The sequence below is a fragment of the Micropterus dolomieu genome, linkage group LG11 (assembly GCF_021292245.1).
Source record: "Micropterus dolomieu isolate WLL.071019.BEF.003 ecotype Adirondacks linkage group LG11, ASM2129224v1, whole genome shotgun sequence".
Lineage (NCBI taxonomy): Eukaryota > Metazoa > Chordata > Actinopteri > Centrarchiformes > Centrarchidae > Micropterus > Micropterus dolomieu.
The window spans coordinates 26,607,043-26,740,629 of record NC_060160.1 but is presented as its reverse complement, the minus strand read 5'-3'; the positions used below and the strand labels follow the sequence as shown (position 1 = coordinate 26,740,629).

The window sequence follows — 133,587 nt, the reverse complement described above, 5'->3', positions numbered from 1 at the left end:
GTCACCAACTATAAAAACCGTTTGACATCTGTGCTGGCCAATAATGGCTTTTCTACAAAATATTAACATGCTGTTTGTCCAGGGGGTCAAATACTTGTTTTTCCTCATCAGATGGTTATCAATTTTAATAAATTCATATGATGTGATTTTCTGGAATTTTCTTTGGGATTCTGTCTTTCACTGTTAGAATGTACATATGATTAAAATTATAGATCGTTGCATTCTTTGTAAGTGGGCAAACCTGCAAAATCAGCAAGGGGTCAAATACTTATTTCCCCCACTGTAGCTGTGTAATAAGGTGATTGCATTTCTCTGATCTTAAATCCATGTTTTTTCTGACCATGTTAACATCATGGTTGATTGCTCCTTCCATGCCTGTTTGTTTACCGTTTTTTCTTTAATAAGGCGGATTTGCAACAAGTCCTCCAACCTGAACGACAACATAGGTCATATTAACCAACCTCCATATATGACTCGCTCATATATAGCACCTATACCGTTGGTGTTTTCCATGCCTCCCAACACAACACTTTCAAACTCTGTTTCGTGATCGGACCTATGTTTCGGAAATCAAACACGTGGAGACTGTAGCAACACAAAGGTGGTGAACCGTAACTACAAGCACAGATTGTTGCACACCTGTTGGCTTCACCGGTCAACATGCATAAAATCACTGACTTAGGTTTAGACACACAACCCTGTGAAAGTTAGGGTAAGGGTCTACGTGGGTCTGTCAGCGCCATTAAGACTAATATAGCTAGCTAGCTAACGCTTACGTTACAAAGCTAACGTAGCTAAAGCTACAACACAACTTGATTAAATAACAAATCTATCTTGTTTCGCCAGTTTCCAGGGTGAAAAGCGACTAATTCACTATCCTTACACCCAACCCACCACCACCAAAAAACTTTCTGGCTATTTTTACCGTCTTTGCCATGTGTTTGAGTTGTATTGCCTTTAGAGGTCGCTGCCACAATAAACATGTGTTGTAAATTTGTGTGGCTAAAACGACCTATATGGTTGTTTTTCTGTGGAGGACAGGCTCTGGATTTGTGATTTTCTCTTGCTTCCGGGCTTCCCCTAGTAACCCCTGTGTTTCACGTCACAACGCTATGAACTCCCTTAGGCAAAGTCTGCAGAAATGCAGACTTACAAAAAGGGTGCAAATAGGGCTCAAAATATCTGCGAAAGAGCCCACTTGACTTTTGACAGTGAGACAGCCCTAAGCCCTCACCGAGGGAATCACCGAGAATGTGCCACAAAGTCTGTGCGTCTGAGAGTGTGGACATTGAGATTGGGCCAGAGAGTCTCATCAGGCCCTTGTTTGCAGGAAGGGTATATAGGAAGGTGGTGTGCTGGGAGTGGCCCTGATTGCATGCTGCTTTGTGCTTGGTTTGTGTTTGAAACTAAACTTCCCCTTCTCGTAGAGACAGTTCCAGACGATGGAGGAGTTCATGCCCGGATGACCATCACCTGTGTATTTACAACACTGCAAAGGATTGTTAGATGGTCCTGTCCCTGCCTGTGTTTTCCTTTCCCTACTCTTTGTCTGTTCTAGTCATTAAGTTTTCCCAAACTGCACACAAATGCCAGCAAATGAGACAATGCACTTACAGCAGCACGTCAGCCCACGTTGCAAGAGATAAACTCAGGCTGCTTCGTCAAGCCAAGCTACAATCAGGATGGTCAGTGTCTGGTGTTTGTAGGTTGTAAATGTTACTGTACAACACTTGTTTGTTAATATACAGTTTAGTTTAAATACTTTCTGCTGTGTCCCTATTCTCAGGCTGTCCGAGATCACATATAACTCTGCTATGTTTTATATTTAGACTCCTCAGGAGCTGCTGGTCCAGTTCTACTCTGCAATCATCCAGTCTGCTCTCTGTATATCCATCACTGTCCGATTTGGATTAGCTACCAAACAAGACAGGAACAGACTACAACGTATACTGAGGACTGCAGAAAACATTATTGGTGACAACCTGCCCTCCTTTCAGGACTTATGCATCTCCAGAGTCAGGAAACGAGCAGGAAACATCACTGCAGACTCATCACACGCTGGACATAACCTTTTTTCTTTTAACTTCTCCCCTCTCGTAGGTGCAAGAACCCTGTAACAACAAACATCCACTTATTGTTTAGGTTGAATTTGTTTCTGACATATAAGATGTTAAGCTGTCTAATAATTAATCCTGATAAACATCTAAAATTAACAATATTTACCAAATTAATCTGGATTATCAATTTTTCCATTAACAAGTTGCACTTTGGTTATGGTTATGAGATGTTTACAACTCCAAATATGTGGTATAATTTTGCGTGTAGATCTGCTTACCCTATTTTAGATCTTCTTTGTTTAGCCAAAAAGATATTGGGTATGGAGAATATTTGTAATCTCATCAAATGCTTCAATGCTTCAGAATGTCCTAGATAGATTATGTACGTTTTTTCCATGATTAGAATGGAAAAATGCTTTTCAACCTTGTGTTTTGGCTGAAGCAATTTCTTCTTTTGTGAATAACTCCTAAATGTGAGGAGGAACAGAGGGAGGCCCCACATCTTCCCTGCTCCTTCCTCCTTAACTCCATTCAGACGAAAACCAAGCTTACAACTCGTCTGTGATTTGTCTTCAGTTTTTTAATTATGAATTTAACAGTGACATTCGTCTAGATTCATTATCTGAAGACCTTGGTGTAAAATAACTTATTTCAAAGACCTGTATACAAAAATGGATTAAATACTCATTTCCAAACCAAAGGGATTTGGTTTGGAAATGAAACCCTCTCCTCTGAGGTCAGAGCAGGTTAATGGCATTATATCAAACTCTGTTTGCGTCATGATTTATTAGCAAGCATCTCAGGACTGGGAGTCCTATGAACTGAACTGAGTATTTTTTGGCAAAACACTCCTAAATGTTTCTCTTTTGACCTTCCACACAATAATGTGGAATTAATGTGATTAATGACAGGAGAAAGTAGGAGTGATAACATGCATACTTTCGAGATGGCGCAGCAGATGCTGCCTCAGTGTGTTGGTGCGTTTTGTCTTTTTTTGTTTGCAAATTCAGTTTTCTGCTGTAGTAATCAGAGCTCTTTCATCAGAGATGAGCTCATGAACATCAGGGGAACAACTTCAGCGAATTTATTGCCCATTTTTGGATGTGGTGGATGGAGTCTGTGTTGGAGAAACCTTTGGCTGAGCCAGATGTCCTCAGGTCCTCTCACACACTGTCCCTTTCAATGAAATATTGTAATCCACAAGGGTTAAACCCAGTATGAGTTATTTGTTAATCCAAGTGCATATTACAAGTGAATACGAGTTGATCCCAGGGAGCAACTGATCAAATTCCGTATTACATTCATTCACATACCTTCTTATGCTCCTCCTTGTGTGTACCTTTGTAAACGTTTCCAGTTTGACTTTTGACACCATTATTTTCTCAACTTGTCCTACTCCAGCAAAATTGGCCCTACCTAGAAACAATGGTGTATTTTCCCAGCAGCACATTATAAAAAATAAAAGCTTTATTGCCATACTGTTTACATCAATCAATATGAAATATTATTTGCAATCTTATCTTGTGTTGTCCCACCTCAAATCGAATACTGATCCTCTCCGGCACTTGGACTCCTCAGAAACCTACACCAGGATCCTGCTTGTGGATTTCGGTTCTGCCTTCAACACAGTCATCCTGGCCCTGCTGCAGGACAAGCTCTCCCAGCTGAGTGTCCTTGCGTCCACCTGCAGGTGGATCACAGACTTCATGTCTGACAGGAGGCAGGACGTGAAGCTGGAAAGACAAGTCTCCAACTCCTGGGCAATCAGCACCCATTCCCCTCAAGGCTGCGTTCTTTCCCCTCAGCTCATCTCCCTGTACACCAACAGCTGCACCTCCAGTCACCAGTCTGTCAAGCTTCTGAAGTTTGCGGGTGATACTGGGCTTATTTCCGGTGGGGATTAGTACACCTACAGGTGGTAGATTGACCATTCTGGCGACCTGTTGCAGAACAACCTGGAACCCAAAGTTCTAAAGACACTGGAGACCATCTCCAGTGTGGATTACAGAAAGAGCCCAGCTCTAAACTTACTACTGTGAACTTTAGCACATCCCTCTGTACGGCTCTTTTATTTACATAATAGTCATATTGTACATATTAATTATTTAATAAAAATGCCAATATTTATATATATATATATATAATTATTATCTTATTCTTCTAGACTTACACTACTTGTTTTATCTTTCTTTACATTTTACAATTACTATTTTTATTGTAATGCTCCAAAATACCAAAGCGAATTCCTTGTATGTGTAAACTGACTTGGTAATGAACTGGAGTCAGATTCTGAAAGGTCTTTGCCAATGAATAAGAAAAATAATTGAGTGTGAAAATTCATTCTTGACCATGGAATCAGTAGTATGTTCACATACTTTCTTTTTCTGTAGGTTTCAACTGCATCTCACAGTCCACAGTGGATGGAATTTGTTCAAGTGTTATCACAACCCTGCCAGAGCCTAATACTCACTGAAAACGTGTTTGACTTTCTGCTGAGAATAAGGATGCAACTCTGGTCGGTTGTACGACTGATTGGTTCGTGGTAACGCCGCCGGTACCCCACACTCCAGCAGCACCTGCAAGACACCCCAAGGGACATAGTTGTAAGCCTTCTCCAAGTCCACAAAACAAAAGTAGATTGGATGGGCAAACTCCCATGAGCAACTCTCCAAGGGTGAAGAGCTGCTTCACTGTTCCACAGCCAGGATGGAACTAAAGCATTCTTCCATTAGGTCATTTTCATGACATTGTCTGGTGAAAGTTTTTGCTTTGATGCATGCTGTTTCTATGAAAATGTTTATGTTAATACTGTTTAAAATGAGTTAAAATAGATGTATTGCAAAGGAAGGAATTTTATAGTTAAGTTGCTCATATAGGATTTTCTATCCCAATATTTGCTAATAGGATGGCAAACGTATGTGTATTTGCAGAAAATACACTGAAGGTTTTTTTGTAAATATTTTGACAGTTGTTGCGCAAGTGTTTGTGATAATTTTATGCTACTATTATTTACTATAAAAATTTGTGGTGACCTTGGATATTTTCAGATAAGGTGACTTTCAATAAATGTTTAGATGTAAAGATTTAAAATTTTATCCATCATTTACAGTAGTGAAGGGAGGAGTTGAACAAAAGTATAGTTAGTGCATTAAGATTCAATTTATGTAAATGGCATGGTGACATTTTATGCAAATTTATAATTATTTTAACCAAACAGGTCAGCATGTCATCAAAAACACTGAAATTCACATCAGGCATCACAGGACATTTTCATGGAAATCAGGCTATGTGTTAAGGCTTGTATTATGCGGACACAGGGCCCAGGAGACGGAATACAATGTTAACAGACTTTATTACAAAAATGTGCAGCGATGGTGAAGGCAGGTACGGCTTGGTTTGAGCAGGGGACAGGTAGGTAGAAGCTGGCGAGGTCCAGGTTCCAGAGAAGTTTGGATGAAGATCCAGGAAGTGAAGAACTCAGGCGTACACTTGGGAATCTTAAAGCAAAAGATAAACAATGGTTACACAAGAGACTAGAAATTGTGGATACTACGTAGATACTCTAGAAACTAGAGATGGCCTGCAGTACTCATCCACGAGATGGTAAGGAATAATTTGGCAACGAGTCACAGGAAGCCCATGACTTCAGCCATCACTTGATTGGTAGATTAGGGCCCGTTGTGAAACTCTGCCAGGTGTCCAGATTGCCGTCACACCCAAAAGACACCCACTCAAAGTAAGGGAACATGGGAGAAACAAGAGAAAACCCTCAGGGCCACAGCACTGCCTGTGACACCATGAAAGATACCTTGTTATGGTGTGGTGAAAAGGAATTTCTAACCTACAGATCAGGTCAGGAGGTCAGCAAACTCAATATCCATCCCTCTGGGCACCACAAGTATCTTCTCTAAATTCAATTTGGCTAGAAGTTGTCAGAATATCTTGCTGTGAAGCAAAGTGTTGGACTGAGACATAAACAGAGACACAGAAGGGAAAGCTATGAACACTGATGAAAGCTTCAAGGGAGCTGAAATGTGCTTTTGGAATCAATTGAGCCAGCTTCTGCCGATAGACAGCAAGTGACTAAATACTTTATACTAATATATATTTCAAATGACTGGCATATTGCATTTTTAATTAGAGCAAAGTACTTCAGAGTAACCGAAAAAACCTCACCAAAAGGCCTAAGTGAGTGAACTTTCTGTGAAGAGAATGAAAAGGAGAAAGCCTGACGGTGAGAGACAGAAAGAGGGACGGAGGGAAATAAAGAAACACTTACCCTGTACTCACCTCAGCGGCGAGTAAGCCAGAGTGTGGTCTGCGCTGTATTGTGAAAAGCGTGGGCCAATTGACTGTGACACCTCATTTTTTACCCTGAACAGAGGAACACACTGGAACAGAGGTACAATGACATTGCTGTCACCCACGCTGCTGTGCAGGTGATCGGCGGCTTTCTTCAACACACGGCAAAATGAGACTCACCCAGCTATCACCTGAGCACCACTGAGGAGTGATTCAAAGTTGGGTTTACTCACAAAATAGAGACTTTGTAGTTTTGTCAAGTTTTCTACCCACCGCAGAAACTGACTGGATCTACTAGTCTGGAAAAACAGTTTCTGTGTCTAAAATATTTGCAGTCATTTTAATTTGTGATCAATACAAAAAATTTGCAGTAACGTAAACAACTTTAAGGATGGGTTGTGGTTGAGGGTAGCACTATTACACCTCAGCATAGGTTTTGAAAAATACCCTTAATTAATCACTGATTTAATGCACCAAGTGAAAAGCACACTAAGTGACCCATATTGAAAACACCTCTGGGTCTAGCTAAACGCTCATGGAGGACCTTCCAGAGGGGACTCCAGCAAGGAGTGCACGACTTTTCTGCAATTTAATAAAGTTCCTGTGACAGTTGTGACTGCTGGCTGCTATTCTCAGCTCAAAATTATAAGAAAAAATACATGAGGACCACAGTGGAGAGGCAGGGTGAACTGACAGATTATGCACTCACATTGATAGGGCAGAGAAGTCACAACTAGGCACATTGTGGAAGACTACATGGAGTGATTGTTAAAGAAATTAGATGCTATTTGATGATGTAGGTAATTTGATTTAACTAGGCTTAATTTCATAGATTTAGCCACGCTGGAATTATCCTTGTGAGTAGGGATACATGTGTGAAGACCTATTGAGCTCCATAAATGTTTGTCTTAAAACATTTTCTGACTCTGACCTTTCATCCTCCTCCAGACTACTTCCATAGAGGGAGGGAGGGAGGGAGGGAGAGAGGGCTTGTCAAAGTGTTCACTTTTTCTCTCTCTCTTTGAGAGAAGGAGAGAGGGCCAAAAAGAGAGAGCTGCTCTTATTAGCCATGGCAGGCCTGGGTGGGTCTGTGTGATAGAGATAGATGGTCCTCATGTGACTAACACACATTCATGTGCACACACCAAGACTATACTACACTTTTACTGCTATCACACTCTTTATCAGACACGCACACACACCATGCTGAGAAAACACTTCCTCCTCTGGGAAACAGTGGAAGCAGGTTATGTGTTGATGATGGTGAAAAATTTACATTTTATCACCAAAACACGTGGACGGAATTATCAGCAGTGTGTATTTTGGGTGTGCCTGAAGCTTGTCCAACCCTGGTCAAATCCACTAATTCACAGCATGGCTGTAGAAAATGTGGCCCTGACATGTAGAGGATATGCCAACAAAACTAAAACTAATTTAAATTCACCTGATGGGGCATTGCAAATAAGCACAGACACTATCCTGTTAAAATACCTATTACACTGGCTTGGATGTCCAACAGCAATACTTGCCTCCTTTTGGACATTTTTGCAATTGTGCATTTTGGCTGGATGAACTGCACAGAGAGGCAAATTATGAGCAGCCTGATTAGTGAGTGTGTCTGTGAGATTGGCTGCTGCAGGGATTATAGCATGTGAGGCTGGAAATGAGAGGCTGATTCATGGTCTGGGCTGAATTTCAGAAAAAGAAGAAGTTAAGAGAAGTTAAAAGCCATTTTTTCATCCATCTTCTCTATGTTTAAAGTGTCCAGATGTTGAGACAAACTGTTGTGTCATGCAGCCTTAGCCGATCCCTGAGCTTCTTAATCTGACAAATTTGGGAAATCTGCCATAAAATTTGGTAGAATCAATGTAAAAAACATCTTTCTTGTCCAGGTGCAGAATCCCACAGACTATAATGTCTGCCTTCTTTCATTCCACATTAAAGTCTAAGTCTAAATAAACTGCTGTGTGTAATGAAGGAACATGTCAACCCCGTGTCAGTCAGACCTGCAAACTCTAGAGTAGTGAAAAAGGTGACGAGAAAATAAAATAAAGTCAGGGAGTTCTGGGGTATTCTCTGCTGGAAGAACATCTGAATGATTTTAATATGCAAATGAAGCCATTTGGAGCCTTTTAAGATTCCAATACGAGAAAACAAAATCTTGTTTTAATAATTTTACTGCATTTCGATTATTTCAAGCACAATGTCTAACAACAGGCAAGATGGGCTACAGGACACGCTGGCACACTGATGGACACACACACACACACACACACACACACAGAGGAGTGATAACATTATGTATTATGTGTTGCATTGTTAATCGGAATCTGCAAAGTAACTAAAGCTGTAAGATAAATATAGTGGAGTAAAGAGTACAATATGTAAATGTGCTTACTTTCCAGCTGATGTTATTTACGTTGTGTTGTTCTGGCACTTTATTTGCTCAGGCTGCAGGTAATCAAACGTGACTCACGGCAAACGCTCGCGTGCCTTGGACAATCATTCTCGCGCAGTTATCTTCAGCCTGTATTATTCATTCAGATTTACCGGTATGGTCAGTTGGTTTTTCGATGAGTAATAGAATAGAATTATTTTTTGATAGTAGCCTATATCCCATCTTTGCTGAGCAACAGTTTTGGGCAAAAGGAATTAAAGGCCTGTCCCAAATATAGGCAGGGTGAGTTCAGTGATTATAGCAAATAAAATCCCGGGCTATTAAATGAAGTTTGATGGTACTAAACTACTGATTGGACAATCCAATAAGCTTGATGCTAGCCTGGATCAATGGACAATCAAGGTTTTGTTGGCTTGAAAAAAAATTATGGACAGGCACTAGACTTATGCTTAATTTTTATTATTAGGATAATTATTGGATCTTTCCCAAACAAACACAAAAACCAATGGCAATTTCTGTAAGAAAAAAACAACCCCAGATTCTGTACAGATGATCTGTACTATTAAATACAGATCATCAATGTTCATAAACGACAATACATAACACGCCATGACAACAACATGCAATTGATGGTAGGGGTGTATAGAACTGAATGAGGTAGGAGATTAAGTTAATAAAGTAAAACAATCTCTTTCATATGTTCTTATGTATGTATGTTCAAAATGTAAGTGTCCAGAAACTTGATAATGATTGAAACTTGATCTTTGTTGTTCACTTTGATTCTGTTTTGATTCTTTTCACCTCTCCTGCAGGCGTCTCTCATTCATCACCTTCCTCTCCATCCAAAGTTTTAAAAGGCTAAACTGCTTTTTTCTCATGCTTTTCCCGTCCTTTCTGCTACATCCCCGTTCCACACTACATACTAATTATATATAAAGTATATATATTAGGAATTCAACTATTCTGTTTTGGCAGTACAAGAAAGTGTGGATTACAAGTAGGTTGTTCCTCAGAGAGAAACGTTGGCATCAAAAACAGCAGTGAATTATTTCCCTCAAAGATTATAGAGCGCTGTCCAGCAGTAAACTTCTGAGCAGCCTGTGACTCCTCCAACATTTTGGCAGATAAGTAAAACAGCGATGCAATAAATTACATTGTACACTTGATTTCTTAATTGTTTTGCTTCCTTTTAATTAATTTAGGCTATTACAATAAAAAAATCGAACCATTTTGTTTCTCCCTACCTATTAAAACTCACAGGTAGTGGCTGGATCTGATGCCACCAAAAAGGAGTAATGTCACCATCTTAACAGGTGGGAGGTTGGAGTCAGTACGTTGACACTGAAGAAAGTAATACAGAATTTAAGATGAAAACAATATTTAAAATAAGGCAATGAGCCAGAGAAGAGAAGATTTTCTGCAGAGTCACACAATCAGTTCACAGTCAGTCACACAATGTCACATAGTGGGGTTGGAGCACAACAACCTGCCAGCATTTGTCTCAGCGTGTCTTCAGGAAAATAAAGTCATTGTCAGCAGGAATGTAAAAGCTGAAGACAGAACCATTTCTTCAGAGTGACAACACTTCAGTAAATAAAACCTAATGAAAATATGACAGTAATACAAACTGGCGTGCTGGCGGAATGAGTGTGCAGTATAGGACAGAAGAACAACAGTATCGATGAAAGAGTTAACATGTCGTAATAATAACAATAAAAAGAATAACATTCAAGCATTCAGTGCATTTGTGCATTCATCACCAGGAAATGATGATGCAAACTTGATTCTGAGGTATTTTGTTGAGGAGTCCAACATCACCAAGGCAGGAACACTATCAGGACTAAACTACACATCACCTCTGCAGGGACTAAAAAAAGTCCTCTCGTATTTCATCTAATTCTTCATCATGCGAGCGTAGTATGCGGTTTTTGGCAACCCTCATCACCTTACTGGTACACAGTGTGTCTGAATTTGCCTCTTTGGACATGAGATGGAGGTAAAGGTGAACTGTGCTGCCGGACTGGATAGCTGTCTTTGTCTATGACTAACTTACCTTTCAGGCCGTGTTACTAACTAATCTGGCACCTGGCTGTGTTACTGCTTACCTGTCTGCTTGTTAACTTTTCTTTCTCTCGCCTTTGCTGCATCACTTTCTTTTCTGCGTGGTGGAGTGTACTGTTTTATCCACTTTAGGGCTGCCTATAAGGCGCCTTGTATAAGATGACGTAGCCCTGACATGGTGTTTGAGAGCTGCAGCCCTGGTTAAAAGGTTGCACATAATTTTATTTAAGCCCTATTACATAAAGATCATGACTACTGAATATCACAATCTAACAATAATATTGCACTGCCTTAGAAAACATGGTATCACAAGTGTAGTGAACCAACCAGTGGACATTTAATTATTTCATGCCAAAAGTAAACAACCAAGCAAAACCACCATCTCCTGTGGAGTTAAGACAACTGACTCTACTCCTGACTGTCAAAATGACAATTTAACCTTCTCCAGAGACGTAACCTCACCCTGAACCAGGCTGTGAGGACCTCAGCGGCCATAAACTAAAGGCATAAACTGAGACCCTCACTCACACACACACACACACACACCAAAGACTGCCTCTCCCTTTTCACACCGATGTAAATACTGATAAGAATGCCAGAAATATAATGTTTCTCATTATGTTTCTCAAACTAAGCAGCTAGTTGTAGCTTTGTTTAGTTACATAATCTTTAAAAGTTAGTTAGTGGCCACTTCAATTTTGAGTATTTTATTACCATGTCGTTATTGTTTAGCAACTATGTGGAAAAGAAGGAACCATAAGGAAAATAATTTGCTGTGCTGTTAATTTCATTAACTTTTGCTCATTAACATTCCTGCCTGTGTTTTATACCAATGCCATGCTTAAACACCTTCTTAGATATTTTCTTATTAAGAACATGTAACAATCAATATTATCACTATGAAATGTTGTTATAACTTGTAACGATTCTAATTGTTACGACGATTAACGCCATAGCTTTTCCTTTCCTGTTATCAAACGCTTAAAACTAAGAACGGTGTAACTGTTTATGGTATTTAAGAAAATAGTTGATTTTGTGGAGGAGGAACAAAGCCCTCCTACCTGGGGACACGCACCAAGGGAAAGTGACAAACAAAACACAGAGCCATTTGCTCTTCTCTCTGCTCTTCTCGCTTGCTCCTGCGACCTCTCCTAGTAACGTCCAGCATCCAAGAGCTTCGGCCCGTGGAAAAACTCTGCAACTTCAAGTTTTCTTCTTATAGAAACTTGGCAATATTCACGAGGTCCCGCGAACCTTCGGTGAATTTACCTTTTGTTTGGTTTGTTTAAAGTTATCAGACCGTTTAACACACGCAACTTTTAATTCAGAAACAACCAAGTTTCTTTTAAGCCTTTATTTCAGTTCGAATTAACTTTCGCTAGCCTACTCCACAAGGACAGCGTTTGAAGGCTAGTCAACTGAATCGAGAACGACTCCAGTAGCCTACCTAACTCAGAGAGCCAAGCCAGGGCTAATGGCCCGTTTGCTGCAAGAGTTTGCCGCAACACCAAACAGACGAGGACTCTGAGACATCCCCATTGGCAAAGACCAGCTCGAGCTGGCCATGTGGCGTGCCAAGCCACCGAGGGCCGTGAAAGCAACAAATGAGCCAGCCGATCGTGAGCCTCCAAAAGCAAAACCAAACTCTGCATTTTGTGGCCGAGTTGGTGTCCTTTAGTCGTTTAGTCCCAAAACCAAAGTAACTAAGTTATCACCATAAAACTTGCGTCCATACGTCCCTTATTTCTTTAATCATATCCTTTCCACAATAGCCAGACTAAATTCACATTGAACCCTATTACTTCTGTTCTATCTCCCATTACATTCTGGTTGTTTAGTCATTGTTGTATTGTTTTATTTCTTTCGTATTATTTACTCTCACCTTGGATTCACTTAAGTTAGCTAATAAATCTTCACTTTAATCACAGTAGCTTGTGTGTGTGCTGTTTAAAATCCAGGTCACTGGATGGAGGGTTCACCCTTAGATTTGAGACTGACTGATTGATTAAACTAACTGATCACTAGTAAGAATTGTGTAATTATTAGCTATACCCAAGGAGTCCTGAAGGCCTCTGATGCACAGCGATTCAGGTTGGTGACCCACACGAGTTCTTATGATATAATATTTCAAAATATTATTATTTCATAATTTCATAAACAAAGAGTAGGTTCACTACACAAGCAATAATAATATGCTTAATATTATATAATAATAACTAAATATGAGCTGGTTGTATCTCAAACATGTTATGTCCTCCCATTGAATAGTTCACATTTTGGGAAATATGCTTATTTGCTTTTTTTCCAAAAGTGAGATGACAAAACGGATATCAATCTCATATGTGTGCACAGGCATGATGATTCCTGCATGGTGTAAATATTAATTATATCAACTTATAAGATAATGGTTACTATCAATCTCAAGTTTATGAGAATACTCATTAGATAATAATGACCCTAAATTGTTCAAGTTAATTAAATAAGGGTAAAACAAAAAAGTGTTTATCTTAAGTAAATTATACAATTATGACAAAATAGTAGGACAAAACAAAAAAGATTTTCAGCAGCCACGGTTGCTCCTGGTGTCCAAAGACATCACCATCTTGTGACCTTGTATGTGTCCACAGAGTTACAAATTATGCCATTACCATTTGTGGAAGTAAATGTGTGTGAGAGAGAGAGAGTGTGTGTGCGTGTGTGAGTGTCTGAACACATATTCAAAATGTGTTAGTATGCTCGAGAGCCAGCGGTTCTGGCCTGTTGTTAATGTTCCAGTGTGATGTCCAGATGAGTCTCAGTGCAGAAATGCCAGCAGAGCAGTGAGCCACTGTACCAACATGGAGCCTTTCGTCCACAGAAACAGTTCATACATATTGAGTCTCCACAGGTTGAGAGACTCTGCCAGCGTGATCTGCAGTACCCTCCACCTGGACTGAGCCTTACTCCTCTTGTACCTGTCAGTCAGAGCAGAAGAAGAACAAGGAAAGGGTCAGACACAATTTGAAAGTACTGGGTCGAGTCATCGAGATTTCTAACAAATGCACTGAGTTCTCCACCAGTTTGCTTATGATCCAAATCATTATCCAGTGTTGGGCAGTAATGTGTTACGCATTACTGTAATGTTATTACTTTTCCCAGTAACTAATACTGTAACTAATTACTTTTCTAAAACAGTAATATTATTACAGTTACAAATCCAAGTAACGCTGCGTTACTTGTCACCGAACGCACCATCCTTGACGTGAAAGCACGACGGCGCTGCAGGTCAGCAGCACCTTTGTTGTTTATGTCCGCTAATAGCCAAAAACTAAAGGAAGAGAGGAGAACGAGGGAGAGAGGCGTTGTCGTCTAGTGTAAACTCTGTGCGACCAACACAAACTTTCAACCGCGAACATTTCAACATCTGATTTATTGAAGCATTTGCTGAAGCAGCAATGTGAAACTTACAGAAAGAATCTCCGGCAGCTGCTGCCACTGATGCTTGGACTCGTCGGGAGAGAGTGGCGTTAAAGTAACGTTTTGTAACTACTGAATACTGCTCTTATAAATAGGCTACATGTGCAGAAAAACAGCTGTTTAAAAGTCGGGATTTATATGCTTTATTTTTTCATTTCAGCCGGTGAGGTTGAGAAACGTTAGGCCTAGGCTAACAGTGTTTCCCATAATTAGCCTATCATTTGGATAATTATCAACGCTGACCGCCACATAGTGATTTTCAATTTTTACTAGGCATAATTAAAATCATATTTGATTGAGGAGCTGTACTGAAGAGCATATTTTTGTGCAGCATCTCCTATTACTCATAAACACACACACATATATATTAGGGCTGGGCACGTTATTATGCGTTATTATCGCGTTAACGCATTAATTAATAGCGACAATTATTTTATCCCAAGTTAATGCTGTTTTTATTTCATTATTATTAGTTTGAAAGTCCCTTGCTCACTGGCTCTGAATACACATCCAGTCAAATCATGGGTCACAGGACGGGTGAGTTGTTGATCAGCCTGCAAATCACTCACCCAAACAAGCAGGGGAGGGAGGCTTCAGCAGACTTCTTGGCTGAAGCTAGTAGGAGAGTAGAAGAAGACCGCGTTCCACGAGTAAACGGCGGGAGCTCTGTTGAGGGTAACCATGGCAACGACTTCTATGCACTACATGTATGTAGCTTGCTTATGTAGGCTAACTTAAGTTAAAATTATAGGCTACATAACTTTACCTGATAGGCCTTCATCTAGTTTTGCGGGGACGCTCTGCCATGTGAATTCCCTCCTGTTGATGTCCTGATAACTATTTAGATTCTGGAAACTCACAAACAGCGAGGATCAGTCTCTCTTCCGATGATTTGTGCTGCGCGTCATGTACATGTGTGCGTGAGGCGAGGACCACCGCGACAATTTCAGAGAAACGCAACCGCTTGTCGGTACACCTTGTGCCCGACCACTTCACCTCACTCTAACAAGGAAACTTGATACTGAACATAGACTGTTTCTGCTGCTCCCTGATAAAAGAAAAATGTTTCTGCTGATACCTTTTCAGAAAAAATAAACCCCAAGAAAACTGGACTCTGGTGGTAACTTGTTTTAACAAGCTAGATAAAAGGTAATGCCCTGGCAGTGGCAAATAGCTTTGGTTTAATATTTGATTACATTAATGTTTAAGTAGAGATTTACAAGAAGTATTTTATTGCTACTGTGTAAAGGGAATACTGCACCTTATTTGTTTAAAGTGTTTTCAAACCACATGTTATTGCACTTTTGTGTATATAGCAGTACATTTAAATTAAAAGTGGCAATACACTACTTTAGATTTAGAATTCATTATTCAATTTTGCACACAACAATCCGATTAATCGTGACTGAAATTTTGAAAATTTTAATTGTTGCCCAGCACTATATATACACACACACACACACACACACACAGTATATATAAAAGCAAACCTTGAGTTTGGGGTGCAGCAACCCGGTCAAGATGTAGAAGGGGGTGCGTTGCCTAAAAAGTTTGGGAACTGCTGATCTAAGAAGTCATGAGCCGTGAAGAATGAGCAGCTGACAGATGGCAGCTTTTGAGTGAGTTTAGCTACAAATAAATCTTGGATTGTGCTTATTGTTACTGATTAAGCACGTTTTTGCACGGGTGCAGGCATGGGCGTCGCTAGACCCTTTTGACTGGGGCACATGCCCCAGTATTTATGTGCTGTGCCCCACTAAAATGGTCAGGACCCTTTGGGGTCGCTTTTTAATGCCCTGAGTACCCTTTTGCACATGTTGCTGTCAAGTTAGCAACAATACAAAAATAAAACTACTGGTTAACACAGAGAAACTCTGGTTAGGTTTAGGCACCAAAACTACTTGGTTAGGTTTAGGAAAAGACTATGGTTTGGGTTAAAATAACTACGTCATTTAACTTGCAGTATGTAAAAGGTGATATGCACATGATTATGAGTTTCACCAGACACTTCCCTTTTTTATTGTTATATCTTTAATCTTCAGGATTTTTATCGACTGCCTGAATGTTTTCAGAGTATGCGTGTGGACGTGGTCAGCATGGTAACAGGCATGTGTGCGCATGCTCCGGTTAAAGCCCTTCTATGACAAGGCAGTGCAAATAATAATAGACTAAGCAAGGGCAGCTGGTAAAGCACATATCCATAACACATTTCGTATGCTGCAGGCTTTCAACATATTATATGAGGGTGGGGTGTAGGGTGTGGGCTTCAAGCCTGCTTTAGAACATGTGTTTCATCTGTAAACCAGAGTGTAGACCTCTTTGACTGTCTATTTTTGGTAAAATGAGAGCTGAATCCAGAAGGGTAGAAAGGGCTGTGCTAGTGCTAGTCACTAGTACAAACAGGCGCTGTTGCTGTTGAGCAAGGAGCCAAGACTACAGGCCATTGTTCATTAAGTGCCATTAAAGTTGCCGGGCCAAGTCAGATGAGAAGAAGAAAACGAGTTTACACTATGTTTAGTCAATGTTTCTATAAATATCTCTGCAATAATACGAGCAGAAATATGGTTCTGATGTTGTCTGAATCTGTAGACTCTCCACTAGTGAGTCCTTGTTCTTACAAGCCCCTACGTAAGTCACAGTGCTAGGAGGCTCGACACACGTTAACTGTCTCTCACCGCACCTAATTGGTGGATGTGTGTGTGTCTACATTTTGTGTGAAACTAACTAATGGACAAACACTCAGGCTGAGGCTCACCTTAGACAGTAGACTAACACTGCAGTTTTCATTCAATCAACATCGGAAAGGTCAAAAAAATCAAAGAGTAAGTTCACAGTTAGCAAAGTTATTGCAGCGGTTTTTGAAAGCAGTGACAAGACATGACGGTGGAGCTTCAGAGCCAGATGGGTTTGATTGCTTTGATTTCAGTAATATAATGTAAGTAAGCATACTTTGTGTGTGTGGTTTTATATTGAATGTAAAATTACATTACTGGAAATACCTGTTCAAGGTATGATTTGCTGCTGTGGTGGACAGGACAGAAGAGAAGCAGTCTCACACCTCCCTCTGTCATGACTATGAGTTGCCTGCTTTTGTGTTTTTTCAGATTTCAGATCATGCCACAGGACAGACAACAATCTCTTGGAACCTTCATCTTAGCAACCTTGCTGAGGAAGTCCATAATGACAAAAGAAAAGGCACCGCCTACCATGACAAAGTAATTTTATTATCCCCACAGAGAAGTGGCTGTAGATGAAAGAATAGTCGCCTCCAAGGCTAAAACTGGGTTGACCCAGTAAATAAAAGCAAAACCCACAAAGTGGGGATTCAAGCTGTTTGTCTTGGCTGATTCAAGGCATGGCTACACAGTGGACTTTTCAATTTACACTGGCAAATGTGACATCCCCTCTGGACATGCTTGGTCAATCAGGTTACCTTGACACAGGGTGCCACATTTGTATGGACAATTTTTATTCAACCCCTAAGCTCTTTAGGGCTCTCCATGAGCGCAGATTTGCTGCCTGTGGGACTTAACAGGTAGAAGTGCAAGGACTGCCCTGCAAGGACCACATGGTTGGAGTTGATCAACCAGACCAGCTCATTCAGTATTGCTTTGCACAACATAAAGCCCTGATACAGAAACCTGTTATATAGATGTTTTATAATTTTCTGGACATTGCCACCACCAGCAGCTTTATTCTTCACAAGGAACTCTGTCTGGCCGAGCAATGAAAAGCAGAGCTTTCTGTGGCCAAGTCTCTCCACACAGCTTCTGCCCAGACACCTGCAGGTCATCTTCCTGTGCCTATTGCTGATGTCCATGTAGCAGGCCCCAGCGCGAGAGCCACCACGGGTCGAAGGAGGTGGCCAAAGCCAAGGCCAGCGAAAAGACACACTGTGGAAATGCAGGGAATGTGATGTTTCCCTCTGCCTGCAGCTGGACAGAAACTCTTTTGCAGCAGCATGGCATGGCATGAAAAAATAAAACCTGCCCATCATGTAAATATTGTAAATAGTGTGTTTTTTTAGTTTCTTTTTATACATTAAATACTTGGGTTGAAAAAAAAAAACAGTTGTAACGTTCATGTTTCATTTTCACAAATCCCACTAAGCTCAATATGTAGTATGACGTCATTATTTAGTCCCATTTTATCTTGGTCCCGTCATTTAGTAGAAGCAGAGTAACAGACTTCCACTTCTCAAAAAACAATATTTCAAAACGAAATTTTAGACATTTATTTTACATTGATTGTATTCATATATTTCACTACTTTCACTACAAGATTTTGGTAAACCCTTTTCAAGCTCCAAACTAATTTGTACGGTAGGTTTACCCAAGAGATTTAAGACTTTAATAAATCTGACTTTTCAGTTTTAAGGCCAAATAATCTCTTACACAGCGCTCTAGGACAAATAGATGCTCATTATACTGAAAACTTTCGGTCGGCAAATAAGCTTTGCATAGAAGCAATGTTTTTTATCCATTAGATGGTGGATGAGAACATAAGACATAACGTTTAAACTGAATTTTTACGGTTTTTGGTTTGCTCAGTCAGTCACCTAGAAGGATGTGTGTTCCAGCCCACGTAGGGAGGACTCAAATTTATGTCAAGAAGGCTACATACTCTTTTTAAAGTAAAAACTCTCAACTCACGTCTAAATAAAGGATTGCTGCAAAAAAAGGTTCTTGCGCTTTTATTTTGCAGGCAAAACTAGATAGTAGACTAGTAGACTAAAGTAGACTAGATAGCTGGTTGCAATTCGCAACCTCATCACTAGATACCACTAAATCTTACACACTGAAGTTTAACGATTAGTCACTATTAGCCACTACATAAGTTTTTTGTTCTCACACCTATAAAAAGAGGGAAAATGTTAAATCTCATATGTATGTAGCTCCGCAGTTAGTTTCTGTTTTATGTGTTGAGGTTTTGAGATTGCTACCACTCTGACACAGTGTTAGTGAATGGTATTTTGTTAGAGCTGCTCAAAGCATCAGGAACTACAGAAATGTACTGGATAATCCACTTATTCTGTAAGAAGTAGTTCCAATGAAAACTGCTGATAGTGAGGATTATCCAGAGTAACAGGGACACTTTACAATGACTGTTGACTTTTTCAAATGTCATTTTTCAGTGCTGTGAGCGGCACAAAAAAAATTCCATTCACCAATATTGTATTGGGGTTGTGGCTGAAATCTCCGAGAGAGATCTCAAAACCTTGACACGTAAACCCAAAATAAAACTCAGCATGGTAAATACCATTATATGTTACAGTTTTGTGATTTGGGTGAAGAAAAGCGTTAAAATTTTTGGCCAACAATCAAAAACCATGTTCAACGGATGGATAAACCCTTTTGCGGAATTTTAGCCAAAATGTTTTCAAGGCTCGAAGAATAATTGACATAATTGTTAATGTCTTTTTGTCTTTTGCATGGTAGGGTGTAATGACCATTGCAGCCATGAGAGGCCATTAATGACGCTGCAGACTTAAGTTTCCTATCAGTTTTTTTCTTGCCTGCCTGCTTCAGAGGGTGGGGTTGTCCTCATCAGCTCTGGTATAGTTGTTATGCATGACTTAAGTGTGGAACTTGTGTGTACCAAACAAAGCTCATCCGATGACAACAGTTGAAGGCTCAGGAAAAACCAGTAAGAATACTTTTGAGCTTAGATTGTTAACTATAACTTTATTACTATCATCCATCATTGGTTTATTAATTTATTTATTTTTCCATCCTTGGTTTCGACCGTTTATTCTGTCAAGGGTCATGGAAGGCTGGAGCCTATCCGAGCACACAATGGGAAACAGGCAGGGTATACCCCGGATCAGATTACAGAGTGATCACATCTAGACAATCATTCACATTTATAACCATGGGAATTTTAATTGACCTAACCTGTGATGGATATACTGTGTGTGTGCATATGCATGACATATGTGTACTGTTATTAGTGTGCTGGTATGCTTGTGGTTCTTACAATAGACTCCTTGCAGACCCTTGCATACAAAGTGTTTGATATGGTATATGTTATCCGCGGGGGATTCAAAGAGGTCTACTTGGTATGAGAAAAAGGAGGTATATTCAAACCTACAAAATATGCCTCAATAGGGATGGGAGGAGGTGGTCTTAAGACTTGGATACCAGTATAAAAGTGTCACATGTGCTTCAGAATCTTCGAAGAGACTGTCTCTGCTTCCTGACCGTGTCAATAAAACCTGGGGTTGGACTCAGTGTTCTTGTCATCGCAATCTAAGTAAACCCCCACACCTTCATGTCTCTTTCCAAAATGAAACCCATGGAGACACAGGGAAACAGAAAGGACCTGGCTGGCAGACAGATAATCACCTTGGTCCACTTTATCTTGCATTTAAAAAATATCAGGACTTTAAGAAAAAAGGTGTTACACTCCAGAGACGCTGGTTTTGGCTGCTGACAGCCCATGAACACATGAACACAGTGAAACAGAGCAGCTGTGAGTACAAAATGCTTCAGTTGAGTTGTGGGAACGAGGTGGCACTGCAGGATCCCCTGGTGCCTGTATTACATTACTATCCCATGGCACTAAAGTTGGTTAATATTTTATAAGATGTGCTTATTCAGAAAAGCTTTACCACTGTCAGCAGTACAGCACCAGGCAAGGCAGAGACACTTTGTGTGTGTGTGTGTGTGTGTCCAGAGCATTGTCCTTCAGTCATCTGAAAAGTGAAGTGACAGCCCACATCTCACCTCTCCCAACCTGTAGTGGTAAACTCCAATTTTTCTTCCAAAGCCACTTACTTGTCAGCTTAGTTTGTCACATCTCCTGTCTCACCATTACACTACGAGTACATACAAAACTGACCTTACTCCTGTCCGTCACAGTATCTGATACAGCCACCGGGGAAAGCCAAAGTCAGATATCTTAAATTTTTAAATGAGGAGGAATGTGACTTTAATAGTTGCAGCAGAAATAAATAACCACAGTAGCCTACTGTACACTGTTTTTGTAGCAGTTCCTTCTAGTGAGGACAGTTTTCTAGTTTACTCATCACAAACAAATTGATTTTTTTTGTTGCTGGGGCGGTTCGCTTTTACACTGTTCTTTTTGCAAGTGAACCAGAATTTGTAAGAACATGTGTGCTTAGATCATCCATCCATTGGACAGAAATTCTGGAGCAGGGAAAAGCAGGATGCTTTAGATTCATAAACTGAACTATATTATAAGCCCCGGCAGACACAGCAAGCTCTTATACGCACCTAACATGCATGCTGCCCAGAAGAAGGATCATGTATAAAGTTTGAATTCATAGAAAGAGGGTATATTCATACAACTGGATCAACAGCTTATTACATCAAAAATTATTACTACATACTGCTATGTGTAGTGCTATCACTAATAAGTCATGTATAGCCATGCAGCCGTGCAGTGCTTTCTCCAATTGGGTCTGATCGAGGTCGGGCCACGTTCACACCTTAAACAAACCTTACCAGAGTTTGTTTGGTACCGAGACCACCTCTTCAAGGAGGTCTAGGTACGGTTATTTGGTCCGCGTTTGGTGCGCAACCGAGTGCGACTAATGCATTCACAACTGCCCAAACAAACCGCACCAAGGGGGAAACGAACTCTAGTGTGAGTCAACCCGAACTAAATGAGGCAGGTGTGAAAGCGCCATTTAATCCGTCCACAACTCTTCCATTCACATAGTCAAAAAGCTGTTGCTATGCACAGCGACACCTGTAGTATTTTCCTCACACTGCCTATTCGCTGTGGCTTTAAACAAGATAACAAAATGTCTCGTGACGTTAAAAATAAACCTTTAAAAAGAAACAATCTTTCTGACCTGGCCATGGCGTGTATGCAGCAGCGGGACATGTTGATGAAAGATGAGGAGGAGGCTCTGGTCTGTAAGGTGGTCTCGATCCCCCTCAGCAGGTCGTTGGTCTTCAGCAGCAACAGCATCTGCCGTGGCACTCGGTTCAACAGCGTGCTTATCTGGGGCAGGTATAAAGCTGCATTGGTTCGTATCTCAACGTCCTGCCAAGAGAGACAGACAGCAAGATATCACAAGCTATTTCTTTAGTTGTTAAATTACACTGAACAAAATTATACTCGAAAATGTCCAGTTTCGCTGTATTGGGGGGGGGTCCCGAAACCAGTCAGTATCTGGTGTGACCACCATTTGCCTCACGCAGTGCAACACATCTCCTTCGCAGAGTTGATCATGTTATTTATTGTGCCCTGTGGAATGTTAGTCCACTCCTCTTCAATGGTTGTGCGAAGTTGCAGTCAAGTCGAGACCCCTATGAGGATGTTGAGCATGCAGATGAGCTTCCATGAGATGGTTCCTGACAGTTTGTGCAGAAATTCTTTGGTTATGCAAACTGATTGTTGCAGTAGCTGCCCGGGTGACGATCTTGGAGGTGAAGCTGGATGTGGAGTTCCTGGGCTGGTGTGGTTACACGTGGTCTGCGTTTGTGAGGCCGGTTGGATGTACTGCCAAATTCTCTGAAACACCTTTGGAGACGGCTTATGGTGGAGAAATGAATATTCAATTCATGGGCAACAGCTCTGGTGGACATTCCTGCAGTCAGCAGGACAATTGCACGCTCCATCAAAACTTGCGACATCTGTGGCATTGAGTTGTGTGATGGAACTGCACATTTTCGAGTGGCCTTTTATTGTGGCCAGCCTAAGGCCTTTTATTGTGGCCAGCCTAAGGCAAACCTGTGCAATACCCATGCTGTCTGATCAGCCTCTTGATATGCCACACCTGTGAGGTGGATGGATTATCTCGGCAAAGGAGAAGTGCTCACTAACACAGACTTTGACAGATCTATGAACACTATTTGAGAGAAATAGGCCTTTTGTGTACACAGAGAAAGTCTTATAACTTTGAGTCCAGCTCGTGATGAATGGGGGCAAAAACAAAAGTGTTGCGTTCATAATTTTATCAAGTGTATGTTCATGTCAAAGGCCCTGTACACCAAAACTGAGAAAAAAGAAGCTTTTACATGGATAATTTTAACCTCACTTAACCTGCACTGTGTCAAAAAAAACAGAAGAACTGGTCACTGACACACCAAACACACACGGTACTGGACTGGACACTGCCTGTTGCACTATTACCCCTGCTTCTTCACCATGCAGACTGTTTCCACCAGTGGGGAGCTTTGGCAAGATCAGACATACAAAAATCATTAGCATCTCTGTCTGACCTACCAGACCTCAGCAACACAACCTTCACATGCATAGCACTCATCACAGCAAATTACACCGATCCCCCTCAATCTACATTTCACATTACTTCCATTAAGCAAAAAAACAGTAAATGGAGGAAGGCACACTTTGGCAGGAGCTTAGTCCATTCTGCCATAGCAGCCCTAAATAAAATACATTGCTGAATACTACGTAAAGCTGTTTGTATATACAGTATGTAAGCGTGTGTACTCATGTATGCAAGTGTGGGCATTCAGGAAGGGGAACAAATGAGTGCATGTATATGAACACCTGCAGATTGTGAAAACAAATTTCCCTCCTGGGACAATAAAAATTATCTATCTATTTGTAATGGAGATATACAAGTGCTGATTGCTGTTTGCATGCGTGAAAGAGCAACAGAGAGAGTGTGTTTGTGTGTGTTTACATGTCCACTGTATGTCAATAATCTCTTGATTTATGGTAAATGTCTTTGGATGTGGCCAATTGGATAGTGCGCAATTAAGTCTGAGAGGATGGGCTACAAGGTAAGTTTAAAAGTCACAAAATCCAGACAAAGTTACTTCTGTGTCACTGATATTGTTAAACTACCAGATGAGAGAGGAAGGAAAGAAGAAAAGAAAAATAAATAAAGTATTACAGGGGACATGATGACTATTTGTTGTCTTTGATATTGAAGACAGCTGCTTGAGTCTCCATGTGAGCGTCAGTGTCCTGCTCTCCTCTACTTCAAAGGCCTCTCCCTGCTGCACATCAACAGGCCAAAATTACACTATTAGTCATGGAACAAAGTGGACTGCAATCTTGCAAACACTCATTTAGCCATCTTTAGACAGAATGTAAAATCAGGAGGTGCACAATCTGTACGAGTACAGGACATTACAGGAGTGAACTGAACAACTGTGAAATTACATGTTAATTGGAAACATAAGTGGAGAAATACCTTTTTATATCATCCAAACCTCGGACTAGAAGCACAAACAGTATGTTAGTTTTATCTGAATTGTTCATTCAATAGTGGATGGCATCGCCCTGGCCTACCACACCACCATAAGGAGCCTCTGACTTATCTTTGATCTTGGATATGTCCTGCAACATAGGACTGCCTTTTTTTAACCTACGTAATATTGCAAAAATTAGGAATATCCTATCTCAAAATGATGTGAGAAAACTAATCCAGGCATTTGTTACTTCTACGCTGGATTATGCAATTCCTTATTTTCAGGCTGCTCGTATAAGTTGCTCAAGACTCCTCAGCTGATCCAGAATGCTGCAGCACATTTTCGAACAGGAACCAGAAAGAGAGATCACATTTCTCCTGAGCTGTTTTTCAATCTGCATTCTTGTCTGTACTTGTGTTCTTGTGGACTTGTGAAACGCCATCAGTCGCAGACAAAGTACTGTTCCAATTCAAAAGTCTGCATCTAGCCAAGTACAGTCAAATACCTGGATGTGTTCTCACTCTGCCCGTTTTACCGTGCCTGCATCGGTGGTGACTTGTGTGGACTTTGGATAGCCAGATATCCCAGAATGCATTTCGCCGCCAAAAAGCGGAAATGTCGAATGAGAAATACTGCTCTTCTTCTGTCACATAGTAGTTTTAAGAGTTTTTTATGCGGGAATATAGTTGTTAAAACTCCAAATATGTGGTTGATTTCTCAAGTCAGAGCTGATGTGAGGTCCCGCTAACGGGTCCGGCCGTCATCAAGTCCGCTGCTGTTCCAATTGCTGATTGTCTGACTGCGTGCTCCCGTTCCTCTGAGTTTGTACTCCCGAGCTGAACTTGCCAAGTCCAAGCTTTAAAGTACAGAAGTCCCAACTTGGCAAACTCGGTATTGAGAAACAGAAGTGGTTTAGTTTCTCTGCACTAGCTCCCTGTAAAATCGAGAATAGAATTTAAAATCCTTCTGCTCACATAGTGTTCTGGAACACAATACAAAGCCCAGGCACCACGCACAGCTGCCATAATGAAAATTAACAGCACACTAAACCAAGAGGAGGAAACTAAAAAATAAAATGAAGACCCTCTGTTAGCTAACTTTCTGCAATAACAATGCTAGCTAACGACACCTGGATAACTACAACTAAGTTAACTTAGCTAATTAAACTAGAAAACAAACCAACAATCAGACACACAGAGACAGAGAGACATACTTACTGTAAGTTCTAAGTAAATTGGTTAAACAATATTTATCGGTTTGATGCTCTGACTTAACGAGGTGTGACGGCATGACAGTTTTTTAACGAGGCATGACAGTGCGCCTGCACAAGCTTGGAGAATGACGTATGACTTATGGAATTTCTATAGTCATATGTCACCACCGCGTTTTAACAACTAAGCAACTTTTGCAACTTTGAGCACAAAATTAAGCTATTTGTCAAAAAAATATTTGGCAAACTATGTGGGTAATCAACATTGTAAGGAAATGACTAGCTATCATAGAAATGTCAAAATACACTGGAGGGGGGCTTTAAAGAGCTAATAGTACCTTATAGTTTTACCTCACAGTTTTCAGTCATGTGACATGCGTGGTGACCTGGAGGACAAAACAAGTGACCCAATTAGCGGCTCACACCTGACTCTCCCGTAGGGACGCCGCAAAAGCCGTTACATTTTATTTGGATCACCTCTCAACTCAAGAAAAAGACAGATATGGACGCAAACTGCAAGTGTTTGGCACTTGCGATCCATATACAAGACCTGCTGCAGTATTTCCGCCATTAAAAACTGTCCGGTCCCTGCCAGCGCTCGACTGCGGTAATGTTTACGTTTACCTTGTAGGGAATCCCTCACCTAACACAGCTAAGGCTTGTCTCCTCGTCGATTAGTGCATCCGAAACAGCCATCCAGCATCTTGGCAACGCTAAAGTAACAAACTCAAAGTGCATCACTTGCTTCCTGGTTGGCGGGCAGTGGAAAAAATAACGTCTTTTTTGCCCTCCAAGGGAGCGTTTTCCTTGGAATGTGACATCACGTGAAAACTATGAATTGCGCCACATAGAACACTCCGCTCCCAGAATGCAGGGTTACTTGTGGTTCCTAGAGATCCAAAAATAGAATTTCAGCTATCAAGCTCTCCTGTGGAACCAGGTCCCAGTTTGGGTTCAGGAGGCAGACACCATCCCGGTCCCATAGTTTTGTGCTTTCTAATCTCTCTCCTCTCCCCCTGTCTCTTTCTGCAGGTGTTTCTGCCTCCAGAGCTGTAGTCTGGATCTGTAGTTGCATGTCACCTTCTGGCCCCGTGTTCCTGTTCAACACTTACTGCTACAATTGTTATTATTAGTCCTATTATTATTATTATTATTATTATATAAAAATGACAGAAAAAACATCTTTAAAAAACACAAATATTATTAGTATCATTATTGTTCTGCTTTGTAATAAGTTTTTGAGTGGCTTAGGATGCCTGAAAACCTCTGAATGGTTCTGCAGTGATGGGCTCGAGCATGGCCAGGAAGCTCAATAGACGCAAGACCCAAACGCACACCAAGTTACTTTGATCTTCATGAGATTTGGGTGGGATCATTGCTCTCATCCTAAAGAACATTCTGTTTCAAGATTTTGCCCAAAAGGAAGTCAGCTATTTTGGATTTCCTGTGTAAATTTCAATTTACACATGTTTGACGCCTTTAGGGTGCTCAAAAAATCACCAAGCTTGCACCCATAGTTGAACAGGTAAATATTTCGATTTGATGTCACATTTGTGGTCGGGGGTGGCGTACTGGCGCAAAACTTGGCACACGCGTCAGAAGGGGTGAATTTTGTTGTCTGAAATGGTTGTGGGGCACTGGTGTGGAAAATTAGCTCGATAGCACCCTTCATATATGTCAACAAAGCAGTCCCAGTCACACGTTTCGCTTTGATGTATGAAATACGGGGAGCAGATGTATCATCTTGAGACACACAAAAAGTCAGACATTATGTGTGTGTGTGTGTCTTACACATGGCTGTGCACATATTTTGCATCCACATTTGTCAAATATTCACATTTTATTAATAAAAATCCACTTTGAAGTTAATTTTGAACAAATTGTCTACAAACATAACACTTTTTCATTGCCCTGTATATGGATTTTTTCATCCTGTCTGTGTGTGTGTGTTTGTGTGTGTGAGAGAGAGAGAGTGACAAGCAGCATTGTCCAAACTGTCAGTCCGGATAAACAGAGAGTTGATCGGCACAGAAGAAGACAGACAGCTAGTCAACATCCTGACACAGACAAACTCTCTCTGCTCTCTGTCGGCCTGTCTCATGCCTACAGGAAGTGATGTGAACAAACAACAGTGATGCAGTAAACAAACAGCATCTGATTCTACTACATTATCATCCACCTACACACACACAGGCACAAAATGCCCAAAGGGGCTGTATTGTGGTTTGATGTCAAAAAGACAATGGATATCTTTCTCACAAGGGTGTAAGAAGCATACTTACAACATCACTTATTATGACAGTACAAATGAGTCAGCAGTCTTTAAGCTGTTATTTTATAGCCATATTTCCTCTCTGATTTCAGATGTATCGCAAAGTTATCAATGTCTGTAATAATATGCCTGTTTTCTGTCCTATTTTGGTAAGAAGACAACAGAGTTGTGTCTCACAGCCAACACACATGGGCAGCAGTGAAACAGTCTGGTTCCTGTGCTGGTGAAACCTCTGCTCTGTCTCCTCCTACTCTAATCACCTCTATATACAAGATACACACACACACACACACACACACACCTTTCACGCTGCTGGCATGCCGGTGTTGTAGGCACACATGGTTGCAGGATTATGCCATAAACCATTGTTCAGTACAGTTGAGGGAATGCGGCATATTGGCGGCTATTATTTCCGCGTGTCTTGCAGGATCTCTGTATAAAATTAGCTGTGTTTCTGACTGTAATGTTAGGAGGCGGTCTCATTTTTTTATCTGGGACTTGACTTTGGGTTTGGCCATGCTCTGTAGTGAAGCCTTGATTTTATTGAGACCATTGAGACTGCTAAACGATCCGATTCTTTATCAATACCACTATCAATGCTTTAGGCTACTATTGTTTGGTGACGGTTATTTAGTAAGACCAGACCCAAAGGGCATGAGGTAGGCCTGCATGGTATGTGGAAAATATTCAGTGTGCGGTAACACTGTTGACCTGCGATAAATATACAGATACTGAAGTGTGCATATTAGCTGCCTGGTTGTTTTTAAATTACTTATAGGATTAGAATTTAATATAATAAATACAACTAAATGTTGTTTCTAGTACAACAACATTAAGGTTTACAACAGCAACGTCACTGTGTAAACTCAATATCTGACACCACAATACTGAGTGACGTTTAGAAAGAATAAAAAACTCAGTCCGCATCTTTCTCATCCTCCTCCTCTCTGCTGTTATTCACTGCCTGCAGGTAACATTACTTGGTAGAAGGAGGAGCACCTGGTTTGTCTCAGCCAGCAGCTGAGTTTACAAAAATGTGCCAAATTTTAAGACTACACACCAGTCTGCACTACAGAAAGACAGCTTTCTATTTAGCTTGTTTGTAAAATTTGGCTAACTGCCAAGCTACCGTTAGCTGTGCTTGTATATAACATACAGGGTGAGAGACTGAGGACAGAGCAGTTTAAATGAACCCTTTCTACATGTTTACCTTACAGACAGGTGTACTGATAAAGTATTGTCTTTTTACTCGAAAAAGGTTTTATTGCACGTACTTGCAGTATCGAGCGTAGACTTCGGCAACTCAAGCAGTTTGGAGCTAACTTAACTTCACCGTCTCCACCGCGACGGAGCAGCGTCTCTCTTCTGGCCGCTGTGTGTGCGTGAAATAAGCAGTCCTGAGCCCGTCTAATACGGCGTTTCGGTGCCATCAATAAATAAAGATTAGTTTTCTTATCCATCGTGTTTCAAGTTAAATCACATTTTACGTACATATAACGTTACATTATAATACCCGCCAGTCTCTATAGCTGTATCGATAAACTCGGACCTTTTAGAACCAGCTATCGATCCCCATCCCTACTGTTAAGTAAGACAACCTGCATGTTTTTAGAATTAGTCATTTGTTTGGATTGTATAGCCCGTTTGTTTTTCCACACGCCGTTGAGAGCAGCAGCTGCCTCAGTCTGTCAAAAATGCCTTTTTATTGTGGTAGTGATATTAAACGTTAAAACTAACATTGGGATATGCTTGAAGTGTTTTATAGGCTATCTATGAATTTTATTGTAGCCAAGTCAAGTGTTTAAAAACATAAAACCCCAAAAACTTTCATTTAACAAACAAAAAAAAATAGTCCAAACATTTTTCTAAATTACTTTAAGAAACAAAAAGAAATGTCACAACTCTTCAATTAGAAACAAATCTGAACAGTTTTAATGGCTGAACACTACTAGGCTATAGGCTGTGTTATGGGGAGGAGGGGAAAAAAAGGGACCGGACCTTTAGTAGCAGCCATAAGTCCAAGTTGGGCCAACATGGCTCCTACCCCTGACTCTCTTCCTCTTCTCTGAGCGACCACCACACTCGCCATAGGTAATACATGTTTCGTACGTGCTACTTTTAGGCCTGTACCCCATCCATCGGTGCTGAATGCACATATTTGCTCATTCAAGACATTTTTACCCATCATTGTAGGACGAACACAGAATATTAGAATCAGAGAATTAACACTGCAACACAGTAAATACTGACTCAGCACTTCACAGACAGAGCTGTAGCTGTGCTATACTTTTTGAATGGGAGTCAACTGGAGCCCAGATTTGTTGGGAGCCAGCATCTGGGGGTCATCAGTATTATCGCGCATTGTGGAACTTCTGCATTGGCTTCATCCTCCAGCCATGGCAAATGCCACCTGCCGATGTCTTACTGTGAATTGCTGTGTGAAAGTTTGACACTACTTCCTGTATTGGCAGAGAGCATTTCCCTTAAAATTAATTAGCCAAGGCAGAACAGTTGCACATGATGTATTTTGTAGGAGATTAAGTTGTAGCGTAAATCCTTCCTCCCTCATTTGCTTAGAATAATTGTAAACCCTTCATAGCTTCCCACCTCGGTTACTTTACACCTCTCCATTTCTTCTTTATTTACTTTAAAAAATCCCGGGTAGAGACATAAACTCACAATACCCCATCACAAATGCCCATCCCCCCACCCCCCGCCCAGTCAAAATAACAGGGGGCTGGGCGTTCTGAAGTGCTCTGCTGAGTCCTGCTTGGGGAATAACAATTAGTAGCAATTATAGGAGGTTGGTTAGCAGGCCTCACAGCTGTCAGCAGGACACAGAGAAGGCGACAGTGCTCTCATTTGCATCTGAAAGCTTCAATAAGGACATATTGTATTGTGAGTGGTGCGATAATAAGCTGCGCAAAAGGCAAAGGGAATGCAGTTGGGGGGAGGTGGAATCTCTGCTGGTGATTTTTCTTTTCTCCCCAGTGTATTAGAGAGTCGGCAGGATGATTTCATACCGCAGCCAGCAGGCATGAGAAAATGGTGGGCATCGACAGACAGAGAGAGGAAGAATGGCAGAATCTATTGTAAGATTTGTTATAACAAATGCCATTTTTCTCTGCAGAGAAAACAGAATACAACTGTAAGACAGTAAGTTAATTGTACAAAACAAATGCACATGTTGACTTTGAGGTTTTGTTTCATTCAGAAATACTATGAGGAGATGTCAAATAAATGTTTCCTTTGGTTCAGGGTGAGGGTGGGGGCTGTTCAGCCCCATTATTGGTGAGCCAGTTTTCTCAGGTAAGAACATTAACTTACAGGAGTCAGTATGCTTCAAATGAAGTGTTTGTCAGATTGTTGAACAGCATGTGGAAGAATCCCCTCTCCCTACACCTGTCCAGCGTCCAACAATTTTTGTAACTTCCTGAAACAGACAATCTGTCAATGCAACCCACTTTACACAGAGACTGGCCAGATGTGTGGAGGTGACAGTAGGAGGGATCTGAACTACTCTCTCAGACAGTCCATTCTTCACACAACAACTACTGTCACTTTTCATGAGTACAGCTAAGTGTAACACCATGAATGTCTTTGAGGAGAGACTGTTTGAAAATTTGCACCACTGTACATTATATTACACACAGTATATTAAGTGGAAGCACTATTTACACAAAGAACAGAACAAGCCTTTGGATTAACCGTCAAACATACATAGTGGTTTATTCTGACAAGTCATTGTACTATCTGGATGACATCTCCAGACACACTGTCACTCCCTTTATTGAACACAGCCTGAAGCTAGACTGGGACAAAAAGTACAGTGAGACAGCTTGCAGACAACAGAAACCACATGCACTTGAATTTCAGATGGTATTACGGCCTTGTCCTGACGCCAGGCTCCCAGAATAGGATTTCTACACTTTTCGCCCACATTCAAAATGCAGAGCAGACTAAAATACCTTGAACAATTTCACAGAGCACAGACCAGGATTTGTTTAGGAGACTGATACATTTAGACAAAAAGGCAACAGAACTTATACAGCTTTGACAATCAAATCTCTCTCTTCCTTTTGGTTTGGAATCGCAACATAGGTCAGGATTGTCTTAGTCCTGTTGTGTGCATAGCAAAGACAATTTGTCAAAGTTACAAATATTTATGGTAACTTCTCCACCATAACAGAAGAACATCTTCCCCCAGAAATGTTTCGAGATACCACTACCCGAGGTAGAACAAAGCACTACCATGGTTTGTCATACCTTTACTATGTCTAGTAGTTGAAATGAATGGTTGTATAAAAATATTTTACTGCAAAATTTGTTTATTTGGTTGATGTTTGGATCCTTCCCAAAACTGAAAATGGTTAAAATTTAGGCTTCCCCAAAAGGCACGGCCTTATCACTTGTATCTCTGAAAATAATGATCACAATGTCACCAAATTTGAACATTTGAACTGGATGTTTACAGATGAATATTCAAAGATTTTATCAATTCTGTCGTCCATCTTTCAGATTTACAAACTTAAACACACATGAGTTATAGGCGGAAATCCAAAAGCTATATACAAGTGCATCTCAAATAATTAGAATAAGTTAATTGATTTCCGTTATTTCATTAAAAAATTTAAACCTTCATATAGTCTAGACTCGTTTTACATAAAGTGCAATATTCCAGGCCTTTTTCTGTTTAAAAATTGATTACAGCGACCTGAGAAGAGCCTTTAATCTCTCAGTCTGGTTCAGTACACAGAACCACATCATGACAGTTGTCCAGAAGACACTCATTGACACCAGGACGGAAAGCCACAGAAGGTCAGTGCTGAAAAGATTAAAGGCTCTTCTTAGGTCGACATTTCTGTATTATAAAATCTTTATTCAAATATTCTAATATTTTGAAATACTGGATTTTGATTTCCATGAACTGTGTAAAGAATCTAGCATATATCAGTCCCTCCAGGATTTCGTGGGCCTTCTTTGTGATTTTTGTGGCCTAAAATGCCTGATTTTGTGGCAGCTTTTCTAAGAATTTGCAATGACAGTTACGATGTTTTGGGACATTTTTTTGCTATGGAATTGTGGGATTAAGTGAAAAAACTTCATGGTAGATAAGTTTTTTTTATTTTAGAATTATAGTTGAATCATTAAATAGTTCCTCCAGGATTTCGCAGATCTAACCCTAAACATGCACATTTAAACCAGCTTACCTTGATTATTTCAGCGCTTGCAACTGAACATCCTGTGTGACAGTTTGTCTTGTCTGACATCCTCCATGCCTTTCTGCAACTCTGTGTGTCAACCATGACTTCTTTTATAAAGTCTTCTTTTACCACAATACTGCAGGTTTTGCAAAACAGCTTAAGGTCAAAACTGTTTTTTTGGGTTTTTTGCTGGCAAATGTGAGACTTTGGTATCGCACATGTCTGCTGCGACTTGTAAACATGGGAGTGACAAGCTGATATACGACAACGTTTTGCAGGAAACAACAATGATAAGTCAAATTTGCGGAACAGTTGTGGTGATATATGCGGTGCGATAGCGAACACTTCAAAATCCTGGGGGGGACGGATAAATCAAAGTTTAACTTTTTTAATTAAATTACGGAAAAAAAATCTTTTACACTATATTCAACGTTTTTGAGATGCACCTGTATATGTCTATCACTATTGAAGTAAGGAGGCCAATTATATGTACTGAAGACTGTGATCTTATCATTAAAGTAGATTTTTTGACAATTGACTTCACCCTCTGATGTAACCAGGTCATAACAGGTAACTGCAGCCAGCACTTCAAACCAACACATACAATGAGGCCTTACTGGTGAATAGAATGACACAAACCATAAACAGGATATAACTACATTATAATTTATATTAAACACTTCTACTTTTATTTTATCTTGTCCTGCATAGGATACAATTAATATAAAAGTTTAGAATTTCCATTCTTGGGGAATTATTTAATGTAATATGTGTACACCAAAGTGTTTTTTGCCAACTGAAAATGCCACCTGCTGTTCTGAAAACGCCTAGCTGGGAGCGCTAGGGTGCGTTCTGGAGGCGCTGTGGTTTTTTTCAAGACCTTGTGGTTGCTATGATACATAATTTCCGTGGAGGCGATGTGTTGCAAGTAGGGTAGCCTACTTAATTTTAGTGAATGTAAAAATGTCACCACAAAGTATGTAGGCCTACTTGCTCTGGCCTTTGCTCTGCATGAAGAGAAGGCGGAAACATGAGAGCAGAGACTCTCCGTACGTGGGTTCATGAGATTTTGCGGGCAAGGAAACACCTTGGCGAGTAGGCACATCGTTTCGTTAAAGATCGGATGTGCTTGGTGCGGTGTTTGTCCCGCCCCTCCTGCACTGTGATTGGACGGCTGGGTAAAAAGTGACAGAATAAAAACGCTCAGCGCGGAAAAGACACCCGGTGCCTCGTCACGCTCATGGCATTTTTACCAGCTAGTAAAAACGCGGCGCTCCCATTGGAATGAATTGAAAAAAGAAACATCTGAAATTTACAGCCAAATCTTTGATCAGTTCCCCCAGTAAAATCATTTGTTTCTATTAATGCATAACATTAGCACCCAAATATAGCACTTCCCTGCAAAGCTCAAACCAACTAGTTGGCTTCAAGGATGACATTCGTTTGAAAAGTTAGGGGGAGGGCACAAGGGCTCTGTGGAATTTCAATATAATTCTGCATTTGTACTTACTCTTATGTTATCAGCTCCCTGGAAGTAACACATTAAGATTAAGATCATACTTAGGTTAATCATTCTTCCAGAAAGGTGGTAAATAGCCTATACATCAGAAACAGCCGTCTTACTCTCTGCAGGTTTAACCCAGAATGCTACTGAACATCACATCTGTGGTATTCAATTAGGGATATAAGCCATACTTTGAAGAATAGGACTGGTAGATCTGTGGCACATTATTTATAGCCCTATGTAAATGCTCCATTTGCCATTTCCATCACAACCAAAATATAATTAAGCAGTCACAATTCCAATAGTTTTATCCTAATCACTGTAAAATGTGTGAAGGTGAATTAAGAATATTAGAATCAGAGAATTAAAAATCAATCATTCATTGTGTATCCCTAGTAAACTCTGTCCATTGGACATACTGTACATTTTCAAATAAAAGCAGGTCCTCAAAGGTCTGTCTCGAAGGACGAGCCACTATCATGGCTCATGGTACTGATCAGAATGTACATTTCCACAGCACTCACTTTATTCACGTCATATGGGATGGACAGTAGAGACTATCAAGCCACATATACTAAAGCTTTCAGAGAAATCCCCGTTTCCCAGTTGTGATTATGACCTGGTGTTGATGTAAGCTTTGCAGCAATTGAAAACAATGGAATTAGTGAATGAGAACAGAATTTCTTTTGAAAAGAGAGCAGCAGAGTTGTTAGTATAATATGGCTCTGTTGCCTGCCAGATAAAATTATTGCTGTGTAATGCTGAATTTATCAGATGAACATGTAAGACATTTTGAGGTTGGATTAACAACAAAGGAGCAGATCAGAAAACCCAAAATATACTTGACCACAATCACCACCTGGTTACAGTTTTGACTAACAAACATTCATTAAAAAGAGAAATATTCCTGCATATGAAAGTAAGCCAGCAAAAATCCACAGCTCTAAAAGCACTCAACATTTGCTTCGTGCATGTGATTGCATTAACACTAATGGAATGCATCATCAGTTGGTAGAAGAAGGACTTAAAAATGATCCATGCATAAGAGAGTGGAGGAGAGTGGAAGAGAGGGGAAAAAAAGAGAAGAGAGAAAACCACAGAACAGAAGAGAGAAGATGCCAGGAGGGATAAGACAAAGCAAAGCATGAGTGGTTGTGGCCACGGAAATGTCTCAAAATGTCTTCTTAACTCCAGAGTGCTACATAATCAACATGTGTCTTCAAGTCGAGGGCACTAGAAAGGCGTCTGCCTAATGGTGTGTGTGTGTGTGTGTGTGTGTGTGTGTGTAAAACACGGAATACAAATGACACAGACAGATAGTCTTGATTGATGGGAGTGCTTTCATCTCAGCTATAGCGGGGGGCAGAGGAAGGTAGAGGAGTACACCTTACCTACACACATTCGCACACTGGAATACAACTATTATAGTGATGCATAAAAATGCACACGCACAAGCTTAGTCTGTTTACTAAATAATGTCCATCCGTCCATTTTCTGTTGCTGCCGGGATCATGATATATAATCTCTGTATGGTGCTCTAAGACTACCCTGGGGTCTCCTACCAGTTGGATGTCCCCAGAAAACCTCAAAAGGAAGGCACCCAGGAGGCATCCTCATCAGGTGCCTTAACCACCTCTACTGTCTCCTTTCGATGCAAAGGAAAAGCGGCTCTACTCAAAGCTCCCTCCGGATGTCTCAGCTACTTACCCTCTCTCTAAAGAGTGAGCCCAGCCACCCAACGGAGGAATCTCATTTCCTGTATCCGCAATCTGTGAAAAGCTAATGTTAGCCAGTTAGCGGATACGAGTTAAGCTGCTTGCACACCGCCCCGACAAACGCCGACCGACTCCAACCCACACCAACTGCTGGATCATGTGTCGGGCCGAAAGGTGATCATCCGTCGAAAAATGATTGCCCTTCGCAGGAGTGCACACAGCATGTTAAGGCTTTCTATAAATCTCTGACAATCATAACGTGCAAATAAGCATTACTTTATGTCCATGGTAGCAAAGGTATGTCTTTGTGAAACGTTAATGTATCTTGTAACGGAAAAATCACAGTAGAGCTGCAACTAATGACTATTTTCGAAGTCGACTAATCTGTTAATTATTTATTCGATTAGTCACGATTATTTTTGTCACCCCCTAACCCTAATTAACCCATTAAACTAATTAAATATCTTTCAAGTGAATTACTGATCTCCAACACACAGCTTAACTAGCTAACATTACCATTAAGTGAACGAGGTTTACTATTCAGAATGAACACCAGTATCAACGCCAGGGGGAAACTAGGGAAGAAGACAAGACAGCGTAGGCTCCTCCTATAATTCACTGATTTATACAAATTTTAAGACTCTTAACTGTTTAACAAAGGTTTTTGCTTTGGAACTATATAAAATAAAAGCAAGTACCATAATCATAACTGTACACTAACAATGTAATGTCTATTTAGAACAATAAAGCAACAGTCCCCTTTCATACTACTTCTGTACTTTATTTTTCAAAGTGCTTATAGGATTTAGGCAATAACTCAGTGGAGGATGTTCTGTAGGCTACACCATGCCCTAAATATAAAACACCAAGACAAAAACACTTTGCAAACATTTCCTAAATATACCCTGAATTCAAATTTATATCAGACACACAGAAACTCCCCTATTTACTGGGAGAAATGCCCGAATGTCAAATAATTGCTGCAAAATATGTCTCCTCATGCCATGCAGTGAGGATAACCAGTGGAAACTCACACTGATAAATAATAGTACAAATTTTCAAATTATTATTATTTTGATTGCTTGATATTTTAGTAATTGTTTTGTTTTTACATTTGATACTGATTTCTTTCTTTTTTTAAATTATTATTATTTTTTAATCAATGTTTTTGTCTATTAATATACACACACACACACGTTTACGTTATTATCCATTTATTTTAATGTTTAATATATATATATATATATTTTTAACACACACACACACACACACACACACACACGCCTACCGTTTTATTTATTTATTTATTTTCAATATATTTTTATTTATTTAACACACACACACACACACACACGCTTACTGTTTTATTTATTTATTTATATTATTTTTAATATATTTTTATTTTTTTAACACACACACACACACACACACACACACACACACGCTTACGGTTTTTTATTTTTAATATATTTTAGTTTTTTAACACACACACACACACACACACACACACACACACACACACTTACCGTTTTATTTATTTATTTTAATTTTTAATATATTTTTATTTTTTTAACACACACACACACACACACACACACACAAACACTTACCATTTTATTTATTTATTTTATTTTTAATATATTTTAGTTTTTTAACACACACACACACACACACACACACACACACTTACTGTTTTATTTATTTATTTTATTTTAATATATTTTTATTTTTTTAACACAAACACACATACACTTTAATTACTTTACACTTTTATTACTTGTTTAATGAAATGTATAGGGTTGAATGTTCTTATGTAGTTTCTATGATGCTTTGGCAATATTGTTGTTACACATTCATGCCAATAAAGCTCATCTGAATTGAATTGAGAGAGAGGGAGGATGTGCTGCGCGATCTGCAATCAAATAAGATTTTAAATAGGCCTAGTAAAATAAAAACAAAATCAGTATGTGGCGGTCAGCGCTGATATTGCGATGGGCCGCAGTAGTCTTTAATTTACTTGATTCATGTCTGGGTTAGGCTATGAATAAATTAAGAAGTGTCTCTCTTGCAATTATCCTTATGACATTATTTTGCTTGCTCTGTGCCAACCAACCCAGTCCTTTTATAACCAGTTGAAATATGGAGTTTTGTAGTATTGCACTTGCTAAAAAGACAGAGTAGGCCTGTAGCCAACTCAGTCCTTATTACCAGTTGAAATACATTTAAATAGCCAATACAGCCCATATAGCCCATGCAATTTTGCACTTGCCAAAAAAATGATTCCACCTCACTACTTGTGGGTGAACGGTTCTCAAAATGAATTGATTTTAGTTATCAGCATTATATATGAGTTATGGCTGGTTATAGCTCAATCAGCCCTTTTAATCTGTTGAAATACCTTTAAAGGGCTAATAAAACCAGTAACAAGTAGTTTTCCACTTGCCAAAAAGTGATTGCAGCCTCAACCTCGTGACTTAAATAAGAAAAAATAGGCAACAAAAGTCTGATCAGTTGCTGTCGGGCAGTGTGGAACTGGCAGTTAGTTTTCTGAACATTCTAAAGACTGAAACCAAATGCTGCCACCTTTAGAATGTTGGTGTTGGTTGGGCCAGCTGAAAACACCACCTGCTCTTCTGAAAACGCCTAGCTGGGAGTGCTAGGGTGCGCTTTGGAGGTGCAGCGGGGTTTTTTTGAGACGCTGTAGTTGCTATGATGCATAATATCCGTGGAGGTGATGTGTTGCAAGTAGGCTACCTAATTTTACTGAATGTAAAAATGTCACCACAAAGTAGCCTATGTAGGCCAACTTGCTCTGTCCCTTACTCTACATGAAGAGAAGGCTGTAACATGAGAGCACAGACTGTCAGTACGTGGGCTCATGAGATTTTGCGGGCGAGGAAACACCTCGGCAAGTAGGCACATCGTTTCGTTCAAGATCAGACGTGCTTGTGTGGTGTTTTTCTCGTCCCTCCTGCACTTTGACTGGACGGGTGGCTAAAAAGTGACAGCATTTTTCCCAAAGTTGAACATTTTTCCAACTCTCGCCGACCAGCCTAAAACCGGAGGTCTCCCAAATGCGTTTCTTTCTAATTGTTGGTTCTGAAAGCAAACTGGTGAGGGTCCAGACTGACTGGGATGTTGTTCTTTATGAGCTGAAGAACCAATTTCTTAAAGCACTTCATTGGAATAGGGGCGAGTACCAAAGGGCAGTAGTGGTTCAGACTAGACACTGCAGACTTTTTAGGTACAAGAACGATGGTGGCTGTCTTGAAGCAGGTGAGAACCCTCTGCTGTGACAGTGAGATATGTCAGTACTAACATCAACTAGCTGAGTGGCACGACATGATGCGCCTGCTTTTGTAGCCTGTGATGGACTCGATCACTTGATAAATATCTTTGATGTTGTTGGTGTTTCGGTATAGAGGGCATCGGTCTGATGGACCAAAATGGGGCAGCAGAGGGCTTTGCAGCTGCCAGAAATGTCTGTATAAACATGATCCAGGGTGGCCTTAAGACGTGGGCACAACAGTCTCTGATTTTTGACTTTGTTTACATCAGTAATGTGCTTAACCAGATGTCGAATTCATGTTCAGTTGGCAACTACCTTAGAATTCAGCATTCTCTCTCTCTCTCTCTCTCTCTCTCTCCTTTAATTAATAAATTTAGTTTTAGTCTAAGTATGTTCTATGTGCGTGTGTAGCACCAAGGGGCTACAACTTACATTTCATTGTACAACCCTGTGTTGTAAAATTTTGCCTCTCCAAACACAAACGGCTAAATTGCACTCTCTCTCTCACCTCACACACACGCACACACACACACACACACGCACACAAAACTTGAAGTCTGGGAGCATGAACTGCAGAACACTCTTCTCTCTTGTCTTTTCTCCTGTGGGATATTACAGCATGTGGGAGACTAGGGCTGCCAATGTTAAAATTAAATCATTTAATCCTCCTTTGGTACAATTTTAGTTATATCACACACACAGATATTTTTAGAGTTGATTTTGACAGTCTGGAAAAATCCAACCATTCTGAGTCCAGTAAAGGTTGCACATTGTTTGAAATAATAAATATAACCAAAATGATGTCATTTCAATACTGGTATCCCTAAAACATCAATAATGAATGTTACTCAAATATCTAAAAATCTATTTTTTGTGTGATACACTGTAGTGTATTAAACAGGTTCAGACACGTTCAACATAAGAATATTAACAATACCTTTTTATTGGTTTCTCTGTCCGGACTGTCAACTCCACCGTATGATTCCCCAAAAATATACATGTCGTGTTCAGAAATACCAAAAACGACACAGGGAGTTATTCATGTATTGGTCGTTGCCAAATTCTGTCGTGTACTGCCCATTGCGTGTGAGGGGGTGGCACACTGTAGCAGACTGTTGTGTAGTACTTTTGCCAGCTTCAAAATGTTGCATAAGAGAGGTATAAATAAACTCTATCGAACACAGATGGCATTGTGGAATCCCTGTGGTTAATGGGACACTTAACAAACACGCACAAACCAGTTTTATGCTGATGGATTCAAAAAACTGTCTCACCTTGGGGAAAAAAAAGATTAACTATAACAGTTCTAGTCATTTTAATGTTTTGTCTTAATATTTGGGCCTCCTTGGCTGGAAAATGAGTGTATATTTGCTACAATCACCTGTTAAACTACATGGCCAAAGGTATGTAGACACCCTCCACTTTGCCGGTTTCAGTCGTTCCACCAGATGTTGAACATGGCCGTAACTATTTGCTACCATTCAGCAACAAAAGCATACGTTAGGTCCAACACTGATGTTGGGTGATAAGGCCTGCTTCACAGTCAAGTTCATCCCACGGGTTGGATGAGGTTGAGGCCAGTCACGTTCTTTCACACCGATCTGGGAAAACCATTTCAGGGCTCCAGAATAACTTCTTGCATTGGTTGCAATGGTGCGTCCGAAATGTTTCATTAAGGTGCACCACCACAAAATTTAGGTGCACCCAATTCTTTACCTTTAGCTCCATAACAGTATATTCTAACCTTCTGTCATTTCCCAAACGCATTGATAGTTATTGATAGTTAAACAGGAGCACCTACAGGTAAATGTTTGTCTATGTTTGAATCACAGCACACTCGAGTTACCAGTGGCCTAGCCTGAGTTTCTTTTTTGTCCCAGGATGAGTAGCCTGTTGAACGGAATTTCAGACACACACACACACACCTTAAGCTAATGATACATGGGGCAACTTTTTGAGCAATGTTGCTGGGCAATCTTGCTAGTGGCAAGTCCGACTATGTTTTGAACGGATAGCGGCGGGGCGGGGCGGGTGGCGGTCGATTTCACCCAGTCGATTTCACCCAGCTGCTGCTAGCTGTCCCTGCTTCGGGCAGCAGCTCTGTTTTCTCCCAGCCCTGGCAGCTTTCAGTGCAGCCTCTCCCAGTCCCAACCACACCTGACTAAAGGTCAAACCTGACTAAACCCAAACATTCACCGATGCTTGCACGTTGTCTCCAGATTCCCTGCAGCTACATCTCTGAAACCACATTCTGCAGACAAACATGTCAGATCAGTAATGCAGCTGCAACATACAAAAAGCACCCAATTTAAAAGCACTACAATCACTCGCTCCAAGCCCCAAACAAAAAGCTACATTAGTCATCAATGTAGCGATGGTTCATTCAAAGCTTACTACCTGAGCGTTCACGTTCACCACATATTCAAAATGAAGCTCAGAGAAAAGGACAGTTTAATCAATATTACTGGATAAACACTGGATATCTTGGATCACACTAAATGTGTGGCTTCACAGAGCCTTAGGCATGGCTGTCAAATTGAACACATTAATTTAGATCATTAATTTCAAAAAACAGAAATTAACACATTAATGATGCATTATGGCCCCACTTTAGTCTAAGTGATAGGCATTATGTTAAATTATTTAAAAACCTGTTCTGGCAACATATTAAGCTGCCAGCCTAAAGCTGAGCCTAAATTTGCACCCAAAATCCTAACGAAGCTTAAATGAAGGGTCACAACATTCTTTCCCACTTTGCTCTTGTGGTATCTGGCCATGAAAGTTTCAGTTTTCTTGCAGAGGTTCTGAAACTTCCGCCAGTTTTCCAGATCTGTCATCCTGTCTACACCAGATGCATTTCAGCCGTGTGTTTGTCGTCATCTCATGCATGTCTGATGATCTCATAAGCTTCAGTTTTAACAGCTCGCGCTTGACTTGGGCTTTGCATGTGTAACTGTAAGTCTTTTTTTCTTCCAACTTGTACACATACTATAACTATATTGGCTGTGTTGGTTGCTGTTCCAGCTTCTAGATACCTAGGCTTCAGACCTTTCTCTTGGTCTAGTTTATGTTTTTTTTCCATTTAGCTTTGGGTCATGAACCTCTCATATATTAAATGTATAATTTGAAGAAATCCTACGTTTGTGTGTGCGCTCATACCTCAGAGTGTGTGACAGGCACAGAACTGATGCCGGCATTGACGGCGGTCCAGGAGCGAGCGGTGAGAACACAGGCAAACAGCGGGTACAGATCTCCAGCTCCCAGTCTGCGGCTGTAACGCTCCACCCCAGACATGTCACTTTTAATCAGAGCCTGCCACAGCCGGCAGTAGTCCAACCTGAAGTCTGGCTGCAGGACCTGGAGGAGAGGGGAGCGGAGAATGAGTGATAAGGATTTTATCTACTTTAATGAAAAATAAACTGTATTTGTTTTGTATATTTGTTTATTTTATATTTATAGTTTTTATTAAAGCTTCTAACCAGTTGTTCTAAAACCTACACTTGTGGCTATGTGAATGACCACAACCAGTGAAACGCTGAACACTGGCACTGCAAGATTTTTCATCCTTGTCTGTGCACTAGGAATTCCTCGTTGGTCAGGGCTCCTGCTAGTAATTTTCATTGCCTTTGTCGGCATGTTACTGCCACCAACTGTTCAGCTAATTAGCCGTGCCACCCGCATGCTTGAGCGTGTGCATTCTTATGCATAATAAAAACAAAATGAGGGCCCACTCATACAAGCACATCAAGTGGTCAAACACCGGAAACTGGATCACCTGAAGAAAAGCAGCACAGATTCATACTCTGTCTACAACTACTGTCTTGATCTGGATTCTTTCTGTGTGGGTATAAAAATTTAAGTGTGTGGGTTAAGTATTCTAATTTTCAATTCTTATATTGTTGCGAGTTGACATTTTGTTTGTCATGGGCCATAGGAGTACAGTATATTGCTGCTATTAGGTATCTTGACAAGAAGGACCATCAACGATGAAACATTACATTTTTAACAGCCTTAATAAAACATGTTCTGAATGTATTTATTAGTGCTGGGCAACGATTAAAATTTTAAATCGTGATTAATCGCATGATCAGGCTCCTTCTGAGCAACAGGTTAACATATATAAATCTGTTTTCAGGTATCAGCAGAAACATTTTTCTTTTATCAGGGAGCAGCAGAAACAGTCTATGTTCAGCAGCAAGTGTCCCTGTCAGAGTGAGGTGAAGTGGTCGCCTCTCACACACGCCCGCCTGCTGACGAAGTTGAATTGTCTTTTTGTTTGCGACGCGGAGCACAAATCACTGGAAGAGAGACTGTTTGTGAGTTTCCAGAATCTAAATAGTTATCAGGACATCAACAGGAGGGAATTCACATGGCAGAGCATCCCCGCAAAACTAGATAAAGGCCTATCAGGTAAAGTTGTGAAGCCTATAATTTTAACTTAAGTTAAATAGGCTACAGTTGTTTAGCGCACAGAAGCTGTTGCCATGGTAAGTATCCATAGAGCGTCCGCTGTTTACTCGTGGAGTTTCTCCCTGTCTGATCACCGGAGCAAAGAGCAAGCCTGAGGGCCAAGCGACTACGTTGTGATTTTAAGAACGTTCCTAAGATTCAACATCTTCCCAAATACTAATCAGCACGCAGTGTGTATCCACTTCACTGTGGCTTCACTTGTCTTGTTTATCTACTTCTCCCACACGCTGCATCCAGCGTAGTCTGCCGAAGCCTCCCTCCACTGCTTGTTTCAGAGCCAGAGAGCAACGGACTTTCAAAATAACAATAATAATAAAAACTGCGTTAAAGTGCAATAAAATAATTGTCGGCGTTAATTAATTAATGCGTTAATGCGATAATAACGCGTTAACGTGCCCAGCCCTAGAATTTATGTTACAAATTTGCTGTATTTCTTTTTACATTTCTTACTTTAGACACATTCAGACCCCCAGGTAAGAACACGCTATTTCCAGACCAATTACAACACGCTGGACATATAAGCAATGTGTAGTACCCAACTGGTAATAACACTGGAAATGACTGTGTGTGTGTATATTTGAGGAGTGGATTAATATTCTACAACAAAATGACAGCTGAAATTAGAAGTCATTAGGAATAAATCGGCGCCATTATAGTCAGAGGGAAATCTGTGTCTGTGTGTGTGTTTATATATTGTGTGTGTCAAAGATGAACAAGTTGCATCTTCATAACTAAGTTCTCTTCATGAATACAGAAGCAAGCAGTAAACAAACTCATGTCAGACCAGAGGGTGTTTGAGTTAACAATCAAAGAGTGTGTGTGTTGAAGAACATGAGAGTGCACATATGCGGCAGTGTGATTAAGGCTGCGGCGCACCAATTCAAACCCAGTACACTGCACTCTGCTAAGAACAACATCAAATGAGTTGTTTATCAAAAAGCTTTTATCGTGCTGTAGCTCTACTTAAAGTGTGTTTGCCTGTGACAGTGTGTGTGGCATCCATTTTTTGTGCATCTTGACTGCATTTGCTGCTTTACCCATTTACTCAAGGCTTCAGCCAGCAGCATGAAAAATGGACTGCAATATTAGAAAAATTGTATTTTATTGATGTGCGGGCAGCCTGGAGATTTCCCACCTGATAAAGGCCGTGATCGAGCAGGACGATCTCGGTCTTCCTGCTCTGGGGACACTTTCGGACCAGCACATTGCCCGGGTGTGGGTCACAGTGAACAAAGCCGTGGACAAAGATCATTTCACTGTACAGCTTACCCAGGTTCTCTGAGATCTGTTTGGAAGATGACAAAGACTTAAGTTAAATCCAAAAAGCTTTCATATACAAATACAAACATTATCATTTAGAAGACAACAGAACTAAAACATTTTTAATAAATTACCCCCCCCCCCCCCCACGTTTAGAATTGTTTTTAGGTTTTACCTTTAGTAAGTGTGACAATATTGGTTATTGTTATTATTCATAATGATTTATGCACATCTTCACAAAACTAATTTGTTATCCATCACCCATCAATTTCATAGAAAATCTGTGATGATAATAAAATGAGCCAGGTGTGATGAACAAATTCTCAGATACTCCTGATGACTTACACAGCATTGTTGATGGTAACAGCACACAGCTGTATATGGATATAATGTAGTACCAAAACCAATCTGAAGGGTACTTCCTGTCTGGGGATATTCAGCATTCCTAGACCTACAGAGATTCACTAAGTGTCCAAAAAAGGTTATTGTTCACCCCTCTATACATGTGTGAAGAGTCTATTGGATATTGGTTCAAAACAAGATGCTATGCTTACCTATGATACCTATGATAACCTCAAGTTGTGTGTTATTCAAGCCACATGCAACACTTTCTACAGAGAGTCAGCCAGTATGCCTGTAATGAAATAAAATAAAGATTATCCCGACCTTGGGTTACCTAGCAAGCAGCGCATCCTTTCAAGACAGCTGTGTCAGTCAACCAAGCAGACAAAGTTCGGTGTATAGCTGCAACAGGGCCTGCCTTGGGCTGTCACTCAGATCTATTGTATGCCCTATTATCCTATCAGTAAACTGGGCTGTTCTCTTCAATAATGCAAAGTGGTGAAAACTAGCAAGCCATGTTGAACGGATAATCATGACACTAAACCATCCGAGAAGAAATGCGAGAAAGGGTTTTGGATTCAACACAACAGATGGAATAAGGTATGGCTCTTGCTGGCTTTTTAAAATACAACTCCCTTAAAGTATTTTATTAGGACAAATCTGAGTCACCTGTTAGCTTGTCACTCACAAAGGCAACAGAGGCACTAGTTTAGGCTATGTGGGTTGTGTTGTAGGTTGCAGCTTCAGTTTCACTGTAACAATATTAAGCTTTGGTTGGTACAATCAATAAACAACACCCGTTTTTTACCTCTGTACTGATGTTCACTGTGTATTGATTAGGGCTGTACATAACGATTATTTTTCAAGTCGATTAATCTAACGATTATGCACAGATTGTCTGTAATGTTAGATTCAGCTCGCTCATTTGTGGCCGTTAAATAAACAGAAAATATAAAAACGGTGTAACGTTACGTTGCCATGACAGCTGCGGGGTAGAAATGACTTTTAACATGAATACTTAGAAAATACATTTTAACGGACTATGTGTCCTCGTGCTGATTACGTGCCGTGCTTGTGTGGAGACAGAAAGAAAACAAGATTCGCGGTGCTGCCGTCAGTGCTCCAGGATACTTTCGCTTCACGTGTTCATGCTGCTTCACGGATCGTGGGTCAGCAAACAGTTGCTGCTGCAAAACTAACATGCAGAGAGAACAAGCCAGCACAGCAGCTCCAGACAGATACTCGCAGCTCTCCTGCTACCAGGGCTAACATCACAACAACAGAATGTCTTGGCAAACTAGAAAGTAAGCTGAATGTCTGTGGACAAGAACTTTAATGTTACCTGACACACAAATCATGGCTGGAATAGTGTTGTGTGGCTCGGTCAGAACTCTTTTTAATGTCATCTACACACAAAATCTCTGAGACATTATTTGTGCCAACAGCCCTCTATACGGGAGGACAACGTCGCAGCGATGTGGGCAACGACGGTCAGCTGGTCATCGAGTGTCACGCCGAGGTTACTTGCAGAGTTCTTAATTATACTGAAGAGGCCATGGATGAGAACTGCGTTCCCTGGTCTTCCTCAGTCTTTCATGGTTGAAGACCATGACAAGACTGATCAGAAGGTTTGAGTGTGGGTTTCGGCAAAAGAGGGTTCACTCCAGCTGCTTTGTCAATGAGGTAGTGATGAGGTGGAAGTAGAAAGGAATGAGGTCAGTTGCAATAGACTAGAGAACATGAGTTAGGATAGGGTCAAGAGGGCAGGTGGTTGGGCAGTGGGAGGTAACTGGGGTTAGTACCTCACTGGGGGACAGGGGTGAAAAGGAAGTAAGAATAGGAGATGAAGAGATGAATATAGGACAGGTGGTCTCAGCACGTGGGTAGGGAAATGAAAAGCGTGTGTCATCTCTCTTTTTTACAAAGTAGTTAACAAAGTCACTTGGTAGAAGGGAGGAGGGAGATGGAGGGGTCAGGGAGGGTAGGGCAGATAGAAAAGAGTTTTGGGGTTTTGGAGAGGGAAGATTAAATTTTGGATTGAAAGAAGGAGCTTTTACGTGCAGATAAGGAAGCGGAGAAAGAGGAGAGAAGAGACAGGCAGGGAGATCCTCAGAGTGCTTGGATTTCCACCATTTTCTTTCAGCTGCTTGTCAGGTGGTTCTGTCAGCATGCACTGGGTAAAACAACAGATTTGTTGGCTACAACTATAGGTGAACCCTAGCTTAAACAGAAATAGAATAAAATGTGTCTACCAGGAATATAAGAATAGACTAACTACATTATAATCAAGTGACACCATAAGAACAGCCTGCAATCAGATTAACGCCTACTAACACCACAAAAGCTACACACAATTAGACTAAATGATTTGATAACCAAAACTACAGATACATTTCTCTGCTTGACAGTGCACAGTCAAGCAGAGAAATGGCTGCATGCACTTGAAAGCAAATACACTAATTCTTCTTGAAGTAAGTTATCCCCAGAAGTCAGAACGGACAAAGATAATGATTTTATTCTGTCTGCTTCAAAACATTCCTGAGTTGCTCAAAATCTCTCTCGGCTTCACTAAAATACCCTGTGTTGTTGTTTTCTTTCAAAACTTTGTTTTTGCACAGACTATGCTGTCCAAACGAATGTGACAGAGTTTGCTGATATTTCTCAGGCCATTTCTGATGTCTATTTTGGTAGTGCCAACTGCCTTTCCAATCCTGACCTTTACCAATAGTCTCCTGGTGTTTTGTTTCCTGGTGTTTCATTTTGCTTGGCGTCATGCTGTCAGTAGCTAACTTCTCACCACAAATCCCAATGGCCGAGACCTTTCTGTCTTTCAATTAGACCGAATGTTAAGGTAACGTAGCAGAAGGGAGTTACAAACTCAATTTCACTCTATAACCTGTTGTATCGTGACAAAATAAATCTACCTACCTACCTCTCGAGGTATAGCCTTACTTTCTTATCTGATACTGAAGAATCATTAGCACTTTTACATTTCACATACATGTTGTTTCATTCATAAAATAATGATGCCGTGACTGCATGAAAAATGAGGATGAGCTAGCTACATGACCTGACGAAAGTGACTGAGGATTTTTCAGCAAGGACAAAAAAATCTTCTTTAAAAAAACTTTGTTTTAAATAGTTGTATATAGTATATAGACCTTTGTATAAATTATTCAGTAAGCATGTTATCATGATTTCAGTTAATATGTGCAAATTCAATTTTCACAACCTCAGAGCAGACTAATCCTCCTGCAACTACCTTTGATCTTTGGCGCCCCCTCAGGTTAGAAACCAATGCCATACATCATGGCTTTAATCCACTGACCTCTGGGTGATTTTTAGTGAGTTTGGGGCGGTTATGGCTAGAGCGAAAGGAAGTAGAGCGGGTCCCCAGGTTTGGAACCAATGTATTAGACCTACTTCTGAATAGTTTTTCCTGAAAAATAAACACTTACACTTTAACGTTAAAAAAAATGTACTCAAACTTCATATGGTAAAGCTAAGAAAATCACAAAAATAAAAAATATAAATAAGCATAAGCAGTGATAGAAAATTATAGATAAATGGTCATCTGCTGTCTCACATGAATTCATATATATCACCCAGCCCTAGTCTCCAATGCATTGCTGTGTTCGGTTTGATTGTGGGACTACTGAGTAGAGGATGGAGTGGCAGAATAATCTGATTCTGTCGAACAGGTAAACTATGAACAACAGACTTTTTGGCTTGTTGGCAAGCTAACCAGCTGTCACTCCACTGGTGAGTAGATGCATGCCATTTTGGTATGGAACGCCGCCACAAGGCTAGTACGAGATGAACCAGCAGCCTTCAAAGAATATACAGGAAGTCATAGAAATATTTATATCCTTTTAGATCTGTAAGCTACCTGTCCGAACATGTTCGGATAGCTATGGCTAAAGAAATCGCCCATGCATTCTTGATTGCTGCAATTGTCTAATACATAACAAGTAGTAGTATTATTGGCTAATTTGCACATAAATTCCACTGTATTAATCATCTTGATGGGCATATGAAATGTCGTTTGTGATATTTAATCTCACAAATGCAATGATTAAGACCATTTTCACATTCCAACGATGGACCGTCCAATAACAATTGTCAATCATAGTCCTTGGAAGTCATTTATTGAATAAGGATAGAAAATGTATGTAAACATACTGTCATTTAAAAATATACAAAAATGTAAGAAACTGAACAGTCCAAAACATTCTGTGCAACAAAGCAAACAAAGCAAATTGGGATCAATTCCGACAAAAACGCAACAGCAGATTGCCACAATGCATCCATACATTGTGGCTGAATTTGAAGCATATTACTGTAAAACCTATGTCATATCATAACTGGGCAAGAATTACGTTATAAATTAGGTTAGACATATTTATCCCTGTTGGAAGAAAACTATTGCCTACTGCCGTGGAATCCTTGTCCCACAGTACAATTATATTGTTCTCAGTTAACAAAATAATCACAAAAGCAAGTAGTACATGTCCCTTGACTTGTTTTTCCAAACAGAAACTCAAAAATTCTTTCACCCGTCTATAGTCAACCATACTGATGATCCCAGTGGAAATGCCTGGATAAATTCATCTTGTGTAAGCTACGTACTGTAGAAAACACTGTGTCTAGGCTACTGCAGTTCATTTTCAGTTGGATTTTATTTGTACAAAAACCTCTCTGCAATAGCATAACCCTAAGGGAGCACTTATGTGTAGATTGTGTAACCTGGTGTACTTTTGTTTATTTAATAGTCAGTGTTTTATTATGAACATACAGCTTGCTTATGCTGGTGCTAAAGAAAGAAAGAAACCATTTTCAATTTAAGAAAATTCACAAAAACATTTGCTGAATGCTGTCAATTATAGTTCTTAAGAAAATCAGAATTGGCCTAAATTGGAATCGGCCAGGAAAATTGCCAGTGCGTGTCTAGCTTACAAAAAAATGTGTCACCAATTCTAAAATACTCTGCTGGTACCACTGAGTTTTATTAATACAGTTATTCAGTGCATGTAGTGATTTCTTAAATTTTATGGGGGAGAATGCAAATACAATCGAAGCAAAGCATTGTCCCATTTTCGTCATATTACACATGAAAAACTGCTGCTTTTAATGTGATATTTTAATGCTACTAATGGTTTAACTATGAGTTAAATACTCATGTATGGCACAATTTATAGTAAACTGAACAATTTTAATATGATAGATTGATTAATTGTTGAAGTCATTTATCAAGCATTGGATTTCGGTCCATTGTTCAGATGAAACAAAAAATCTGAAAACCATCTTAGCTCCTGCAAAAACCAATTTCCTGATTTTGTGGACCAAACAATTCATTTCATAACTTAAGGCAATAGTTAAAGTATTTAAATGACAATGAAAATATTAATTAGTTGCATCCCTACCAAAAAAGCCAAACTAGATAAATAAATGCAAAAAAAATAAAATCACTTTGTGGTTGCCACGATGAGGGCTGCAGGCTCCATACGTACATTTTGCTCATAATACTTTAATAAAATGTGTTTTGTGAGTTACTGGCTGATCTCAGTGTACAAAAGTCTGAGGCAGAAAAGTATGCTTCAATTGTTTTGGCTCCCAACTTGATTGATTGCCATTCAATAGTGTAGCTTCAACCACTTTATATCGAATTAGTACAATCTTAGGCTCTTACGGCGCCACGCTTTTCAGTTGTCTGTCTCACTTGCGTATGACAGAACAGATATGATGCTATTTTCATCAATACAGTGGTCTACGGAAGCCACTTAAGAGGTGGGGTAAGAGCATTGACTGTATAAAACATGGACTTTGTCACCCGTTAGTTTGTGGACTGCCATTTTGAAGCCTTGAGTTTGGCCGAAAGGCCGCCGCCATGTTGAGTTTTTGCAACCAGGAAGTGCCCAGAAGTGACGATACGGCGGAGCTAACGGCCGTGTGCGGAGCTAGCTAGCTTGCTTAGCTAGGTGCAACTCTAACTCACGTTAACTGTCATTTTAACTGTGCTGACAATTTTGTCTTATGAACAACAGTCTTAAAACTAAATGCACTCACCAGAGAAAGTAAACGGACAACTCCTGATAAGCTTTTTCAACGGCGCTGGTTAAACTTACACACAGTGCTGTGGGTACGAGTCAGCTCTAGCCTGATTGACAGGTCACCATGGTATCACACGTCAATCAATCCCGCCCTGAAACATACTCTGCTTTATGGTCTATTTTAAAATAAATGGGACCATTATTTACTAAATCATCATCATATTGTATTGAAGAAGACATGAAACTAGCGACTGAGACCTTAAACTCATTATGAAAGTGTTTACTGAGGTACTTATTCAGCTGAGAAGTAGGCTCATTTTACCATTACTTCTAATGGAGCCGGAGTTCTTTTTGCAGGACATTCGATAGAATACAGGTTTCAGGGACTTTGCATCAGATCGCTGACCGGAAGCTTCCCACTTGAGTAAGAGATTCTAATCCAATCTAATCCAAAAGTCTTTTTGCCAAATTCAGCGAATATCTCCTTACGGTCCGCTAGCTGTAAATTCTGTTTGTACAGTATCTGTACACAGCCCTGGCTCTGTAAATGTGAAACAAAGCGGATTGGACCGAGCTACACCGCACTATTCCAGGCATGATTTGTGTGTCAGCTAATGTTAAATGACTTGCTCACAAACATTCAGCTTACTTTCTAGTTCACCAAGACATGCTGTTGCTGTGCTGGCTCTGGGACCGTCTCGTCTTCTCATGTTAGCTTTGCACATCGCACATGATTTGCACTGCACATAGCGTAGCAAAAGGTTTAACACACGTACATGTGTGTGTAAGACAGCCGACTGTTTGACGGGATTGCGTCCCATAGGTCGCTCAGCCTGTCAGATTGCCCACGCTCCCTACCTGCCCGCTCTCCTCTCATTGAAAATTAATTACTAGGCACGCCAATCGCTTCTTGTTTGAAAACACCTCGATGGCTCACGTTTCAGTCTTGCTATTGTGTTAATGAGAGCAAAGTGTATTTTTATTCTGTTTTATGTGCTGAACTACACTAATCGTGTTTGTGTAATTCTGTGTGGACACAGACGAGGCTGAAGCTACTGCTGCTGCTCTGCTAACACGTTGCCCGAGCTATGTGGGCTGTGTAGACAAGCTGGCAGTGTATGTGTGTGTGATTATCCATCAATACTAGCTTCTGTAACCTACACACAGCCTTACAGAGAGCAGACTGAGCAGTACCTCGTTGACATTGATACCATGTTTCTTCATGTAGTCCCTGTCGTTGACCTGCCCCCCCTCAGCAAACTCCATGGTCAGGATCCTCTTTGTGGACAGATGCCAGTGGATCATGGGAACCTAAGAGAGAGGGACAGAGGAGGGGAGGACCAAAATGTAGCTTTTTTCCATAAATGTTTCATATGTATTACTTTTATTTCGCATCAAAGTAGCAAAGACTAATGTACACAACATTCAGGTAGCATTTTAACTAAATTGCAAATATTCAATATATTTTTGGGGAAAAAGGATTTGATTTTGATTAACAGATTGGATTATGGAAATTGATTGGATAAAAATGCTACTAAACCCCAACCTCATTAGATCAGAAACAATTTTAAATACTAGGGTCTTTGTGTGCACACATGGGACCAACAAGGTCAAAATAAACCTCTGTTGTGGACTCTATAAGCCTGTTATTATAAAAAGAAGAAAATGTACCTTGAGAAAGGGGAAGTGGGCCAGCATGTTGGCCACCCTCTCAGCATTGTGTCCCTCATTAAGGAAGTCTAGCTCCAGCGGCATGTTCTTCTTGGCCTCCTCCACCAACCACATGAAGGCAAGGTCCGGGAAGAGCCAATGGACTGCCCGCAACAACACCTTCAGATTACAAATCAGGATCAGTCTAACTTTCAAGTACACTAAAACACATACTACTGAGGAATGTACATATACCGTGATGTTCTGTCAATGGCAGTATATATTAGGTCAAGGCCCCGGAGCCTATTAGTGGTAGGCTACAATAATAATTCCAGTTGGATAAAGCAGCTGTTTCATTTTTGCGTGTTGTTTTCATTCAATAAGTCATTGTGCAAGAAAAATGCTGTACATGGTGGTTAGTCTCTGATTTGTAAATGCGAAGCACTAATTTGTAATAATCACAACCATTCATGCAGAACGAGTTTTACACAGATTTCAAATGTTTGCTGATCGCTGTCAACAGAGCGTCACGTTGTGCTGAAAAGTGGTGGGGACAGCTCAGATTAGGGGTAAGATGACACACCTGGGTCCCGAGAATAAGAAAGGAAGATATTTTAACACTATTTTGAAGAAATATTTGATGCTGAAATATCTTATTTGCTGCATTCTGGGGACATTCTCTGCACCAATTTATGGTCAAAATGTAATTATTTATTTAAAGATCATGTGACAATTAAAAATATAAAAATACAATGGAATATAAAGCAGTAATCAGTAGCTTGTTTTTTTTTAGCTTATGTAAATTTTTTTGGATTTCCTTCTTTATTTAAATTGCATTGCATGTTCTCTTATTGTGTAAATGAACCAGAGAAGAATACCGGCAGCTTGTGAACCGGAGGGTCGCCTATTTGAGTCCAAAGGTGCCCCTGAACAAGGCCCTGAACCCCTTACTGCTCCCACTGCTCTTAATAAGGATGGGATGCTGAGAACAAATTCATGGCTGATGCTGAGACCCTGACTCACCCGTTTGTTTCATCCAGACTTGATTATTTCGATGCTTTGTTCAGAATGCTACAGCTAGAATATGAACAAAAACTAGAAAGATTTGCTATATTACACCAGTTTTAGCTTCCTTTCATTATCCATTATCGGGTCAGACTTTAAGTTGCTTTTGAAGACTTACAAAATTCTAAATGGCCAAGCCCCTTCATACCCATCTGATCTCCTTAAACTTAATATTCAATCCCGCGGTCTCCACTCTCTTTCGTCTGTCCACACAGTTAAAAAGAAGTCAGCAGGCTGCAGGGCCTTTTCCTATCATGCCCCCTTCCCCTGGAATAACCTCACTGCTGACAGTCAGGCAGTCTACCTCTGTTGAGGGCTGTAAATCCAAACTTTAACCTCATCTTTTCACATTCAGTTAGCTTATTTTTTTGATTACTTCAGGCCTCGTACCTGATACCATTATTCTTCTGGTGGGTCGGTCTTTGTCTCAGATAATCTATTAGGCCAAGTACTTATAGTCTAAGTTTGTCCTGTCGACAAGAATACTGTAAACTTTTTGGATTTTTGAAAACCACTGCATCTCTCCAACCCTCTGTTTATAGTAATCAGTAGTAATCCCTCTATGCTACAGACACCTAGATATTCAAATATGTAAAATAGAAGAAAATATAAACAATAAAACAGAAAGGTAGCACTAAATAAAGAAATAAAAAGGAAAACTAAATAGTATTTACAAGTAATATACATATAATATATATATATACATAATATACATACAAAAATATATACAATATGTGTAATATCCAAGTAATATGAGTGTTTTGGCACTCCTCTCTTGGGCAGTGCACATCCCATGTCAGTTAGTGATGTTTCCAGTCAGGATGCTTTCTATTGCTCCTCTGTTAAAGTTAACAAGAGCTCGACATGGGAATTTTTCAGCTTCCTTAAGAAGTTCAGCCGTTTCTGAGCTTTCTTAACCAGGGTGGAAATTCTTCATGATGCTGATTCCCTGGAATCTACAACTGTTCAACTGGGGAGTGTCTCTTCACCATCAACTCCTTGGTTTTCCTGATGTTGAGCTGTAGGTCTTCTCTGTGTGCCACTCTGCAAGATTGTTGATTTCTTCCCGATATCAAGTCTCACACTTATTTGACATCCGTCAGATAATTATGGTGTCGTCTGCAAACTTCACTACAGAACAGAGTTCTCTACATGGAATGCACTCGTGGATATACAGCTCTCAGGGGCTCCAGTTGAGGAGGTGTGACCATCAATCCAAACTGTCTGGGGTCTGTTTGTGAGGAAGTCCAATATCTAATTGCAGAGTGTACATAAGCCCAGAGTGCCAAGTTTGCCAATCAGTCTTATGGGGGTGATTGTGCTAAATGCTGAGCTGACGTCAACAAATGAAGCTGAAAAGAAGATTAAAAAGAGCACATGCGACTGCTCGTGAACGTACTTCACAGGCCTGACTCCAACCGGCGACTTTGGGTACGGGAAGCGGACCCGCTGACGAGGGAGCTAAACCCAGTGGCCACTGACGTCAGGCGCCAGTACGTCTCCCAAGGTGTCGGGAGTGAGGTTTACTCACTGCACAGTCTCTCGCTGGTTTCCGTCACACGGGCATTTAGCATAGCCCAAACATTTGTGTCCTTTTTTTACTCTGCATATCACAATATTTGCGGGTGCGGGCGGGAGTGGATACACATGTTGTGGGAATAGGCAGTAGAGTAACACATGTTGCGGGAGCGGGCGATAATGGTCACAAGAAAACAGTCCCGCGCAGGTCTCTAGTTTGTTATGGTCTGTCTCTAGTCTTCATGATGTCTCCGCTTCATCTCTGTGTTGCCAGCTTTCAGTCTCGCTCTAGCTGTATTGTATGCCTCCTTGTCACCTGACCAAAAGGCAGCTTTTCTGGCTCTGGATAGAGCCCTCACCTCTCCATTCAGCCAGGCTTTTTGGCTGGGGAATGATATTAGTTTCTTTGTGATCACCACATCATCAACACATTTGCTAATGCACATACTGGCGAGGAACAGTTCTGTGGTCTGTTTGATAAAAATCACCAGTTACAACCAAAATACCATAATGTTTAGTCATGTGATTGCTCCCCTAAATAGCAACAACAAAAACACTGGCAAACTAAGACTAATATGGGTGGCATCTTAACAGTAGATATTACATATAGGAAACATTGTCCATTAACTTTGGCTAGATTTAAGTACCAAGCATCATTGATTGTCTGATATGCACAACTGCATGTGTCACTTATTAAACACTTTGTATTAAGTTATAAACATAGAAGGTGGACTGCTTTACAGTTATCACAGTTTATTATTTACCATTAGTGCACAGACCTGCATCACTGAATGAAGAAAATATGAATATTTACTAATTATGACACTAATTATGAGCAAATACATACATTAGAAAAAATATATACAATATAATTTGACTTAAATCATTTTTTTTCTGTTATTCCTTGTGTAACTGATTTTACTTGTGTATTAACTCAAACTTTAATACCTTTGCATCACAGACCTGTATCACTGACTGAAGAAAAGATCAGGCTAATATTTACTATTTATGAACAAACACACATTATCTCATACATGTATACATTTATTAATTTTCAGTTTTACTTGTGTAATTGTAACTTACCTATGAGAATTAACTACAGCTGTGAGTTATTTATGAATGACAGCGTGTGTCATGAAAGGGAATGCCATTTCATTTAGCCTAATGGGAACAATTGAGACAGTCACCTCTCTTTGCAAGACCATCAAAGTCTGGCGTCACGTCGGATGTTAAACGACGCAGCAGAGAGGACAGATCTCTATCCGTCAGCCACGATCTGTAACATGACTTATTGTAATTCATCACAGAAAAAGTTTGTTTACACACATACGTGGGGCCAAACAAAATAAGTATCCTCTGTGCATGCCTGCACAGATTTCCTTCATCGAACCGGACACTACCGTGTTTAAGAAAGATCTCTGATTTCCATTAAGTTGAACACAGGGGTCCTAAGACACACAGTTTCAGTAGTGTAGCTTTGCTTTAAACCCTAATGACATATGCAGAAGAACATTTTAAACCAATTTCTCAACCGTATACGTCTGAGCTTCCTTGATATTATGCATTAGCCTATAGGGCTGTGTTTTGATAGCTTCATTCTGGCCTCACACTTGCTGTAGCCTAGATGGAGTGTTTAGACTTTCTGAGAAGATAATGAAACAAAAGTTGTTAATATAAACATATCTAGCCAGAAAATTGAGCTTGTAACAAAAGAAAATGTGAGATTGGATTTACAGCTCTGTCGAGGACACACAGGACTGTGTGTGTCAGGACTGCTAACCCCTCCCCCCTTCTCATCCCCCTCAGGGAAGAGATAAACAGACACATCCCTGGGATACAAAGATCATTGAGGACACTAACCTGTATTGATTTTATCACACTCATTACTGCATTGATGTGCCTAGGTGTGTGGGAAAAATATAAAATCTTCCACTCGCGCCCCGCTGGGATGCTGGTGTGTGTCGTCCACTAGCTCAAGGGGGGGTCTGTGCAGTATCTTAGCTTTTCCTAGCACTGCACTCCTTCTGGACAGAGACCTCAGATGTTGTACCTGGAATCTCCCAGTTTAGGGGTCTTTTATTGCACTTTTTTCAAGTTGCGTGTGAGGTCATTGACAGAGAAAGAATGACATGCATCAGTAATCAATATTTGAGGCCAGTATGTCACAAGTCTGTGTCTTGGACCTCTGAGCCATCACAACACCCCGCCACTTCTCCACTTATTTGAAAGTAGTTTAACAGACACATACTCACCTCCATCACCATTATGTCCTTGGAGCTCTGTCTCTGGACTTTGGGGTGTTGGACCTTGACGGCCACTGTCTTCCCATCATGCAACACTGCCTTGTGGACCTGGGCTAAGGAAGCTGCACCCTGAGGCTTCTCCTCAAAGGAGACAAATAACTCCGACAGCTGCAGGAGAGAGATAGGGATGGAGAAGAAAGGGGTGGGAGAGAGCAGAGGGTAAATGAGGGATAGCGGATGATAAAGACGACGGGAGGGAAAGGGGTGTGGGGTTGGGAGTGGGAGAGAAGTGTGATCATCAATCTGAGCATCTCCATTTAGAAGCTATTATTAGGTACTGTACAACTGAAGGATGCTAAATAAAATAGAGAGATGTACATGTAGGTATAAACGTGATTAATTCTCTTATTTTCTGCTTTGGCGAAGTATGGATTTGTTCTGTCATGGCAATAACACACCAAATCAGCTGAAACGAGGTGGACTGATGGATGTGCAATGATGTAATGATGATGCGTGGTATTAGACTTGTGATGCAGACTATTTAACTGAAACCAAACCAACACTGAGACCAAGAGGGGGCCAAGAATGTGTTAAGAGCAAGACCAGAGAGGTGAGGGACTGAAACAGAGGGGCTGACAACCAGACAAATATGACTTTTAACGGACACTATGACTGCGGGGAATTCTCAAATAGTGGCCTTTATTTAGCTCTGCAGAGAAAAACAGCCTTTTATCTATATTTGAGAGAGAGGCCATCATTTCTTATTTCACTGTTAAGTATGTAACTGTATGAGTATACTTTATCATTACCTTATTTAGTAAGACGCCTCCCTGCTTGCTATTCTGATCTGCCGTTTAAATTTCCTGTTAACAGAAACTGAACACTTCCTCTGAGACCTGTTGTCTTGAAAATTTCAATATACATTTCCGCAGCACTAATTCCATCAGGACATGTAATTCATGTTATACGCGACATGCTGCTACTCTTCGTTTGTCCTTTTTACCACAAATAATGTTTTTAGAGGACATCCTCTACAATCAAGCCTACGAGGAACAGGTTGAAAATGCCCTTTGAGCTGCCGGAAGGCCTTTAATTTGAAGCATACGTGCGGGAAAGGTTGAGTTTTATTGTAGGTAGGTTGAAAATTTTGTATGTCCCAGTATATAGTATGTCAAATGCAGTGTGCCAAATAATGCCAGGATGTCCTACTGCATCTGGTCACATTTTGCAGTATGCAAACCAGCATGCTTTTGGAATGCAATGTTATGACAAAGTAGTATGTCCCAATGTACTTTGTAAGGGCAGCAGCTGTACGTACTAATAGTATAAAGAAAAAGCATGTGATTTGGAACGCAGCATATTTGAAATAATGACTGCCAAGTTCTTGTTGTACCACCAGACTTCAGAGCAGCTTCTTCCTCCAGGCTGTGAGACTACATTATTCATCTGCAGCATTCCAACATGTAGTATAGTTTTATTTCTATGGCTTATTCTTTATTCACCCATTTACTGTATATCATTTTTGTATAACGTTTGTTTTTGTGAGTAGCATAAAGGGAACTTCAACTGAATCCCATTATACTAGCTTTTACAACTTTGTTATTTAGTAGCGCTGCAACGATTAATCAATTAGTTGTTAACTATTAAATTAGTCGCCAACCATTTTAATAATCGATTAATCAGTTTAAGTAATTTTTTAAGAATATTTTCTGATTCCAGCTTATTAAATCCAAATATTTTCTGCTTTATCTTTGGGTTGTGGACAAACAAGATGTTTGTGGACGACATCTTGGGTTTTGGGAAAAATAACACGTGACATTTTATAGACAGATCAAGTAATCGACTAATTGAGAAAAGAAATTGACAGAATAGACAATGAAAATAATCGTTAGTTGCAGCCCTATTATTTAGCCCAATAAGTTAGTAAAATCACCTTATTAAAACACAAAGGTGGTTTCCTGTGTTTTAAACCAGGGACTCACCAGGGACTGGGATCATAAGGTTATCCACCTGCTCCTATAAGCAGAAACCTAAAGCTAGTAGTACTGAACTGAATAAGGTACTACTACAAGACATAATCTGTGTACACGTCATGGGAGATATTCCACTTCAATTTCCTGCACTGATGTAAAAATGTAGACTGTAAAGACTGTTCAGTTTTGTGAAGACAGTGGAATAGCCCACTATCCCGACATCTTTCTGTATCTCATAAATATCTCCCTTGTAAAGAAAGTGTGACAATTAACACTGACTTTAAGAAAGTATTATGATCTGCATTTACTGGTGATCTTAACATTGTATTCAAAAGAAAAACATTGATCTTAACAAATATTTGGTCACATAAGCCATACTGTAAGACTTAGCCTTCAAGATTTCTTAAAACGAGAAAACGAAAAAAAATGCCAATGGGGATTTTAGTTATTCACCATGTGCAGCATCCTTTGTTTCAGCAATTTTGCAGATGTGAGTGGCAGTCTCATAGGCTCAGAGGGTGGCAGCACTGTCACCTCACAGCAACTCACTCATTCACCACCTCACCATACGGCCCTCTGGGCGCAGCTACAGAGCACTGGTGGCGCAGAAAGGCTAGCTTTGGGAAAAGCCCGATCCCCGCAGCCGTAGCTGCGTGTGTACTTGTCTGTCATCGTATGTTCTTACTGTGTGCTGTTGTTGTCTGATGTGTACAGTGCTGTGAAAACATATTTCTGTTTGGGGACAATAAAGTCCGAAACCTAAAACAAGGCCTTGTGTATGAACTGTGTTCAGGTGTACTGCAGTGTCCAATATCAGGAAAATTACACTTACACTACATCTAGAAATGAACATGAACACTGTAGTTTAGTTTTTACTCAATCCCACATACACCGTCTCGCTGCACCTAAATACTCACTAGAGAACCAAATGTGTATTTATCTGCCACTGAAAACAAATGCACTACCTGCTGTTTGAATATTGTTTTATTAAGAACTACAGTGGCCAGATGTTTTAGGAAAGTGCTGAGATATTGGAAGAAATCGCACTATATATTTTTATATGTTTCAGTGAAAGAGTGGGCTTGGACCTGAGTAGGGAAGTCAGAAAGTATGGAGAGACGGACTAACACATCGTTGGTTTGGGTCTGTTCATGGGATCCGCTTACAGACAACTGTGTTAATTCCTTTTCTCATCTTGTTGACTGCCAGGAACATTATAATTTTGTTCAAAATCATCAGACCATATATCATGTTCAAAAAAAATTACTGGGTATTAAGATGAGAATCAGGTGGAGGATGCAGGGAGTTAGAATAACTGCTGCTGTGTCTTTTTTCTTATCCCCAACACAGGAGTTGAAGGAAACACTGTCTCCCAGGTTGTTTCACTCTACATACTAATAACTGTGGGAGTAACTGCAGCGATCACAATAAAACCTGCTGATGAGCAACACTGTGCTTAATTCAGGAAGACGGAATTACAGAAGGTAGACTGATGAGTTCCTTTTGTGCTATAAGAGTAATTTCCCTGAAGAAAGTATTAACAAAACAAAGGAAATGGTATTCGACTTTGGAGCTGACCAAAACAAACCCATGACAGTGTTTACAGAGCGAGGAACACCAGCAGTGGGAACAGTGGGAGAAAAGACTGCGGATCCAGGTACAGATAAAAAAGAACTGCTTTAATAGCAGTATGCGGCATATTTATCCAGTGGAGAACAAAGCACACTGATATTTTACTTATGTAAAAGTAGCAACATCACAGTGAAAAAACACTTCGTAATAAGTCCTGTATGTGTGTGTGTGTGTTATATATTTTAGATCAAGGATCAAAGTAATTTATCATTATACAACACAAGGTTGTACAATAAAATGAAGGTTTGTAGTCCCTTCATGCTTCACAGATAATAAAATATATACTAAAACTGGGTAAAATATAAAATGTACCTTGTCTATTATACATAGACAAGGTACACATAAACCTATACACCCAGGGAATAATGCTGCAGTGCATTTTTTGAATTTGCGTCTGGGGGAAATGTAAACAGCAACAGTATAGTGACGACAATATGGTTTTCATCTTCACGTAAAAAGTCTGACATCTGACCTCCTCCCTCTCTCTCTAGTAACCCAATCATTTGAGGTTTCTGCTTGTTGAAAGGACTTTTTCCTTGCCACTGTCACCCAGTGCTTGCTCATGGTGGGAATTGTTAGGTCTCTGTAAATACTATTACAAAAAGTACAGTCTAGACCTGCTCTATATGAAAAGTGCTATGAGATATTTTCTGTTAGGAATTGGTGCGATATAAATAAAATTCTATGTGGGCACACCGGCCTCTTATTTCCTTATAATTAGTAATGCATTAATGTGTAAGCATCACTAATGTTGCAGGTAGTATCGATGGGGCAAACTTTAAGTCCTTTATATACTGCTGGGTCCCTTACACCATGATAATATATCATAATGTATTAGTTGATATATATATTGGAAAACAATCTGAATCTACAAAGAAACTAGTATCTCATGTTGTCAAATAAAAGTAGTGGATAAAAAAGTAAAATATATAGAAGGAAAAAAAGTAGCATAAAATGGAAATCCTCAAGTACAAGTACCTTTAAATGTACTTGGCTACATTCTGCCATTGTATTTATTATAATCTGGATGTACAGAGACAGGCTCGGGGTTTGATGCAGCTTCTGTAAAGATACCGGTGCCATTTGATTTACTCTGCCCACCCACAAATCTCATATCACAGCACTGAGCATTTAGCACCCAGAGTGCCCTTTGAGCAGAGGAAGTCCCTCATTAGCTTCCATTCGTCTATGTGGACACGCAGAACACACACACACACACATAAATTAGTGTGTGTGGGTTTGAAGTTAAAGAGGCTTCTCAAGGGACCTGGAGTCATTAGAACAGACATATTGTATGCTTTGGAACCTCCACACCGCCCTGAGGCTGCCCTGGCTTATGGATAAAAACCTGTTAACTGAACAAGAAAAGGCAGCGTGCAGCGCTTAGGCTACACATTGTATCACCTTTATGTACTTGAAGTATTTGGTGTTATTCTCAGCGCTAATGATGCTGGGCCCGGACTTTCACCAGGCACAGCTCCACAAAGGGAACAACTGTGAGATTGTTGAACTGTGCACCACCAAAACAATCTGGAATATCCACCACTTTCCACCAAAATAAAACCTAAAGAGAAGGGCGGGTCAAAGCCAGAAGAAGCTGGATACAGCTACCATCAGCACCAGCCTCCTAAGAGGATGTCACAGTAAGTGGGCTCAGTCCTGCAGCTACTGGCGAGTCAAGCAGGAACATCCTCATGTTAATCTTGCAGCATGCAAGGCCAGGCTCTTATGGATGAATATCACGTCATATTTTGAAAAAAAAAAAAAAAAAAAAATGTATTTCAGTTTTTCTTCGGCTTCACAGCTGCAGTACTGTCTTGACACTGCTTCTTCAACACAGTTTCACTTTGTCAAGCTTTTTTTAAGTTTGGAAATAATACATGATATTCATAGGCTCTCAGGTTGAGGCACTATGTTTCAAGGATTCAAATGTTTTTGTTTTTTTAACAATTCTACATTTATCCAACAAATATAAAAGAAACAGGTGCTGGGTTAAAAGCTCCTGGAAGCTGTCCTCAACAGAAATTGACAGCATAGTTCATTTCAGCTGTTCATTTTACAGTCGTGGGTTCATTTTGGAAGCACTCACAAACAAACCTGGCCTTGTTCTGTATTAGCTTCACTCTTCTTCATATACTTCAATGTAGTGCTGAGCATGCTTAGCTGGTGTTGGTTTTGGTTCTTATAAAGACTGGACCTCTTCCTTCATATTCATACTTCAAACTGTACCGTCGGGGGAATGCCCCTGCTGCTTGTACCTGGTGAAAAACAAAAAGAGGCTAATTTGAACACGATGTTGGCCCATCAGGTAGAGGCTGAACCTGAGCCCTGTAGAAGATGCCACCAGATGATGAATAATGCAAGCAGCATGGGATCCTGTGTGGGAACAGCTGAGTTATTCATTACGCAAATATGCTAACTGGAATGAAATTGTCTGCACCCACCAGTGTCAACCCACTTTCCATGATGAGCATCCAATGGGATCTGGCATGCAAAGAGTGTTTTCATGGGTAATACACAATCCCAGCCACTCTCTCAACTCATGCTTCACCCTTCTCTCATCTGGCCGTAGATGAAGACAGCTGCTCTACAAAAAGGCACTCTTTGGGAAAAGTTTTGTAACCTGCGCTTTAAGAGTGTTAAACTCACAGACAAGTTAATGAGGCCTCTCCCGTGTTATGTGTGTGTAGATATGTGTATTGTACACAATCTATCTGAATCTGTGTAATTTCTCAGGTGGGGTTGTCACATTAAGCAGCAGAGAAATCTGAGGAATCCAATTTAAATTTAAACAGTAACATATTTTTAGCAAATGTTAAAAAAAAGAAGAAAAAGGCTGGCACTAACGGTTCAACCTCTTTGTTATGTTTGCCGTGTTTGCAGTTCCAGTTGTGTCACCGGTGCACGGCCTGTAACTCCTGGTTCGAACACTCTCCTACCATAGAGTCACTGTTCATGTTAATCTCAGCTGTGGAGTTAATAAACATGGTAATGTATGCGCATGGGCCCCGCTCCCAGAGGGTAGACCCGCAGTGACATACGTTCCCTGAAATGAGTTATGGCACAAATAAAATGGCCCCTGAGGCCTCACAATTGGATGACAACACATCAGTGTCTGTGTCAGCGTGGCATAGGGGGCCATTTTGGCTGCTGGCGGCCGGCCACGGCCCCAGCTGGATGAAGACACATAAATCATTACAGCACAGAGGAGGAGAAATGAGAGAGATTACTTTACTGAGGAGAGGAAATTAAAGTCTCCACTGTAAAAACTCTAACATCCCTGTCCAACTCTCTTAATGTAAGGCTCAGTGTCTGGTAATAAAGGAGGAATCTGTGTATATACACACTGTAAATGACGGCTCAGTGATGTTCAAGAGCTACCTACTTTATCCCTTTAGGGTGTTTTTAGTTATCTAGGATTTGTTTTCCCGTAGTTTGCTTTTGGGTATCTTGAAAAGCATCTATACATTAAACGTTTTATTATTATCATCATTATTATTATCAACACTCGCAGTTATTTAAATACCTACTTTTACTTGAAAATTTTTAATATTCAATCATTTTCTTCTATTTATATAGTATGCTGCTATATATATATAATATAGACTGACTACACAGGGAAAGACAATGGGTTTGAACTTTACTCAAAATCTCTTTACACAAAGGTTGTAGGTTTAAAGAGAATTCCATTTGATCAAAATAACCAATAAAATAACTATTTCTATTTTGTATTAACCATTTTATCATGTATCTGACCAGTATTGCATATCTTGGATTTGCACATCCATCTGTGTTATGCAAGTACCCCTCAATGTTAAGAAATATAGAAATGGCGACAATATGTTAGCAGCCTTACTTGTTTACAAGATTCATATCCTTAACTCTGATTGACCAGCGCATTATTTCCATTCAGATTAAGGCCCTATCCACACCACTTTTGCTACGTTTGCAGATCAAAAACTAAAATGGCGAAAACGAAGATGTAAAACGGAGAAGCATGAAAACGCTGCCGACCCCGTTTTTCATTTTAAAACTCCAGAGAGCATTTTAGTGAAGACGGGCAAACTGGCAGAGTTTTTGAGTTGGTATTTTTATTAAAATATTTGTACTGTGCAAATAACACTTATAGCCTACACTTGTGGAGTTTCAACTCCTGTGTTACATCCAGAAACAGTCCCGGCTCATTATTGGTCCATGACAAAAAAAATATGTGGTGCGGTTCTTCGTCTGCAGTACTTTATTCTTTCGCCAAATCTTCTGTAACTACGGAAGAGAGAGACCGTCTGCTTCACATTTACACCGGCACGCGCATGCCCAGTGTACATGAACAGCCATTAGATGTGTGTTTTCAGCTGTTTTAATGTAGACGGAGATCAACTCTGATACGCAGCTAAAATGCTGGTGTGGACGGAGATCGATTTCGTTTTAAAACTGGGTGTGGATGGGGCCTAAGGCTGTGGCACATTGTCCCCATTAGTCATTTCTAAATTAATACGCATAGCTGGAGCCCAGCTGGTTTCAACTGTTAGACTTACCTAGTTGTAAGTGCTTGGCAAAGAGGGTGGCCAACAAAAAAAAAATCCCATTGTCCCAAAATATGAATAAAACAAAACTAATATTTTAAGCAGGATATCCTCTGTGGCCTATGTGGTTACAAACCTAACCCCACTGGCAGAAGGTTTCCACGTCGTGGTTTATTTTTTGGCTCATGGTGAACTACCTCAGTTTGGTTATCAGAACATACTGCCACTTCCTGAATCTCCATGTCCACAGATGTCCCTACACTTGTGCCACCCTGTCTGGACATGACCCCAAGTACCCATGATGCACTTATGTTTTCTTTTGTTATGCCTCATCACCAACTAAGTGTCAAGTCTGGCTTGGAAACAGATTCTGTTTGGCAAAATTACATATTGCACAAGCTGGCCTTTCAGCATTTTCACTGTAGAGGGGAAGTGACAGCCAGAACTAAGGCAAGGCTCTCCAAAGCCATGCACAGTGGGAATGCATATGTCACTACAAATGGTGCTACACACCACTCTCTACTCACTACTTGTATATGAGAATATCCAACAGACATGAGAATGCAAACACGGCTTAAAAAAGAAGCATGTGCAGCCAAACAGGAACAGAAATGACGCTGAAGCTGCTCCCTCGACTCCAGAGCTGCCTGGCGCTGCTCATCAGTGTCACTTCTTCTACTGCCACTCCAAAAGGGAGGAGGGCTGATTCATTCTGCTGCTGCCTTTGAAGACAGACAAGCTATATTGCCGTCTTTTCAGGGATAATGACGTGCCACACAGATACAGGAAGAAATCAAACTGAATGCACACCTTAATTAAAAAAAACATGAATAAGAAAAAGAGAACATTCTGTCGTAGTGGCTTTGAATTACAGGGGAGCAATTTGAGTCAACTGTGACTGCAGCTCATATTCATCTTATTAGCACGTCAGTGGTTTGTAATTGTTTTACAAAATATAGGAGGAAATTATAAAGCAAACTTTTTAGATCCTGCATGCTTTCCATTAATGCGTAACTTTTCTTACTGAGAGTTGTTGCAGTAATTCACATTTCAGTCCCTCTAAGGTTTGTCTGGCCAACAAGCAGTATTCAGGATTGTCCAATCGTACCTATAAACTGTGCCCCCCCCCCCCAACAGCAGTCTACAATGTTTTACTGTTCTTTTATTTAAAGGCTAATGCAGTTAGTATTCTAAATTTCTCAGTAAATCACATGAAAACATTGAAACCAACAATAAATTGATGCCACTGACAAGTATTGGTTTAAATCTGTGTTGATATTAAGAAATATTCTGTATACATACATATTCATATATTGCTGACATACTCAGAAATAAATACAGAAATAAATAAATGCTCAATAAATACATAAGCATCCGATTAAATGCACAAAAAATAAAGTAGGCAGTAATTAAATTATACAATAACACATAAATGTATACATCTCCTTTAATTAGCTTCTTTACTTACCTTATTTATTTATTGTCTGTTATACTCTTATTTATTTAGTATTTATACTTATTTATTAATTACTTCTTTTTTAAATGTATTTATTTAAGTGTTTGTTTAATATTTTTGTCTGTTTTATTCTTCTGTTGCATTTTCTACCCTATTTAATTCCCCAGTGGTATTTATTTCTGCCTGTTCTTTTTAAATTTCTGTATGCATTTCTGCCTCATTATGCAAATGAGGAGGGGCTGTGTCTCAAGGGGTGAACTTCTCTCTTATTGGTGGACCAGTCAGACAGGAGAGCTCTAGGCCTACTCTGCCTGCAGACATCAACAAGCTTGCTCCTCACACAGGCTTCCTTCAGTGCGCTGAGGTGTTTAGAAACTCCATTCCATTCTGTATGGTTAATTCAGTTTTAACGGAGCAGAGCGAGCTGACAGGCAGAGTTAGTGACTTTTTTCTGTCTGTTTCTCTCTTCACACATGTTGCAGTCTGAGAGTCTTATCTGAAGAGTGCAATGAAGTCTCAATAGTACGCGATGCGGGCACCACATACAACATCATTTATGAAATTACACAACGGATATACAGTATGAAAATAAGATTAACTGGATTATATTCACGGGAAGGATAAAACCTGTTACATGTGTCTATTAAAAGTAAAATAAATGTCAGGGAAATTACTTTACTTAGATTTAAGTACTGCAGTTGTACATTGAAATACCTTCCTATCTTTCTGAGGAAGTCTTCTTGAGGTGGTATAAAATATTTCCAAGTCAGCTATAACACAAGTCTTGTTCATCAGACTACATGCTGTACAGTATTTGTGGACAGATTTTGTCCCAGTATTTATTTATGCATTTCTTCATTGCATGATTTAGAATAATAAGTTAAGAAATGGGTCTGTTCTGAGTTCATCCTGCACTGCAGCAGCTAATAAAGCCCAGTTAATCCCAAAAATGCTTTTCTTTTAGGCAGGCTGGAGCAAGTTATACAGTAATGTCACGTACGTGTTTGAAGGTGGATCAAACACAGCTAATCTTAAATATCAAAGTAGAGAGGAGCCTAGTAGGCCTATTTATTTTCATGCATTACACAAGATGAATAAACTATGTGACAGTTGTAAAAAAAAAATAAATAAAAATTTGAATGTTCTCTACTTGTTATAGTTACACAGTATTAGGGGTGTGGGCTGTATTAAAAGTATCCACTGTTCTCCCATGCTCTAACACACAGTAACGATGAGATGTGTGCTGTTCTCACATTCTTCCTCTGTATGTGCACATAAACAACAAGACATGTAAGGGGGAATATGACCATGTGGTTCTCAGAAACAACTGCTCACTTTCCTGCAGTTCTGTGTCCGTATAAGTCGCTAAATGTAAACACTGTCGGGCAGAGCGTCCACACGAAAAAGAAGGAAGACATGGCTGGTAGTATTGTCTTCAAATAGGGTTTCTAAACACCTCATCGCACTGAAGATAGCCATCTGACTGTGAGGAACAAGCTTGTTGATGTGTGCAGGTAGAGTAGGCCTAGAGCTCTCCCGTCTGACTGGTCCACCAATAGGAGAGAAGTTCACCCCAGAAATAAATACCACTGGGGAAATAAATAGGGCAGAAAATGCAACGGAAGAATAAAACAGACAAAAATATTAAAACACACACATAAATAAATACATTTAAAAAAGAAGTTATTAATAAATAAAGTTGAAGAGTATAACGGACAATAAATAAATAAATAAGGTAATTATTACAAAGGTGAATAAGTAAAGAAGCTAATTAAAATAGATATATACATTTATGTCTCCTTGTATAATTTAATTACTGTCTACATTTATTTATTTACTTTATTTTTTTGTACATTTAATCGGATGCTTATTTATTTAATGAGCATTTATTTATTTCTGAATTTGTCAGGATCAGTCCTCCATATTATACAGCATATGAGTCAATCAAAATGTCTGGATGCTGCAGTGTGATTTTCTATTGTTGGCCCTGCAGTTTTAGTGTAATATTAAACAGCTTGCAAATTGAGTGTTACTAGATATTATACACATTAGTTATTATTAGTTATCAGCAAGTGTACATTTGATATATGTTTATATATGGAAACATACCACCTGGTTGTCTATGACTCAGAGACAGCTGCTTCTTTTTCTCCTTAAGTATGAAAATATACCCGATCAGATCAGATTAGAAACTGTATCACTGCTGTTTCTTACTATGATTTTTAAATTCCGTACTTATTCCACATATTTGTGAGTTGTGTCTAAACAGAGTGACAGAGAGGAACAGACAGATGGGCAGTATTTATGATATCGTATTTTAAATACAAAATAGGATTTTGGAATTTGTATTTTAGAGGATTGATGAAAATGGCTTCATATTTTGTATCAAAATACTTACGTGTTTTGCATTATGAAGTTTGATACTATACGTGATGACATCATAAAAATGCTGCCTGATTGGTGCCTACGCAATATTTTGCCCTCACTTGTTGAGATCAGAACATAAAACTGATTCAGACACAAAGAATAAGGTAAGCTTTCCATCAATATTTAGCATAAATTGCACGCTAAATACTGTGTCCGGAGTTCAGTCAGCAGGTCTCTACACGGAGACGAAGTCGGCCTCCTCCTCTCCAAAACAAGCAGAACAGCTGATTACAGCAGGTAATAAAGCTTGTTAAACATCCCGTTCTTCCAACGCCCAGGCGGACACAGATGTGAGTCCTGCAGCTGATCTGCAGCTCTTGTCAGCTGGAAATGTTTTAATAACCTTCCAAACTGTCACAATTTTATTTTTGTGTTGCTTTCTCTGTGCTGGAGTTATTTTATGAACTTGATGGCTTTATCCAGTGTGTTATTAAATTTGTAACGAACTTTATTGCACGTCTCTCCATTATACTCCCACACAAAAAAGCTTCTTTTAATGGTCACGCAAAGCCTATAGTTTTTCATTATATTCCAGTCAAATCTGATGTTCATTTATAAATCTTGCTCATGGATAGTGGTTATTAAATAATGACGCCTGTCCATTGCTTTGTACGGCGTATAGGTCAGCTGGTTAGCTTGCCTATTATTCGCAGGTCTTTAGACCGCGGTGGAAACACACACAACAATTGGCTGAAGGAACCTTTAGTTCCTTGAAAAGAGATCCGGGGACTAAAAAGTACTACTTAAAGTACTTTTGGTCAAAACGCGGCTTTAGATGATGCAAAGTAGGCTCTTCATTACAAAACACCAGCTAACTAGATTAGGATACAGTTATGAGTCATCAGCAAACTGTTAGTTCAACATTAAACTGTTGGTTACTTTAAAACTAACTTTCATCACAGGGATGTGTGAATATTTGATCTGTTAACTGGCTGCATGTCAGATTTATCGCATGTCTCATTAGGCAGGCTGCTCTCAAGCATTATCCACTTAATCAGCTGAGTCAGTGTACAGGTGAAGAAAAGTATTTTTAGTATTTTGAAATTTAGTATCTTATTTTAAAATACATTTTGATGTATTTTTGTCCCTCCCTGGGGGCAGACGCAGTCAGGCAGGAGAGAACCCCCCCTCCGCAATTCATCACACAAGGCAATGGTCCTTTTAACTTAATTGTTGCAGAAGAAGCGATGCCCTGGTAATCCAGGAACACATAACAAGCTTAATTCATAAGGTTATTATAAAGATAAGCTCTACGTTTGATTAGAAAAGAGCAAAGGAGCAGAAACGCTTGTTGACCGTCATGGAGAGATGCCCTTCTGGTGTGAACAGACAGGCTACTGCTCGCTAGCAGGGATATTCCACACTAGAAAGGGACATTTCTTATACAGACACAGAAAAAAGGGGTTGTCTAGTTCACTTTAATTTGTCTTTGCCTGAGCAGAAACTCTAAAATATTTAGCCCTGGTGATAATTTGTTAGATACTCAGACAATAGGCTATGTCTAAAAAAAAATTATTAAATGATTCATTATTACAGTGAATCTAGATTTAATCATTTAATATTTCATCACTATGGAAGCACAGCATGTAGCTAGTAAAAACAGTGATTTTGAGTTTGTGAAGACGTTTTTATTGGACCGCATTTGGTTTGCTGACTTGCAACAGAGCTGATGACCATTAAAAGTCATCATCTTCACATAGAGATGCACAGAAAAGTTAGAAAGCATGAGCGATTTAAAAGAGTGCATCTACACTGACATAAAAAATATTTCCTTACTGAAGACTTTAAAAGCAGCGTAGTGTGAAAGCCTATCGACCAGTCTGTGATACACTGCAGTAGATTGCTGAGCCTGTGTGCTAGAAAGACTTCCTGGGTATTAATAATTATTATTAATTTGTTCAAACAGTTTCAAATGAGACAGAGGATGTGGCCACTTCCTGCTTGGATCAGTATCTCCTGTGCATAATTACATACAGATGACCTACATTCTTGTGCCATCACATAAAAATCCAATATTGCCACAAAACATTCTCAACATCAAAATCAGTGATTTGCAACACTTCCCATATGATGGCCAGTACACCCAGATATTACCTCGGTATAAACCGCATGGCAAAATCCCTGATCATGGTGTATATCAGCATATTACCCAACCCTAACCTTGTTGCGTTAACAGATTGACACATTTTGTCTCATTTGTATTTTACCTAACATTTATGGATTGGCCTAGACTGGGTCTGTGTCATGTGGGGAGCAACATGTTCACTGTTCCTGGATGTACTAATGTAATGTACTCAACAACATATACCAAAGCCAAGACTCACACACACACACACACACACACACACACACACACACACACACACGCTGGGGAATGGATGTTAGAGGGAGAAGACCAATGTACTGTATCTGAGAATAACAGAGCAATTGCCTTGCCACCAGCAGGCTCTAAAAGGCTGTCATAACAACTAGTTTGAGAGCAAACTCCCCGCTCTGTACTAAGAGGAGAATTAACAGCTGCATCAGGAATATGGCTTGGTTATAAAATGAAATGAGGACAGAATGTCAGAGTTATCTACTTCTGCTTTATTTGCCTATTTTTCCGCTTCCAGTAAAGCGCACACGCATCAACAATCAAACTATGAACCAAAATAAATACAAAGATAAATGAATTAAATAAATACAAAATAGAAAGAATTAATGCGGCATTACAGCATATGTTTTGTCTTAGCTATGTATGAATCACCTGTGAGTGCTTTGGGCATTTACCTTGATTGTTTAGCTGATGATTTTAAGCTCCCACAGCATTATTAATTAGGAAAAAAAAAAAAACTTTCTTTCTTTGCAGACCTCCAAGAATACTAGGAACTTAAGTTTGACAAATAATAGAAAGTCCCTCCCGTTGCGGTGGACAACCATGGGACCTTATTTCGGAAATGGTAGTCAATGGGAAAAGACAACAAATATTTTGATACTGTTTGAATTGTGCCCTGAATTACACATATGATGTTTGTCAATTTAAAAGATAAATTTTAAAGTCAAGAAATTTGCAGTTTGTTGTAATACTGTTGAGGTATAAGACTGTGAAAATACATAAAAACTTACATGAGAGGATGATGTGGTAAAAGGACTGAGAGTCGTTGGATTAAACACATCAGGTGAGATTTATTTCTGCGTGGAACACAGATACGTTATCTAGCTAGTAGCAACCAAGCAACGAACGTTAGTTAGCATTACCACGCTAACATGTTGGTGACGTATATAGTGCGAGACGAGAGATGTAGCTCAGTGAACGGGTTTCACACAAAACGACACGTAACATTACTGTTTTACGACAAATTGCGACTTTATATTTTAAATTGACCAACATCATATGTGTAATTCAAGGCTAAATTTTAACGGGATAAAAGAAAAGTTGTCTCTTGCCATTGACTACCATCCTTATTTTTCCCGAAAGAAGGTCCCATGGGCCGGAAATCGAGTGACTTAGGCTCTCTATAAAACTTTTTAGTAATGTTGTTTGATGAACTCTTCTGTATATACTGAGTGAAATAAAAATCTAATTAAGTTGTCTCAGAAGAGAGCTGGCATCATCTGAATTTTTTCAGTACTGCTGCCAATGCAATACCAGAGATTATTACAGATATCATAGAAAAACAATAATTCATAACAATTTCAGTAAAAAACCTTTATTGTAATTTAGGAAATTAAGCTTTTCAAACATTTTTAAAAATGACTTAACAGACTGTTGTAGAGGATTTTTCCACCTTAAATACAGGGGAAAATCCATTAAATAAACAATTCCATTAGATTTTAAAAAGGGATAAAAGAAGATTAAGAATAAAAAGAGTTTCCATATTTTTACTGCAGACACAATGGAGCAGTCAGTACTCCAAATAAATATAATAAATAAATATTCCAGATATTTTACACAGAAAAAAGCAGAAAAATGTAACTGCTTAGTTTGTGCCCATACGCAAGCTCTGCAAAGCATTCAGAACACAAACAGGGCCACTCAGGTCGCAATGTGTTTGAAGCTTAGTGTTCTTCTTCAGGTAACATCCCATAATGATGCTACCTGGCCACACAAAAGTGGTGATTAGTGTTTCAAGTAAACAGGGCAGCTGGATCAATGCTTTGGGAGACTAGGGTTTAATTCCCAGTTGGAACACCTGCTACTGAATAAATGAATAAGTAATGAATAATTAAGGGTTTCTCTACATCCCCACACTACAACACTAACTGCACCATCCCTCTCAAACACTGTTTACAGTTTGTGATCACTTATTACGAGGGTGTGACAAGACACAGCTCACAGGACGAGACGAGACACAATATTGGGTTCACGAGTTCGAGATGAGACTACATTTTAACACCATTTTTAAGAAATCTTTAAAGCTGAATTGTATGAAAAAAAATTGTCTTTAAATGTGCATGTGGCACCTTTTCACTTCAATGATAAATTAATTTATTTTAATTCAGTTAGAAACCCCTGGACTTTAAGAGCTCCTGTGTTTCAGCAGGCTTTCTGCTCATGTTCTGCTCTCCCACACATCTGTCTTGTCTGACGGGTCCAGAAAAAAGTTGTAAAATGATGAGACTAACGTCATCATTTAATAATAATTCATAAGCATTTTTAAGTCTACCTTCCCTACACTCTGATGTGCATGTTATTGCTTCGCTGGTAGTATCCCCTTCAGACTGACTGACAGACACAGAAATCCGCTTGGGACTGCATGTAAAGATGACTGACAAGGATGTGGAAAATGAAAGTAACTGAAACACTTACAATCATGCAGAAATCTCACCACAGATCCACACACGTTAATTTCAGCAGCTCACAGTCCCAAACAGAGCACCTTTGCGCCTCAGTTTTAACGTTACCACATGTCACAACTCTCCGGACTCACAGCGTGAGAGAGGGTTCACTTGATTACTATACATTTGTTTTTCTGTTTTTCTTATGTGTGGCGTGAAAGAATGTGATAAATGTACGAGAAATCTCATTGCGTTTTAGTCTCACGAGATCCACGCATCAGAAACGGGTGCTTGGGACATTTCGTGGAACGGAAATGTAATGTGAGCTGGGAATGGTGATGCCACTGGGGGTGGAGCCTGCTGCCATCACTGGAGGAGATGTCCATAGGAGGCGGGGTTAGACCCATGGAACCAGGACCTGAGGTGGGACCACGAGTGAATCTGTTTTGTACTCACCCGAGTACTAACAAAATCCGTATTATTATAGCAGAGATCCAGTCCATCTAGACTTACCTCCTTGCCAAGGTCTTCTCTGATGACCTGCCGGATCTCATCCATGCTGCTCTGAGGAGCTCGGCTGTGGAGCACCTTCAGCGTGGATGTGTACTCTTCAGGTAGAAGGTAGTCCAGAGCACCGAGGTGCTGGCCCACCTTGATGAAAGTGCCCCGGTTGGCGCAGCACAAGTCTCGAAGACGCTCCGCTGACCGAAGATGCACCTGCAAGTGATGGAACAGAGAAAAACAAAAAAAGTCAGAAACAGGATACAAAGTCTCAAGGTCTGCTAGGAAAAGCTGCGAAGGTCATTGCAATCCAATTGATTTCGTATCACATGGTTCCAAAAGCAGCAAATAGTATATGAAAAGTTGGAGGGAGTAGATCAAGAATGGATGGGCGTATCAAAACTTTGAGGACCTGGAAAACACTGGCTGGTCTGTAAGAGTTTATCCCCATAGGCTCTTTCATGCCAAACTGGGAAAACCATTTCTTTAAGGAGCTGATTAGCGTTCGAGGGCATTGTCATGTTGAAAAAGGAAAGGGACAAAAACAAACTCGTGACACATAGTTGGAAAAGAACACTATTGTCTGAAATGTTTTATTTATGCTGGAGCATTAACTAAGGAGTCAATAAGAAAATAAATCACAAATTCAAGAGGAGAGAAAAGAAATTAAAAAGAGAATAAAAATACGCACATTATACTGCAGATTGCAAAGATGAACAAAATAACAAAATAGAGCGACTATTTGATTAAGAGCCCTGGATGGTTTGTGTGTGTGTGAGTGTGTGTTGGTCCCGTTCCGTCTGTCCCATTTGAACCAGCTGGAAGTGATAATGCTTACAGAGAGCTCCTCTCCTGAGACCAGTGCAAATAAAAAGCCGTGAAATTAGCTCCCCTTAACCTCTGTAACCCCCACTACACACATCATGAATACACCCCACCGCGCGCGCACACACACACACACACACACACACACGCACACACGCACACACACACACACACACACACACACACACACACACACACCCACAGGGCATATTCTCATAGGACCATTTGACATGAGTGTCATCTGGGCAATTATGACAAAGCAATAACAGAAACAAGTCGCTAGAGATTACCAGATGAGCCTTTCTGCTTGAAGACGCACTGGGAAACCTTTTTTATAAAAACCATCACTACACCATCACAGCCACCTTCTCATGTCTGACCATATGGACTAGTAAAGCTAAACACATAATTGGTAGAAACATAATGTGGTTTTTCACAAAAATTCACAGGCAGTTATTATTTATAAAAATTGGATTTTGAGGTTCAATCTCGAATTCCCACCCCACACAGAATAAAACCTACTTTATATAGGTCCAAAACCAAAACAACAAATTAGACTATTTCAAATATTCCTAATTTTAATAAAATTATATATACACAGCCACATGGAAAAAACTGAGATTAATAGTTATGATAAAGTCATCATTTTAAATTTAATCTTACATTGCTGGGAATAAACAAATTAAATACGAGAAAAATGTCAGAAGCAGGAAAATTCTCTCGGCAATCACACAGTTTGAATAAAAAAATAGACTTGATAAAATCGTCTCATCCCTTCCATTCTGACTGATTTGTTATTAATTATTAAAACATATTTTATTTTAAATTTCTTAATTAAGCACTGTTGGTCATTATATTTCAAATGTATTCCCTTCACATTTTTGGGAAAAAAAATGAAATTGAACAAAAGCATACAAAAGCGTGTAAAACCTTTTTTTCATATATTTTGACTTTTATTCTGAAATTACGCTTAAGTTAAAGTCTTAACTTGAAATAACATCAGTGGGCAGTGTTCCTATCATATATATATATATATAGTTCAAAGCAAATTGTAATTTAAACCAATAACATTTTTGTTGTCTTTTTTAACTAATGTTTAACAGCAGAACACAGTTTACTGCACTGAACATCAAATGCTTTTTACCTGATTTTGTGTGCATTTGCCATATTTACTTATTTGCTAGAAGGTCCAAGAGTATTAGTTTCATAATAACAGCTCTAAAATTGTGAGATGCCTCATTTTCTTTGTTTGTTGTTGCCCCAACCTACAAGACTAACCATCTTTATCATAGGTTTAAATACATTTGCAGGACAACTGCAAAACTCCACAGCCCCTGGTGTGAATCCGCAGGACACAGAGGTCAAACGTCTGATGTTTGCTATGACCTGTCTCCCTCCAGAGAGGGCTTACAGCAGAGCCTGGACAGCTTCCGCAAGTTAAACAGTCAAACACGGACATAAAACAAACTAACTCTGAAAAATAAATTCACACTAGTAAATATTATAGATATGAAGAAATTGAGTATACAAAACATATTTAGGATTGAACGTCAATTTCACTGGACATTTTGGCATGGCTGTGAATGAGCTGAAGAAGTAGGCAAGAAGAAATTCCAATTGACATCCCAAGCAGGACCTGGGTCTAAATTCTACATATAATAATACATCCAATAATATTATATAGTGCCGTGTGGGTCCACTAGCCAGCCAAGACCTCACAACATGGGAAAAACAGCCGCTGGAAACCAACTTAACGGATGCAGGAAAGAACTTCAAATGTGAGTCATCCAATTTTATAAACACCTCCTATATAGTGACCCCGACTCCTGCCACTACAAGCCCCTTCAGTGCAGAGAGTTGAACTAATAATAAGAATAAGAATCCTCTCTGCCAGCTGGTCCTGTAGCTCTGCTAGGACTTACTTGGTGGCAGAGTAGGTCTACATGACCACGGTGACTTTTGGAAAAATAAGGAAAACGTTGACAATGTACAGACTGAGTGGACACAGCTTGGCCCAAGAAACATGGCTGTCAAAAGGCAGAACAGGAACCCCAGGGAGGCCTGGCTGTGTCAAATAATGTTTCCTGATTTTATCTTCCTGATCCTCAGAAACTGCCCTAACTATGTGAGTACTGTATTAGCTGCAAAATAAAAAAGCTCTGTAGCAAAAGTTTCATCTGTAGAAGTATTACAGCTGCTCATGTTATTCTATCTACAGGACTCATTCCTCCCACACATTAGAGACAATATTTCTGTCCTGTGAGGTCAAAAGTTGAATTGAATTGTAACCGTTTACTGTCTTTATTATAATGCATTTGATATGATTGTTAATATTTGCATATTATTGTATATCTACTGCTAATTGTTATGGTAGAAAATTGTGTCCTCTTACATTTGTTCTTTTATGTATGATCTTTTAATATTATTATTCTTATTACTGTTCCCGTTATGGCTTATAGATATATATGGATTGTGTTTTTATCCTTAACCTTTTCTCTCCTATACTCCTGATGTTAGTCTGTCCACATTTACTAGGGTTTAGGTCAGAGCTGTGAGATTGTTTTGGTGTTTTCCCTCTCTTGTTGTTCCTCTCCTCTCCTGTAATGTTCATTCAAGCCGAGAGAGGATCTCTGTTCCCCAAAACATAGAAACCTAGACTGTGTAAAAGATTATGCATCCCTTTGCTCGGGGCCAGACGCCCGATGCTGCCCTAGGCGGCAGGTCTCTGGACCAGCTGTATATGTGTAGTACTTCTCTGTTTATTCTCTTTTGTTAAATAAATTCTTCAAAGATCAATCATCTGTCAGTGTTATCAATCCCAGTTGCTTGTGAAATTTTCCTACCACACTTTAACCTCCAGTCAACTTTCCATGAAAATGCTTTGATCCAGCACTCTGCCAACAGCCAGTCCTTTCAGCATTGACCTTCTGTGGCTTACGCTCCTTGTGGAGGGTGTCAGTGAGGGTCTACTGGACAGCTGTCTAGTCAGAAGTCTTACCCATAATTGGGATTGTGTGTCCTGAAGCAGACTGAGAGATTAAAGGCTAACACAGTTAATTGTCTGTACTGCTTTAGGCTATTTAGGTTCTGTCATGCCAATAAAGCAACTTAAATTTGAAAGAAAAAAAAATCCTCAGCCACAATTTACAATTAAATGAGCAATTTCCCGTTATAAAAAACATTTTGTCAACAAAGATAGGATTTAATTTTAATTACAAAGCCTTAATCAGTTTGATATAAATTTGGCGCAAATCTGGCTTTGTCCATAACAATGGTGGCTATCCAAAACCCCTTTATTTCTCAGAATGGCATGAGAATAAAAACTAATGGCCATATTGTTGAATTACCAGGGACACGTTAGTGTGTTTATGTTCAGAAATGTTGAGGATATCATTAAAAGATAACCTTTTTTGAGAACAGCGGCAGCAATGTCTAAAAGTCTCCACTCGTTTGCTACATGCACATTTTAGGGCTGTGCCAGCTAGTTGTTGCCCCTCAGCAAGCTTCTGGAAGTTGGCCAATCAGAAGAAAGTGGGCTTTTAGGGAGGGGGGCCTTAAAGAGACAGGAGCTACAACAGAGTGTTCATACAGAGAGTGAATAGAGGTGCTGATGCAGTGGACAGGATGAGAAAGATTGTGTTTTAGAACATTAAAGCATGTAAACATTTTCTAGTAGAAACCAAAATAAAAGTATGTTTGCATTATTTGGGACCTTTAATGTTTAAAATAATTTCTAATAGTCTTACAAACAAATCAAAATAACAAACTCGCCCTTCAAACTGCCAGATCACCTGAAGGCATGTCAGAGCTATTTCTGGCAGAATGTGTCTGGAAGCTGATTTGATGGGCTGATCAGAATGAAAATCTGGCATCTGTTGCCCATGGCTCGTACCTTAATCCTCAGATTCATCATCACTCCTCTCTCCCTCTTCTAGTAATCAGTATGCTTTGTCCAGAGGAGGCAGGCTCACAGCTAGAGGATGACATCACTATGGCAATGCTACTCACTGACAGCCGGAAAAGTACGCTGCTCAGGGATTGGCTGATGTTGGCCTCCGCCCACCATCTCCACACATTCGCCATCCAATCAAATTAGACACACGGGTTAATTTGTGGTACAACACAGAGATACAGCTCAGTGCAGAATGCCTCTGGCTCTCTACACTCATCCTCTTCACACAGTTGGCAAGGACAGTAAATAAAAGGCTGGAGGGGGTGTGTGTGTGTGTGTGTGTGTGTGTGTGTGTATGTGTGTATGTGTGTGTGTGTGTGTGTGTGTGTGTGTGTGTGTGTGTGTGTGTGTGTGTGTGTGTGTACTGCTAGTGCTAGACTGACAGGATAGCTAAAGCAAGGAGGAAGTGGTTGAATGGAATGGTAAAGGAGAGGTAAGGAGTGAAGAAAGGAAGGAAAGATGGGAAGGAGTTAATTTTCATGCTAAAATGAAATTTACAGTTCAGCTTGTAGCATTGCAGAATTGTGTGAACGAATTGGAGTGAGAAATATCTGAACATAAACTATGCAGGCCGTTCAACAACAGACTTAATCAGATGTGCAGGTCTCCATAGGGGTGGGAAAATTCTAAACGATTACAGCCCTGTGAGTGCTTTGAAAAACTGGCTCTCCAGCACATCAGCAGCATCGCCGCCAGACTGGGCCCTCACCATTTTGCAGACAAAACCAACAGATCCACAGAGGCAGCCATCTTCACTGCCTAGATCAGAATTCTGTTTGTTGATTTCAGCTCAGCAATCAACACAGTTTCCCCGGTCAAACTGATAGGCAAACTTACTGTAGCACTCTGGGCTAGAGTATCGCACTCTGCAACTGGACATCCTCACAAACAGACCCCAGTCAATTCAGATTGGCAGACACACATCCTCAACTCTTGTGCGCAACACCGGAGGCCCCCCAGGACTGTGCTTTGCCCCCTCCTGTTTCCGCTGACTAAAACCAGATTCAGAAGTATCAGCAGCCGTACCACCAGATTACAGAGCCCCTTAACTCAGGCAGTGAGACTCCTCATCTCATTTTGAACAAAGTTAAACGATAAACAATATTAATAACAATAACTAGTAAAACAGAACTAAGGGAGCGTGTTGCTCTACAGAGGAGGCGGCTAGAAGGAGCAATTATTGTCCACTGCAGAGAAACTATACTCTCTCGCCTGCCATTCACTGGTCTTGTGCAGAGTTTTTGCCGTGCTGCCGATAACTACATGCACGTCGCGGTTCCTCGCGGGACTATTTCAAGTAGCGGTTGTTTAAAAACCATATAATGTTCTTTGTGTGGTTCATCAACGGTGATAAATTATCGGAAAGTCCCGCGAGGCGCGGACAACTCTGCACAACACTGGTGAAGCTGGGACTCGGTCTCTTCAACAAGTGCTCCTCCACTGCCACTACAAACATAGGCTACGCCTACACATGCGCACTGACGCCCCAGGGTTAGGGTTACAATGTTAAATTTATTCATGCACATTAAAAACATTTATTGGAAGTTGTTTTTCTTTTTACATGTTTATTTACAGCATTAAACATTGAAATGTATATTGTAATAGGCTGTATATTAACTTATTGGGAGAAAACTGGTAGTTCTATGTAAAATCAGACGTTGAGCACCCCCATATCGCCAAAACAGCATGATCCTTGTTTCGCAAGGGCATCGAATCTTCGACTATATTGGTCAGCCCTGTATTTTACCTCTACATCTACAGACCTATTCCAGTAAATAGAAACTCAGGCACTGGCAATGAATCCTGTTTTCCTACAGTTAGTGTATGTTATTGTTACGTCCCGGTGGCATCCAGGGGATGTGGGACTAACAGCTAGATTTGAATTCCCGGGGTGGAAAGTCAAGCAGGTGACACAGGTTCAAGTTTTAACAAAGATTTATTATGATCAGGCAGCAAAACGGAAAGCGATCTCCACTGGAGATGGTTAGGGGACAAATCAAAACAGTCTTGAGGCAAAAATACTACTGCTTCAAGTGAAACTACAACGAAAGTTGTGGGGGGTGTCTGTGAAATAACAAAAAGAGACAAGATAAGTAACCTACACAACAATCAATCGTCTGTGGCAAGAGCCCACCTCAAAACCAAACAGTCTATTACTGATTGGTCTGGCTCACCGGAGTCTAACCGGGATCAAGACCATATCACTTGCACTTTTCTGCAGCGGGTTGTTTGATCAGCTGCGTCATTAACAAGCAGACGTGCGGCTCACCTGCTGCCGTGATAACTGATCGCAGGTGGAAATATACGGAAAAAAGACGAGTTCTCAGTCTTTTAGGCGACTTTATAAAACATACTGAGGGGGGAGACAGACAGAGAGAGGCGGGGCAAGCCGGGGCGTTTACCTGAGGTGTAGGTGTGTGTGAGTGTGTCAGAGTGTGGGGAGAAGAGAATTCCGAGGCAGGTGCAAAGCGTACTTAAAAACAATAATAACAATGTTTGTGGTCATTAAAAACTGCTTTAACAGGGTGGTATAATGTGAACATTAGAGATTTTTTTGCAACGTCGTGATGTCTGTCAGCTATCGCCAATGGACGATGGTATCGTCTATCAGCCCAACCCTACTTCACGCCACACCTCACCGTCCGCTTCTCCAACACTGCCTGCTGCTTCAACCAGTACATCAAATCACAGCACACACTTCTTCTTCTCCAACCTCGAGGGCCCTTTATACCTGCAGCTGCAGCCCTGAGAATGACGTCACGGCACATACCTGGAGAGAGAGCGCGCGAGAGAGAACACACGGACCACTACCCCAACACAGGACCTTACGGGACGTAACACCCCCTCCCATGAGAGCAAACCCCTAAACACTTGGGTTTGTAACATAAAACTAACTACAGCTTCTGACAGCCTCACCCATGGGATGTCTATGATGTTCTCAACTCCCTTCTTGTGCAAGATGGAAATATTGTAGTTCTTGGCCAGGAGTGCCCAGCGCATCAGGCGCTGGTTGCTGTTAAACATCTGGTTTAAAAACACAAGCCGGTTATGGTCGGTGTACACAGTGACCAGCTGGGAACTAGACCCAACATACACATCAAAATGTTGAAGGGCTAGTAGCATGGCTAATGTTTCGTAACAAACAGTTATGCTTAGTCCAATTAGTTAGCTCAGTCAGATTCTCAAGTTAAGCAAAGAAGATTTAAAACAGGACGGGGTCTTCATCCCTGTCTGGTGTGGTCAGAGGAAGAGAAATCCTTCTTCCTCTATCACACTGATGCCAGAGAGAAGGGATGGACAGTGGATGGGCCAGGAATGCCACTTGTAACAGAGCAGGAGGTTATGTCCCGTTGGGATGAGAAGGCCACTGTGGTAATGTGATTTAGTAATGGTATTGATGAACAGTTTCAGGGGACAGAGACGTACCGCCACAAATCCAGAACTGGGCCTGCTGTAAGAGTATGGCTTTGGTGTAGCACAGTAGTAGGCGCTGTAGCAGTGGTAGCAGCCGTTTGATCCGCCTCTCTCCTCCTCTAAGTGAAGGTCTTTTACCTTGATTAAACCTAAAACCACAAAAGTGTAGTTTAAAAAGTGGTTCTACTGCGACGAGAAATGAAAAGGGTAGGGCTGGGCGATATGGCCAAAAATGTTATCACGATAAAAACATTTCATATCACTCGACATCGATAATTATCACAATATGTCCAATTGTTATTTCTTTCAGGTTTAAAGGCTGATTTTTGCTCCCGAGTGAAAATTGAAGAAACCAGATGGTTTCACATGTGGTTAAACTTTTCTTTATGGTCAGAATGTGACAAACACTTGATGCCAAACAGTGGATCACTTCACAAGTCTGAGGTAGAACATTCAAAACTATTATTGTTTTCAACAAATATGATTAGTTAATCGTTTTTCAGGCCTCTTTTTTTCAACAAAATAAATATTTTAATAGAAAAATTAAGTTCTAATTTTTTTTTTTTTAATTAATAACAAACCTAACTTTTGAGCACATTGTTTCTTTCAGACTGATCTACTATCAGAAACTGATGGAATCACAAAATGTAAATCAACAGTTACCCAAAGAATATTTGGGTCGATCAATGAACGTCATCCAAAAGAACACAGAGACTTCCGACTACTCCACGTTCACTGTGGTGCATGACAGCACTGCTGCCGAGGCACAAATCTGAATGAATTTTCTATTTTCTCAAACAATTTGGTGAATCATCAGTGGCGTCAATTCCAAAATAGCACATTTTCATAACGGAGTAGAGTAGTATATCGCTTGATGAGGACTGTTTCAAAGCAGTGTTTGTCTTCTTGTTCTTTTTAACTCCATGTTATTAAAGCATTGGCCCCCGGGGCCAGATCCCAGTAGTGCAGGTTGGTGGACAGCCTTCTGATGCCATTAAGCACAGATGGTAAATTGTTTTCTAGGAATCACTCCTCCCCTCCCTTTGTGATCTCTGATTGTGTGCAAGACAGACAGGTTGAATGAGCTCAGCCACACTACTAATAAAATATTTTTCCAGGCACACAACTACAGTTTTGTTACTTACGTTTTCACTTTTTGCAATATTATTAATTTATTTGCATAGTACACCTGTAATCAATCTACATCATCTTCACAGTGGTGAACTACACTGTTCACAATATGTCTGTGAAGGTTCTCAGTAATCCAGATCATAGTTATCCAAGGAAAATATAATCAAGGGCAACTAGACTACATTGAAAATACTTTAAGATGTTTCGCCTCTCACGCGAGAGGCTTCTTCTTGAGATACTCAAAATCTTTAACCTAGTCCAGTTGCCCTTGATTTTAACCTTCCTTGAATACTTCACAATTTCCAATTCTCAATCAATTCTCAAATAATATGTAAGCAGACCTTCAGAGTCCCAAGGCCAACTGTGACTCAAATGTGTTTACAATGATATTTATTATTAGTAGTATAGTCTTTTTACACTTTTATTTAAAGCTAAAAGTGTGACGTACAATCAAGAGCTTTTTTATGTAAATCTGGAACAGTTTGACTAAGGGTAGAATGGAGAACAGTGTAAAAGATAATCATTTAGTACAATAACAGTTCAATTAAAGGCGCACAGCAGTGACTAAGTAGCTCACTACCATTATGTTAGGGGACTCACAAGAGGCAGATTATAAAAGGAATCTGTGTAGCAGAGGCTGAGATATTGTAACTGTTTTTTCCTGTATCAGTCAAGTTATAACAAAATTGCATCCGACAATTCTCATAATGCAACCTGGTAGCATTATACTACGGTCACGATGGTAAAAATAGAAAAGATTTACATGTTTACGAACTTGTGAGCATCAGTAGACACAGAGTTATTTGTGTGAGGTTTAAAAATGACGTACATTGAGAATATAACACTAATATTATCAATATTATCACTGCAATTATTTTGAATGAACTCAGTTGAAGCAATTTATTATAGGAATGAGGGAAATTAAATCATTTTAAAAATAAAAATACCATGCCAGGAATCTTGGTGTTATCTTTGACTCGGCACTGAAATTTGACAGATAAATTCTGTTGTGAAAGGTCGCCATTTCCAGCAAAGGAACAGCTAAATTTTATGCTCTCTCCAAACAATAAGATGACTGTTACCACCCCAGTAATCTCTTCAAAGCTTGATTACAGCAACTGGGAGGGTTAGGGAGGTCCTGCCATTGCAGTTGCAGCTCCAAAACTGTGGAAAAGCCTTCCGCATACACCTAAATGTTCACGGACACATTTATGACAAATCTCAACACGTCCATGTTTTCAATGGCCTTCGATTGCACTTAGTGGTTTAAGATTTTTACATTTTGTAATCCTTTATTTTGCATAAACTGATCTTTTTTATATTGCGCCCACTACCTTACCAAGCGTGTGCTCGTGCATGAACTGCTGAGCGAGCACTTGACGTCGTCAAAACAGAAATCGACTCATTGGGGACCTCACCACACAACATGCTGGAAATTCAGGTAAACTGCAACGTTACGTTACAGTAATATTTCAGCTGGACATTGAACTAATCCATGAACGTTAGACAGTACTGTGGTGAAAGGGTCTTCCATTGTTTGTTGTTGTCCTGCACCATTATGTTGCATTATTGTATACTATGCGGGTCATGTAGGCTAAGTTACAGCAGCTGAGGGGGTGAAGAAGCTATGTACCTGAGTACTGAAAAGCAAACAACAGCCAGCCCATGCAAATCTAGCTGGCTGCTCCTGCATCACTATAGGCTACTATAAACAACATTTGCTTTGTTCCGTTACCTCATTTCTTGCAGTCTAAAATCAACACTTTGACATAATACCAGTGGCACACAGTTATATAGTATTATTGGTATTTTGTCATGTATCGAAAAGCGAAAATCGAGGAGGGGAGGTGGGAAAAGAGCCAGCATGTCCATGTTCGTGTATTTTGATTATTTTTCTGGCTAAAACCACATTCAAGCTTCTTGAGTATTGCAGTGTTCACATTTCAGAGTTTATGATGCAGGGGTTGGGATTGTGTACAAAATGTGAGCTTTTTATCTGCAAACTGTCTCTGTAAATATGTTTTGGCCAATATTTTTGGTTGAGCAGTGGATAAGACGCATGCCTTTGGTGTGAGAGACCCGGGTTCAACTCCCCACTGTGACACATCCACCAGTGTGTCCCTGAGCAAGACACTTAACTCCTAGTTGCTTCAGAGGCGTGCAACTGTCAGTCGCTTTGGATAAAATGTTATTTATATTTTGCTTCTAGGAGACGATGCACTTTAAGGACCAGTCTTATTTTGATGCAAAGATTTGTACATCAGCAGAAAGGCAGCACATCATGGATGTGAAAACAGTGGCCTGTTTATTTAGATTTTTTTTAATTTTTATTTGAAAGTGCAATAAAATTATGTTGTCCCTAAAATCAATGAATAATTGTGATAAATAAATGATATAGATCAAAATAATCACGATTATCATTTAATCGTGCAGCCCTATATTAAATGTGAGGTATTAACCAAGTTTTACATCACTGATAAATAAGATTTGATGATGCTTGTGAACTCTGGACAGGGACAAAAAAGCTGTCTAGTACGCTAAATAAAATGGTATTATTTTTTTTATTGTCCTTATGGACAAGCAAGGTGATCTATTTTCTATTTTTTATTGTTTGAAATAACTGGATATTGGAAAATTGTATCAGATCGCTCATCAATGCAGTCCTCGTTTGACTAGAGAAGTTTCAATACTACTTGGTACTGGGCTATTTTGGATGATACCTTAAAAGTATCGAGTAACGATACCCAGGCCTAGAGATTACAACCTATTCACCAATAGGCAATAAAACAGTGATTCATTTCATTTAAATACTACATACAGCCGCCCCTTTGAAACATTCCTTCCTATAATGCACTTTCAAGGTATGTGATGTCTTGCTCTTCCAGAGCCACAGAAGACATTATACAACCATTTTAACAGACTGAGTTGTGCTAATCATGAAAAGCAAATTGACCTTTGCGTGTGTACAGTGCTAGGTCTGAAGAAAATACAGCATTAGTTTAAAACAACATCTAGATGTTGAGTTGGTGTGTTTTTGATCTCTGATTTATTAAGGTAATTGATATTCCAAATATACAATAGATAAATGATTATGTCTTAATGTGTTGCAAGAGGTGCGATTGTGTTGTGTGCAGCTGGACAGCAGAGAGCAGGGTCCTATACTGGGAGCCCAGCTGCAGTAATTGATTTCTGCTGCCACACCAGGGCTAAATGACTGGGATTAGTGGACTATGAACAAGGCCTATTTATTATTGGGATGCTCATGATTAGCTCGTTACTCAGCTCACTGAAGCTCATCTAGCCTGCCTGTCACAGGGGAGAGGGGGAACTGTGTGTGGATCAGTGCAGATTTAAGCCTGTGTAGTCAATAGGCCTCGTGTACAAGTATTACAGCAGCGCAGCCTGAGTAGTTAGCAAAGCCATTCACAGGAAATCCTTCAGCATTTAATGCAATGATACAGAATGTACAGTATCTAAGTAGACTGGGGCTCAGCTCAGGTCCCTCTGCTCCTCCGCGTATTAAAAGTGTTATTTATTTTCACACAGCCCAACAGCAATACAACAAGGTGGAAAAAATACAAGCTATTTGTTATCTCTCACAGCCGAGTGTAGATGTAAGTCCTCACTGTGCTTCTGTGATGGCGCTCTTTTCTTTCACTGTGATATCAGAGGCATAGCAAAAATATGGGACCCACTGTCACACGTGGATAAAAATGAAGAAGGAACAAAGAAAGAGAGGCAGCGGTGGTGGGGGGGGGGATTTTTTCACTGGAACCCACAGTTAATTTCATGCTCTGCATTTTATTGTCATGCTTCAGTAATTGTGCCTCAGTGCCACATGAACGGCAGAAACACACTCTGCCACGAGCCAGTGGATATTCAAGATCAGTAAGATCATCAGAGCTACTGGTCACATGAGCACAGTATACACACACACACACACACACACACACACACACACACACACACACACTACAGACTATACAATAAAATTTACAATTCCTGGGAACTAGTAACAACATCAGTCCTGTATGTTCTTCGAAATTCAAAACATATTTCTTAATATACAAACAGAATTATGTACTTGATGTGTACAGACCCAACTTTTTCCCCTCACAATCCAAATTCAGATCTCTTAACCTCAGTGCATCTGTAGATGCAGAGTACCAATCCAATACCAGACATTTAAAATCCAAATAATGCTACCTGACTGCATGGAACTTATGTGTTGTGTGCAAAACATAACTTCTTTACTATCAGAATTTATATTCAGCATTATTTAATCATACTGTTGTAGAGCTTGTGTATTGCTAATGCATCAACAGTAAACTAAATTGTTTAACGAGTTTTTTTTCAAGCTTTGTGAAAATGCAGAATACGTTTAGAAAAACTATACAGAGTCAGTTTTTCGTAACGTTAACTAACCACATAGGATCCAGCCTTCATATTGAAATGCAATAAGCTGTAAGCAGTGATGAATAGGCCCTTGCTCCTACACGCACGCAGTTGCCATAGGTCGGTCGACACGGCTCTGAAATGTAATGCATTTCAGACACTGCACAAAGGAGTTAAACGTCACTTCCTGTGTCCCATATGTGGCGTATATTATATTATTATATGATCTGTAATATTACAGTACATTAGGTGTGGACCACACAGTAAAAATGTCATGTCAATGAAAAGATGATAACAAAGGGCTTACTTCCTGTTGCCAGTAGGTGGCACAATGAATGAGTTTGAGATGGACTTTCTAACTATGATATTTATTCATTTAACATTCAAAATAGACTTCTTTTTAGTCCTTTGTTTGTCTTCTTCTCTGGTGCGGTAGTCAGGTTAAAAGTTACAGTGCAGCATGCGAGAACAAACATTCTTTTTTTCCCTCTTTCAAGTAAAAGAAATGTGCAAGAGTGCAAAAGTGCAAATATTTCTGTCCATGTTGGACTTTTCTCAGTGCAAAATGAAGCATGCATGAGTGACCCTAATACGGGTAGGGTGAGTATGATCTGCGACAATCTGTAAAATTACTGTATTTGTCAATGGAGTCAGGAAGGTTTGAAGAGAGCGATATACAGCTGTTTCCGGTTTAACAAAAAGGATCTTACTCTTTAACAAAAAAGGTCCATCTCCGTAGGGTCATTTTCCAGACACACAGCTGCTGACTGCAGCGCTCTAGCTCAATACCGGACCAATTTCAAAGATTGTTGTCCCCATTAGTCACTTGGACACAAAAACAAGGGAAAACAGGGTTCAGGTTGAAAAATACCTAAGTTTCCCTTTAATGGTTTAAAGGGGCTGTGTGGAGCTCATTTGATTGGTTACTACTAAAGTTCACCTCAACTCCACCTAATGATTAAGAATTCATCCTTAGTGTGTGCCTGGGGATTTTGCTTTGCGCCCCATTTCAGAAACATAAAGGCCCGTGTGTTTCCTTCCTTTCAGACAGACACTCGTCTCGTTTTTTCTACACTATCAAAATCTACTCTAGAGACACCTGCTGGAGCTTGTAATTACAGGCTGGAGCCTAATAAAACATTGCTCACATTTGAAGCAGAGCACAGCCAATATTTGGTAATCACACTTAACTGACTCAAACCATTCACTGTTTAGCAAAATAGATCAAACCTTCATTTTCAGTCAGTCAACTAATGGAGGTAACTGTTTCAGCACTGCAACAAGTAAGAGATGACTGCGGTCTTGTGATAAGCTGTGATGCTTCAAATCATCAATTTAGTCAGCATTTACCTGCTTTACTTTGTCTCCTTCATAAGTTGGCCTCTAGTTTTTATTATGAAAAGCCTTAAGAAATGTAAATCTGGTGATTCCACTAAACTTGAAATTGATAAAGCAACCCATAGTTTGTTTTACCTCCTCATCAGACCATTGCCAGGCTAAAATTAAAAGCGGATGAAGCTAAGTAACTGATATTGTACTTACTCTAGCACTTGGCTTAATTCCTTTTCTGGACATCAATATTTTATTTTGGGCATCTAAATGTAGCCTCTTAAACTAATTTAGTGAAAATGCATCATAGTCCATCCCTGATCTTTTTTTAATTTTGAAAGTAACATCCACGTTTCGGACGGGACACAGTGTTGGCTTGTGGCTGACACGGCTGAAATGAATAATAAGCTGAAGTGATTAGCTGACTTTATGACAAATGTTGTTCCAAATTATTTGGTTGTGCTTGTGTAAAACGTACTGGGATCAGAGTACAGCCCCACTTCAACGATCAGATTTGTCTTATACATACATGAAAACTGATAGGCAACAGTTAAATAGCGCAGTTATTCCTCTGGGACATGGGTGGTGCAGATGAAGAAAGTCATGAATTCAAAAGTGCAAAAAAAGTTTCACTAGAGCCTGATTCATTCCCCCTTTTTTCTAAAATGCTGCAAATGATTTTCAAAGCTCGTGGGAGCCAGGTATAGTCCGGTGAGTGTATAGTTATTATAACCTATTTATGCAGTTTGTTTTTTGCTGTTGATTGCCTTTGTGTGTCTGTTTGACACTTTTGTAGTATGGCTTTGAAATGTTTTTGGATGGTTTGTATCCATCACTACAATCATTAGTTTTCTTGCACATATAACTACAAAACGTAGCCCCTGGATCTGTGATTTAATGACATCCAGTGCGTTGGGCAGGTTAGTCTCCCCTTACTACTTTTTCGTTTAGTTAGAACAACAAGACGATGACAAAATGATATACAGAGCGGTAGCTATTTCATTGAGGACAGAGTCTGAGTTCTATTACTGAAAAGCACTGTATTAAAAATGTATTGAGTGGGAAGAGTGAAAATAGTTTCAAGTCCTGTGTAAGATTTTTATAATATCCCTATAAGGACAACATATCTGGTAGCTTCACAATACACTTAACATTTTATATTTGTATATATATAATTTCTGATTTCTCTGCAGTGTTCATGCAGTAACATGTCTGTATTGTTATGAATAAATTAACTTCAATGTCCCGTTTTTTTTTTGTTTTTTTTTTACTGTAGTGCTGCCCATTTGAAATATCAACCACTATTTGTACCTGGTCTATTTCATCTTCAGCAAAAATACTTTGAGCTTTAGCAACAATAAGTTTACCTTTTGCTGGCAGTGGACATTTGGCCAGACTTTACCTCTGGTGAGAGTAAAATCCCAAAAATCCAAACAGTAATTTCTTAGGACATTAAACATTTTCTCTCCGTCTCCAGCTGTGCCATACTTAGTCTACAATTTCATTTTAGTCATTATGGCTCAACTAAACACAGTCAACAGCTAAACATTCTCAAAGAATCTATAACAGTATTTCATGTTGAACAATACTGCAGTAAGTATGCTAAAACATTTTGAGCAAGCTACTGTATATGAAAGTGTAATGCGTACAGGTTGAAATAAAAATGCTGCTCTGTTTTTTTGTTTATTATTTCTGACACATCATGTTTGAGTGGCCACTCCTTGAAGCGTTCAAATCTCACGCTCTGACGTGCTGTGGCAGCTGCTGGAGATCAGCTTGTCAGTGATGATCTGACTACAGCAGGCAGCTGAGAAGCAAATGTTAAACGTTCCCTCCTCTCCATATCCCTCAAGGATTTTTCCCCACCTCGGAATTGTTTGGCTGATAAGCTGGTGCCAGGAGCTCGTCAAGGTCAGCAGATATCTAGCCCACCCCAGTATTGGCATAGTGCGTCTCTGAAAAGAGCCGGAGCACGAGGAGTGGTGACGGGCATTTAGCTGAGCATCCTCCCTTTTTCCTGTGGGAGAACAGCAGTGTTGGTGTACTGAGGGATGCAGTTAATGCTGACATCTGCTGGTGGAAGAGGTGAAGTGCATTCTGTCTGATATAATGTGTTAAATAGTGGGGTTGGTGCACAGTTAGTATTAGTAGTATTATTAGTATTTTTACTACTACTACTACTACTACTACTACTACTACTACTACTACTACTACTACTACTACTACTATATTTAAAGTATACTCCCTTTTGACTTTATACTATAAAAGTGCATTTTAAGAAGGGACTTAAATGAAAAGGTAGAGAGCCGTGCTAATCTCCTCTCTACCACTTGTATACTTGAATGTTGTAGTGGCGAGCCGTCAGAATTACGTCACCGCCCCATCAGACATGCCTGTGCCGTGAGCCTACTGTGGGCTTGCCAGCACAGCACAGTTAAAATATTGTTTTATTATATTAGATGCTCTAGGTCAGGAGTATTCACTCTTTATTTAATGTTCACAAAGTCAGAGGTCTGCAGCAATGACAGCAGAATGTAAACAGACACAAATAAAAGTCACTTATAATGGGGGTATTGTTGCCTGGTTGAAGAAAACTTTTATCAGCCTCAAGCGGCTGAAAAAAATGTATTCAATACCTGGAGTCCCCAGGTATTAAATTAATTCCTAATTATCTGAATCTGCAGTTATGTTCAAAATGGACAGAGCTTAAACCAGATTTGTGGGGGGACTAGCCATAAATTCTTTTTGGGGGTAAATTTTATTTATGTAGATTTTTAGGAAATCATACAAGCAAATAAAAATACAAACAAACAACTTAAACTTATCTTGGGAGTTAGACATGGAAAACCGAACTTCTTCAAGGTGTAAACAGGAAACCATAACATTTAGACACCTCTTGAAGCAAGGAGGGGAAGCTGACCTGTTTTGCAATGGCCATACCAAACATGAGGGCTTGTTGTAAAGCGGATGGAAGAGCTAAAGAACCGTTGGAGCGTCCCAATATCACTGAGAGACAGTCAGGGACCAGTTGTCTGTTGTAGTAAAATCTAAAAAGTTAAAGAGTGCCCCCTACAATATTTTCATAATAACTCACAAAACAGGTGTTGAAGCTCTAAAACGGAGCTTCATGACAGTCCGTCCAAAGGTAAAGTTTACATCCGTTTTCATCTCAATGTGAATGTTTTAAAGGTTATTCTTAATTACTGGTAGATGGTAGGCGGGGTTAAAATACTGCATCACAACATCATCTCTAAACTTGTGGTGGTGTTGAAAGAGAATTTGCATAATAATAAGCAGATGTGCTGGGTGACTCTGCGTTTCATCTCAGCCATGAAAAGCCACCTTCAAAATGACTGCTTCCCCAAATCAGCTCTTTGCTTTTTCCTCACACAGCCGAGGAAGCGAGGGGATCATTAGACATCAGTATCTGTTTGTCCTCGCTGTCACCATTTGATCGTCTGCCCCTCCTCCTCTTTCCATCCTCTAAAATAACTATGTGACCAGTGTTCATTTTGTTAAAAATATGACGAAAAATGTTCATTAAAAACTGGGTTTTCTGGATAATGGGGAGGATGCTGCATAATATATGGTGAGGATGTTGATGTAGTGATCAATTCAACCAAGCCAGTCAAGTCCAGTACACCCAATCACTCCGGCAACACTAAACATCACATTAAATGTATTTAGCTGACCCTTTGAGCCAAAGCGACTCACAATAAGTGCATTCAACCATGTGGGTACAATCCGAAAACTGCAAGAATCATGTAAGTTAACTTCAATCATCAATGTGCTGAACGGTTTCAAGGGCTACATTTAGAAACAAGGGATAGTTGTTTTTGTTTGTTTGTTTTTAAGGGCCAAGGTCTGAACAGATGACTTTTCAGTCTGCAACAGAAGAGGCGTAGAGTGTCTGTTGTTCCTGATGTCAGTGCGGAGCTACTTCCACCAGTGTGGAGCCAGGGCCGCAAACATTTGTGATTTTGTTGAGCGGTAGCTAGCCCCCTCGTACTGAGGGAGTAGCCAATTGGAAGTAGCAGAACGTAGTGGACAGCGCCGGGATGTATGGTTTGACCATGTCCTGGATGTGGGATGGGCCTGAGCCATTCGCAGCGCCTTAGTACCAGTGCCTCGAATCTGATTCAAGTAGCCACCAGTAGCCGGTGCACGGTGCAGAGGAACGGTGTAGAGTGAGAAAACTGGGGAGGTTGAGAACCAGCTCTGGATGAGCTGCAGAGGCCGAATGGCATATGAAGTCACACCAGCTAGGAGTGAGTTGCAGTAGCGTGACAAGATGACAAGAGCCTGGACCTGGAGGTGCGCTGCCTCCTGGCTGAGGAGTAAACACATCCTTCTGACGTTGTGTGGATGATTTTGTTGGAGCGGGTCATCGCAGTGACATTGACAGCGAAGGAAAGTTGCTCCTCCAGTGTAACACCCAGGATCCTTGCAGTCCAAGCCACAGAGTTCTCAATGGTAATGGAGAGGTCATGGAAAGGAGATACATTCCTTGGAAGGAGGAGCAGTGGAACTGTCACCCCCTATAACAAGGTGTGTGTGGAGCAGGAGGGGTCGATAAGGGGTGGATAACTATTTGTATGAACCTAGCTTGTTTGTTATTTCACCGATTTAATTATACTTAATTATACTATAATTGTCCACCTTATTTAAGTGTCACTCACTTATACATCTCTGGAAAAAAAAAAAACAGAATTCGTCTTCTGGACTTTTCCTCACGCGATTCTGTTCACAGCAGCAGCGGCGCCACATGTTAGCCTTTCAAAACAAAACCAACGTGGTAGCTAACAAATTATAGCTGCACTATTGTGTTCACTGTCGCGTTAGCTTCTAAAATATCCACTGTGGTGCGACTTGTAACGTAATGACTCTGTTTCTCTGATAAATGCTGGGCGGCCCGCCGAAGTAAAGTGTATGTGTGGGAAACACTGACTGAACCATTATTTTTTTACAAGCCAGGTCTTTAAAATTGTCGACGCCGGCACTGTGTCTCCTTCCATGTTGTTGGAGACTTTGTGAGTAGACGGCTGCATGCAGACGCACAGGGAGGGGCGGGGCTGCGCGGTGAGGGAGAGAGAGACGAGCAAAGGCTGGCAGGACTTTACGAAACATATTAATTAACTCAACATCAAACTGTATCGGTATAACCATACCCCCTGTTAATTAGCAATCCCGTGGCCCTAGTGGTTATGGCCTGGAAATAGAAACTCACTTCCACTGACAGCTCAACAAACAAACAGTTTGTATAGGTAAGAGGTTTGATTTCTAAATATGCTGAGATGTTTTGATTGTGAATCGTATTTTACTGATAAAGTAGAACCTCTATTACCCCCAACACCACTTAATCTGATGTCCGTCACCTTCAACAAGAAAAAAGTTCCCTATACGGATGCAACACACTTGACTGAATCCCAAATGCTGTTCAAAGAGGTGTATTGTCTAGGATGGGGGCCAGGTCATTATTCAGGCATCTTTGAGGCCCTTGCTTGTTGAATGCTGAGGACTTCTTCCTGTACCACTGCATGCATGTGTATTATTTATATAGCCTCACAAGTTTAGCTATTTCAAGGCATGTTACAATTTTGGACTTTTCAGTGTCAGTTAAATCTCTTTTTATGGCCCATTTTGCCTGACGTAATGAAGCTGCCTAATAATTATGCACACCTTGGGTGTTGATCTCCTTAGGCCACACCCTCCCTCATTACACAAATACACATCACATGATATGCTTAAACCCAATAAGCATTCAACTTTATACAGCTTGGAGTTGGAAAATATGCATAAAAATGATAATATGGTCAAAATACTCACTTGCCCAATAATTGTGAAAGCAGTGCATGCTCTTTAACAATTAGCAACATAGCAAGTAACATAGTGGTAATAGAGACAGCACTGAATGAACAGATGAGCCACTTACACAAGGCCATAACAAAATACTGCTTTGCATGCAATGGGTTCTGTCTGAATTTAATGGGAGACAGAATGTCCATTATTGAATTTGGATATTTAGAGGTAATATATCAAGTACATCTCGACATCTTTATTTAAGTCATTTAGAAAAGGTTTTACACCGTTCCATAAGGCGGTTTAAACCCCATCACACGACATGATTTAGCCAAGTAGGACATGTTCCTGGATCAACATTGCAATCAACTAATCACAGTGTCACAATGATGATCCTGGATCAGCATTAAAATATTCTAGGCTCAGTGTCAGTGTCAGAAGCAGCCTGCGTGAGAAAACCCACTCTCCCTGCCTTAAATTTATGACTGAACTACATCCTTTATGCATATTTAAACATGAAATGTTTGCTGGATGAAGAACTGTGCCAGCATTCTTGGCAGTAAATCACTTTGGGGTCACTGTTGCCAACGAGGAAAACAGCCCTTCTGGTTTGGCCAGCACTACTTAAGACGCTGCATTGGGGGGGGGGGTTGGAGGTGTTGTAATACGATCCAGTTTGGGTAACACATCCAAGAGATTGAAGGCTTTTAGGATATTATTGTAAAAATGCAGACAGAGATAAGCTGCTATTCATTATGAATGGGACCTTTTGTTGCAGCCCAGTGCCACCATCAACAATGAGCTTCTGTGCCTGCAGAAGCTGAAGCACAAAGTTATTTACCTATTTAACACCTGTGGAAGATTTTGGACCAAAGGTGAAAAACAATGCTCTCCACCACTATCTTCAAATCTACTTGGGAGAGACTGTCTCTGATGCTGTATGTACTTTTGTTAAGTCTGAGACCTGAGATCTGTCAACAACAAGAAGATGTGCATGTGCTGTTGGCCCTATAGGCCTATAAAGTCCAACAATCATAAATGTTGGGCTGCGCAGACATTAGCATTGATGAAATTTACAGTTACTTTGTAATTGGTGCTGTAATTTGCATCATTTTTCTCAACCTGCTTTGCATCTTAAGAGCGGATTCTGCTGACCTGAGAGCACGGAACACTGAGGGAATGTTGGTGCACAGGAGTTTAGAACCACCACAAGAAAGCCGGTTTCAGGCCCTGGGAGAGTGGGACACAGCTTGGAATGGGATCCAGAACTACAGTCTGGCAAGCGGGAAACAGAAATGGGTTTAGCAGCCTCCCTGTATACACAGGAACACAGCCTCCAAGACCAACGGAGACAAGTTTGACAAGAGGGAACATAGTACCAAGGTGATTTACAGCGGCTCTGAACACCCACAAGGTGGCACCCACAGGAGCAAGAGGGAGATCGGGCATCAGTGAGGCAGCAGGGGGCCAAAATATTTTTACGTGTAACGCAGCAAATAAAGGCTTTATTTCGACCAAGCCAGAGGAGCAGAGCGGTCCGGTTTTATTTTGTTTCTGCTGAATGAAGTGTGTTTTACAATAAGTTAACAAGGCTATTGAGCTAGTATGGAGTAAAAGAGAGAAACCTGAATTCAGAATGTGTATGTGTGTATGTATATTTCTCCGTTTGATCAGGAAAATAAGTGTAAGAATATTTTCTTTCTATGAGAGCTTGTGAAACGTAGCAAACTGCTGTCACACATCTCCCAGCTGAAACTAGGAGGCCTGAGCTATGCCAGCAGAATATCGCCTCCTGAGGTACAAAGTGGTATAACGAGACAGGACAGGCAAAGGCTAGCTGGTCTAGTATGCTAACTGCAGTAGATGTCTGTGCAACACAATACATAGGTCTCTGCCGTCACAACAGAATTATTACTTGTTCGTTCATTTTTTTGAATGTTGGACTTAAATGCTGGCCATATCTTCCACATTGCACCTTTTAAGCCGAGGGCAATGTCATCAAATGTCTGATTTTGTCTGACCAATACTAAAAACATTCACTTTACTATACATATACTTTACTCTCTTTTCAAACAGGGGGATCCAAATTAGTACCTGGGTGGTCGTGCGTGTGTGTGTGTGGGTGGTCGTGCGCGTGCGTGTGTGTGTGTGTGTGTGTGTGTGTGTGTGTGTGTGTGTGTGTGTGTGTGTGTGTGTGTGTGTGTGTGTGTGTGTGTGTGTGTGTGAGAAACTCAGTGATTACGTTACAAGTCACGACACAGGATATTTTACAAGAGGGGACCAGGTAAAGCGACAGTGAACACACCAGTCAGATGTTATTCGTTAGCTACCACGTTGGTTTTGTTTTGATACACCTACTCAGCATGCATCTCAGCTGCTGCTGTCAACGGGATCACGAGAGGAAAAGTCCAGAAGACGAGTTCTGTTTCTTTTCGGTGACTTTATACAGCCCAGCCTACTACTGATGGAGAAAGTCCCCGAAGCGGACATACAGAGAGAGAGAGACGGTAAAGCCCCTTCCAGTGCACGGTACCAGCTCGACAAGTTGTACTTGTACCTGCTGCCAGGTACTTTTTTCGTATCACCTCCTCCTCCACCTTATCTGTCTTTACATTCTGAGCAATGTTGAAACGTTTTAACTTAATCAAGAGACAGCTGTTTGTCGGTCGCTGGTGTGTGGGTCGCATTGAACATTACGTCGTGGCAGTTGTGTGGCATCGCTATGACGACCAGCTACATTGTTGGGCAGGGTACTATCTCTGGGTACTATCTGCGATGGAAAACGGAGGACGGCCAAACCGAGTTGAGTAGAGTCGAGGCGAGTTGAGCTGGTACTGGTAATGAAAAAACGGCAGAAGAAGCAGGGAACCCTGATGCGTTTACAGCAGAGGTACGTCAGGTCTGTGAGTGTGAAGAGAACTGAAGGAGGCAAATTCAATAAGTGAGCGATACTTAAGATAAAGAATGAAGTATAATTAAAACGGTGAAATAAGAAACAAGCTAAGTTACTAAAAATAGTTAAAACATGCCCGCTAAAACCACCCCCCCTCCCCGCTTAGCAGAAAATGCAGATATATATTTCATACCGGAATTCTGCCTAACAGTACCAGGATATGACTTTCTGGCCATATCGCCCAGCCCTACTGGAACCAGAGAATGTTTGGTTTTTCTCAATCAGCCCATTCAATCATATGTGCTTACAACTTACATTATTGAAGACAATGCCCAAATTCATTCAATTTGTTATTTCCTGTTTAAATAAGTGTTAAATAGCTCTACATTCTGACCGCAATCACTAAAATCCAGTGTTAGATCAGTAACACTGCCTCCGAGTCCCTTCACTGTGCACTAAACGGAAACTACATTTTCTGGTATCCCATTTTATCCCCTCAGGAGAGCTAATGAAGACTGCTGAAGAAGAGAAAGAACAAAAGAAAGCTGCCAGAAAAAGATTCATGCTAAACCGCATTTACTGCTTTTACTGCTTCTGGACAGGTAAGCTAGATTTTACTCTGCAGCAACCATAGTTTGTTAGCCAGCTACGTTTGATGGTGTATTTTTACTCAGATAGCCAATGTTAGTTTACAACTTCAGCTTGGTTTGCTGCATGTTTCTGAGCAATGAAAAAACTGATCCTGTGACCTTTAAAGAGCTATGAGGGCTATGAAGGATTAAGCACAAAGGCTCCTGGAACCATTTAGCCTGTAGTGCTACCATTTTCTGCAACCTTCCTGGAGTCTGTAGGAGCACAAGGTACAAAGCACTCGGAAGCATTGATAAGGTAAGGAAGGCTTAGTTCACGCTACATGATTTTAAGCCCAATCTGCATGTCGCCAAGCCCGCTGACCCAAATGTGATGTTGAGTTAAACACTCAAGTACACAGCTACAATTTTTTGGTCAGAAATGTGGTTTACTTCAGTCTGTCCTGTCAAAACCACTTGTTGGTGGGACGTTTGTCCTGATAACCAACAAACACACTCCGGCATGGAAATTAGTCCCAGGACAACAGATTGTTTCCAAGCAAAATCATAACAATTATAAATCCGGATGTGTATTTTGGCAAGTGAAGCACTGCATTTTAAAGTGGTGCATAATCTGAACATTTCATTTTGAAAATGTAAACAATTACGCAAAATATTACAAAAACTAAAACATGCCATGCTGGCACATGAAGGACGGTGTATGCAGACAGTAGTTATTTTACATGCAAAAAATCAATCAATCATTTTGATCATCTTTAATACGCTTATCACTGTGAGCCCTGACACACCCAGCTGACAGTGGAAAGTCTCTGGGTGAGCGTCTCTAGTAGTTCGTGAAAAAACATACATTTCACAATCAATCAAAATCCCCACAGGATGGTTAGTTTAAAGGCTTCAGTGAGCCACTGAAAATGTGTTTATTAGATTATCTACCAACATCTGGACCCCCCTTCTGAATTTTTGTAACTTTCTGGAAAAGAAAATCCAACAATGGCGCACATTTTATGCAGTGAATGGAGAGACATGTGGAGATGTGAAAGTAAGTGGGATTTGAACTTTCTCCTATAGCTCGCTTTTTTCTATTCTTCACACAACTTCTGTTATTTTTTTTGTGTAAACAACTGAGTGCAGCACAATGAATGTCTTACAGGAGAGACTGTCTGAAAGTGTGTGCAGTTATCCACCATGTACAAGCTCCGCTCTGTGACAGCTGGATTTTTCACCCCACCTTCAAGTGTGGCCATATAGAACAGTTATTAACACTTCTGTCTTCAGAAGTAGAGATAAGTAGAGAGCCCAGCTCTATTTTTTAAAAACAGAAAACATCAAACTGTAAAGCACACAACAACTTCTTACTGGTTATCAAGTGTTTGCTATGTTACATATGTGATTAATGTAGGGTGGAGCAACAGCATGTTCCTGAGGTTGAGGGAAATCAAAGCAGAACTTATCTAGCTGAAAAAAAGACAAAAAGAAAAAGAGAGGGAACACGGATCTTTCAATCATGTTATGAGTGTTGTCATTGCATAGTTTGTCCACCAGAGGGCACTCTGAACCCCCCCTGTTGGCAACACATGTTTGGAGCACCACAAATCCACCACAACACACAGCTGACATAATCAGCTGTACATTTATTCAAAGTACTATTTATGACAGTAACAAAACCTTATTTTTATACTGCATTATGTCATGTTATCTTGATGAGGGATTACCTCAAGATAAATAGAAGAAAAAAAAAATAATCGGCTGAATCCTCAAATATCAAAATCGGTCTATTTCTCAAAAATCCCATATTGGTCGGGCTCTAAAAAGAAGTCCATCTGTTCTCTCATTGCGGGGCATGTTCCTCCACTCTCTAATTGGCTGTGAATGGCCCCTCGGTTCACTCGGGGCGGCCTTTGATGAGCTTGGAAGACTGCCTGCTTAAGTGGCTTTTGAGTGAAGCTCTTCTTGAGAGGCTGAAAGCAGCACTGCTGCTCCACTGAGAGATGAACACAGGGTGACACACTAACGGGACGACAAGGAAGATGAAATGCAGAAACAAGAGCTCATTAACTGTGCAGTCAAATGTTCCCCTTGTGAGAACAAACAAACATACAGTTGGAGGTCACAGAACGCTGACATGATCTGACACAAAGGCTTTGAATATTAAGTCTGTTGCTTGTACAGATATTTACACTCCAGCTAGCTCAAACTAATGCAGTATAACGTGGTCTAACCTGACAGATTTAATAAATACCACCTTCATGAAGGTTTTAATGTTCACTTTTTGTTTAAACTGGTGTTTAATTTGTTGATTAATTCAGATAACAGAAGTCATACTGATGAATTAATAACTGTCTAACTCCCAGTAAGACAGCAAACATGCCGATTACTGAATTTCAAATTCTAATCAATTACACGAGTCATTACTGAAAGGTTCTCACATTACTGTAGCACATTACACAGCACTGGTTCAGCTGCTACAGAGCAAATAGCTAAACATACATTAAACAGTTTATTACTTAGTCCTTGGTTACACATGTAAATGGTTAGTGTAACACGTAACGCATCACCTCAGAATCCATCGTATGTAAACAACTGGAATCAGTTTTCAGTCCGTGATTTGTCCTCCCTGTCGGTCAACTGTTATTTCTCCTTCCTGTCCTCTGTTCAGACACACAATCACACTGCAGGAAAAGTCAGCAGCATAAAGACTCCAAACAAGCGTGGAGCTGCTGTGCTGTCGCCTCACCTCTATGACTTCATAATAATTAGGAGGCTAGCCTCCTCTCTGTATTAAATCAGCACCATGCATTAATTCTAATCAGCATGTGTAGCCAGGCTTGACCAGCAGGGCCCAAGGGGCTGTACAGTGTCTGTGTGTGTGTGTGTGCGTAACCATGCTCTTCAGGGTTCACTGCAGCTCTCTTGGTGCAGCAGAGCCTTCTTTGCACTTTTTGTCAGAGCAGGTGGTCTCTGACCTTTCCAGCAGAGACTCCTGCGTGATCCTGACTGAACGGTGGCCTTTAAACAAACGCCAGCACAAATCACTCAATGCATATCAGCTGACTTTTACTGTTATTACCTTTATCTTACTAGTAGGATTTCCCCTACAAACATGACCCTGTTTGGTGGATTGGACTGTGAATAATAATGCAATCTGATGTTGTAAAAACAGTCTCATGTCTACTTGAGGTTAATCTCAAATGTGAAAATCACATGGCCGGTGTTGTCGGGGTAGGTTTTGGTGCTCCTCCTTGGGGGTGCTTGACTGGGGGGGCTGGGCCCCTGTCCGGGGATGAGATCGGCCTCGGGGGCTGCTGTCACTGCCTGCACTGTAGGGAGGGATGCCTCTGGCTGGGCTGGGGGACCGTTGGCCTGGTTCTCCCGCGTTATCGCTCCCTGGCGGAAGGGAGCTTCCCGGCACGGCTTTCTGCTGTTCTTCCTCGGGGCGGGGTACAGCTTCCCCCGGGACCTTTGCGCTTTGGGGGGTCGCGGGGTGCCCTGGCTTCTGGGGGTGTGGGTCTCTGGGTGCTGCGCGGGTTGATCCAGTTGCGGTTTGGAGGGCTGCGGTGGGATTGTGCGCCGATTGTCGATGCATCTTGATGCATTGTGCTTTTTCCCCGGGCAGGGTCTCTGGATGGCTGCTGGGCGTTTAGTTTGTGCATTGGAGTCCGGGGGAGGCATTTCCTCGTTGGCTTGGAGGGACCAGTTTGCGTCCCTGTTTTGCTTCGTTGGCCTCGGATCCACGCTTCCCCATTTCTCTGTCGGCCAGTTGTTGGACCCCTCTGGATGCTGAGGTATATAGTTAGTTTTCAGGATGTGCAGTGTGGGTGTGGGGCAGGGCTGTGCTCCGGTTTGTTCTGGGCTTGTGCCTGGAGTTCTTGGCCCTTTACGGGTGGGTGGGTTGGTGGTGGCATGCAGCTGAGCTGGTTGATTTTGCCTCGTTGCTGGTTTGCCGTGCTGGGCATGGGGGAAGTCGGCTGGCGCCGGCGGCCTTAGTTTTTTTCCGGTGGTTGGGGAGACGGCGGACTTTTATTGGCGGGTGCACGGTGACCTAAGCGGCGCGTTTGCTGCCGGGCTGGGACTTGCTGCTGGTGTTTCTCTCCGCTGGCTTTCGCTGTCGTGTTATTCCGCTCGCTCTCTCTCTCATTTGCCCGACCTCGCACGCGGGATTCGCAGGGGGCTGCTGAAAGGTGTCTTCTGTAGTGATGAACCCACAGAGATGTATCCCCTACTCTGCCGTTCCCCTCAGCTCTTCAAAGCTTTTTAGAATCTTTTAATTCATCGTTTTGATTTTTCTGGCTGGAAACTTGACTATTTTGGTTCACTCTCAGCACTTTCATCAACCTGGGGGCCTGTACAAGAAGCCAGTTCAACATACCCAGGATATCTTTTTTTCATCTGGCTTCACTAACCCTAACAATCGCCATCACGATAAACAGTCACAAGAAGCTGGTTATCAAGCCGGTAAGTCAACCCAGGGTTTCCCTATCCAGGCATGAGCTTGTTCACGTGAAGGCGACGGTGTTAGCAGCAGATGACCAATCACAAACCTGGACAAGTCTACATGCAGCAGAGCAGCATCTTTTAGAAAAACTGAGCAAACTATAGCCTAATATTAGACAAATAATGATATAGTCTAAAGTAACACAGCTGCAGCTGAAACATGCAGGATGACAGAATATCGCAGACAGTGTGAACGCCTAAATGAACAGGCTTAGCCTATAATTTGAATATGTTCCTTAGATGGGTCTTGCGTGCGTGACAATTATAGCCTTATTCTTTCAGCTCGGCTGTGGGTCTGTTTCGACACTGAAAGCCTCAGGCATTGAATAAGTGGTCGTTCCAACTCATTTCAAGAAATGGTCTCTTCAAAAATCGGATTAATTTCTCTAAAACACTCAAATGTTCCAAACATTGCTCTTAATTAACTTCATAAAGCAACGAAACAAAATATCCAAACTGCTCAAATAGTGGTCGAAAGATCAACATTTTAATTCCCCCCACATTACCTGCGTCCAAACAGCAAAAAGTGGGGCGGTACATCACCACTCTCTATAATATAAGATACTAACCTTAAAAAAACACATTCATATTAAACTTAATTTCAACAGGCCTGCCAAACTATATGCTCATAATACTCATCCTTACATAAGAAAAATGACACCCATTTATTTTTACAGTTGCGACAGGCTGTGTGGAACGGACTTGGGTACAAATAAAATATACAAAAACAGGCTAATTCAAAGCTGTGTGGCATATCTTAAAAGCACAAGGCATTAGTGCTTCAGTCAGTCTCTGTAGGATGATTTTGACTCCGTATCACAGCAGCAAACATAAAGCAGCCTATAAAACAGTCTGTGGGATCTCCCACAGATGGTGATGTCATTTTCCAAGAGAGCTGATTGGTTTTTAGGAGGGTTTTTTTTTTCTTCCCCTCTTATCTGGAACACAACCTGCTCCAGAGCAGGTTAGGCGCTCAGCAAGTTACCACGGCGATCTACCCCGGTAAGAACTGAACCGCCGTCGTGGTGCTGAAAACCCAGGGTTTACCAAGAAGTTATGTGGATAAGCTCAAATCCTGCTTCGTAGAACAGGCCCCTGGTTCCCAGGAGCAGAGGCGGCTATTTTCAGTGCTCACTACCTGCTCAGCACCAGACAGCAGACAGACAGTTAGAGACTCGCTGGTGAGCACAGCGGAGCATTTAGCGGCGTAAGAGCCAGATATTTCTCTCAGGAGTTGGTGGAGACCAAACCAGAGCCAAAAGGCAGCGGGTGTTGGACTTTGATTCAGCAGATGAACACAAACACACTCAAAAAGAATTACAATGTTTCTTGGCTGTCGAAAGAAGCAACTATATGCTAAAACACTCAGTCCCCATATCTACTTTAAAAGGTATCGATATATCAATGTTGTGTTTACAGCTTGATTCCTCTGCCCCAAGTTGCAAAAACTCAAATCTATCAACACTTTTATAGTTGTTTTTTGTTCAGATACCTGCCTGTTTGCTTATTACTCCCCAATCATATCACAGTTGTATATGAGCGGTGTTAATTTCATGCTAGTGCAAACCGGACAGTTTATTATGCTTTACATTTAAAAATATAGCTAAAGTGATTTGTTTGTCGCTGAGTTAACAGAGCTTGCTCAATAAAAATTGGTCTACACAACAAGATATGTACATATTGTGCGCTATTTGGGATGGAACAGAAAAAGAAGAAACATCCACAGTGAGCAGTTAGAATTGCGGCTTGTGCAATCCAGCACACCTCCAGCTCATCATCAACCCCTTTCACCTTGCAGTGAAAGGGGTCTCAGTTGCCCACAGCTTGACTCAGCACAAGTATCCCCTCCTGTATGGAAAACACCTGCGTGTTTATCTACCTTGGACTTGAGGGCCCAGTACTCCTCTGTGCCATATTCCACATGTTTGAAAGCGGTCAGGTAGTCGTAGCTGATGGCCGCCGTCTGCAGACAAACAGAGCAGTGACGTGTTAAAAAAAAAACGAGTTAGCAGTTAGACTTTTTGACAACTACTGTACAAACAATCATAAAAGGAGCAAAAGACACACTGTGGAATAACAATGACAGTATCAGCTATAACGTGTAACAGCTGTTATAAATTGGATGACATGGATTTGAAAGGGTTGAGTGACAGGATGGAGGATTGGCTAAACTATACAACTAAGAAAAAGCAGCATAACTTCGACAGCAGTAACAGAATGTTGTTCACTCAGATGTCCAGTCTCCAAAAGCAGGTTTCAAGTCTAAACTGCAGCCAATCCAGTGGGATAGAAATTCAGAGACCGCAGTGTGCTTTTGGATACTGGTGAGTGGTAGAAGAGTGTAGAATATTCTTAGGGGGCTTAATTGATGTAACAGGGAAAAGTAAGACAGGTCTAGCTTGCATTTGTTTCAGAGCTATCCGTCACTGATAGGGAGTTCTGTAAAGGCTCGTGCAGACTACACGACTTTCAGCGTCGGCAGATCGCTGGGTCACAGGAGGGGTAGCCTGCAAATCACCCACCCAAACAAGCAGTGGAGGGAGCTACACACCGTAGCGCCTGCTCTGACCTCCGGTAGACTGCGGTCTGCTGAAGTCTGATGTCGATTTTGATATTTGAGGATTTTAAATTACAATTTCCCAATATATCAGCCAATATTCTTTTTTCACCCTTATTTTAAGAAAAGCATAACATTAACAAAGATTATCACTACCATGTTATGTTGAGACCATACCAAGATACCATGACATAATGCAGTTTCAAAGGAAACTTTTTTATTGTTATAAGTTTCAATAAATAACAGTCAAATGTATAAAACTACAGAAAAAAAATTTACAAATATCGGATTTGTTATAAATTATGTAGCCTTATGAGTACTATTACTAATGAACATTAAATAGTGTATGTATTGTGGGGGCCAGCGAAACAGAAACTATAAAAAAAAATACCAAAATACTACTACTACTACTACTACTACTACTACTACTACTACTACTACCACCATATATCAAATCTCATGTCACTGCTATAATATTAATGGCAGGGCTGGACAATACGGCCAAACATGTTAAAAACGATAAAAAGTTTCATCGTTAATTATCACGATAAGTATCAAATCGTTATTTCTTTCAAGTTTAAAGGCTAATTTTTGCTTCTGAGTGAAAGTGGAAAAAACTTGATGGTTAATTGTGGTTTAAACTTTTCTGAGGCCAAAAAGTGGGTCACTTCTGAGGTCGATCTGAGGTAGAACATTCAAAACACTTATGATAAAAATCTTTGTCAACAACTATGCACGAGTAAAATTCAGTAAAAGATTTTTTTCAGTCCTTTTTCCTCAACAAAATAAACATCTTTATAAAACAATTAGGTCCAAATTCATGTTTCATATAAGTGAATAAAATCAAACGTTTATTGAATATATATTGAACATTTGTTATATCGTTATTGTTTTATTGTCCAGCCCTAATTAATGGTAAACAGGACTCTCTCCTGAATAGCTGAAAAAAAAATAAAATAAAATAAAAAGATATATATATATATATATATATATTTTCACATCTAGTTTATCCCAGCACTCTGTTACTTCTATAAAACACTAAGTGTGAGAGCTCCCAGGAGCTTCTCACAGTGGCTCATGGTAGACTGCGGTCAGCTGATGTTCTGTTCTGTGGTTCTGCAGTGTTGTTAACCGAGGAGCTGCAGCGTGCCTTCTGGTGGGCAAACTATTCAGCACTCATGACATGAGGGGAGGATCCGACTCTGTTTCTCTTTTTAATAGTCACATATCAGCTGTTATAAACGCCAATGCAGATATATCTGCAAGTATTTTATATCAGCCGATAATCTGCAAAAAGATAAACTGGTCGGGCTCTATAGGTTATCAGGGTGATCTAGCCCAGATCACTGAGCCTGTTCCATGATACCTCAAAAAAACCCTGAGTTATTACCACTAAGCCTCAAGGCACAGGCCCCTGGGTGCAAAAACTGACCAAATGTCCAACAAAGTATTAAAGCATCGAGACAAATGCATAAAACATCTAAACTGTGCATCAAATCCACAATCCCCAAATCAAGACTCTCAGGGTAGAGGTGTGCAGTAACTCACGGTGGCTGCAGCTCGCCCGAAGCGGATGACACTGAGGTCATTGAAGTCCAGCCGTCTGTTATAGAGGTAAAACCCAGAAGAGGCAAACACAGCTGTGGTCAGAGAGACTCTGAGGAGTCGACCAGCCATCAGAGGCACTGCGGGAGGAGGAATGAATATGAAGAGTAAGTCCTTACAGACAACTATTTCACAAAGTGACAGAGGTTAGAAGAAAAGTGTAATGTGCTGAAAACATGCATCAGAACACAGTCATGGGTTCATCTTTGGCCATCACCATTCACTGCAACGATGCCCTTATACACATCAGGGCAAAATCACTGCTCAGATAAACGTGTTTTCTCTCAGTCCTACCCCTCAAACAGTTTCGTCTTGGGTCTATAATATTCTTTAAACTATATAACCTACTACAATACTCAGTTCTATTCTATATTGTAGCCTGAACGCTATACTTCATAGACTTGTGTGACCTTCATGATCAAAGTGATAAGTAGGAACGTGTAGATTAAATTAACACATCTCCACTGCTTCAAACCCAAGCTGAAGGAATCCTGATAACATCACTAAGACAGATATTTTATAATAATGCAAATGATGCATGATGCTAATTTCAAAATAAAAGATAGTGAGAAAAGGTGTAGGCATAATGCATGCACGAACGGGTTAATAAACAAGATGACCATGTTGCATTCATACATTTGCCAGTTAAACGTCTTCTTGCTTGTGCCGTCACACTTGGGTGTATTTAAATTGCACACAAAACATTTTGGACATCACCAGAACACACGTCTCACTTCGGCATTCGCCCAAAAGAGCTAGAGGCAGTCATTTACTGTCAAAGCAAGAAGTTCTCCGGTCTCTCCCACAAACTGTGTTCGCGCACAACCGAATGTGCGAAACCGGGAAGATTTACGTGTTCACCGATTGTTGGGTTTTGGTTCGAGTTTAGAGTCTGTGGTTTGGAGGCGTCTCAAGTCAAAGCTCATTTGTAAAAGAGCACATTAATGTGGAGTGACGTTACGCGGCGGTTTAGTTAACGTTACCTAAACGCCTCTTGCGTCTGTTATGCAAAGACGGGTCGCGTGTTTAAGCGGACAAACACCACAACAGATACACTGCCACAGAAACCCGCACGGAACCCTCAGCTGTCGAAAAGGACATGTGGAACCACTAATGTTACCTACCTTAAACAGTGTCTCCGGTTTCCACACGCGTTGTCTGACAGTTACCGGGTTTTCTTAGACCTTTTTAACGAGTTTTCGACGTCAGCGCGAAGAATTCTGGTTAATGTAGTATTGCTGGAGATGAAGGCGGCAACAAAATTTAAATTTGCAACCGGACTCACCCGATGCTCCGATATAAAGATGATCTTTATGTCTCCATCTCAATAAGTCTGTGTGTGTGCGTCAGTGCGAGAATGTACGGGTTGACTGTCGTTGTTTACGATAAACGGAAACTACACTTCGGCCCACCATGATGACGTTTTTCCACACGCGTCACACGCGGTGGTCAGCTGTTCACCAAAACAGACACTAAAAGGCTGGATAACCTTTTTATATACAGTCTATGATAACAACGTGTGATAAAAGAAAGAAATGGAAAACATGACTTAAAATCAGGATTTAGGATTAAACAAAAAAGTGTGCATACAGCTTCCTTTCTTTGCAGTTTTCCTCAAGTGTCTGACCTCAAAGGAAAGATTCACAATGTCAAGAAGTCAAAAAGAAGAAAGCCAACTAAGATCCAATTAAGCCACAGAAACAAATGCATTGCTGTTATACATCTGTGACTTGCTTTATCAAAAGCTTCACACTGAAGGCTACCTGAGGAGTAATAAGATGACCTTTTATTGAACATGTTGAGTCATTTTTAAGGAACCATAAGATTAATAAGAGCCGATGTTAGAGAAAATATGAGTTTCTTCAAAATTCACCTCAACACCCATTAAAGAGCCTGTTTGTCTGCTGGTGGTTTAACCAGCACAAATCAGCTATAACCCATTGTTTGGCTTGATTGGCTAAAGCAGTGGTGGAGAAAGTACTTGGATCCTTTACTCAAGTAAAAGTGTTTATACAGCATAACACACAAGTCTTAAACACTGTTTTTATTGCCATACACTGGAAATGTGTGAATGTTTCATAAACCTTTCATGTTAGCATTAAAGTATGTACTGTAGATGGTGTGGGACAGGATGGTTACAGGAAGTACAACACTATCACTGACAATAAATAAAGACATTACTACTGGACAACCCATTGAGACAGTGTCCGTAACGCTCAGGCCCAAATTCACCGACGGTGTACGAGGAACGCTCTCTGGTAATACACACCATCGCTGTGTACTGATCGAAGTGTTCCTTATGGCCCAAACAGAAGTGCAAAAGTTTCACATGAAGCAGCTGAGGCAGGAAGAAGAAAACGCGGTCTTAGTGAATCTGGGCCTGAGAATGACAATAGCACATCTCTGTCCGTCTCATCCACACAGCAGAACCACAGAGCTTCAGTCATATTCACTGTCTTTGTTTGACTTCTGCCCCGCAAACGGACGCCTGTTCCTCTGAACCTGGAGCTGAAAAACAAACAGCGGAATCAGTTATATATTTCCAGGTCTGGCCTAATGTTATTTAAAAAAAATTAAATGTTCAGTATGATTTCTAAAAACATACTTTTCAGCCTACATTTTTTTCCTAGGTTTCTATCTGCTGATGTGTTAACATGTGCTGCAAAATAAGTCTAAATTGTATCCACTGCGATTAAATCCTATAAAAATTTAACAGTTCAAGGGGAGGTGAATGATATTTATTATATATATTATATATTGTTAACTTTTCTTATAACAATGGAAAGACTCATGTCACCGTTTGAAGAGAGCATAAGCTGATTCAACATAAAACAGAGCTTTGACCATCATCACAAGACTTTGATGATTTGGAAAGTGAATTCATTCATTCCACCACACATCTATAATAATAAAAAGAAATGTTTACTGTTTTAAAAGAGTAATAAAATAAATACAACACAAGCTGCAGGTCAGAGTGACATGAACCTGACATAGCAAGCACACACCCTGACCCTGGTCGGGTATTTAAGGCATTATCTTTTAAAGAACCCCAGCAATCTAAAGTTTTTGTTGTGTTAATGAAGACTTCAATGCCCACAAGGTCGTGTGCTTAGTGATAGAGAGAATGTTACTTTTACCTTGGCTCCCTCCAGCATGTGTGGGTCCTTCTGAAGTGCATTGTTCAGTCCTTCCTCTGTTGAGAATCCAATCCAGCAGAAGCCTCTGTGGAAGCCTGTTTCTTTATCCTGATGAACACACAGCACACAGTCAAACACACACACGCAACTCCTGCAAGAGTTTGCAGGTGTAAAACCAAACATGGTGTTCACTGGGATGGATAACTCAAAGAGTTTTAAGTCTCTGTATGTTAATGTTTGCACCATACTGGAAAAAAAGGAACTCAATGGCTGCTGGAAGGAAGAGCGCCCTCAAAAAAATATACACGTCATTCAGTCATCCTAATGCTGGGACAACTTACAAATGGTAGAAGGCACTTCTTCACTGGGCCAAACTGTCCAAAGTACTCCCTCATCTCCTCTGAAAAACAAACAGGAACATGTCATGTTCTCCAGCACAAACGTTTTGTTTGCTTTGACTCCTACTTTTGATTGAACTAATGTCTTCATGCCTGAACTACTAAGAGTGTTACGGCATTATTACCTCTCATTTATATACCGTTATCAAAAGGAGATCACTAAGTATAGCCTATGAGTGGAAAGAGTTCAGAAATACAATTGTTTTGGTCCTTTATCGGAGTCAGTCACACTAGTAAATGCCTTACAACAGACCATTTCCATGTATTTGCTGAGGTCTGAAGTTATGTCAAACAGCAATATTAGGCTATCTTGGCTCAACTGTTGAGTGTTTAGGGATCAAATAACATGACCATGACAGGTATACAGGTTATTGAGAAACTGAGCAAGTAAATTAAGGGGGGCGCCTTTCCCAAGCTTTGTCTGAGGGGAGGCCCACAGTCTGACTGCCTGCCGAGAATTGCATGCACCTACTGAATGTCAAGGAATGGTACTTCTACTAAGTGTATTAAAATATTAAAGACTAAGCGTTCATACAATATATACTTCGAATCATTTCTCACCATTGATGAAGCCCACAAAGAATATTATAGAGTTTAAAAGCATTATTTGGAGGTGCACGCAATTCTCGGCAGGCAGGCAAAACTCGGCATAACACCGGTAACTTTACAGCTAAACGCCACCACAAACTGCATAAACCCCTGAGTGAACGTTGCTCGATGTTTTAGATAGCGAATAGAAAAACGGCTCTACGTGTTTCAGGAAAGCTCTGCTAAGTTTGTCTTTTAATGACATTTTCACATCACGCGCTGTCCTCACATGCAGAGGCTGTGTGTTGCAGCATCGGCTCCTGAGTGGAACAGAGGTGACGGCTGCATGACGTTACAGCAAAACACCGGATACAAAATGAAGAGAGTGACTACAGGCGCGTTATTACGGATAATTTGAACAACTGAATGGACTTACTGCTGGCTATAGTCCAGGGTATTTTAGACACGAAGACCTCGAAAACTTTCTTGGACGTCGCCGCCGCCATGTTTCGCCCTTGGTATACTACTCTGACCTATGACATCAAATCACGTGATGCAGAGTGGCCAGTTATGTTACGGAACAATGTGTTGAAAAGCAATGTTAGGTCTAATTTCGATACGCGTGCTGATCTGCTTTTAATCGAGTTCATGTATATCGTCTAAATTTGTTAAAATAATTTAGCCGAAAAAGCTCCGGAACAGAAATGTCAGTTACATCCGATTACGTCATGGCCAAGACCAGAAGTTTTTCTTAATAAAAAAAACTTTATTGACAGTGTTCAAACAACAAACAGGCATCTTTAGTACTATTAAATAAACCTAATATTAAATCTAAGCAGCAAACAGCTTAACAAAATACAAAGAAGTCATTCAGAGTCTTCTGTTCCAGTTTTTTCAACAACTGGAAAAAAAAAGAAAATCTTCAAATCATTTATAAATACTATAAACTTGGGGCAGCTTTAAAAAATCTGTATTTATGAATATAAAATTTTGCTATAATGAAAATACAATTTCAGTTACACAAGAACTCAACATCTTTGTTTTCCATAAAACACCCAAACGTAACATTATGGTAATAACAGCCATTACATTCTTTGTACCTAACCAATCATATATTCTGTCCAAACATTTTTTAAACAACATTACAGCTGTAGAAAAGATGTTCCTGAGATTCACTGCCAGTCTGAGAAAACGTACATACATTGCTATCTAAATTAAACGTTACTCTTAAAAATTCATTATGAATATATATATAAATATCATTAATTGTTTTGAAATGAACCTCTTTCATTCTAGGAAACAACAGAAATAACTGAAATCTAGATCGAACTTTGAAGGTGTCCACTTTTGAAAATCTTTCTTTTCACAAAGAGAGGAAAACATTGTTCCGTCATTAATGACCTAAAAAAATTGTTATCACATCACTTTCTAAGAAATACTATTTATTATGAAAGAGATTAAAGGATGTTGTCAATATTGTAACATTCCTTTGATCAGATTTGGCAAAGCCTCAGGAAAAGCATTGACCTCGCCAGGAGATGGCAGTAATGCAACACCAAGCTGCCGTTAAACCTCAAAGAAGAAGAAGAAGAAGAAGTCATGGCCAAGATGGCAGCCTCCATGGTGGAGAGTGGAGAAGATGCATTTAGAAAACTGTTCAAGTTTTACAAGAGGAGAAACCCTCCGCCAGATTTCACTGATGTTATTGACTTCTCCAAAGCTGCACCGAGTGACAAGGTAGGAAATGTCAGACCAAGAAAACAAGACCGAACAGTTCTCAAGAATCACGTGATTGAGCGTTGAGTTGAGGCTGACTGACAGATAGTTGTGCACCTTGTGCTTTAAGGTTTGTAAAGACCTTCTGGGAGCGGGGTGACATACATTAGATACCAAGTTGGAAGAAGTAGCCTACTCACGCCCTTTTATTTAAGTCGCCTTAGGGGCCCAGCTGTTCCACTACCCCAGCCCTACACCTGTCACCTGAACAGTGAAGCGCAGATGACGTCACACAGCAGGAGTGTGACGTCATTATCTTGTCAGGGCGCCATTGCCCTAGTATATGGTATATCCTTACATAGCAAATAGTTGTCTGCTGCTGTATTATTGTTAAGAATTTCATACAGAACCTTTAAGTAAAAGTAGCCCAGTAACCATATTCATACTCAGTTTCTAAGTTGAGAGAGGGCAATAGTTTATAAATTGCAGTAGAAAAAGAGATGAGATTCACCTTTTTAATGTTGTATAATGGAACCCCAGCACAATCTATACCCTATAGCCTCAAACCACAGATTCATTAATCTACATCCCTGACACAGACTCTGTAGAGTTTTAAGTTTCGTAAAAAGATGACTTTGTGGCAAAGAGCAGTTGTATTAGTTTGAACTAGAGAGTCTCTGTTTCTGTGGTCGGCAAGTCTGCATAGCCTATACTTAATGTTTACATCAGCCGCTTCAGCCCAGCTAATGATTGATGTTCCTTTGTGTGTGCATGTGTCTGTGTGACTGATAGATAGTTCCAGCTGAGTTGGACCCTGCTGCAGTGAGTGATGTGGAGGCTGCGAGGGTTGGATTAAAGCCTGTCAGAGACTGGAGAGTCTACGGCTTGCAGGGCTACCCAGGTAAACGCTGGGCAGACGGGGAGACGGGCTGCTCTTTACCTAAACCAACCTCACATAACAAAGATTTCGACACACTATCAGACCAAAACCTGAATTCTGCATTTATTTGGAGAGAAAACTGACATGGAGCAAAACACCGATGGATGTCAGTAAGATGCTGTTCCACCAGAACAGGGCTCCGTGGTGTAGATTCCCCAAGTGTGTAGATTCTACTGAGGGATGAATATCTTCCAAAAGATATTCCCCCATTTGGTGTTTTGATTATTATGGTGGAGAGCACTGACTAATACGTCACTCCAAAATCTCCCATAGGTGTTCGGTTGGTAATGGTCTTCATTCATATTGTGCTTTTTCTAGTCTGCCGACCACTCAAAGCGTTTTACCTCACATGCCAGTGGCTGCCGTGCAAGGTGCCAACTGGCATTTTAACACGGGTTTCATCTTATTAAAGATTTTTCACTTTCTGTTTCTATGACCCAGTATTGTACCGTTGTGTGTTCTTTAGGGTTCATCTTCATCTCTAACCCGTTCCTGCTGGGCTCCCAACCCTTCTGGGTCAGACAGTGTTTGAAAACCTACCCTCAGAAGCCCAATGTCTGCAACCTGGACATGCACATGTCTCCCTCTGACACCCAGGACATCTGGGACAAGAGTGTACATGGCCTCGGGTAAGATTAGCAAGTGCTCTTCTCCTCTGACAATTCTGAGTCGATCTGTCTGACCCAAAACCTGAGCCAGGTAACTGCTGTTGTGTCATGACTTAAAGCATTTTAGGTAAAAGCAGGGAGAAACTACTTGCCTAGCTCGGGCATATCTTTTGATCGAGCTAGACTTGCAGTTTCCCCATGCTTCCAGTTGTGCTAAGCTACTTTCATCTCATCACAGATCTACCGGACACAGAGATAAAATTGATGTTGTATCTTCTTGTGTAGAAAGGAAACTAAAATATGTCCAAAATATTAGTTGTTACTTTCAGAATGTTGCTTTATCTGAAATGTAACACTTAGTGTACTTAATAACCACAGAAAACTCAGGACTGATAAGTATACTTGTCAGTCCTCTTACTTTAAAACGTCCTGGGAATTTAGTTTGCGTGAAGCAACAGCCACACAAACCTGAAGTAAAACTGACTGGACCTTCTTACATTTCACCAGCTCAAAGCCTCAGTACATTCATGACACTGATGTTCTAAAGTTTTTGTACTGGCGTCTATTCCAACCTAATTCTTGTCTCATTTGTGATCTGATGAACAGTCAATTCATCAAATTCAGTGGCCTGGCTGTTCCCAGCAGAAGTCCACCACCTGGCACTAGCTTATTTAAACTATATATTTATAAGCCTACTGTATATAGTCTGTAGTTGGCAAATGTATGTGTTCTGATAAGCTATTCTGTCTATTTAGAAAAACGTCTTTCCCACTCTGAAATTGCAAATGAATTCACAGAAAGCCCAGATGTCCCAGTTTTCCACCAACACATAAACACAGCATGCATTTGTGGATCTGTGTTGATGCTCCACACACAAATGTACCCTGATCCATGCGTGTCAGGCAACTGTAAATAAATACAAGAATGTCAAATATATGTTTAGAAATTTTTTATACACAGGAAGCTTTTTAAAAGCAAAAAGTGTCAGATTTCTAAGGTTCAAGTTAAAAATCTATATGACAGATATTATCTACTCAGGTTGTGATGTGTGCATTTGTAAAACTGTTTAAAACTGCTTGCTATGTGTGCACTGGAACACACATTCGTGAGTACTTAGTTATGCACAAATTGTTGAACGCATTTGTAAATCTTGTTTTTTATTTCAGAAAGATCATGTAATATACATTTGTGACCATTTCTCTGCATAGAATACTCTTACGTTTCTGACCACATCCAGTTTCCATGCTTAGTGCCAGGTTCCCAGCAGCCTGCCTCTGAAAGTGTGCTTTGTGTTTAATCCCCTCCACAGTTTTCCTCCTTCTGGGAAGAGAGGACCCAAGACTCTACTGGAGCGGCTGCGCTGGGTCACTCTGGGATATCATTACAACTGGGATACCAAGGTAAGCAGCGCACCCTGCTTCGTTAGAGGACCCTGCAGGTAGGATTTAATTGATACATATATTGTGATCATGAAGATACAGTTCATCAGTATATCTACATTGCAGTTTCTCACAAGATTTTAATTCTTTCACATTTCTCAAACATTAAAATATTTAGTTTTCTTTATGAGGCTGTAAAGTCCTGAGTGGCATAACACGCTTGGAAAATGAAAGCCCATTGCAATCTGCAGCCATCCGTGAGATGTGCCACATAGTCATTGCTCTGTAAACACTAAAATGTCCAGAAAATTGCTGACACTTTTCTAAATGTATATAGCCTACAGTATATCCAGCTGGACATTAGGGGAGTAGCTGCACTAAACAAAGTTAAGAAACAGTAGGACTTTCAGGGGCACCTCAGTGGCTAAGGAGTTAAAATACTGAACGTGAAACAACAAAAGTCCAGCTGGGTTTGGTGAACCTCTTTTTATCTTGTCTGCATATATATTGGGAGAACATCACGTTATTTAATGTTTCACAGCCTATTACAGCTTTACTTGTGTAACGGTCCAATTGTACCTTGTTCCATTCACAGACTTACTCTGCCAACCATTACACTCCTTTCCCAGCTGATCTCCACTTGCTGTCCTCGCAAATAACAGCTGCGTGTGGGTTCCGGGGGTTCAACGCAGAGGCTGGAATCCTCAACTACTACCGATCTGATTCATCGCTGGGAATCCATGTGGATGAATCGGAACTAGATCACAGCCGACCGCTGCTGTCATTCAGGTGAGTGGGGAAAACATTCTTAAAGGTGCCGCTGAATGGAAAACTGTATTTTCTTTGGCATAGTTGGAAAAAAAGAGTTCAGTACAGAGAACTGACATACCGTGAGCCTCAGTCTCTATTGTTTCCTCCTTCATATGTAAATCTTACGCATGCAGAAGAGCCCTGAAAAACGGACAGAAAGGACAGAAAAAACTGAAAACATTAAAGCATGACATTTTTAAAAACATTTTTAGTAGAATCCCACAATGTAAGTATGAATCTGAAAATGAGTATTCTACGGCACCTTTAAAGGTAAGGAAGGAAGGAGGAAGGAATTCTTTAACACATCTTTAGAATGCCAGTGTAGTTACTAAGTTCTGATATTTGTTTATTGTACCAGCAATTCAGGCAGTTAAAACCAGGATTTGCGAGTCGTTTTCTCTCCTTAGGACACGTTGGAATATCTCCAAACTGTCTTCTTCTTTTCGCTTTGTGATCGCCATGCTACTGATGCTCTTTATGACAGATAGCAAACTGGTTTATTGAAGGACAGGGCTTCCTAGTCATCTTTGCGCGGTAGTTGACCGAATAAAGAATTGGCTGCCAACTTGTGGAAAGTAAAGGTAACTGCACTGAGTGAGTGTTCAGATTCAAACTGATGCCATAAGCTGTCAAACCAGTTCTTATAAAAGAAAATGCATGAATAAAACTAGGCCTTATATATATATAGTAAGGGGACATTATTGAAATCAACCAGTATGAGTTAGTGGTCAGTTGGGAAAGTCTTCACTGCCTTGGTAATTACAGACAAACATTCCAACTCCCTCTCTGTATACCTTGTTGTCTTTTCTGATAGTTTTGGGCAGTCAGCCATCTTCCTCCTGGGAGGCATCCGCAGACAGGACCCCCCCACTGCTATGTACATGCACAGTGGGGACATGATGGTGATGTCAGGACAGAGCCGCCTCCTTTACCATGCTGTCCCACGCATTGTTCCAGCACCACAGGGACATATCGCTTTAGAGATGGAAAGCTGCAGCCTGGCCTCAGCCCTGCAGGACAACACTGTGGTGGAGCCAGTGTCAGAGGAGGACTGGGCGGTATGCTCCAGGTACATCCAGAGCTCCAGAGTGAATATGACTGTCAGACAGGTCCTGGGGCCTGGGCAGAGATTTCCAGAAACACCCTCTTCTCACCAGAGGACCAGTGCAGGCCGGACAGTGGGGTACCATGAGGGAGCAGCAGATAGAGGGAATGGGAAGAGGAGACGTAGCTGTGACTCTGATGATACTGTAGAGACATGAAACAAACCACCTGCTGCAACTCTCACATTTGAAGTGTGAATATGTACGTCTGTAAGTAGTGCGGTGACACTTCATTCATTGTTGTCACCGTGCACTCTAGCAGAATGAAGCAGAAATGAAACAATGTTGGTTTTAAGTTATTTGGAGGAGGTCAGGCGCGCTTTTGTGATAGGCGCTGAGCCAGGTGTCAGGCAATCCATTCAACAAGACCCCCTTTTTTAAGACAAAAATCCGCCCAGCAAGTTGAAAGGTCAGCTGACTCTTCCTGCTCACTAGCCAGGCAAAAGCTACAAGTAGGAGCAGCTGTTTGCTAGTCTCTTCACAAAAAGGGATTTATAAACGAATGGCCTCAGTTTTTGGGACTGCTTTCCTTGACCTGGGAGGCGCTGTGCTTATTGAGAAGTCCTCCAGCCTGTCTAACAAATTTACATTTTGAGATCGGTAGATAAATTATTTTAATAGCAGGTGTAAATGCAAAGAGCCATATATTGGATTTCATAATACATATACAGATCACACGTTTATACCAGGTGTAAATGCAAAGAGCCATAGATTGGATGTCATTATACAGATACAGATCACACGTTTATACCAGGTGTAAATGGGGCAGGTGAAGATTATTATTCTCAGGTGTGTTTTATCACATGACATCAAGAAGAGATATCAAGACTGAGCCTGCTTTTTGACTGCTCAGAGAAGGCTTCCTGTGTGGCAATGTGAGGTGAGAGGTATGGTCACGTTCCTAATCAAGGCCAATTTAAACTTCTGTGTCGAGTAGTAGCCTACTGTGTGGATTTTCTTTTTCTTCATTGGTGTAGGCTACAAACCATGGTGACTGAAACGTTGGAGCAGACTGATGTTGAACGGCAGTTACTTTTGGTGAAATTACTAACATGCAGAAACGAGAGAATTTGTAAAATGGCGACGAAGAAGGATAAGCTGGAAAAAGCATAGCGAGACACGACGCAGATGTATAAATTGGCCTTCATCTCTCACCTGTTTGACTAGTTTTAAAAAGGCAATCCATTTTAGAGTTCTCTTTCTAGATAATCTATTCATTAAAGGGCTCATAATGTGCTTATGAGATCATTTAGTATTTTGTGGGACTTTTTAGTTTCATATGTTTTGGCTTGTAAGCCATGGTTACATAAGAAAACACAAACTGAAACCACCCACACATACAACACAAATAAAACCAGACCACCACAACTGACAAAGAACTAATGAAAACAACACAAATGCATTTCTGGCAGCTACAAAGCCATGCACCCTCATGTTGGTATTTCAGACCATATTTCTTTGCTTCTCCTGCATTCCTCCTGCTGTGCACATCTGTCCACACTAGCTCTGCAGAACTGATTCAGGTGCACAGACTGGCACATGTTCAGAGATGCCGCCGATGGCACCGATGTAATAGCTTGGCCCGAAACTGAAAGTGAAACTAAAAGGGGACCTTCAGTTTTTTTTTCAACCTGAATCTTATTTTCTCATGGTTTTGTGTCTACATGACTTACTGGGACAACTTTTTTTTTTTTTAGAACACTTTTTATTAGCATTTTCCATAAACAACAATTTTCAGTGCATTTGTGATTTATGTATAGAACAAAAGAAAAAAGGGACAAAGGCATGTATAAAATTAGGATGAGTCCAAGTATGTGCATGGCGATATCCACACACAAACCTAAACACACCCATAAATTCACTGCACTTAGACAAAAATATTATATGAAACAGATTTAGATACAACAAACCTGGGACAACATTTTTAAAATTGGTCCACTGTTAATCTAGCACGCTGTAGTCGAAACTGGGCAAACAGGCTGCAACGAAATCCTCACCAGCAATTGTATCCTGTCACAGTACGTCCACTAAAGTGCTTGTTTTTACCATTGACACGCTCAGATTGATATTAAATGCATCTGGCAACATTATAAAAAGGATCCCTACAGAGATAAACATTTTTAGTAAGATACACTCGCTAGAAGAAACACACACACAAAAAAAGTTAAAATTATGCCCACAAAAAGTGCTCCTAAATTTGCCACCAGGCAAGGCGCCTGACAACAAGTGACTCCTGGGGACACCCTTTGTTTTAACAAGAAACTGAAGTCTTGCTCAAGGACAATTGTCGCTCTGAAATCTCATGAGAGGCGAGTTGTTTCAGGAAACACCGGTAGAAACAAGGGAGAAGAGTTTTTCTGTACGTAGAGGAACTGCCAGCAAGACTTTTATTTCCTAATATTACCACAACACAACAAACTCCTCTCTCCAGCTCTGACTCATATTTCTTTCCGCCCAAAGATATTCCGCTTACTTTCTAGTTCACGAAGACATGCTGCTGTTGTGATGTTAGCAGTTTGCTAACCCACAAATTAGCTAACGTTAGTTACATTACTTGCTGTGTTGTTCGCTCTAGATCATGGTTTTTGTCCTGGTGTTGGATTTCTTCAGAATTACCTTTAAAGCTGGGGTAGGCTCAATAAATCAAATGCTGACCCAAAAAAGAAAAAAATCCGGTATCTGTGGCATAGGTCTGTCATAAGCCCAGCCAATCATTTCATTCGGATCCAATCTAGGTAGAGTCAGGGTAATATGACGTTCTGCTTCTCCCCTTGTTTGAACAGGTATCTTTGCAGCATTGGCGTTCTACCCAGGTTTGTTTAATATAGCCCTCATCTTTATATCCAAGTAATTTTCGGCAGTGCATCTCATCATTTTCCCCACCATTGGGAGCAGAGGCTGCCATCTGACTCAATGCATGAGACAGAGTAGCAGAGTTTTCCAGTTAATAGAGACTACCTAAAATGTTGTTTTCAAAACTTTAACTCTGGCATGTTCATGAGTGTTACAGAGAAAACATTTAAGATTACTTAAGAAGGCTACCCATAGGTCACACAATTTACAGTATCTCAATAAATATGTAAATATATATAATACAATGTGATTTGCTGAACAAATGATGACAGGAGGTTGTAAACCTCTTGTCATAATGTCCTGCTTAACACTAAACCACACTTTGTTCAAACCACTACACACAAATCTCTACATCTGGCACAATATTAATGAATCAAATATTTGCCATTCACTATGCTAAACTTAAAATTCATTGCCGTCCACTCTGACTCCTCACATGGGCAAACACATGCTGCACATTTGTTTAATAGGCTATCAGAGCCATAGCAAAACTGTAAAAGGGCCACAGGTGAGCTCTTTTGTTTTGGAGCAACAGTTGCCAACATAGGAGTGGAGTGGAGAGTAAAAGGAGGAGGAAGAGCAAGACCAAGGAGATCCATAATGTCTGATGGTAGATTCGGACCACCATGGTCTGGGCAGCAGGTTCACAGTACCATCCATCGTCCAGACTTTCTACATTGACAGTAGGAATAGAATAGGAAATCATCATGACAGCTGTGATGTTTGACAGCACAGTCGCATCAGAGGGCAGGCAATGAAAAATACAATAGATGAAAAATAAGGCATGTATTTCCCCCATTATATATAGTATGCTGTTCAAGTCATCATACATGGGAATACTTAAATCCAAATGTACACATTATTGTATATGTGAGGAAAAAATTGGCATCAGTGCAAAATGGCAACATAATAGAATTTAAATAATCCCACTTGTCAGGTACTAACATGAGAAGTGCTACAGTAGTGCCTTTGAGGGTTTTTCTATTTCATCTTTGGAGACAGCACACTGTTCAGGGTTTTACTAAAATATATGTTTTCATTTAAATAGATTTTGGATCATTTCTGTAACAAAAGCAGTTTTATAAATGAATAAAACCACATTATCATCATTTTTCATGTCACATTTGGGTTTTTGTTGTGCTTATGCAAAGAATGCCATTTTAATCAATAAACACATTGTATTTATATTTAATTAATAAAAATAAATAATAATAATTAATATTTGATATTTCTTCTCAATTCAATTCCATGATATCGTCTGAACGCTAAAAGTCAGCGTTCATGTCAGACAGATGGCAAGAGAAGAATGAACTCATGTCCTCAGTTCTCCACTGATCCATTCGGCCACCATTTTGGCAACTTCTGTTCCTGCATCCAGGACAAAGGCATGGCGGAACCCGTTTTCACACAGTCTGAAATCCCCACATGGGAAGTCCTCCTTAATTTCATGATAATACTGAACAGGGCACCAGTGGTCTGTAGCTCCATAATAAAATATAAGCTGAAAATGGAAACGCAAAAATAGTTAGTTTACTGTCCTGTCTAGATTTAACACAGAATAACAGCTAAAAAGAACATGTCACAAGTAAAGCCTTAACTGATCATTCAAGCAAGCTTACTGTCTTTATGTTATCAAATATTGAACAGTAGTATTAGGTACAGTAAATTTTTATAAGGCAATCATGTAGGAAGGTCTTTCTTACCTTTTCAAGATGTTTCTTTATCGTTATGTTGTCTCTTTCCAGAACTTTTCTCATTTCCTGACCGCCCATGTACATAGCATTGGCTAAAAAAAAAGAAAAATATTACACTAGTGTAGTCATTACTTTATTTCAGAGATACTAGAAATAAAAAAAAATGACACACAGGCCTGCAGTTTCAAGCCAAGGCGCAAAAGTAAAACAGACGCAGTGGGCTGGAGACACAGTTTGTGTGTCATTTGTGTTTGCAAGTTCTGTCTCTCTCCTTATTATATATGCATTTCATGGAGGATCCTGCAAATAATAGGAGACATGTTGACAGAGGTTGATTATGTACATGTATATACACACACACACACACACACACACATATATATATATATATAGATATATATATATAGTATATTAGTGCTGGGCAACGATTAAAATTTCGCGATTAATCGCATGATTTTCTTGCGATTAATCGTGATTAATCGCATTGTTATGCGTAAAATTGAATAATTTTGAAGTAGTGTATTGCGCAACTTTAATTTAAATGTAATGCTATATACACAAAAGTGTAAACACTTTTTTAACACTTTAAACAAATAAAGTGCTTTTTACCAGCAGTATTCCCTTTACACAGTATTACACAATATTTCTTATAAATCTCAACTTAAACATTAATGTAATCAAATCAAATATTAAAGGACATTACCTTTTATCTAGCTTGTTAAAACAAGTAACCATCAGTTTGTTTTTTTCTGAACAGGTATCAGCATCAGGTATCTTTTATCAGGGAGCAGCAGAAACAGTCTGTTCAGTAGGGTTGGGACGATGTCTTCAAAACTACATTGAAACATCGGGATGGACAATGGCATGGGGGAGGTGGAGTAGCGGGGTCTGTGCGTGTGTTCACTCGCACAGACTTCACTCTGTTAAAAACTTGAAATGACGTTACAAGTGGCGGTGGATATTTTACAAGCACAGACCAGGTAACGTTAAAGCAGCATTGAACACAGGGTGCAGATGTTGGTTTCGGCTGTTTGAGTTGTTTGATAGCAACTCAAATTAACAAGCAAGCGGCTCACCTGCTGCTGCGATAATGGATTGCGGGTGGAAAAATATGGAAAAAAAGATGACAGCGTAGTCTGCCGAAGCCTCCCTCCACTGCTTGTTTGGGTGAGTGATTTGCAGGCTGATCAACATCCCGCCCGTCCTGTGACCCACGGTTTGTCTGGATGTGTATTCAGAGCCAGTGAGCAAGGGACTTTCAAACTAATAATAATGAAATAAAAACTGCGTTAACATGTGATAAAATAATTGTCGGCGTTAATTAATTAATGCGTTAACACGATAATAACGTGTTAACGTGCCCAGCCCTAATATATATATATACACACACACACACACATATATAGACAGACAGACACATATACATATATATATATATATATACATAAAGGGGTGACGTCACATTGACTACATCCACTTCTTATATACAGTCTACGTAGAAACTCCACTTCTGGACTCTCTCCTTTACTTGTAGAATATGTCTGGAGGTCAGTCCCAGGATTTGTCTTTGTGACTCTAGCTCCTCTCCTGTCGCTTCACCTCTCCTTTAAACATTTTGGACCACTGAACCACACCACAAACACCACACTGCACATTCTACAACTGTGTAAAAGGAATTGACTTCTCAGTAGTGTGCATTGAGTGAGCATTACATGCTTGGAATACAAGCCGTCTGAAAAACATATAACAGTTACTGGCACAGTAAGATTGCACCAACTGTGGATTAAATATCACTAGAAAACGTTCTTAAAAAAGTGAACATTATATGCATGAGGAGTAAAGAACAAAGCACAACTAACCTGCACAGTCTCCACTGAGAAGACCTACAGTAGGTTGGACCACAGTGTGGTCCAGGGAGGGGATGCCACCAAACACCAGTTTGATAAGGCCGGCTTTCAGTCCCTCAGGCAGGAGCGAGAGCAGGAAGAGAGGCAGGTAGGCCACATAACGCATGTGACACAGAACAGGAGTCATGACCTTCCCCTGAGGAGTCTGAGCCATGCGCTCAATGGTGGGAAACAGCATGACGGCCTTTATAATCTGTAATCAAAAATAAAGAGGTTACACTTTTCAGCATGTCTTGGATTAACAGGACATCAGACCTGGAGGTTAATCAGGAGGTAAAATATTCCCACTGAGCTAAGGATTTTGGAAAATGAATCTAAAAAGGGAGTCATGTCTTTTAATCTGCTGGGTGCTTTTGGTGGTTAAATGTTTAATTGTTGTCACAATGTGAAACAATGGGTTTCCCCAAAAAGAAAGAGACATACAGCAACTAACCTTGAGTTCAGGATTTCTCTTCATCATCTCCAGAATAATGTAGCAGCCGATGGAGTGTCCCACCAGGACCAGGCTGGTCTCTCTGGGAACATGTTTCCTGAGGAAGGCCAGCTTGTGTTCAATCTGCCCGTTCAGACCAAACACATCGTCCTCGGCTTCTGTGTAGGTATTTGTATAAAAAAAATAAAAAATTTTAACTTGAATTTCCAGCTAAACTGAGGCTTTTTGAAGACCCCTCTCTCTCTCTCTCTCTCTCTCTCTCTCTCTCTCTCTCGCCTGTCATTCACCGGTCTTGTGCAGAGTTTTACGTGCCTGCCGTGCTGCCAACAACTACATGCACGTCGCGGTTCCTTGCGGGTCTATTCCAAGTAGCCGGCTATTTAAAAATGATAAAATATTCTTTGTGTGGTTCATCAATGGTGATAAATTATCTGAAAGTCCCGCGAGGTCGAACAACTCTGCACAACACCAGTGAAGCCGGGGCTCGGTCTCTTCAGCAAGTGTTCCTCTTCCGCCACCACACATGCCCAGGGTTAGGGTTACAATTTTGGATTTATTTACTTTAAAAACATTTATTGGAAGTTTTTTTCTATTTACATGTTTATTTACAGCATTAAACGTTGAAATGTAAATTGTAATAGGCTGTATATTAACTTACTGGGAGAAAACTGGTAGTTCTATGTAAAATCAGACGTTGAGCACCCCTATATCGCCAAAATGGCATGATCCTTGTTTCGCTGCAAAGCTTTGACTGTGAGACTGACAGTCGAATGAGGCTCCGACCATCAAAGCATCAAATCTTTGACTATTCAGGGTCAGCTCTAGGCTCTAGTCTGCAGTGTTGGCGTGACTGCGGAAATCAGTTGTAGATTAGTAGGCTGTGGGCCTTGTTTTGTGAATTCGTGAACACTGGTGCTGCGAGGGAGTTGGTAACTCATTTTAGCCGGTGGTGAACGGCTCTTGAAAATAAAACATTTGATGATTTGTTCAATTTAATGGTTTTGGATCATTTTAAAATTATCTGCCGAGCAATGTTGCCACCTACATTTATTAACGTAAAGTCACTTGTGCTTCAGCTGCTGCACTTTCAGACATAATGGTTTGACACATAAAGTTGCTTTTGAGTCCTTTGCCTGTGATACTGGTGTTAAGGTGCATTCGGGAAAAGTGGCCAGATGACTGGACTGGACGGTTAGGTCAGAACAGAACATTCTGATGCCAAAGTGTAATTATTTAAGGAAAAAGAGGCTGAAAAGCTGAATGTCCTGTCAAATGAGCTATGGGCAAGCATTACCAGGATGTATGAAATCTGCCTGTGCCAGGTTCTGCTTTGTCTTGTGCAAGGTAGATGTGAAAGCAGTTAGCAATACTATGCTTTTAGATTACCTACCGTTTGTGTCAGAAGGCTTTCTGTCATTGATAGGGAGTTCTGTAAAGGCTCGTGCAGGTTAGACACCTTACAGCGTCGGCAGATCGCCTTGCTGTTCAGACTACATGACTTGTGACGGGAGTCTTGAAGACGTGGCGTTCACACTACATGACGGATCGGTGACAGGGGGTCACACACTACACGAACTGACCGCGGCTCCGTCACCCAACGGCCGGTCTCTAAACCACGTTTTGTCAAGAAAACACACATGAAATGTGAAACGGGAAACGATGCGAACCTTCACATGAAACAGCTGTTGTTTGTTATTATAAAGATTATAAAATTATAAAGACAAAGAATCTGGGTGAAAAAATGGATTAGCACACTCAGGTAGCAGGGATTGTCTGAGCTACAGAGAGCTGGAGGTGAGTTTAGTGTTCTGCGGTGAAAAAGTAGCTGCCTGCTCTTATTGGCTGGATGTGGATGTCCTCCAGATGTCCCCCCCCCCCCCCAAGTCTATTTACATTACACCTTTCCCTCTATGTTCTGGATAATATATACAATGCACAGTATCAGATGACCTTGTTTTCAAGATTTTCTTTGGTTTCCATGTTCAACTAGCCTGACTAACTTACTCATTAACTCCCAATTTTTAAATATGTTAGGTGTGATAAACATTCCTATTTCAACTGGCATAATTAGTAACTAAGTCAGCGTGGTAACCCTGAAGTGAACAGAACCAGAGAAGAATCTGTACCGTCTACCATGTCCATGGAGTCTGGTGGGACACAGTGGCCAGCATGACTTACAGCCCACACTGGGTGGCGGTGTCCAAACATACTGTGAAGTGTGTGCATGAAGGTTCTGTAGAAGCCCACCACACCTGGGTTACCTGTAAGGAAGACAACAACAAATGAGTGCATTTCCCCACATAACAAAAAGCGGGGGGGAAGTGGACTTCCACTTTCAATGCCTGGATTTTTCAAAAAACCTGATTATTTAAACCAATGATCTGCCAGCAAGCTTGTTTCTCAAATTGTCAAGCTTTCATGATACCTTTCAAATATCCCTCCTCCCTGTTATATCCCCGGAATATTGTATCAGTATGTTAACATGATAAAGTGAAATTCAACATTAACTGTGGTTGAATGGTAACAGTTACATTAATAACAGTGTACATGTGTATCTAACTACTTATGATTGGTTGTTATATAAATTCCGTTACGACAGAGAAGAGTGTGATCTAGGACTAACTTTTAAAATATCTCTGCCTAAAAAGAAAATAAGTTGAACTGCTGCAAACTGCTATTGACCATACCAACTGATACAGTCATGGTCAGATTAACCTGTTAAGTATCAGAGGGTCAAAATTTCGTTGTCTGGCCCCTACCTACTCCTATCAACCACTCTCTGTGTATTGATTTTGTGCACATCAGTACTCCTATGCTGTAATAATTCTATCTAGCACCAGGGCTTCTGTGCATTAGTTTGTTGTGATATTATTTAGAAATATGCACCATGCAAGCACTGTATAAACAACAATAATAAAGGTTTTAACACAGGGCTCCCTCTAGAAGACTGATATTGTATTTGAGTGGTGCAGATTTCTGAATATAGAATATCAGCCCAACTCACCTGGAATGATGAGAAAAAGCACCTTGTGCCCGGAGTGTAGCTGACAAGAGCCAAATTTAAGAACCTCCGTGATGGCTCCACAGCAGTACATAAAGTCTGTCTGTGGTTCATCCCTCCCGTCTGTCACCATGTTGTCCATCTGATTAACTTTCAGGAAAAGAGGGATAACATATGAAGAACAATTACAATATTATCATTTTATGTTCCATTGAGTATCTTTTTGAATCTTTAGCCACAGGTTGCAGAGGTTACAACTCAGTTGCCTTTACAAGGACCATCAAGACACCTATGCCTGGAAGAAAGGTCTATCTCTGCCTGTCTTTTAGGAGCTTTAATCAAGACATGTTTGTGAAGGAGGTTAAAGATGACCAGTGGTCAGGTGTGTGTATGGAAAATGATCCAGAAATTGCTCTGTACACATTTATGGAAAAACTAACCAAGCTAGCTGAAAAGCAGACCCTTCTGTAAAGCAGCGATTCCCAAAGTGTGGCGCACGAGCTGCCTTTAGGTTGAGCACGACAGGAAAAATGTAATGGCGGTGTAGTAGTGTAATAACTACAAATTTTTTCATGAAATACAAACCTGAATTGAAAACTTTCCTTTGTAAATTTTATTCAAAATTAAAAACGTAATTATTAATAGTTAGTATTATATATAATACACAATGTTACATCGCGATGCAGAGCTGCAGTTAAAAGACAGAGAAGACAGATGCATGTTGTGTTTAAGCGCAGTGAGTGTGGAAGGGGAGAGCGACTGATTTAAAAGTTTGTACATAGGCCTATATATGATTCTGATATATCAGAAGCAAATATCTATTCAAAACATTACTCAGACTGAAACAAACTAAGAAATGAGGGAAACCACATAATAGGAATAATGCCACCCACTATGATGTTTTGTTTGGGTTATTAACTGCTTTGCATGACAACCTCTGTGCACTGTTTTAAGTTATGATATGTGATTTTGGACGGGGCCAAAATGTTGTTATGTCAGCAACCGCTTTTGTGGAAGCTACTGAGGACCCGAAAAAGGTCCAAAGGTGATGCTTTTCATCCACGTCAAAGGTTAAAAAGCGAGTCGTGCATGTGGTGCGTTTGTGCTGAGTCATATTCAAAGAATAGCTTCTCTTAAACTATAATACAAATAATTTAAAAACAAACATTCCACCAGTATAGCATACACATATTTCAAGTAAAAAAAAGAACACAGTGAGAAGGCGATCAAATAGGCTGTAAAGTTAACATAAATGTAACTACAAGTTGCCATTTTAATTGAACTGGTTGAATTATTGCTAATTTGTTGGTGCCGAATGAAAGAATGTCTGCTTATTGTAATAAACGAATTTTAATTGAGCGTTTTTAATGACTTAAGCACCACTACCAATATGAAGCTGTATTAAATTGACAGACGTTAAATGTAGTTTGGTGTGAGACGCTCTAGCATTGACAATAGCTTACACTATCTCAAATGACAAGATACTGAGTGACATTAGCTTGACTACTCGTAGCTGGTTCAGATAGCCGCTATCTGACAAGTACAATGTATACCAAAATATCTTTTACCTCTTAATAACGGCATCAAGATTAAGATGATATGTTCACTATTGATTTGTGTCTCCTGTTTGCCCAGTGTGAGGACTTCCTGCTTCGCACACTGCTGGATTTTGATTGGTCAGCTCAGCGGCCGTCCCACAATACTTTTCATCTTTTCGTTAAAGAACGGTTTAATTTACAGCTGCCTTACTGCTAAGTGAAGGAAAGGGCATATAAGAACATATACAGTAGCTGATATATAAGCAGGAACCTACACACTGCATAGTGACTTCAGCCACTGCAAAATACAGCATATCATTACTGACTGTTAATACCCTTCTGGATCCGATCAATAAACAATAATCATTTACTGGTATTTTTGTTGTTGTTAAAATCACTGCTGCTGCTTTTATACGTTGTGGCTATGAGGTTATTAAGGCTACATCTGGTTTTGGTTAAAACCATTGGCCTGATCTGGGGACATTGTCAGTGCTTCTATAATTTCTGGAGTGGGCCTACTCTTTCACATAGAACTATTGAAAGATGAGATAAGGAGAGGAAATTTATATCTTACAGTAGAAACAGGCTAAGTTGTAAGAAAGAAGAAAAGGATCTATTTGAAATATATATAGAAATTAATAAATAAATATGAGGAATAAATAAACAAGATAAATTAAAGAAATTTGAGATGTGAAAATAAAAAGCTACATTATATACATTACTATAACAAAATACCACACAGAACAGAAAACCACATGAATATAATATTAATAGTCATAAAAGTAGTATTTTATATATTATTATATACTGAATGTATATGTAATATAGTGTTAGATATGTTACTAGTATTTATACTACTACCCCCAAAGTAATTACAATACTACTAATATAATAGAGGACATTTTGCATGTATATTAGATGGAGCTTCATAGTGTTTAATATTACATAAATAATTATCAAATAACAAATTACATGAATATTTTGTGCAAAATAAAGCCTATAAATTACACAATCATTTCTGAAATACTTTCAGGAAATACTAAAACAACTGAAATGTTTTCTGAATGAAAATGAATCTTGATGTCCACATTCACAGACTTTGAGGCAGGAAGTTCCGTGAGGGCTCCACTGTCCCACTGTGAAATTGTCAAGTGTGCAAGGGCTCTCTCGTAGACTTGTTGTGCCCTTTTTGCACCCTTTTCTTAAGTCTGCATTTTTGCAGACTTTGCCTGAGGGAATTGCCCACAGTTCATAGCGTTGTGATGTGAAACACGGGAGTAACCAGGGATGCCCGGAAGCGAGAGAAAGCCAAAAGAGAAGAAAGAAGAAGAACAGTAAACAACAAGCATGGATGGAGCAACCAACCCTGACATTAACACTGATGGCTTATATAGCCATAACTGTGTGATGTTTTTTCTATGATGGCATGATGATTATTGATAACCACTCTGTAGGGCAAGAACCTGCAAGACATATAAATCAAGCAGTCGGCCCCTTAACTGCCTTTGCCACAAAGATAGTAAATAACATAACATAAAAAGTTCAAAACCCACTTAGTGCGCTACATATTTCAGTTTCATCAAGGTAACATGATTATGTCGCAAAGTGCTGTCTCATTCCTATTTATAGCATTTTGAGCCCTTGCAGGTGACGTCATATAAATCTGTGAGGGTTCAGGGCTTAGGGGGCACATTGAGACTGGTCTAACGATGATTTGTGGTAAAGCTAGGCAGAAGCAACATGTTCTCATCCCAGGCCGTCAAATACAGACGCTGCTTTGTCTGCATACACTTGAGCGTCTGTATGAAACACGTTTAACGTTGTGAAACTGTCACAGTTTGGTTAGGCACTAAACCTGTCACCACTTTCTTTAAGACAAATGTCTCCCTTTGCTAAGTAAATGTTGAGACAGTATTAAAAACACAAACATCTGTTTTCAGTATTGTTTAATTGGACACCATCATCAAACAGCAACTTACATGCAAAACATTAGTAGGTCATAATTTTATAAATCATCAAATTCATAGAAATCTCACAGAAGAAAAGCTTCTGTATTTTATGTGAGTTAAAAGACCTTAAAACACTTTTTTTGGGCATTTAAACATAATTCAGTCAGCCATAATGAAACCACTTTATCAGGAGAGGCATGATTCACTGCCTGGACTGTGTCGGCCATTCACTGAAAGACCTCCAAAGGAAGGGTAAAGGAATTTCAATGTCCATCTTATTCTTGCTCACTCTAATGTATGGTGCTGTGCTTTGGGATGTCCTTTTCATTAGACTTACGCTTTCATTGAGTCCTCCATAGAGATGTGATTGCAAAATACCGAAAAACTCTTTGGTACTGTTATTTACATGCTCTCTACTTAAATTATTATAAGCCCCTTGAATCTTCAGTTTGGTAAAGTCTTTATACTCAGCCACACATCTCTTTGCCTCCTGAATATGCTGTTTGAAAGACTGCAGAACCTCAGCATGGATAGTATCAACTTGAGAAGATATTTTCATGTTTTCATCTTTTAGGTAGCTGAAGAAATTCTCACCTTTTTCAGCAATCACCTGGAAGAGATCATGAACTGTCTTGAGAAGCAAATCATACCCCCTGTGCACTGAATGTCTTAGCTGATCATATACAGATCTCGTAGAAGACGTGACTTTATCCATGATCTCATTTCCATTAACAACGACATCAATTCCAGGTATGGTAAACTCTATTTCCCTGATGTATATAGAAATCTTCTCCATGAGGCTAGTAAACCTTTGGATCGCTCTGTCAGTGGCTCTTGATACAGTCCGACGAGCTCGCTGGAACATCTCCATGCTTGAAAGCTTCTCTTCAGATCCGGGCACTGTATACTTTGTGTCACTCAAGAACTTTTTAACTGCATCTAGCAAGATATAAGTCTTTTCTTTACTTTGTTTCAAGATTTGTCTAGCCTTATGAGCTAACGTGTTTATAACATCCTGCACACTCGTGGACATCAAGGCGTCTGAAGCCTTCCTGTACACATCTTTTCCTTGATCGCTGAGGTGTTCAATTGAATTCTGCAGCGTGTCGAAAGACAAAGGAACCTCATAATAGACTCTCT

General features: G+C 40.3%; 5 protein-coding genes across 8 annotated transcripts in view; 1 reads left to right on the top strand and 4 right to left on the bottom strand.

Annotated features, from left to right (window-relative positions):
- Positions 1-13,304: 13,304 nt before the first annotated feature.
- adck1 (aarF domain containing kinase 1) lies at positions 13,305-109,823 on the bottom strand. The gene is made up of 11 exons (XM_046063694.1): positions 109,578-109,823; positions 108,397-108,533; positions 106,171-106,254; positions 75,485-75,688; positions 58,212-58,370; positions 53,398-53,556; positions 52,921-53,037; positions 45,210-45,359; positions 42,764-42,961; positions 22,094-22,287; positions 13,305-13,772 (listed from the first exon to the last, which is right to left on the bottom strand). The coding sequence occupies exons 2-11, from the start codon at positions 108,523-108,525 to the stop codon at positions 13,613-13,615; spliced, it is 1,554 nt and encodes a 517-aa protein (XP_045919650.1). The 5' UTR covers positions 108,526-108,533; positions 109,578-109,823; the 3' UTR covers positions 13,305-13,612.
- Positions 109,824-110,482: 659 nt separating this feature from the next.
- LOC123979663 (SRA stem-loop interacting RNA binding protein) lies at positions 110,483-113,227 on the bottom strand. Its single transcript, XM_046063700.1, has 4 exons — positions 112,953-113,227; positions 111,932-111,990; positions 111,591-111,698; positions 110,483-110,961 (listed from the first exon to the last, which is right to left on the bottom strand). The coding sequence occupies exons 1-4, from the start codon at positions 113,020-113,022 to the stop codon at positions 110,893-110,895; spliced, it is 306 nt and encodes a 101-aa protein (XP_045919656.1). The 5' UTR covers positions 113,023-113,227; the 3' UTR covers positions 110,483-110,892.
- Positions 113,228-113,916: 689 nt separating this feature from the next.
- On the top strand, positions 113,917-120,324 carry alkbh1 (alkB homolog 1, histone H2A dioxygenase). The gene is made up of 6 exons (XM_046063696.1): positions 113,917-114,253; positions 115,025-115,133; positions 115,639-115,801; positions 117,090-117,180; positions 117,755-117,948; positions 118,784-120,324. The coding sequence occupies exons 1-6, from the start codon at positions 114,116-114,118 to the stop codon at positions 119,229-119,231; spliced, it is 1,143 nt and encodes a 380-aa protein (XP_045919652.1). The 5' UTR covers positions 113,917-114,115; the 3' UTR covers positions 119,232-120,324.
- Positions 120,325-121,869: 1,545 nt separating this feature from the next.
- ldah (lipid droplet associated hydrolase) lies at positions 121,870-130,609 on the bottom strand. Of its 4 annotated transcripts, XR_006827277.1 has the most exons (8): positions 130,529-130,609; positions 128,964-129,110; positions 128,086-128,220; positions 125,960-126,117; positions 125,479-125,719; positions 123,792-123,919; positions 123,629-123,711; positions 123,389-123,426 (listed from the first exon to the last, which is right to left on the bottom strand). XR_006827277.1 is itself a non-coding variant. In XM_046063697.1 (7 exons), exons 1-7 carry the CDS (start codon positions 130,542-130,544, stop codon positions 123,238-123,240), a joined length of 969 nt encoding a protein of 322 aa, XP_045919653.1. In that variant the 5' UTR covers positions 130,545-130,609; the 3' UTR covers positions 122,373-123,237. The 4 variants fall into 4 exon arrangements, 3 of the variants coding, with proteins under 3 accessions (XP_045919654.1, XP_045919653.1, XP_045919655.1); XM_046063697.1 differs by lacking the exon at positions 123,792-123,919 and having other exon boundaries at positions 122,373-123,426; XM_046063698.1 differs by lacking the exons at positions 123,389-123,426; positions 123,629-123,711; positions 123,792-123,919 and adding an exon at positions 121,870-122,597.
- A 1,857-nt stretch (positions 130,610-132,466) lies between these two features.
- Positions 132,467-133,587, bottom strand: part of apoba (apolipoprotein Ba) — a 29,078-nt gene continuing 27,957 nt past the window's right edge. Inside the window, exon 29 of the mRNA XM_046063701.1 lies at positions 132,467-133,587. This exon is cut by the window's right edge and continues 247 nt beyond it. Within this exon, the coding sequence (XP_045919657.1) occupies positions 132,650-133,587 (938 nt within the window). The 3' untranslated portion in view covers positions 132,467-132,649.

Bases quoted from the DNA above. Each gene is read 5' to 3' on its own strand.
- ldah (XM_046063697.1), bottom strand. The intron at 123,712-125,478 runs GTTAGTTGTGCT...CTTTTTTTTTAG, and splicing joins TCTCAGTGGAGACTGTGCAG to CCAATGCTATGTACATGGGC. The intron at 123,427-123,628 runs GTAAGAAAGACC...TTCCATTTTCAG, and splicing joins TAAAGAAACATCTTGAAAAG to CTTATATTTTATTATGGAGC.
- adck1 (XM_046063694.1), bottom strand. From the start codon at position 108,525: ATGGCTGGTCGACTCCTCAGAGTCTCTCTGACCACAGCTGTGTTTGCC. The intron at 106,255-108,396 runs GTGAGTTACTGC...GTTTGTCTGCAG, and splicing joins TCGGGCGAGCTGCAGCCACC to ACGGCGGCCATCAGCTACGA. The intron at 13,773-22,093 runs GTCAGAAAGATT...TCTGACTGACAG, and splicing joins TGCATACACGCCATGGCCAG to GTACAAGAGGAGTAAGGCTC.
- alkbh1 (XM_046063696.1), top strand. From the start codon at position 114,116: ATGGCCAAGATGGCAGCCTCCATGGTGGAGAGTGGAGAAGATGCATTT. The intron at 117,181-117,754 runs GTAAGCAGCGCA...TTCCATTCACAG, and splicing joins ATTACAACTGGGATACCAAG to ACTTACTCTGCCAACCATTA. The intron at 117,949-118,783 runs GTGAGTGGGGAA...CTTTTCTGATAG, and splicing joins CGACCGCTGCTGTCATTCAG to TTTTGGGCAGTCAGCCATCT.
- LOC123979663 (XM_046063700.1), bottom strand. From the start codon at position 113,022: ATGGCGGCGGCGACGTCCAAGAAAGTTTTCGAGGTCTTCGTGTCTAAA. The intron at 111,991-112,952 runs GTAAGTCCATTC...TTTGTTTTTCAG, and splicing joins ACCCTGGACTATAGCCAGCA to AGGAGATGAGGGAGTACTTT. The intron at 110,962-111,590 runs GTAAAAGTAACA...TTTGTTTTTCAG, and splicing joins ACATGCTGGAGGGAGCCAAG to CTCCAGGTTCAGAGGAACAG.